This window comes from Canis lupus, chromosome 5, assembly GCF_003254725.2.
Source record: "Canis lupus dingo isolate Sandy chromosome 5, ASM325472v2, whole genome shotgun sequence".
Lineage (NCBI taxonomy): Eukaryota > Metazoa > Chordata > Mammalia > Carnivora > Canidae > Canis > Canis lupus.
The window spans coordinates 30,860,453-30,987,653 of record NC_064247.1 but is presented as its reverse complement, the minus strand read 5'-3'; the positions used below and the strand labels follow the sequence as shown (position 1 = coordinate 30,987,653).

General features: G+C 57.6%; 3 protein-coding genes and 1 long non-coding RNA gene across 15 annotated transcripts; 2 read left to right on the top strand and 2 right to left on the bottom strand.

Annotated features, from left to right (window-relative positions):
• Positions 1–46,474: 46,474 nt before the first annotated feature.
• Positions 46,475–55,029, bottom strand: AIPL1 (aryl hydrocarbon receptor interacting protein like 1). Of its 2 annotated transcripts, XM_035716291.2 has the most exons (6): positions 53,173–55,029; positions 52,446–52,625; positions 48,967–49,155; positions 48,143–48,319; positions 47,845–47,986; positions 46,475–47,262 (listed from the first exon to the last, which is right to left on the bottom strand). In XM_035716291.2, the coding sequence occupies exons 1-6, from the start codon at positions 53,266–53,268 to the stop codon at positions 47,060–47,062; spliced, it is 987 nt and encodes a 328-aa protein (XP_035572184.1). In that variant the 5' UTR covers positions 53,269–55,029; the 3' UTR covers positions 46,475–47,059. The 2 variants fall into 2 exon arrangements, with proteins under 2 accessions (XP_035572184.1, XP_035572183.2); XM_035716290.2 differs by lacking the exons at positions 52,446–52,625; positions 53,173–55,029 and having other exon boundaries at positions 48,967–49,793.
• Positions 55,030–56,715: 1,686 nt separating this feature from the next.
• PIMREG (PICALM interacting mitotic regulator) lies at positions 56,716–61,034 on the top strand. 3 transcript variants are annotated; one of them, XM_035716289.2, is made up of 6 exons: positions 56,716–56,774; positions 57,091–57,407; positions 58,919–59,208; positions 59,607–59,702; positions 59,997–60,044; positions 60,132–61,034. In XM_035716289.2, exons 2-5 carry the CDS (start codon positions 57,126–57,128, stop codon positions 60,028–60,030), a joined length of 702 nt encoding a protein of 233 aa, XP_035572182.2. In that variant the 5' UTR covers positions 56,716–56,774; positions 57,091–57,125; the 3' UTR covers positions 60,031–60,044; positions 60,132–61,034. The 3 variants fall into 3 exon arrangements, with proteins under 3 accessions (XP_035572182.2, XP_035572181.2, XP_035572179.2); XM_035716288.2 differs by lacking the exon at positions 56,716–56,774 and having other exon boundaries at positions 56,954–57,407; positions 60,156–61,034; XM_035716286.2 differs by lacking the exon at positions 56,716–56,774 and having other exon boundaries at positions 56,955–57,407; positions 60,506–61,034.
• A 141-nt stretch (positions 61,035–61,175) lies between these two features.
• PITPNM3 (PITPNM family member 3) lies at positions 61,176–121,866 on the bottom strand. Of its 9 annotated transcripts, XR_003142082.3 has the most exons (22): positions 108,827–109,026; positions 108,125–108,220; positions 101,842–101,949; positions 91,691–91,738; positions 82,800–82,876; positions 82,207–82,442; positions 80,040–80,229; positions 79,643–79,750; positions 79,443–79,565; positions 78,937–79,118; positions 76,642–76,814; positions 75,551–75,721; positions 74,181–74,375; positions 73,672–73,820; positions 72,736–72,852; positions 71,012–71,128; positions 70,684–70,832; positions 70,269–70,433; positions 67,718–67,901; positions 66,042–66,170; positions 62,459–64,951; positions 61,176–61,936 (listed from the first exon to the last, which is right to left on the bottom strand). XR_003142082.3 is itself a non-coding variant. In XM_025462001.3 (21 exons), exons 1-21 carry the CDS (start codon positions 121,772–121,774, stop codon positions 64,649–64,651), a joined length of 3,042 nt encoding a protein of 1,013 aa, XP_025317786.3. In that variant the 5' UTR covers positions 121,775–121,866; the 3' UTR covers positions 61,176–64,648. The 9 variants fall into 9 exon arrangements, 8 of the variants coding, with proteins under 8 accessions (XP_025317786.3, XP_025317784.3, XP_025317785.3 ...); XM_025462001.3 differs by lacking the exon at positions 108,827–109,026 and adding an exon at positions 121,753–121,866 and having other exon boundaries at positions 61,176–64,951; XM_025461999.3 differs by having other exon boundaries at positions 61,176–64,951.
• Positions 109,187–110,016, top strand: LOC125755106 (uncharacterized). Its single transcript, XR_007410716.1, has 2 exons — positions 109,187–109,297; positions 109,809–110,016. It is a non-coding gene; the product is annotated as an uncharacterized LOC125755106 (long non-coding RNA).
• Positions 121,867–127,201: the final 5,335 nt, after the last annotated feature.

The following is a 127,201-nucleotide window of genomic DNA, read 5'->3' as shown; positions in this document are numbered from 1 at the left end:
CCTGCCAGTGGGCAGGTAATGGCCGTGCCCCCACCTGCTTGCAGAGCTCACCCCCTCTCTCCGCTCCAGAGTCCAGGACCTTCCTGGGACAGTGAAAGACATTGAAAGCACCAGCATTGGTGTTAGTCACCCCCAAATCTGGGCTGAGTCACCGCCAGCAATTTCTGACCCTCTGTTTACAGAGGTCCTTTTTCTAGCTGTTAATATTTTTTTCCTTAGAAATTTTATTTAATTATCCATGAGAGAGAGGCAGAGACACAGAGGGAGAAGCAGGCTATCCCCAGGGAGCCCGATGTGGGACTCGATCCCACCCTGGGATCATGACCTGAGCCAAAGGCAGACACTCAACCGTTGAGCCACCTCGGCATCCCTCTAGCCTGTACATTATAAAAGCACCTACCTTGTAGAATTTTAAAAGAGTAAATAGCAATGTGTTAGAATGTTATTTAGCCCTGGGACTAGCTCAGAATGGGAGCACGCTACACAGGACCTACAATTCTGTTTCTTTCATCAAGCCTGGACCTTCTGGTCCTCAGAGAGAGGTCTCCTGTGCAGATAACCAGTTGTTCTGCACAGAAATCGGTGTCTCGTGCATTCTTCAACATGGGAGCTGGGGTTTTCTCTGCTATTGAGTGGGAGGCCTGGATCCCAGAATTATCAAGCTCACGAGACCCATACCCATGCATTCAGATCACTTAGAGATCCTCCTAATGCGATACTGCCCTTGTGTTGACTACTGCTGAAGACGAGCGAGGGTACACACAGGTCCATTGCTCCATTCTCTTTGTTTTTGTATGTTTTCATTGGTTTGTGTTTTTTTTTTTTAAGACCTATACGAAACTAGTTGAATTAGGTTTCTAGATTCCACAGCTAGGAACAATACTGTCAGGCTCACAGACTGGTGTTCTTGTGCCCTTCTACTTTCTTGGTGAAGCCCAGGTCCCCCTTGTGACTGGCAGTAAGATGAAAGGTGGGTACACTTTAGGAGACCCAGACACCTTCATTGGTTTAAAGAGCACTGAGGAACATAAGTCATCCGAGGATACCATCTTGATTGAAAGAAACAAATTATTAGACGTGACAGCTGAAACATAATGAGATTCTAATTGATACCTTTCCTAAATGTTCCTTATCCCAGATCATATGCAGAGTAAGTGTTAACCTTAGGAGCAGAGCTCAAGTTTTCTGCTTCTAAACCTGTACTTTTTCTGAGAACCCTGCAGCTGTCAATTGTCATAACAGTAAGAACCACAAAAACAATAGCAGCTAGCCATCTGTTAGGGCTTCCTTTCTGCCAGGACCTCCACTAAGATTTCCGATGCTCTGTCTCATATGTATGTGCACATGTGTGACCCGTGCACACATATGTATGTGCATGTGTATGTATGCATATGTACATGTATGTGCACATGTGTGCCTATGTGTGCATGCATATGCTTGTGTGTGCATGTGTATATGAATGAATGACTAAATAAATAAATAAGAATATCTTGAGGAAGGTAATATTACTATCCATACTTTACAGATGAGGAGACTTAGGATCAGAGTCATCAAGTGACTTGCCTAAGGACACATTGCCCAGGAGCGGTGGGGCTGGGAGTCATGCCACTCAATACCATCTGCTTCTGCAGAAGCCTGCTTGCTGAACAGGAGACAGTGATTCAACTATCTTTCCTGTCAGGTATTGCAGTTCTTTCTAGTTTTTCTTTTATTTTATTTATTTATTTTTTTTAGTTTTTCTTTTAAAAAAAAAGATTTTATTTATTTATTCATGAAAGACACAGAGAGAGAGGCAGAGACATAGGCAGAGGGAGAAGTAGGCTCCCTACAGGGAGCCCGATGTGGGACTCGATCCCAGGACCTCAGGATCATGCCCTGAGCTGAGGGCAGACATTCAACTGCTGAGCCACCCAGGCATCTCCTTTTTAGTTTTTCCACTCTGCATTAGACATCCCCACACAGGACTTTGCTTTCATATCTGTCTTACCCTGTTCAAATACAAAAGCTTCTTAAGATCCAGGGGTTCCCCCATTTTGTTTACTTCTGTATCTCCAGTGCCTAAGACAGACACTTGCTCAAGTAGGCTCCATAAATATTTGTTGACAGGATAAGTGGGTGGATGGATAGATGGATGCATGGATGGATAGATGCATGGATGGTTGGATGAGTAGAAGGAAGGAAGGAAGGAAGGAAGGAAGGAAGGAAGGAAGGAAGGAAGGAAGGAAGGAAGGAAGGGGTAGGTATGGGAATATTTTCCTAGCGTAGATACCCAGAAGTCTCTAGCTCTTGCACCTACTGACCACACAGGTTATAAGACAATGTTCTCAAGTTTGGTTGCATATTGGAATCTCTTGGAGACCTTTTGAAGAATACAGACACCTGAATTCCACCAGCAGATACTCAGGTTTAATTGGCCCGCAGTGTGACCTAGGCATTGAAATATTTAAAAACTCTCCAGCTAATTCAAATGTGCAGAACCACTACTTTAGGCAGTCTGAGGACCACCCTCATTAGAATTGCAGACGGCACTTGTTAAAAATGCCAACTATTGTGTCCCAACCACCAAGGCTTACCAATCAAGAAGAGCTGATTTGTGTTGATTTATGCCCAAGGAAAATTTTTTCCTCCTCCACTTAGTACCAAATTTAAAGGTAGGTGGTTTTCCTTACAGTGAGAATTGAGGGTTATTTTTGGCTCCCTAATGATGAGAATGAGGGTTTCCTAGTAGATTCCCCACCTGGTCCGGGTCTTTGCCTGTTATTCTAAATCAAATTTCAAGTTCAGTAAATGCCCTTGGGGCAAAAATCCAAAGACTAGGAGGGGTGCCTGCCTTCACTAAATTGTTGACCTCATTGTTCTTCTCTTTCCAATATGAGTGCATTTAAGGGAAAAAAAATAAATTTTGTCCAGCACTGTTTCAGAGGGAGGGGTGGTCACAGTATGTAGAGTGCCTCACTGGACTGGCAAAAGTCTGAGCTGTATAATATCTACTTATTACAATTTGCTGAGATTTCTGCTATAACCCAATACATGCCAATTTGTGCAAAAGTTTGTTTCACATGTGCTTGAACATAATGTGTATTGTTTATTAACAAAAACTTTATATTATGTATCTATATGCAGAAGTATGTAAGATTAGCTAATAATTATGTTATTAAAATCTTCGCTATAACTTATCTTTTATCTCCTTGATTGGTTGACCTCAGAGATAAAGAGCTCCATGCTGATCATAGATCCACTTCTTGTACATTCACCCTTAAACCTTGCATACTGTATTTTGAAGCCACAGTATTAGGTAACAGATGGTTTATAATCGCTGCATCCTTGTCCATTGATTGGACCTTCTATCAATGCCAATCATTGCTCTTTATCCCTTTAATAGTTTCATCTTGAAATATACGTTATTGAATATCAGCAGAGCCAACTTCTGCTTTTCTGCTAGTACTAGATTAGCATGGCTTGTAATTATCAATCGTCCACATCCCTGTGGGATTCCCATTCTAGATGTGCTTCTCGGAAATAGCATAGAGATAAACTTCTAAACCCAAACTGAGATTTATCTTCGTCGGTGTATTTAAGTTATAGTTACTTTGGACTGACTCTCGCCACTTTATGTTGTGTTTCCTATTTCTTCTGCTTTTTTTTTTCTTCCTCCATCCACACCTCGCTTCCTACCCATCACTGAATGGGCCAACGATCTGTATCATATTTCTCTTCTCTCATATTTCCCTTTGATACTCTTTCTCCATCGTTCCAGAGAATACCCTCAAACACTCCATGTCTGTGCTTGGACCTACAATTATCTATCAACATCTGGAAGAAATCAATCTCTACATCCTTCCCTCCAACAGAACAAAACTCTGAATATCCTTTTTGTTTTAAGATTTTCTTTATTTACTCACGAGAGACACACAGAGAGTGAGGCAGAGACACAGGCGAGGGAGAAGCAGGCTCCATGCAGGGAGCCCGACGTGGAACTCGATCCCGGGTCTCCAGGATCACTCCCTGGACTGAAGGTGGCACTAAATGCCTGAGCCACCAGGGCTTCCCAAAACTCTGAATATCCTTTGCTTCCATCTCCCCTTCCCACTCCTTCCTCAGCTCTCCCACACTCATGTTCTGTGGGATCCTGATTCTAGATCACCGTTATTTTTAGCAATCATGCCTAACTTATCTTTTAAGTCATACTCATGTTTTGCAGACCACCTCTTCTGGGATTCATCTCTCATGTCTCTGTTCATTTTTTCACATGGATTATGAGAAGGGTGGGGGGGATGGGCAGAAAGCATGGAGGGCAGTGGGAGATCCAGGCTTGCAGGGATGGGAGGAATAAGTCACGGGGATGGAAGGGTCAGCACAAGGAATGCAATCAGTGGTACTGTGATAATGTCATATGATGGCAGATGGCAGCCACATTTGTGGTGAACATAACACGATGTGTAGACGTGTCCAATCACTATGTTGCACACCTGACACTCATGTAACATTGTGTGTCCACTATATTCAAATTTTTCTTTAAAAAATCATTTAAGGAAGGCCTGGGTGGCTCAGTGGTTGAGCATCTGCCTTTGGCTCAGGTTGTGATCCTGGGGTCCTGGTATCGAGTCCCACATCAGGCTTCCTGCATGGAACCTGCTTCTCCCTCTGCCTGTGTCTCTGCCTCTGTCTCTGTGTTCCTCATGAATAAATAAATAAAATCTTTAAAAAATAATTTAAAAAATAAAAATTACTTTAAAAGACAAAAAAAGTATGACTTGAATACACGTAATCCAAACTACGAGAGAGAGAGAGGGAGATATTCACCCAGCATGACTTCTTCTGATTTGAATCCAGGGGAGAGAGCGATCTCCTCAATCAGTGTGCAGTCACTGACTCACTGGTCATGAGTCAGTTAAAAGATTGCCGATTTTAATTCTGCCAAAGCACCGATTGCTCTTCAAATGATATAATAATTTTTGAGTTTTATTCTTGGAAGGAAAAAGTAAGCTGATCACAGGCAGATGGATTACGAGAAGTAAGTGTTCTAAGTTTTTTGCCCATTTGAAAATATCTTTACCCTCTAGGGCATTTTAGGCAAACATAGGAAACCGTTGGTTTAAATTGTTTTCCCTCAGAGCTTGGAACACGTAGCTCCTCGGATTCTTGCATCCAGTGCTGCTCAGACTTGCTATTTTGTAGAGAACAGTTTTTCACTTTCTCCGTTGACCTTTTGCACTTTCTGAAAGGTTTTAAGGATATTTCTTTTTATCCCTGGTGTTAGGAAATCTTCCTACGATTGTCTGGGGCTTTGTGCATTTTTTACCCAACACACTTGGCTCTTTGGCACCTTGCAATAATCGTGATTATTAGAATGTTAATTCCTGGCATTGAGCTTTACCGCATGGCCAGCCTAGCTATACTTTCCACAACCCTGTGCTAGATGCTGTCATTACACTCCTTGTACAGAAGAGGAAATGGAGCCACTCACCCACAGCAAAGCCTTCCCTTAGCCCTGGGAAGCATTTTGCTGTTATTTCTTTGAGAATTTCCTACATTTCATTCTCTGCTGAGTCCTATTTGTCAGATATGGGATCTGGAGGTCAGTCTTTGGACACAAGGTTTGGGAGAGTCCCTCGGTTGCCTGGTTGGGTTCATGCACTGCAACCTCAACTGCCGCCTTCCTACCGTGGGACACAGCTACAGAGGCCCTGCCTCTTGGTTCAAACAGCCACGCCATCGCTCCCGCCTGGAGACAGGGATCAAGCAAGGGGCCAGACCACCCCCTATTCCTCCACACCTGATGTGCACAATGACCGCTATAACCAGCTCTCTCCTGATCCTGTCGACTCGTCCTGAGTTTGGCATCCCTAGATGTGGTGCACCCAACCATTGCTTACTTTATTTTTTTCCTAAAGATTGTATTTATTTATTCATGAGAGACACACAGAGAGAGGCAGAGACACAGGCAGAGGGAGAAGCAGGCTCCCTGCAGGGAGCCCAATGTGAGACTCCATCCCAGGGCTCCAGGGTTACGGCCTGAGCCAAAGGCAAACGCTCAACGACTGAGTTGTTTTAATTCTACTCCACTTGCTTTCCAGCTTCTGTAGATTTCTTTAAATACTGTCTGGTCCAAGAGCATGCTTTATGCTTCCCACAGTTTGGCTGTCGTGTATTGTGAGGCCTTTTCTGTCACGTCTGGGCTCTGGAGAAGAAAGATAAGCAGATGCTTTGTTTGTCCATGACCAGTCTCCTTCCCCAGGCACCCTGAGCAGAAAGACCCGTGTGGCAACAAGGTGGACAGTGTCTCTGATGTACAGCCCCCAGCAAGAACAGACAGCACGCCAGGCTACAGCCCAAAGAGCCTGAGACGCTCTGTAAGAACGGGGCAGGACCCTCAAGCATATCACCTCCAGGCCTCTGCTGCAGAGGAGAAGACGGCCCCTGTGGCCCTCTCCCATGAGCCCTGGCTTCTGTCCTACTGGTTGAAGCCCTCTGTATCTGGAATTTAAATTTCTGAGGGAAAAGACCTGGCTGACCTGGTTCATCGTTGTGACTGCTGATGCTCTGACAGCTGGGCCACCACCACCAGCCGTGGATCAACCACCCCGAGGTCAGAGGTCACTGGGCTCAGGTGGCCCCCATGCAGTCAGTCCCTTGACCTGGACTGTGGTTGTGGGCGGGCCCTCTAAGACCCATCCTTCCCACACCAGCTCTAGGGTCAGCTCAGATCTGAACATCTGGGGCCTGTGGGCGTGTGAGCATGCTAAGCAGTAAGCCACCAGCCTCTGGACAGACCACCACTCTGGACGGAAGAAGCAGCACCCTGCAAACCCAGGCCATTGGCTTCAGGGTGAGGGTGGGTTTAGGTGCAAAAACACCAGGAGGAGCACCCCAGGGAGGATGTCCTAGTGCTTCCGAAAATGCACACAAATGGAAGGCCAGCCTGGCTCACCATGGGGGCCCCTTCCCTGGGAGTTACCCCACACATGTTGGCAATCCCTTTGGCCTGGAGAGACCCCAGACCTCCCATTGACCACTGATTATTGACTAATGGAGGGTGGATACCTCCCTCGGGGTGACCCAAGTTGGGCCCATCTAACCCCCTCTCCCCTCCCAGAAATCTGATACCTGAAATAATACACTTGAGTAAGATAGGCTCCATCCAGCACAAGGCAGGAGCTGCATGGCTCAGCCTCTGCTGTGTCAGGCAGTCCATGAGGATGTATTCCAGTATTTGCAATTCTAGCACAGCCACCTCCTTGGCCCATGGCCCCAGCACCCACAGAGCTTGACCCTGGCCCCAGATTGAGCCTCATCCAGGCCAGATGTTGACCTTGGAGCCTGGCCTCAGGACGAAGCCCTGACCCCAGCTGGTCATCTTGGGCATAGGCCTGTCAGTGCAATTGAGGGGGGCTGATGCCTGGAACCGTTGCTTCCACACCTGAGCCTGGGCACACTCTCTTGCTGGGAACCCACCACCCAGAAGGACCACCAGGCCCGTCTGTGACCTGGAGGCGCCCGGCAGGAGCAGGCCCGGCTCCAGCTCATCTCTATGCAAGAACGTCAAAGCAGGGCACCCAGGTGGCTCAGTTGGTGAAGCTTCTGCCTTCGGCTTAGGCCATGGTCCTGGAGCCCTGGGATTAAGTCCAGCATCAGGCTCCCTACTTGGTGGAGAGTCACCTTCTCCTTCTCCCTCTGCCGCTCCCCCTGCTTGTGATCTCTCTCTCTCTCTGTCTCTCTCAAATAAAATCTTAAAAAAAAAAAAATCTAAGCAGATGCTGCCAACCAGAACCCCGAGGAAGACCTGAGTGTTAACGGGGCAGCTGGAAGCCCTCGGACCGTCCTTGGAGCTCCCACACCAGGGTGCCATCCAGACCTGCTGACCCACCCCCAGTGTGCCCCCTGGGACCTCCCTCTGCACCCCCCTCCTCCCTTCAGATGAGCCTGCACCCACGGCCCCTCCCGGGCTGGGGTCCTCACCTGCATCCTCACACCTCCCACCCAGCCCCGTGGGATCAAATACAACCACATCCCCCCCCACCCACACCAACTCACAAGTCATCCCTGCCCCCAGATGAAGGCTCCCTCCTGGGTGTGACACTGCAGATCCTGCAAGATCCACAGCTGGTTCCCTGCAAATCCTCACGGGCCTCCACACCTCTCCTCAGTGGCTTTACTTTCTTCAGAGCCTGTCACTCCATATGGTGGAGAGTAGGGTGTTATAATTACATATTGCAAATTGAAGCTGTTATTAATCAAAGCACCCCTGAAAATATCAAACATGTCATGTGACATCTCTGCACTCCCCTCCTGCTGGCTCCACCGCGCATCGGAAGGAAAGCTGACCTTTTCCACAGCTGAATTATAAATGTCAGAATCGCGTGGCTTCCATCCTTCAATTACTGTCACCTTGAAAGGAGAGAGCGCTAGAGGCCTCACACTTAAGTCTTTTCCATCACAGATATGTTTCAAACGCGCCGTTCCTTGAGAGAGGAGTGCCGGGTTTGGAGAGGCCAAGGCGGCCCCACCGCACTTACTGTGCGCCTCATGCAATGACCCAGAAAGCCAGCGACTTAAAAGATGGTTTGGGGACTGATCGCGACCACCCGTCTGATCTCCTCTGTTCCAACGAACTAAAAGTTTAATTTCTCCTCAACTGCTATTTCCAGAAGTGCCACAGGATAAAGGGGCCCCCGTGGCCCATCTTCTAAATACAGATAATTGTAGATTTGCTTTTCGTGTTTTTGGGTAGATTTGCTAAGTTGTGCTTTTATTCTGCGGCTTTAAAAAAAAGAGAGAAAAAAAAAACCCTTCTGGTCATATTTCTGTTCTTGATTCAAAGTCTCCAATCAACAAGAAAGCAGAATGGGTTGAGTCCAATAAGCTGGGAAAAGCAATTGCTCATTCTGGGCTGATGTGATGCTGTGGTATTTATAGCACGGATGTATCGAATTAGCACCCTCACATGTGTTACAATGTAATTTCTTCCCCTGTCTCCTGTAACCTATATTTGCAGTGTGGGCTTTTTTTTCCCCCTTCTGCACTAAATTAACAAGGTATATTATTGGATTTTCGTTATCACCCAACTTGAGCAATCAATATTCTCTGTTTCTACTTTTCACGGAACACCCTGCGTCTGATTTGAGCAGAGAAATCTGGCCCCAGCACAGAGAGGAGTGCTATAAATTCAGCAGGCCTCATGGGGGAGCCTGACGTCCCTGGGGCCATTCTCCGCAAGCTGACCCACACCGTCTGCTTCCAGGTTCGATGGTTCCAGAGCCCCGTGGCCATGAGAGCGCTCAGAGCCGAGGGCAGCGGGGCCCACATGCCTCCCCGGCTGGAGGCTGGCCCGCACGCTGGTGTGTGCACCCGGGCTCACGGCAAAGCTCGCCCCTGCCCACATTCTTCACCGTCCTCCCAAGAGTGAGGAGCAACATAGCTGGGAAGGAGATGTTTTGTAGGGGAAGCCGGTCACTCATCCTGAACCAGCATGTCCGAGGTCGTGAACCTCCGATGTGGCAGGTGTGCAGGGTGCTGAGTGGACGGTGCGGAAGCCGTGCATAAACCAGACTGTGAGCGATGCCTGGAAGGTGGGCAGAGGGTCAGGTGACCAACCCTCCCAGTCTACCTGGGCCTGAGGAGTTTCCCAAGATGTGCGGGTTTCCCTGTTGAAGCCAGGACAGGACCGTCCCCAGCTAACCAGAATGGTGGGTCACCCTTGACACAAGAAGACTTCACAATGTACCGTCCCCAGTCCCACACCCCCAGACGTTAGAACCCCACCATGCCTTTGAGCAGATGACCCAGGGAAGGCCCCAAACCTGTTGGTGACAGCGGCAAACCTCTGATGTGAAGCTCACTGCCCTCCAAGGGAGGGACAATGCACACAATAGAGTTCTCTCCAAAACTCAGCATGGGAGCCAGGCCAGGCATGTCCTTGAAGATAGCACAGCCCGGATCTGGCAGGCAGGCTGGTCCCGTGTCTTCCTCTGGGACTCTGGGTGTGTGGCTCTGGACGGCCTCCTCCTCATGCACGCACACACACATACACACATGTGCACACACTGTCCCTCCCCCATAGTCCACTAACAGCACTGGTGCCCTTTCTCCCCATGACCTGCTCCCCAGACTCCCCAATCTCCCCATCTCAGGAAACAGGATCTCTTTTGGGCTGGTCACTCAACCCACCCCTCCTACCCCGACCTTGGCTCCTTGTCCTCTCCCTCCTCACCTACACCCTACCAGCAAATCCCATTGGTGCTACTTGGAAAGTGCCAACAATCCAGCCAACTCTGGGCTTCCCCAGGGCTGCCACCCTAGCCCTGGCCCAAGTCACCTGGCACCTGGCCCTCGGCCATGGCCTCAGGGCCCCTCTGGCCTCTGCCGTGACCCAGCGTCACCCTGCCTTCATCAGAGAAGCCACAGTGTGTTCTTCAAACATAAGTCTGATTCGTTCTTGGGCTCAAAGCCCTTGAGGAGCTCCCATCTCACCGGGGCCTCCTCACTGGGCCTTGCATGCTACACACCTGCTCTGAGACCTCCCTGGAACACCAGGTGCCCACGTGGCCAGCTCCCTCGCCACCCCCAGGAATCCCTGACCATCCACTTGGGACAGCACATGCCCCAGGCAGCACTCCCCAGCCAGCCCTATCACCACCCAGCACCCTACCTCCCACTGGGATGCAGAACTCAGACTTTCTGTGCTCAGATTTATTTCCTTTTGATTCCTTTTTTTTTTAAAGATTTTATTTATTTATTCATGAGAGATACAGAGAGAGAGAGAGACGGAGACACAGGCAGATGGAGAAGCAGGCTCCATCCAGGGAGCCCGATGCAGGACACAACCCTGGGTCCCCACGATCAGGCCCTGGGCTGAAGGTGACGCTAAACCGCTGAGCCACTCAGGCTGCCCTCCTTTCAATTTTCATTTGTTATACCATTTTACTATGAAAATTTCAAACATAAGGAGTTGAAAGAGTGCTTATGTGTGAGTGTGTGTGTGTGTGTGTGTGTGTGTGTGTGTGTGTGTTTGGGGATGAGGCTTAAAAACAACAGTTTTCCAGGGGCACCTGGCTGGCTCAGTCAGGAGAGCCTGTGAGTCTCGATCTCAGGGTTGGGAGTTCGAGCCCCATGTTAAGTACAAAGATTACTTTAAAAAATAAAATCTTAAAAAAATATATTTCATGGGGTTCCTGGGTGGCTGAGTCGGTGAAGTGTCTGCCTTCAGCTCAGGTCATGATCTGAGGGTCCTGAGATCAAGTCCTGCATCAGGCTCCCTGCTCAGCAGGGAGTCTGCTTCTCCCTCTCCCTCTGCTCCTCCCCCTGCTCGTGCTCTCTAATAAATAAATAAAATCTTAAAAATAAATAAATAATTCAAAAAAATACAGCTTTCCAGCTTTCAGGAACCTCACTGGATTTTATTTTCACTAACTGTGGTGGGCTAAGAACAGAACAGAGAGGCATGTTCTGCAGGGAGGCGCTGGGCCGGGTGAACCACAGGAAACTTCCCCGGAGCTGTGACAGGCAGGTGGAGCCCACGCTCCAGGGGACTGTGGTGATTTAGGTCTGCTGAAACAGCATCCCATTAAATTAATGCCGTTAATTTGAATTTTATTGATTTCATAGTTTGCCATTCTATAATTTGCTCATTTGTTTTGCTTTTGTAGTGAAATGAGCGCCATAATCAGAATTTTAATTCAGCTTTCATATTGGTACATATTCAAGTGACATTATAGTGGGAATTACTTGAGTCAACAGAAGTGGGGAGACTTCTCTGAAAATAGTTTCATTTTAGGGACACCTGGGTGGCTCAGTGGTTGAGCATTCACCTTCGGCCCAGGGCATGATCCTAGAGTCCCAGGATCAAGTCCTGCATCAGATTCCCTGCATGGACCCTGCTTCTCCCCCTGCCCGTGTCTCTGCCTCTCTCTTCATGTCTCTCATGAATAAATAAAATATTTTTTAAAAAAGAAAATAGTTTCATTTTAAAAAGAGATCCCAGCATTGATTGGGTTTGAGAAATATTTTATTTGGCATTAGATTTTCCTGCCAAGATCATGCTCTCCAAGCCCTGTGACCACTGGTGACTTCTTTAAGTGAAATCTGTGTGGTTTTTTCCCAGAGGCACCCCTGCCCCATGGGCAGCTCAGAGTTCGCAAAGGGACATGCAGGTGGGTTCCCTAAACCCACTCGAAACACTCCCAGCTTCCACCTGGTACAAATGGAGGGGACAAAGCCATGGGAGCCAAAAGCCCAAGGGGGAGACTCAGTCATCACTGTGGGAACCCCGCCCAGAGATGCTGCCCCCGGATAGCAGGTCCCAAAGAGCACCTGACGGCAGCCCTCACAGCCTTGCAGGAGATGCCAGGCTTGTCTTCCTCTGTCTCCCACAACGAGAAGATACTGAGGAATTAGAGCTGTCGACAGAGCGGCCAGCTGGCAAGCAAACACCCCGCCACCTGCTTACTCCTCATGTTGCCAGATTTCCTAGTCTGACTGTCATGTGGGGCAGAGTAAAGGCCAGCAGAGTTACCAAGGTGGCTGTCCCTGCCGGCCCACGACATCCAAGAAGGCACAGCCAGGACCATGCTCCCCACACACGCCTGTCCCTTCAGCTTTCTGTGTGGCTATTCCCTGTCTACACCCAGCACCCTCAGCCCACCTCGAGCTGCCTTTCCTGCTGGGAACCCCCACCCGCGGTAGACAGGCTGAGCCCTGCTTGTCCTCTTGCTCCCAGCTGAGATGTCATGTCCTCCGGGAAGCCTTCCCTGACCCACACAGAGACAGGAACCTGTGCCCCTCCCCACACCCCAAGCACCCTGCGTGCGCTCTACTCAGCAGCCACCGCACGATGATGCTGCCGTGTGATTGGAGTGTCTGTCCCCTCCCCTGACCCTAAGCTCCTTGAGGGCAGGATCTCTGCTCCTTCATATTCCACGGGCCTGGCAAAATGTGGGGTGCATACCTTGTTCATGTTTTTGAATGAACAGACAGATGAAGTGTGTCTGTCCCTGGAGAGCAAGTGACCCGATGGTGGCAGCTGTACCCTCCCTCCTCTGTCCCTTCTGTTCCCTGATCCCCGATGGCTGGGCATGCTCCATGTGTGCTGTGCCCTTCAGCTATCCGCTCCCTAAGGCAACAGGCCCTGGAGCAGGCTCACTCTCCCAATCCAGCAATGCCCTCTGTCACGGACCCCAGGTCTTCCCCACTGGCCAGATCCGGGACCCAGAGAAAATCGCGTCACCCCCACCACCGCCGCCGCCGTCACCGCCACCACGCCGCGGGCTCTCACTGGGTCTGGATAGCCGGTGTAGGGAGGAGTCGCTGGGGCTCAGACCCTCCCAAGAGCCATCATGCCTGTACAGGTGGACTTTGTGGTCGCTGCTCGAATCGCCGGCAGCTTGTCAGGAACAGGGCCTGCATGTGGCTCTGCATGCCCAGCTCTGCCAGAACCCTGCCTGGAGTACTGGCCAGCCTGCAGGTGGCCACTGGAACCCCCAGCCCTGCTGGCCCCATATTCCACATCACCTGCCCACTGTGTCCACCACCTGCTGCATCTCAGAGTCTTATCTGGTGAGAAGAAATCCCCCCATCCTTCCACTCCACGCCATCCGAACCCCAAAGATCAAACCCTAAGGCTAGCTGTTGGTCAGGAAACCTGCTCTGCCCCAGGGGTAGGTGGAAGCCAGGTCAGGCATCTCCTCCCTGCAGTTCCTCAGGTGAGCACAGCCCCGTCTCCCCAGTCCCATTCTGTGACAGTACAGACAACCCCCAATTCAAACCATAAAAACTGGCTTCTCTCTGCCTCTAACATCCTACCAGAAAATGAGCTGCAATTTGAAACACACGGTAAATTGTAATCTTTCCTTTTTAGCACTCAAGCTCCTTCATTTTCAGAGAAAGCCAGCGGCTGGAGGATTGGATTTTGTTTTTTGCCAATTATACATTTTGCCTCAAAAGCAGCCCAGAGAACAGAACAGAAGTGAGGACATTCACTCTCTGAAGATGGACGTTCTTCAAAGCTGGCATCAGAGCCACCCGCGCCCACCACCCAGGTCTGGAGACAAACGCGCTCATCATTAGCAAGAGCGCATGTGACAGGCCAGAGTTATGACTAGCGTTTGCTCGCCACAGTAAAGAATGTCCTCTATTAATGACAACAGCTGTCGGTTTAATCACCCCAGAAAAGATCATTAAATTCCTTCACATTTCCCAGAAACAGATGGAAGAATTGCAGAAAGGTTCAGGCATATGGGGGAACATATGGGATTATGGCAGCTCCAAAGAAGGGCCGAGTCTGCTGCGCTGATGGAGGGTCCGCACAGCATTGCCCGGGGCACCAGTGGGGGTCCAGCACTCTGTGCCCCATGGGGGCATCCAGACCACAAGCCCTTGGTGTACAAGGCCGGCGGGAAAGGTGGCCACCTGATGGAGGGTTTGGTGAAGGTGGAGAAGGCAGATGACACATGTTCCCACGCACGCTTCCTCGGGTCACCATGTGCTCATCACGTGTGCATAGACGCATCCAGGTGAGTGCCCACGGGTGAACTCCTGATACCTGCACTGGCAGACACAGCACCCAGGGCCCACATCAGAGCCCATCAACTCCATCCCTGTCCCCCCACTGCACCCTTAGTTCAGCACATCCATGTGCAGGAGGGCATTCCAAGAGCACTGGGGCTGGTGTTCTAAGGATTCGGATCTGACCCTGTCGACATAGAGGGAGAGAGCACCAGCCACAGGGGAAATGCACGGTTAAAAAATTATGTCCTGGGATGCCTGGGTGGCGCAGCGGTTGAGCGTCTGCTTTCGGATCAGGGCGTGATCCCGGGGTCCCCTCAGGGAGCCTGCTTCTCCCTCTGCCTGTGTCTCTGCCTCTCTCTGTGTGTCTCTCGTGAATAAATAAATAAAATCTTTTAAAAATAAAATTATGTGCCGCAAAAAAGGGCACAGGACCCTTTACTCACAAATTACTCACAAATTAACTCCTACACTATATAAATTCCCACTCCCACGTGCTGACAAACATGGAAAGCTAAGCTGTCCCTTCTGCAAAGGAAGCTTGGTCTCTGTAACACCTACCCAAGCACCAATGGAGAGAAAACCTAAGACGGAGCTTGCTGGGGAATGTGGATATAAATTGCTACATAAGCAGCAGCAGGACAAACATAAAATTACTCTGATGAATAAACACGGACTAACCTGGTTTGCAGGATTAACCTGGTTTGCAAGTATGGTTTAATGTCACAAAATTAATTAACATAGAATATATATGATACCTTAGGGTGGAAAGGTTAAATATTGTCAAGATATCTTTTGCTGATCTCTTCCATTTGGATTCTTCTCAAACATATTTGCTGCTGTCATGGGTTGAATTGCATACCACCAAGAACAGTATGGTACAGCCCTAACCGCATGCCTGAGAGTGGGACGTGCACAGGGAATCACTTACGGTGAGGTGGCACTGGACTCAGGTGGGCCCTCCACCCAGACTGGCATCCGAAAGAAGAGGCCCGAGTGAAGACAGAGCTGCAGGGAGAAGCTGGACCACAGAAGCCAAGACTGGAGGGTCGTGACCGCCTGCCGAACACACCAAGGACAGCCAGTGGCATCAGATGCCAGACACACGTAAAGAGCTTGCTCGCAGGTTTGAGAGGGAGCATGGTCCTGCCGACACCTTAACTTTGGGTCACTAGCATCCAGAACTGTGAGACAACGAACTCCTGCGATACCAGGTCAGCCCATGCGTGGTCTTCACTTACCGCCCAGGAAACCAAAACATTTGGTTTAGATCAGGGGCCGGTGAGCCACAGCCTGCAGGCCAAGTACAGCCTGTGAACTCCACAGGCCTTGAACTAAGACTGGCTTTTATTGCTTACGTTTATGGGAGAAGAAGAAGGAAGGGAGGAAAAGGGAGGAAGAGGAGGAGAGCATATAGGGCATGTGTGTCCCACAAAGCCTAAATATTTAGTATTGACCCATTACAAAAAAAAAAAAAAAGCTTGCTGACTCTTGGTTTAATACAACCCTGATGAAAATTCCCAACAGATAAACCTAGGAGAAGAAGAAACAGGATAAAGTTTTGGCTAAGAAAGCTTTGGGTAAAAAAAGAGCAACTAGGGGTTGTAGGTGAGATACTTATGAATATAAACCATACAAATCCCAGTATAAGGAAATCAGGGGAAATATTGGCAAACAGATCAATGAAACAGGACACATTACCCTTAAATGAGCCTAGTTTATAATAACAAGAGTAAAAATGCTGATTCCTGCAGCGGCAGCTTGTGGGAATACAATGTTTTAAATATTGGAGAAATTGGAATATAGGAAAAAATAAATTGTTAGATCATCATATTATACTATTTGTTAAAATAAGTTCTAGATTAATTTTTTAATTAAATGTAAAAAAAAAAAGAAAAGAAAAGAAACTTAAAAAAACCTGGAAGAAGATATCACTCTTTAAAAAAAAAAAAAAAAAAAAAAAGAAGATATCATTCTTTGACCGGCTGAGGAACAGCAGAGGATTTTCCAAGCACAGAGCCGCAAGGATGTAGCACAGATGTGATTATCAACTTCCAAACTTCTGTGCCCTAGAAGAATCCTAAACCAAACCAAAAAGCAAATGACAAGCTAAGAGAGGATCTGACCTCATTATGACAGAGAAAGGATTAATAGCCTTCATAAATAAAGAAAACCAGGCAGCCCAGGCAGCGGTTTAGCTCCACCTTCAGCCCAGGGGGTGATCCCAGGGTCCTGGGATTGAGTCCCACATCAGGCTCCCTGCATGGAGCCTGCTTCTCCCTCTGCCTGTGTCTCTGCTGCTGTCTCTCTCTCTGTGTCTCTCATGAATAAATATAAAATCAGAAGAAAGAAAGAAAGAAAGAAAGAAAGAAAGAAAGAAAGAAAGAAAGAAAGAAGAAAGAAAGAAAGAAAGAAAGAAAGAAAGAAAGAAAGAAAGAAAGGAAGGAAGGAAGAAAAAGAGAGAGAGAAAAGAAAGAAAGAGAGAGAGAAAAGAAAGAAAGAAAATCATGAATGCCCCAATGGAAGAACAGGCAACACGTAGACCCCAACAGGTGACACAGGACACAGAATTGGCTAAGGAACACAAGAAAAATAGCCATTCCCTGGTAATTAAAAACAAAAACAAAAACACACAAAAACACACATATTTAAAACCGAGATGCCATATCTATCTAATTGGCAGCTTTCTGTGTTGGGTAGAATCCAGTTAAGGATGCGAATACATGTGTGATGGCAGGAGCATTGCTGGAGCCCAGGGGTCACATCCTTTGGGCTGTGTTCACACCACCATCAGCTGAGCCAGGGATCCGCAAGCTGCCCTCCCGCCAAAGGGCCCACTGGCCACGCTCTGCCCAGGATACACTGTCTGCACCCCGACTCGTCTCCCTCGCTCAGGATGTCATCCCCAGACCCTCTCCACGCCCCCCGGTCCAGCAGGCAGCTTCTACCAGTAAGGCAGTTCCTGCTGTTTGTTAGAAACGTAATTAATTTTTAAATAGCATTTTTATTAAGATGGTTTGTTTTTTGTTAGTGTTGTAGTTAAAACGTAACATAATTTTCAGTGATCTGCCTTAAACATCTTTTTTTTCCTCCTGTAAGTTCTGTCATTTTTACTGCATGATTTTACAGATCACAACATTTTCTGGCATTTTATACAATATGCATACATAGGTAGATATCATATTGTTGTAGGACAGCTCCGTATGATAATCAAAACCTTAAAAAAATCCCACTCCCAGGAATATGCACTTAGGGAAGAAAAAAAAAATGGAGATACACACAAAAATTTATGCAAGGGTGTGCTTATCAAGGACTTATTTATAAAACTAAAAAAAAATTAGAAAGAATCATCCAAATGCATAATACTCGATGGAATGCCTGATATTCTATGTGTACAACAGAATGTACGAGCCGTTAGAAATCATCTTTCCAAAGAACTCTTGGAGCAATGGAAATGTTGATAATAGCTCATTAAGTAGGAAGAAAGCAGTCTATAAAGTAATGCAAATTTCATAACATGCATTATTAAGTTACATACTTATTGTTTATATGTGGCAAATATATAAATGCCTACAGCAGAGTATAAATAATAGTCCCGAGGAATTGGAGGAGGGGGTGGGGCATGCGTTAAAGAGCTCCTGGCGCTCTTCCTGCGACGCTTTGCACTTGTTCCGAAGGGGACACGTATTCCTTTTTTTTTTTTAATAAAATAATTTTTATTGGTGTTCAATTTACCAACATACAGAATAACACCCAGTGCTCATCCCGTCAAGTGTCCCCCTCAGTGCCCGTCACCCACTCACCCCCACCCCCCGCCCTCCTCCCCTTCCACCACCCCCAGTTCATTTCCCAGAGTTAGGAGTCTTTATGTTCTGTCTCCCTTTCTGATATTTCCCACACATTTCTTCTCCCTTCCCCTATATTCCCTTTCACTATTATTTATATTCCCCAAACGAATGAGAACATACACTGTCCTTCTCCGATTGACTTACTTCACTCAGCATAATACATATTCCTGTTACAAAGAAAGGAAAGATGAACATTATTTTGTAAGTGAATAAAAGTCTAATGGGTTTTTTACAATAGGGAAGGGCAAGGCGGAGGTGGGGTGGGGGGTGTGGGGAAGGGCGGAGTGGGGGGATCCGGGGAGGACGAGACCATCCTAAATTGAAATCCTGCCTCCTCCTCCTGCCCAGAGACCCGGGGCCTGCTCCCACTGCCTACGGAAACCCTCAATCCTGAAACCTCCTGCCTTTTTCCCAAGCCAGCAGTGCCTGCACCCCAGGACGAAGCTCCGGAGCGCGGACGCTGGTGTGAGGGTGTCTCCCCAGGGCGCCTGGCTGCAGAGAAGGCAGCTCAAAGCATCAGTGATGTGGAGGGAGCTGTGGGACGTTCCGGTGCTATAGAAAGAGGGCTGTAAAATTATATATGCCGCTGGGGCTCGTGAACGCAGAAGATCTGTGCAAAAACTGCGAAGGAAGCGTCCAGATGCTAACAGAGTTGCTTCTGGACAGTGGGATAACGGGTTACTAATTTCTACTTCTTTTTTATTATTTATTTATTGGAGAGAGAGTGAGCAAGAGAGCACAAGCAGGGGGAGAGGGAGGAGCAGACTCCACACTGAGCAGGGAGCCGGACTCGGGACTTGATCCCAGGACCCTGAGATCATGACCTGAGCCGCAGGCAGATGCTCCATGGATAGAACCACCCAGGAGCCCCTAATTTCTACTTCTTTATATGCTTCTGGAACTTCAGTATTTTCTATAAGAGCACTACTTTTATAATCCAAAATGTAAAAATTTGCGTTTTTACATGAGGAAATTTACCCTGAGGAAAGAAACACAGATCCCCAGATCTCTGCATGCAAATCCTCTAAGATGGGGCTCTGATCTAAGGCTCAGAGATTCCCTGTGCACCCCACACCCAGCGATCTGCCCTGGATGCTTCTGCCTGCACACGGGCTCAGCCCAGCCACCATCTGGCCCTAGCTATGGGGTTTCCGAGGTGTCACGTTCCCATTGGCCCAGGAGGATGTCCTCCTAGGATCCCCCTACCCACTCACTGGGAAGTGACACATCTGCATCCCAGAGGCCAAGGGACACCTGCAGTCTCGGGCAGGACCCGTCCCCCAGAAACCATGCTGCTCTGATGCAACAGGAAGACCAGGACTGGAAGGCCCTGAGCCCCCTGACAGGCCCAGCAGCGGCTCCTCGGGGTGGCTGCCCATGCAGCAGGGGCCTGGCTCCCCTCCCTGGACACTCACCTACAGGTGCTCGTCATTTCTTTGGGCACCATGAGGGCTCAGAGACGGACCCTGGGCTGGCCAACACTGCTTCCAGCTGTCATGCTCAGACACAGCTCACGCAATGTCCCTGGGCAAGGCAGCTCGTCCCTGTTGACATCTGTCCCTGTGCTGGACTGTGTCTGAATCACTCGCCACCCAGAGCCTGGCACTGAGTGCCCATCACAGACCCGCTGGACAATTAGATAAAATGCCCCTGGCAGGACCGGCCACAGCTACCCATCTGCCATGGCCACCACATCCTGCTGCCTCCTCCGGGAGTCAGGCCCGCTTTTGTCTGGGCCCACTGTCCTGGGGGACTGGAGGTGGTGTCCCCACCAACAAGCTGGGAACAACAGACTGGGTCCAGGGCGGCCAGGAATGATGTAGCCCTTCCAGGACGGGAGAATGACCACTCCTGCCCACAGGGGACCCACCGAGAGGTTCTCTGGGGAGAACCTCAAGGGATGAACAGAGGTTCTCAGGCCAGAAAAGGGGAACGGTGCCACGTGGAGCCAGGCAGAAAGGACGAGAAGAGAAGCAATCACCTCACTGGAAACAGAGGAGGGAGGCACCCGTGGGCACTTTCTGGCCCCAAATGGAGGACACGGTCCCAGCTCCAGGGGACACAGTAAGCTAAGGTCCAGGGGGGAGGCCACCCTGTTTCAGTGTCTGGCGTCGAGGCCATCCCTCCCGGGGCTACACAGCATGACCAAGCGCGGCTGAGTGCACCCGCCCACCCTGCCGGCTCCTCTGCCCCCAGGGGCTCCACCTCCCCCAGAGGGGATGGGGGAAAGCACTAGCCCCCAGAGTCTCCTGCTGCGTGATGCCGGCAGGGGCCTCCGCCTCTGAGCCCTGGTTTCCTGGTCTGCGAGGAGGTGATCACAATACCCACCTCCGGGGCCACAGGTGAAGCCGCGATCGTGTAACAGAAAGCCCTTCGTGTGGTGCTGGGCATAGAGAAGGTGCTGGAGAATCGGTATCCGCAGTTGTGCTTCCCACACCCTTCTTATCTCCGTGGCAGGTGCCTCCTCCAGGAAGCATCCCCGGCATGTCCAATGTCTCCCTTCTCGGCTGACGGTCCTTGGAGTCCGACGTCTGACTCCTCACCGACTCGTGCTGGGCACTGACTCCTCTCTGTGGACTGTTCCTCTCTCCTCAGATACACAGAAAATCCTCCAAGAGCAAGGTCCCCTGCTCTGGCCTCGCCCTCAGTATGGGGCTCGCACACAGTAGGCGCTCTGGCGGGGAGGTCACCGAGGTTTACAATGAAGGCAAGGAGCTAAGGAGCTGGCAAAGACTCTGGAGGATGGGAGGTGAGGGAAGGGGCCGTGGGACAAGGCTCTGGGTAGCAGCTCTGCCAGGTTCCCACCTGTATCCTCCCTCCTCTGCCAGCTGGGGCTCCGGCAGAGTGATGGATGCACCAGGGGCTGCGCATTATTAATCACCTTAACGGCACACATTCATCTTGAGACGGGATTTTTACTTTTCTCTTCTAATAATGGATTAAAATGCCCGGATATTAATGGGCCAGATAATTTATGTTTTGCTTAAGCAGAAAAAACAAACCATCAGGCCTTCACAGCAAAAGCACTTTACCACAGATTGAGAGATGGGCCAAATAAATTGCTGTAAGTGGAGGACATGCTGCCCCACGCTCACCTGCCGATGCTCGATGATGGTTTGCAACAGGTGCAATGTGACCTCTGCACCCAATTAACCCTCTCCCACCAGAGGACTTCCCCTCCTCCTCTTCCTCTTCTTCCTCCTCCTCCTCCTCGCCTTCCCAACTGCTTGGGGCAATTAAGCCACCAACCTCTGGACCACGTGCCCCTGTGCCCTGGTCACAGACTGTGACCTCAGCCCTGAACAAATCAGTCCTGGGAGCAAATGCTTCATGGAGGTTCCTGCGCCACTCCAAGAGAGCAAAATGGGTCAAAGCCACACGTCTCTCCTGACAGGGATCTTGGGAAGAGATGTTTCCTGAAAGAAGAAGCCAGGGGGAAGCAATTCATCCTAACTGAGGTTTGCACACCATGGAGCATCAGTCACAGTGGGCTGTCTTGGATTCCAGCCTGGAGCCAAAGTTCTGTAATGCCCCCAAGTCGTGGCAGGGGACAGGAGAGCCAGCACGTGTGTCCTGCATGGCACCACTCCCAGTATGATCTTGATCAACCCCCTACCACCCTCTGGCTTTCATCCCCCTGTCTGAACAACTAACGCTTGGTTTTGATAACCTCCAGACCCTGCCACAAGTGGTTTAAGCACCCCTGGGCTGCAGCAGTCACGCAGGACAGGAGCCCCAAGGGTTGGAGCCGAGCATTCCAAAGCACCATGTGTGCTTGGTGCTCACGCAAACTGCCCACTGAGCATGCTCAGTGCCATGGCAGGCAGGTGCCTCATCCAAAGTGCCAGAGCAGACCTTGTCTCACTGGGCATGCTCAGTTCTAAAGGCAGGGGGCACTAGGTATGCTTCATCACAGCCAACATCCGGTCTCCTGATGGAAGCTTACCCTCTCTCCTGGAGCTTCCCAGAGACGGATAGACACACTGGAGGCCCTTAGCAAGTAGTTGACTTAAACGAATCAAGCCATCTTTACCTGCTGGTTTAGATACTCCACGTGTGAGATACGTGGGTCCTAAGTAAGAGTGTTACACCAAAGCTTGATCCCCTGCAAATAAATCCTCATCCACCAACCCCTCCCCAACACGGAGCATGTCCTCCTAGCCCATCCTCACTCTCATCATACTTGTGAGAATACAGAAGACTTGAACAATATCGTCCACCGACTTGACCTGATTCACATGGAGAGGTCACCCCATCAAAGAGAAGAATTCACATTATTCTCAGGAGCACAAGGAATGTTCACAAGGTCGGGCCATATGCTCTGCCATAAAGCATGTCTCAAAACATTTAAAGGATTGAAGTCATACAAGTTACATTCTCTAATAGAATGGAGTTAAATTTAAAAGTAATAACAGTAAGCTATCCAGAAAATCACCAAATATGAGGAAGTTAAGTAACACCCTTAACCCATAAATCAGTGAAAAAAAATAACAAAGGGAATAGGGAAATATTTCAAACTAAGTGATAATTAAAGTAAAACATATCAAAAATTGTAGGCGACAGCTAATATGGGGGCTAAGAGAAAAGTTAGAGCCTTAGATACCTGTATCAATGAAGAAAAAAACAAGAAATCAATGATCTTAGCTTCCACCTATGGATGCAAAAAGAAAAGCAAAATTAAACCAGTGTAAGCAGGAGACAGGAAACAACAAAAAGAGAGAAAATCAATTATATAAAAATGGAACAAACTAATGAAAATCAGCAAAGTCAAAGTTGTCTCTTTGGAAAGGTAATAAAATTGATAGTCTCTGTGAGGAGATTAATGAAGAAAAAAGGAGATAAAACACACATTACTAGTATCAGAAACAAAACAGGGGATTTCACTACATATTCTAAATCTATTAAAAGAAAATAGAGGATATTGTGAACAACTTTATGGCAATAAATTGACAACTTAGGTGAAATAGACAAACCCTTTAAAAAGATAACTCGCTCAAACTAACATCATGTGAAAGCACAAATTTAAGTAGTGTTTTATATAAAATAATTATTAATTCAAATAAAAAACTTTCTCAGACACAATAAAAATTCCAAGTCCAGATGGATTTACTGATGAATTTTATCAAACATTTAGGAAGAAATAATAACAATATTAAACAAAGTCTTTCAGAAAATCAGGAAGAAAGAATCCTTTCCTAAATCATTTAATGAAGCCAGAATACTTCTGGTACCAAAAGCTGGCAAAGATATTATAAGAAAAGAAAATTACAAACCAGTATTCCTCACGATTAGAGAGAGAGAAATTTTTATCCAACTATCAACAAATTAAACATACTGGTATGTAAAAATGTAACACATTGTAACCAAATGATATTTATCACAAGAAGACAATCTTAATTTAACATCGGGAAAATACTTGAAAAAAATCAAGTTGAAAAATTTGAAAAAGTCAGTGAAATTTTCTAAATTAACACAGCAAAGGAGAAAAAATCAGTGTAATTTGCAACACTTGTCCCATAAAGGAGAAAAATCACATGATTTAGATGAAGCATTGGACAAAATTCAACATCTACTATGGTCATAAAAAAAAGGAAACTATGAAATACTTTTTTCTATAATCTGAGAAAGGTGTCTATTTAATACTGAGAGCTAACAATATCTTAATAGTAAAACACTGAGGAGCACCTGGGGGGCTCAGTGGTTGAGCACTTGCCTTTGGCTCAGGCTGTGACCCTGGGGTTCTTGGATCGAGTCCCACATCAGGCTCCCTGCAGGGAGCCTGCTTTTCCTCTGCCTGTGTCTCTGCCTCTCTGTGTGTCTCTCAGGAATAAATAAAATCTTTTTTAAAAAAAATAAAACGTTGCATGTTTTTCTCATAAGATCAATAGCGGAGGGGCAAGATGGCGGAAGAGTAGGGTCCCCAAATCACCTGTCTCCACCAAATTACCTAGAAAACCTTCAAATTATCCTGAAAATCTATCAATTCGGCCTGAGATTTAAAGAGAGACCAGCTGGAATGCTACAGTGAGAAGAGTTCGCGCTTCTATCAAGGTAGGAAGACGGGGGGGGGGGGGGGGGGGGGGGGGGGGGGGGGGGGGGGGGGCGAGAAGTAAAGAAACAAAGGCCTCCAAGGGGGAGGGGCCCCGCGAGGAGCCGGGCTGAGGCCGGGGCGAGTGTCCCCAGGACAGGAGAGCCCCGTCCCGGAGGAGCAGGAGCTGCACCGACCTTCCCAGGCGGAAAGGGGCTCGCAGGGAGGTGGAGCAGGACCCAGGAGGGCGGGGATGCCCTCGGGCTCCCTGGGACACTGACAGACACCTGCGCCCCGGGAGAGTGCGCCGAGCTCCCTAAGGGCTGCAGCGCGCACGGCGGGACCGGAGGGACCCGGAGCAGCTCGGAGGGGCTCGGGCAGAGAAAGAGGCTCCGTGCAGAGGGGGCTGCACGGTTCCAGGAGCAGCTCGGAGGGGCTCGGGCGGCAGCTCCGCGGAGGGGGTTGCGCGGCCCGGGATTCAGCGCAGACCGGGAGCACAGGGCGCCGGGACACAGCCCAGGATCCGGCCTCCCCCCGGGACAGGCAGAGGCCGGGAGGGCCCAGGACAGCGAGGACGCTCCTGCCCCGAGCTGAGCAGATCAGCGGCCCCGCCCCGGAGCCTCCAGGCCCTGCAGACGGAGTTCCTGCCGGAGCTGAATCCAGGTTTCCAGAGCTGCCCCGCCACTGGGGCTGTTCCTCCTGCGGCCTCACGTGGTAAACAACCCCCACTGAGCCCTGCACCAGGCAGGGGCACAGCAGCTCCCCCAACTGCTAACACCTGAAAACCAGCACAACAGGCCCCTCCCCCAGAACACCAGCCAGACTGACAACTTCCAGGAGAAGCCAAGGGACTTAAAGTACACAGAATCAGAAGATACTCCCCCGTGGTTCTTTTTTTTTGTTTTGTTTTGTTTTGTTTTGTTTTGTTTTGCTTTTTGATTTGTTTCCTTCCCCCACCCCCTTTTTTTCTCCTTTCTTTTTCTTTCTCTTTTTCTTCTTTTTTCTTTTTTCGTTTTTTTTTTCTTCCCTTTTTTTTTCTCTTTCTCTTTTCTTTCCTTCTTTCTCTCCTCTCTTTTTCTCCTTTTCCCAATACAACTTGCTTTTGGCCACTCTGCACTGAGCAAAATGACTAGAAGGAAAACCTCACCTCAAAAGAAAGAATCAGAAACAGTCCTCTCTCCCACAGAGTTACAAAATCTGGATTACAATTCAATGTCAGAAAGCCAATTCAGAAGCACTATTATACAGCAACTGGTGGCTCTAGAAAAAAGTATAAAGGACTCAAGAGACTTCATGACTGCAGAATTTAGAGCTAATCAGGCAGAAATTAAAAATCAATTGAATGAGATGCAATCCAAACTAGAAGTCCTAACGACGAGGGTTAACGAGGTGGAAGAATGAGTGAGTGACATAGAAGACAAGTTGATAGCAAAGAGGGAAACTGAGGAAAAAAGAGATAAACAATTAAAAGACCATGAAGATAGATTAAGGGAAATAAACGACAGCCTGAGAAAGAAAAACCTACGTTTAATTGGGGTTCCCGAGGGCGCCGAAAGGGCCAGAGGGCCAGAATATGTATTTGAACAAATTCTAGCTGAAAACTTTCCTAATCTGGGAAGGGAAACAGGCATTCAGATCCAGGAAATAGAGAGATCCCCCCCTAAAATCAATAAAAACCGTTCAACACCTCGACATTTAATAGTGAAGCTTGCAAATTCCAAAGATAAAGAGAAGATCCTTAAAGCAGCAAGAGACAAGAAATCCCTGACTTTTATGGGGAGGAGTATTAGGGTAACAGCAGACCTCTCCACAGAGACCCGGCAGGCCAGAAAGGGCTGGCAGGATATATTCAGGGTCCTAAATGAGAAGAACATGCAACCAAGAATACTTTATCCAGCAAGGCTCTCATTCAAAATGGAAGGAGAGATAAAGAGCTTCCAAGACAGGCAGCAACTAAAAGAATATGTGACCTCCAAACCAGCTCTGCAAGAAATTTTAAGGGGGACTCTTAAAATTCCCCTTTAAGAAGAAGTTCAGTGGAACATTCCACAAAAACAAGGACTGAACAGTTATGATGACACTAAATTCATATCTCTCAATAGTAACTCTGAATGTGAACGGGCTTAATGACCCCATCAAAAGGCGCAGGGTTTCAGACTGGATAAAAAAGCAGGACCCATCTATTTGCTGTCTACAAGAGACTCATTTTAGACAGAAGGACACCTACAGCCTGAAAATAAAAGGTTGGAGAACCATTTACCATTCGAATGGTCCTCAAAAGAAAGCAGGGGTAGCCATCCTTATATCAGATAAACTAAAATTTACCCCAAAGACTGTAGTGAGAGATGAAGAGGGACACTATATCATACTTAAAGGATCTATTCAACAAGAGGACTTAACAATCCTCAATATATATGCCCTGAATGTGGGAGCTGCCAAATATATAAATCAATTATTAACCAAAGTGAAGAAATACTTAGATAATAATACACTTATACTTGGTGACTTCAATCTAGCTCTTTCTATACTCGATAGGTCTTCTAAGCACAACATCTCCAAAGAAACGAGAGCTTTAAATGATACACTGGACCAGATGGATTTCACAGATATCTACAGAACTTTACATCCAAACTCAACTGAATACACATTCTTCTCAAGCGCACATGGAACTTTCTCCAGAATAGACCACATATTGGGTCACAAATCGGGTCTGAACCGATACCAAAAGATTGGGATTGTGCCCTGCATATTCTCAGACCATAATGCCTTGAAATTAGATCTAAATCACAACAAGAAGTTTGGAAGGACCTCAAACACGTGGAGGTTAAGGACCATCCTGCTAAAAGATAAAAGGGTCAACCAGGAAATTAAGGAAGAATTAAAAAGATTCATGGAAACTAATGAGAATGAAGATACAACCGTTCAAAATCTTTGGGATGCAGCAAAAGCAGTCCTAAGGGGGAAATACATCGCAATACAAGCATCCATTCAAAAACTGGAAAGAACTCAAATACAAAAGCTAACCTTACACATAAAGGAGCTAGAGAAAAAACAGCAAATAGATCCTACACCCAAGAGAAGAAGGGAGTTAATAAAGATTCAAGCAGAACTCAACGAAATCGAGACCAGAAGAACTGTGGAACAGATCAACAGAACCAGGAGTTGGTTCTTTGAAAGAATTAATAAGATAGATAAACCATTAGCCAGCCTTATTAAAAAGAAGAGAGAGAAGACTCAAATTAATAAAATCATGAATGAGAAAGGAGAGATCACTACCAACACCAAGGAAATACAAACGATTTTAAAAACATATTATGAACAGCTATACGCCAATAAATTAGGCAATCTAGAAGAAATGGACGCATTCCTGGAAAGCCACAAACTACCAAAACTGGAACAGGAAGAAATAGAAAACCTGAACAGGCCAATAACCAGGGAGGAAATTGAAGCATTCATCAAAAACCTCCCAAGACACAAGAGTCCAGGGCCAGATGGCTTCCCAGGGGAATTTTATCAAACGTTTAAAGAAGAAACCATACCTATTCTCCTAAAGATAGAAAGAGATGGAGTACTTCCAAATTCGTTCTATGAGGCCAGCATCACCTTAATTCCAAACCAGACAAAGACCCCACCAAAAAGGAGAATTACAGACCAATATCCCTGATGAACATGGATGCAAAAATTCTCAACAAGATACTGGCCAATAGGATCCAACAGTACATTAAGAAAATTATTCACCATGACCAAGTAGGATTTATCCCTGGGATACAAGGCTGGTTCAACACCCGTAAAACAATCAATGTGATTCATCATATCAGCAAGAGAAAAACCAAGAACCATATGATCCTCTCATTGGATGCAGAGAAAGCATTTGACAAAATACAGCATCCATTCCTGATCAAAACTCTTCAGAGTGTAGGGATAGAGGGAACATTCCTCGACATCTTAAAAGCCATCTATGAAAAGCCCACAGCAAATATCATTCTCAATGGGGAAGCACTGGGAGCCTTTCCCCTAAGATCAGGAACAAGACAGGGATGTCCACTCTCACCACTGCTATTCAACATAGTACTGGAAGTCCTAGCCTCAGCAATCAGACAACAAAAAGACATTAAAGGCATTCAAATTGGCAAAGAAGAAGTCAAACTCTCCCTCTTCGCCGATGACATGATACTCTACATAGAAAACCCAAAAGCCTCCACCCCAAGATTGCTAGAACTCATACAGCAATTCGGTAGCGTGGCAGGATACAAAATCAATGCCCAGAAGTCAGTGGCATTTCTATACACTAACAATGAGACTGAAGAAAGAGAAATTAAGGAGTCAATCCCATTTACAATTGCACCCAAAAGCATAAGATACCTAGGAATAGACCTAACCAAAGATGTAAAGGATCTATACCCTCAAAATTATAGAACACTTCTGAAAGAAATTGAGGAAGACACAAGGGGATGGAAAAATATTCCATGCTCATGGATTGGCAGAATTAATATTGTGAAAATGTCAATGTTACCCAGGGCAATATACACGTTTAATGCAATCCCTATCAAAATACCATGGACTTTCTTCAGAGAATTAGAACAAATTATTTTAAGATTTGTGTGGAATCAGAAAAGACCCCGAATAGCCAGGGGAATACTAAAAAAGAAAACCAAAGCCAGGGGCATCACAATGCCAGATTTCAGGTTGTACTACAAAGCTGTGGTCATCAAGACAGTGTGGTACTGGCACAAAAACAGACACATAGATCAGTGGAACAGAATAGAGGATCCAGAAGTGGACCCTGAACTTTATGGGCAACTAATATTCGATAAAGGAGGAAAGACTATACATTGGAAGAAAGACAGTCTCTTCAATAAATGGTGCTGGGAAAATTGGACATCCACATGCAGAAGAATGAAACTAGACCACTCTCTTGTACCATACACAAAGATAAACTCAAAATGGATGAAAGATCTAAATGTGAGACAAGATTCCATCAAAATCCTAGAGAAGAACACAGGCAACACCCTTTTTGAACTCGGCCATAGTAACTTCTTGCAAGATACATCCACGAAGGCAAAAGAAACAAAAGCAAAAATGAACTATTGGGACTTCATCAAGATAAGAAGCTTTTGCACAGCAAAGGATACAGTCAACAAAACTAAAAGACAACCTACAGAATGGGAGAAGATATTTGCAAATGACATATCAGATAAAGGGCTAGTTTCCAAGATCTATAAAGAACTTATTAAACTCAACACCAAAGAAACAAACAATCCAATCATGAAATGGGCAAAAGACATGAACAGAAATCTCACAGAGGAAGACATAGACATGGCCAACATGCATATGAGAAAATGCTCTGCATCACTTGCCATCAGGGAAATACAAATCAAAACCACAATGAGATCCCACCTCACACCAGTGAGAATGGGGAAAATTAACAAGGCAGGAAACAACAAATGTTGGAGAGGATGCGGAGAAAAGGGAACCCTCATACACTGTTGGTGGGAATGTGAACTGGTGCAGCCACTCTGGAAAACTGTGTGGAGGTTCCTCAAACAGTTAAAAATATACCTGCCCTATGACCCAGCAATTGCACTGTTGGGGATTTACCCCAAAGATACAAATGCAATGAAATGCCGGGACACCTACACCCCGATGTTTATAGCAGCAATGGCCATGATAGCCAAACTGTGGAAGGAGCCTCGGTGTCCAACGAAAGATGAATGGATAAAGAAGATGTTGTTTATGTATACAATGGAATATTACTCAGCTATTAGAAATGACAAATACCCACCATTTGCTTCAACGTGGATGGAACTGGAGGGTATTATGCTGAGTGAAGTAAGTCAGTCGGAGAAGGACAAACATTATATGTTCTCATTCATTTGGGGAATATAAATAACAGTGAAAGGGAATATAAGGGAAGGGAGAAGAAATGTGTGGGAAATATCAGAAAGGGAGACAGAACATAAAGACTGCTAACTCTGGGAAACGAACTAGGGGTGGTAGAAGGGGAGGAGGGCGGGGGGTGGGAGTGAATGGGTGACGGGCACTGGGGGTTATTCTGTATGTTAGTTAATTGAACACCAATAAAAAATAAATTAAAAAAAGATCAATAGCAAAGTTATCTGATAATTGTTTTCAACATTGTACTGGAAACTTTGTGTAATAGGAAAAGATAATATTAGGAATAGTGTAATAGGATAATAATAGGAATAGTGTAATAGGAAAAGATAAATAAATAAAAATAACAAATATTGGAAATTGAGTAGGACTGTCATTATTAACAAATGATGTGGTTATATATATAGAGTATGGAATCTAAAAAAAACAAACAAACAAACACAACAGGATAGTTGAGTTTTCAATATTATGGGATACAATGCCACTATATAAAAATCAATGAGGGGCACCTGAGCAGTTCAGTCGGTTAAGCATCCAACTCTTGATTTCAGCTCAGGTCATGGTCTCAGGGTTGTGGGATCAAGCCCCATGTCAGGCTCTGCCCTCATCAGGGAGTTGGCTTGAGGATTCTCTCTCTGTCTCTCTCCCTCCCACTGCCCCTCCTCCTTCCTATTCATGTGCATGCTCTCTCTCTAAAATAAATAAAACTTAAAAAAAAAATCAATGATTGGTCTATGTACCAGCAACTAAAAATCAGAAGACAGAAATGTTTTTAAAATATTATCTATCTGCTGTAGAATTAATAAGACAAAATGCCTAGGAATGAATGTAACGAACAAGGTGCAAACCCTCTCTGCTGAACACTATGAAACATTGCTGGAACAATGAAAGATTTACATAAGTGGAAGGATATACCATGTTCATGAACCAAACAACTTGACGTTGTCACGATGTCAGCTCTTCCCAAGCTGATCTGTAGGTCACAACCCCAGATTCCAAGAGGAGCTTCTAGGGGAACTGAGAAACTAATTCTAAAATGTGTAGGAAAATCCATGTTACTCAAAATAGCCAAAACAGTTCTGAAGAAGAATGAAGTTGGAGGACTCTAACTGATTTCTATAAAGCAACAGTAACCACTTCAGTGCAGTTGGGTTTTTTTTTTTTTTAAGATCTTATTGATTTATTCATGAGAGACCCAGAGAGAGAGGCAGAGACACAGGCAGAGGGAGAAGCAGGCTCCATGCAGGGAGCCCAATGCGAGACTCGATCCCGGGACCCTGGAGTCCTCCCTGAGCCAAAGGCAGATACTCAACTACTGAGCCAACCAGGTGCCCCCACTTCAGTACAGTTTTGATCTAAGGCCAGATTAACAGGTGAGTGGGACAAGAATACGAAGTCCAAAAAAAAGACCCACATATACAGTCCACTAATTTTTGACAAAGTCAATCCAAGAAGAGCAAGGAAAGTCTTTTTATTTTTTTATTTTATTATTTTTTAAATATTTTATTTATTTATTCGTGAGAGACATAGAGAGAGACGTAGAGACACAGGCAGAGGGAGAAGCATACTCCATGTGGGGAGCCTGATGCGGGACTTCATCCCAGGACCCCAGGATCATGCCCTAGGCTGAAGGCAGGTGTTAAACCACTGAGCCACCCAGGGATCCCTGGAAAGTCTTTATAAACGGTGCTGGAACAGCTAGATATCCATACTGGAAAAAAAAAATCTAAGCAACTTACTCCACACACAAAAATTAATTAGAGATATGTCACAGACTTAAACACAATATTAGAACCACAGAACTTCCAGAGAAAACAGATGTTATTTTCAAATTTGGGGCAGACAACATATGAAATAATAGAATATGTGTGTGTGTGTGTTGTGTGTGTACACAACACACACAATGGTCTCTGCCCTCGTTTCTGGTACAGAGCTCCTAAATCCTCTGGCATTTGCCTGAGTGGTAACAATGCCCTTTGTGCTAAGGAGGTGGCTCCTGGTGGCTCCTGGATGGTGCTGGTCACCAGAGAGAATGACCTGTGAGTAAAAGCTGTGAATTTTTGGTCTCATCCACTGTTCTCCGGAGAGAGGCTAGAGATGGAGTTACTGATTGATGACGCCCGAAACACAAGACCTCTGCAAAGATCCCCCAAGTGCAGGGTTCCAGGAGCTTCCAGTGGGATGCGGGGAGCTGGTTCTGGAAGGGGCACGGCAGTCTACCCCTTCAGCACACCTCATCCTGGGCATGGAGCTCTTCTGTCTGCTGTTCTCAAGTTACCTCCTTTTACGGTAACACAGCAACCTGCTTCCTGAGGTCTGGGAGCCACGCCAGCAGAGGAGTCGAAACCAAGGAAATAGAGGGTCACGGGAACCTAGAGCTGGCTGGTCAGCAGCACAGGGGACACCTGGACCTGAGTGGGGCAGGGTGGGGGCGGCCTTACAGGGCTGAGCCCTAGTCCCCAGTCCCCCAGGATCTGCTGCTGGCTGCAGGCGGGCAGGGTGCCAATTAAGTGAACTTGCAGCGCCCCTGGCTGGTGCTGTGGAGAAGTGCTCGGTGGGGGGAACCCATACACGTGATGGGTGACCAGATGCGTCAGGAGGGAAGAGCCCTGTGTGAGATGAGGAGCAGGAGATATGCACAGCAACACTGAGTTTTTCCTACTTGCGAAGGCTTCTTAACTTGCAGAAAGCGATACTCATACATTAAGAAAAAAAAATTATCAAAATTTAAATTTCCTGTCTCCAAATATACCATGAACCAGGTTAAGAAGCAGGATACAGACTGAGACGGAGGGACTCACACGGAATGCGTAGAGTCCCACGAGTTGACGGCAATAACAAAAGTGATACAACTTTAAAAATGAGCCAAGTCTTTTAAAATAAATCCTTAAGATAAATATCTATAAGATAATGCAAATTAAATAATCACAGCAAGATACTTTTCATGCCCGCTGGGATGTGTGCGTGTGTGTGTGTGTGTGTGTTTAACTGACAGCAGGTGGGCGCAGGGAATCTTTCTGCGGGAGACAGAAATATTCTGAACCAGACGCAGTGGCGATACAGCCACACACGTTCATGAAAAGCCATCCCACGGCACCACGTCAGTGACTCCTCATCAAGCTCGCCTGCAGGCAGCGTCCACCATGGATCACAAAGGAAATATGCAAGTGTGTGGGGAAATTGCACCAAAGAATGATGAACATAAAATTCGGGGCAGTAATGGCCTCAGAGAGGGTTGGGAACTCAAGGAAGAAGAAACATCAAAGGCGTTTGTAATCTCCCCCCCCCCCCATATAGGTGGCCACAGGTGGGTTTTCATTGCATCAATACTTTTTTTAAAAAAAGATTTTATTTATTTATTCATGAGAGACACACAGAGAGAAGCAGAGACCCAAGCAGAGAGAGAAGCAGGCTCTCTGCGGGGAGCCCAATGAGGGACTCGATCCCAGGACCCCGGAGTCACGACGTGAGCCAAAGGCAGACACTCAACCACAGAGCCACCTGGTGCCCCCCAAGATTGAATTCTTGAGTCTATGCCCGATCCCAGAGCTGTTCCTGAGACACAAAGGAAGGTCAGGACTCAACTTGACAGCTATGGATGACGCACCAGGTCCCCAGGGATGGGGGAGGCAGCCCCAGCCCGTGTGTGTCTGCGCACCATGTACGCTTAGCCTGTGATCTATGGGTTTTGGAGTCATCTCTGTTAATTAAACTCCTTAATATAATTTGGAGGTAAGAGTGCTTGGCCAGTATTTCAGACGGTCCCTGGGGAACCGGAAGCACAGGAGAGAGGACGCCGTCTGGCCAAGCGCCAGGGAACACAGTCACTCAGGAGAGCCTGCAGGGAATCGCATGGATGGAGCAGGGACACCTGGGTGGAAAAGTCTACGTGCACAGAACCCGGACTTGCTTTACCAGCCCGGCATGGCACAGGGAGCGATTCTGGTTCCTGGTGGTGGCTCTCCCTGTGTGGCGCCACGGCCTGTGGCGCCCACAGGGGCCTAGGTGCACTTCCTCCACAGCCAGTGGCTCCAGGTCCTGTGCCATCTCCTGCTCGCCCAGGAGCCAGGGTCCCCTGACCTTCCCTGACATCCCGAATCGAGCCGTCTTCCCCACCAGACTGTGTGCAGGCCACAGAGGCACTGCAGGGACGGAAGGCCATGCACCTTTGCAAGGAGATCAATAGGTAATTAAGTCCTGTCTGTGCGGCGGGGCCCAGGCCAGTCTGATTGAGAATGGGATCAGGCAGAAGCAGAGAGGGGTCAAGACTGGCCAGGCAGGCCCTGGACACGCCCGGGAGACTGACCGTCTGTCCACCTGAGGCTGCTGGGTCCTGTGACAAGTCCAAGCCAGCAGAACCAGGGGGCGACGGCTCTGTGACTTCTCTCTGCTGGGTCTGCAGAGGAGTGGGCTCCGTGCTGCCTCCCCACCACGTGCCTGCCACCTTCCCTGTCCCTCCTGTGGAGGAGTGTGAGGGCTGGAAATCACCCTCCCTAACGTCAGAGAGGCCAAGGCTTGCGTCCTGTGGGGTCACCCACTGCCCCACCCCCCGACCCCCGTGTAATGTGAGCAAAGAAGAACACTGACCCGGGGCACCTGGCTGGCTCAGCGGTTGAGCATCTGCCTTCGGCTTAGGTGGTGATCCTGGGGTCCTGGGATCGAGTCCCACATCGGGCTCCCTGCATGGAGCCTGCTTCTCCCTCTGCCTGTGTCTCTGCCTCTCTCTCTGTGTCTCTCATGAATAAATAAATAAAATCTTAAAAAATAAAAAACAAAAACAAAAAAAACCACCCACCTGACAGGGTTGTCAGTGAGGGTTCCGGAAGATGACAAGGACCAGCAGAAGCACAGTGCCTGGCACACAGTGGGCACCGCAGGGGACAAGCCAGCAGCATCAGCATGGCAGATGGCTTCCCATCATAGCACCTGAAAGAGCTGCATCAAAGGAAGAGCCCACGGCCGTCCGGAAGGGATGAGGATGGAGCGGGACGTCCCTCCAGGTTTTTTTTTTTTTTTTTAATTGGAGTTCTTTTTTTTTTAAATTTATTTTTTATTGGTGTTCAATTTGCCAACATAATAGCATAACACCCAGTGCTCATCCCATCAAGTGCCCCCCTCAGTGCCCGTCACCCAGTCACCCCCACCCCTCGCCCACCTCCCTTTCCACCACCCCTTGTTCATTTCCTAGAGTTAGGAGCCTCTCATGTTCTGTCTCCCTTTCTGATATTTCCCACTCATTTTCTCTCCTTTCCCCTTTAGCCCCTTTCACTACTTTTTGTATTCCCCAAATGAATGAGACCATATAATGTTTGTCCTTCTCCGATTGACTTACTTCACTCAGCATAATACCCTCCAGTTCCATCCACGTCGAAGCAAATGGTGGGTATTTGTCATTTCTAATGGCTGAGGAATATTCCATCGTATACATAGACCACAGCTTCTTTATCCATTCATCTTTCGATGGACACCGAGGCTCCTTCCACAGTTTGGCTATTGTGGACATTGCTGCTAGAAACATTGGGGTGCAGGTGTCCCAGCGTTTCATTGCACCTGAATCTTTGGGGTAAATCCCCAGCAGTGCAATTGCTGGGTCGTAGGGCAGGTCTATTTTTAACTGTTTGAGGAACCTCCACACAGTTTTCCAGAGTGGCTGCACCAGTTCACATTCCCACCAACAGTGCAAGAGGGTTCCCCTTTCTCCACATCCTCTCCAACATTTGTGGTTTCCTGTCTTGTTCACTTTCCCCATTCTCACTGGTGTGAGGTGGGATCATATTGTGGTTTTGATTTGTATTTCCCTGATGGCAAGTGATGCGGAGCATTTTCTCATGTGCATGTTGCCATGTCTGTGTCTTCCTCTGTGAGATTTCTCTTCATGTCTTTTGCCCATTTCATGACTGGATTGTTTGTTTCTTTGCTGTTGAGTTTAATAAGTTCGTTATAGATCTTGGAAACTAGCCCTTTATCTGATATGTGATTTGCAAATATCTTCTCCCATTCTGTAGGTTGTCTTTTAGTTTTGTTGACTGTTCCTTTTGCTGTGCAGAAGCTTTTGATCTTGATGAAGTCCCAATAGTTCATTTTTGCTTTTGTTTCTTTTGCCTTCATGGATGTATCTTGCAAGAAGTTGCTGTGGCCAAGTTCACAAAGGGTGTTGCCTGTGTTCTCCTCTAGGATTTTGATGGAATCTTGTCTCACATTTAGATCTTTCATCCATTTTGAGTTTATCTTGGTGTCTGATGTAAGAGAATGGTCTAGTTTCATTCTTCTGCATGTGGATGTCCAATTCTCCCAGCGCCATTTATTGAAGAGACTGTCTTTTTTCCAGGGGATAGTCTTTCCTGCTTTGTCGAATATTAGTTGACCATGGAGTTGAGGGTCCACTTCTGGATCCTCTATTCTGTTCCACTGATCTATGTGTCTGTTTTTGTGCCAGTACCACACTGTCTTGATGAGCACAGCTTTGTAGTACAACCGGAAATCTGTGATGCCCCTGGCTTTGGTTTTCTTTTTTAGTATTCCCCTGGCTATTCAGGGTCTTTTCTGATTCCACACAAATCTTAAGATGATTTGTTCCAACTCTCTGAAGAAAGTCCATGGTATTTGACAGGGATTGCATTAAATGTGTATATTGCCCTGGGTAGCATTGACATTTTCACAGTATTAACTCTTCCAATCCATGAGCACAGAATATTTTTCCATCTCTTTGTGTCTTCCTCAATTTCTTTCAGAAGTGTTCTGTAGTTTTTAAGGTATAGATCCTTTACCTCTTTGGTTAGGTTTATTCCTGGTATCTTATGTTTTTGGGTGCAATTGTAAATGAGATTGACTCCTTAATTTCTCTTTCTTCAGTCTCATTGTTAGTGTATGGAAATGCCACTGATTTCTGGGCATTGATTTTGTATCCTGCCACGCTGCCGAATTGCTGTATGAGTTTAGCAATCTTGGGGCGGAGTCTTTTGGATTATTCTATGTACAGGATCATGTCATCTGCAAAGAGGGAGAGTTTGACTTCTTTGTCAATTCGAATGTCTTTAATGTCTTTTTGTTGTCTGACTGCTGAGGCTAGGACTTCCAGTATATGTTGGATAGCAGTGGTGAGAGTGGACATCCCTGTCTTGTTCCTGATCTTAGGGGAAAGGCTCCCAGTGTTTCCCCATTGAGAATGATACTTGCCTCCAGCTTTAATAAAGTCCCAACCCTGTGATTTATTTCTCGAGAGAGGTTTGTCCAGAGGCTGGACACACAGGATGAGGGTGAGGAGGGGGTAGGCGCCAGATGTGCCTGGTTCCCTATGGCCACCTTCCCACTTCCATGCACCGAGGGGTGCAGCATCCCTCCCCCTGGGCTGAGGGATGTGGAGGGACACGACTCGGGCCCCCGTGGGTGCCCATCAGAGCTGGTTTGGGTGGATGCTCACTTGCTTCATCTTCTCAGGCCCCCAGGTGAGCTTATTCGTCTGCAGCAAACTCGGGGAGCCACCTGCACCTGTGGAGGCTCCCAGTGTCACTAACACAGGACCTGGTTGCCAAGTCATGTCCTGGAAGGGATGGCTGCGCTCTCTGGGGTGCACAAACTTCCGAGGGTCCGACTCATCTGTTTGAAGTCTGTGTTTCTCATGCAAGATTTTGTTGGAGACAAAGGCTAGTGACCCAGAGGGGCTCCGGCGTGTGACCCGAGAGGGAGGGAAGGTCAGGGGTGCCTCCAATCGTGTGAGGACACATGTGTGGCTGGCCCTGGTGCATGGACCTCAGTCTAGGGCCAGGGTCACCCTGGAGACGTAGCCTGAACTCAGCCTGTGACTGCGGTCAATCCTCGGCCTGTGGCCAGAATCCAGGCTCACACTGGGGCCATTGCTGGGACTCCACCTGAGGATGGGAACGGGATTTTTCTGACGCAAAGTCTAACAGTTCCTGCAAACAAAACCTGCGGCCAACGTTCTGGGGGCACTGGGCTCGAGTCATGCCGGGGACGCGCGCAGGACAGAAATAAATCATTCCCCTTGGTGATGTCCTGCGTCTTCAAGCCCCCAGGCGACATCCCCGTGGACGCTGTCCATACGAGCACACATGCCGGTGCTTGCCTGTCTGCCGCCAGCGCACCTGCCGAAACCCTCCCGCCGCTTACTGCCCCCAGAGACCCTTGGCAGGCAGGGCCCTGACCCTCGGGTACCCGTGTGCTCTCTGCCAGTGATGGGCACTAGGACAGGAGGCCAGTGGGCAGGGCCACCGCAGAGCAGGTGCACAGGGGCACCCGGGACCCCTCCCCACCTGGCTCCGCTCGCCCGCATCCCCTCTCTGCCATCCCCACTGTGTTCACCAGGCTGATCCAGAAGCCATGCTCTCCCACAGCATTAAAAAATAATTTATAGAAATAATGTTCCTTTAATAAAAGCCACATCGGATGATACAATTTTTACAGCACATGATAGAATAAGAAGGGTCCAAGCTCTTGCGGGAAAATGAATCTCTCCCACTCCCATATGCTCACAGCGATACGACCTCCGCGGGCGCATATAATATATCGACTTGGAAGCTTGAGTTTCAGTATAATCGGGCCAAGCTGGCCACTCGTTCTGCTCCAGAGAGTCCTCCAAAGACAGGCTCTTTCGGCCTGGCTCATAAATATGAGGATCTTCCCTTTTTTATATATATATAATTAAACAGTTAGTGGCTAAATTGCATTGTAATTGATTGCAAAATTGCTTTTTTAATGAGATTTAGACACTAGGAAATAGCTTTTTTTCCCTCCGATACGCCCAAGCCAAACCCAGTCATCTTGACAACAAATTGCATCCCGGGCCTCCTGGGCACATGTACGACAGCAATGCACGGCCAGCAGGGATGGGGCTGCCTCTCAGCCCATGGGGACCCAGCCCCATTCAGGTGCCCACCGACCAGCAGAGCAGGGGGTGGGGGGAGCTGAGACCATCATGCGCGCCCCTCTCCGTCAGGGCAGGATGCTGAAGGCGGCTCCGGGAAGCGTGTCTCCTACATCTCCCTGCAGCTCATTACATGCCTGTCACTGGAGAGAACCGCGAGGCCCCCTCGGGCCCCCCCACCCCCAGCACACACTGCAGGTGGCCCCCCAGCTGGCTGCACCCACCGCTCAGCTTCCTGGAACCTGTAGGGGGAGGCTTTTACATTTAGCGGGTGGAGACATGCCCTCCCGCCCCCACCCACAACACCAACGCTGCAAGCATGGCCTCCAAGGGCTCACAGCGCCCCACTCTCCAGAGTCAGCTGCTTTTATAAATAAAGTTTTATTGGAACACGGCCCCAGCTGTCAGTTAGGTAGAGTCTGCGGCTGCACTCCCGGGGGCCGGGACAGCGGAACTGGGCAGCCACACACAGACCACGCGGCCACAAAGCATGCAGCCCGTCCTAGCAGGACGGCTTTGCTCTGGATGTTTCCAGGAACCTGAGAAGCCCAGCCCAGCATGACCTCCAAGTGGGAGCAACCCCACGGGGTTGGCGTGTCCCCCTCTCCCTGCCCCTGCCCTCCCCTCCCTCTCGGATCACACGCCGGAGCCCCTCTGGGTCACTAGCCTTTGTCTCCAACAAAATCTTGCATGAGAACCACAGACTTCACACAGATGAGAGCAGAGTGTGGCGGGCTGGGGGATCCCACCCGTCAGTGCCCCCTCCCCAGGCACTGCTTGTGACACCGAGGCCTGCAGAGCTCCAGGCTCCCCCACCAGGCCCCCCACCAGTCCCCCGAGTCCACCTCCCTGCAGCAGGGCTGGTCCTGCCCTGACCCTTGCCCTCCTGGTGGCTCTGTCTTCTCTCAGTACAAGCGTGAGCTCCCCAAGGGCAGCCTGTGTCTGGATCATGTTTGCACCCGACAGGCCCTCTCAATCATTCATTCACTCATTCATTCATTCATTCATTCATTCATTCCCTTGATCCTCATGAGCTTGACCCAAGTCCTTGCTCAGCCACACCCTTGATTCATCCTGGCTGGCTTGCTTGCCCACAGTGCCCTGGGGCTGCGGGTGTGAACTGACACACATGCAGTCTCTGCCTCCTGAAGCTCAGCCATAGATGCGCCCACGTAATGGTGCCTCCCACCATGCTGCCTGGTGGGGGACACAGCCACCGACCCAACGGTCACACACACAGTGCAGAATTCTAGGAGGGGCCTCATTCCCATAGGAGCACAGGTCCTATGTGGGCCATGGAACACACCCTCCCTGAGGAAGATGGGTGGCCCCGAGACCCAGAGGACGAGCAGATGTCACCAGTAAGCCGGGCAGGCAGAAAACGCTGCTCTGCCTACAGGGGACGGCATGTGCAGAGGCCCTGGGGCCATGGGAGTCTGGGGGCCTCTCACAATTGCAGAGGAGGCAGAACCGAGGAGGAGCTGTGTGTCTGTTGGGGGGACTTTGAGTGGGAGCCACGTGGACAGGTCTGCGCCTAGAAGAGGCATCACCGGTAGCTGAGGGGGCGCGGGGTCTGCAGGTAGGAGGGTGTGCAGCCCCTGCAATGGCAGCGGAGGCTGAGAACAGGTGCATCTCAGATGGATTCAGGGGCTAAGACAGGGCTTGACCTGCTCGGATGTGGAGGAGGAAGGAGTCAGGGTGCCTGCCCCTTGGGCCTTGGAGGAGCAGCGGGACAACCAGCCCAGTGCCCCCCGCCCTGCCCCGTGCACAAGGAGCCGGCATGGAGTCCTCCTGCCCACGAGGAGCTGACCTGCTGTCCCTCCAGCCCCCCTGCCCACAAGGAGCCAGCCTGCTGTCCCCCTGCCCACCCTGGCATGAGGAGCCAGCACGCTGCTCTCCGGGGCCCCCAGCACCAGCATCCCCTCGCATCCACCACCCAGCTGGGTTCCTTGTAATGACCCCATAGGTTAGGTCCACTTACTGCCAGGCCTGGGGCCCATCCATGCCAACCCAGCCCACTCACGGTCCCCATCCAGCTCCAGATCCCCAGGGCCTCCCAGCACCATCCCGCCCCCAGTTGCCCTGTGTGTCCCTTCAGTGACCCTCCTCAAACACATAAGGCACCTGAGGCTTGTCCCGAAGCCCCTGGTTCCGTCCCGCAGCCGGTCAGTGAGCTGGGAGCCGGCCCCATGCAGACACAGAAGCAGAAGTCAGAAGGCTGTCACTGGAGCAGTAGCACATCCCCAGACTGCTTGGCCAGTGGTTGAGGCTTCACCAGTGGGAGAGCCCCTAAAACATAAGTTCCCTTTCTTCCCAAAAGACCCCCTCCCACCTGCGGAAGAGTCCAGCGTGCATGCATGTTCCTGGCGGCCACAACCTCCCTCCATGTAAGACTCGGGGACCCAGTTCCTGCCACCTTGTGTCCCACGGTCCTCTGAGGCAGGCCTCGGCCAGCTTCTTCTGTAACCGGCCAGACTGCACGTGTTGCAGGTTTTGTGCATCAGGATGCCCGTGTCACAACTACTCAGCTCTGCTGTCGTCGTGGGAAAGCAGGTCCAGATGAGACCTGAAAGGACGGGTGCGACCAAATGACGGTAAACTGTACTCATGGGGCATCTGGGTGGCTCAGTGGTTGAGCATCTGCCTTCGGCTCAGGGTGTGACCCCTGGGGTCCTGGGATCGAGTTCCGCACCAGGCTCCCCGCATGGAGAATGCTTCTCCCTCTGCCTGTGTCTCCACCTTTCTCTCTGTGTCTCTCATGAATAAATCAATAAAATCTTAAAAAAACAAAACAAAACTTTACTTGCAAAGGCAAGCAGCAGATGGGAATAGCCATGTTCCAATAAAACTTTATTTATAAAGACACTGCATACCAGGTTTGCACATGGGCTGTATTTCGTCCCCTGCTCCCAGGGGGCTGAGGGGTAAGGAGAGGGCCTAGGAACAGTCCTTTCAGTCACATGTCACCCCCGCATCCGCTCCTGCATCCCCTATCCCCCTCCTCCATGGAAGGGCAGCACAGGTCTTGGTGACAGGAGAGCCTGGGCACTGAGCTACTGAGTTATGTTCAGCTGGCACTTCTCAAGTGCCTACTGTGTGTGGCAGGCTCCACGCTCCATGGGGAGCTGGGCAGCCATAGGGACACGGCTCCAGCCCGGGAGGAAGCAGGATCTGTGTAAATGGAAAACGCAGCTGCATCTGATCTATGCCACGCGCTCGCTTTCTGAGGCTCTTAGTTCTCAAACAGGTGAGAAGCAGCGCCCCACCAGGCGCTGGAGGAAGAGACACAAAATCCGTAGAGGCATCGCGGCAGGCAGGTTCTGTCTCCCCTGACTCCCCTCTGCCCAGTGCCGACCCAGCTCACAGACAGCTCCCGGGTTTGCTGGGTGGGAGACGCACCCAGGTCCTCAGGCTCCTCCACAGAGCTGGGTGCTAGGGGCTTCTCATCCTCTGTGGGTGGGTTCGTGAATCCAAGCCAGAGACCCCTGATTACTGCGAAGGCAAAGGGGAATCGTTTGCACTCCACCGCCCCCCCCAAAGAACAAACGTTTAGATCCCTGGAGTAGAGGGCTGGGAGGGAAGACTTGGATCTAAGAATCTGTAACATGAACAGTTGAGGATTCTATTTTCTTAAGATTTTATTTATTCATGAGAGACCCAGAGAGAGAGGCAGAGACACAGGCAAAGGGAGAGCAGGCTCCCTGCAGGGAGCCCAATGTGGGACTCGATCCCAGGACCTGGCATCACTACCTGAGCCAAAGGCAGATGCTCACCCACCGAGCCACTCAGGAGTCTCTGGGCCTCATTCTTTTAGAATGAAGATGGATGGGCGCCCCTGGGTTGAGTAGGTTGCAGGTGGTCTGCTAACACTTCTTCCCAGCTGCTTGTTCCTCAAACATCCTGAAGACCTCATTTGGCACCCAGAACATTGTAAACAAAGAAACAGAAGCTGGCTACTTAGTATTTCTGCAAACCCCATGGCATCCTGGGCCTGAGAGTTCAAGGTGCCAGCCTGGAAGAACAACCTTGGGCCCACCACCCCGACCTCCCATTCCCTGCAAGGAAAATAAAATGCTGAAGTAGTGACCGAATTCATCAAATAAAGGGTGCCTCTCTCTGTCTCTGCCTCTCTCTGTCTCTCATAAATCAATAAATAAAATCTTAAAAAAAGAAAAACAAAACAATGGGGCCAGCTGGCTTCGTTGACTGAGGTCTTGGCAGCATGGGTAGGACTCTCCGGGCTCCCCCGAGAGTATCAATTGTGAACAGGTTGAAAGTTGGGACTCACACAGAAGAGGTGAAGTATATTGTGGAGGACGACGGAGCAAAGGAAGACGAGGGTGGATGCAGAGACCAGGTCTCTGGCCTACAGAGAAGTAGGACCTGCAGGGAGACGCTCTGGTGATCCCCTCGCCCCGCCAGGGCCCTGGGCGCTGCTGCTGACCTCCCGGTGTGGCAGCTGACGTGGGAGCTGAGCTCAGGGATGTGCCTGTCCGTCAGGAGTCTGCCCCTGTGTCGCTGACCAGTCCACCCTGGACCCGCCGCCTGCACATACACCACGGTCCTGGCTGCCATAACAGGTTCCCACCAACAAGGTGGCTTAAAACAACATGGCACTTACTACCTCACAGCCTTGGAGTTCAGACACACAAAATGGGTCTCACTGGGCTAAAATATAGAGGTTGGCAGGGCTGGGCTCCTTCTAGGAGGTTCTGGGGGTGAATCTGTCTTCTGGGGAGCACCCAAGTCCCCGGGCATGTGGCCTCTGCCTCCACCTTCATGGCCAGCAGTGTCTGGCAAGGTCCCTGTCACGCTGTCCTCACTCGGGCCTCCTCTTCCCTCTTCCGTGTCTAGGACCCTCGTGGTCCCCATGGTCCGCCAGATGCTCTGGGTTGGTCCCCCTATGTCAGGGTCAGCTCATTGGCAAACTCCAGTTCCATCTGCAGGTTTGACTGCCGTGCACCATGTAACTTCACGTATTCACAGGCTCTGGGTGTGACCCAGAGGCCGCGTCCCTGCTCCTCAGCGGGGGTCCCCACCCCCACAGCTGCCACAGAACTGGATGTTGAGCTGGAAGGAGGGTCTGCGTGGCCGGTCCTAGAGCCACCGCTGGCACAGAGACGCTGTCGGAGCAGCTCCCAGTCCAGGAACCGAGCAAAGGGATTTGTCAGGAGAAAAGAAGAGCAAACCTGAAAGGTAAGTGCACAGAGAGCAAGTGTGCGAGGGGGCGTTGGAAAGCCCCCCCCCCCCCCCCGCTGCCTCCACACCCACACGGGGGAGGACAAGACCTGCAATCCCAGCGATCTGGGTGAGGTGGACATGGGCTGCGGGAGGTCTCTGCCCCATGGGTCAGGTTCCTTCTAGTCACTGACTCAGCTGCCCTCACCTATAAGAGCCCAGCCTCCCCATTGCATCTGAAAACTGGGACAATAATGACTCCACCCATAGGGTCACTGGGGGTGAGTGCTGGCACATGTCTCTGGCAGGTCCCCTCCTCTCAGATGCCTCACTGGTCAGACTTTGCCTCGTCCATTCTCCCCGCTTCTTTTCTCCCTTACACGTACACACAGTGCACATGTGTGTGCACACGTGTACACATCTGTGTGCAGACATCCGGGTGCACATGCACACAGGCACACATGGACATGGGCACAGGCACACATACATGCATGCACATTAGAAGTGCACCATGTATGCATGTATATGTGCACACAGAGATGCGATGCACTTAGACACACATATGTGCACACATGTACATACAGACATGTGCATGTATGTGTGTCCTTTTGCATTGTGCCTGTGTGCACATGTGTATGTGCACATATGTGCACTTGTATGTGTGTGCATGCCTGTGTGCTTGCATGTGCATGTGTGCACATATCTGTGTCTAAGTGCCCGCCTGTTCTGTCCACACCTGCCCACTGCACCTGATTGCACCTGCCCCACCCCCCACCCCGTTCCACACCTCGCACCTGCCTGCCCCTGCCCGCTCCGTCCCGCCCCACCCTGCCCCTGTCCCCGCCTCGCACCTGGGTGAAGCCGCAGGATGTCGCTAGTGTGCTCCAGCACCTCGTAGTACTCCTCCTTCTTCAGCAGACACTGGCAGTAGTTGAGAATCAAGGTGTTGATCAGCTTCTCCAGCTTTAGCCACTGCACCTCCCAGGGCTTCTCCTGCAAGGGGCGGGATGCCTGTCGTGAGCCAGGCCTGCCTGCCCCTCCAGCCCCGCAGTCACCCCCCCACCCCGCAGCCTCTCCCCCCACCCCGCAGCCGCCCCCTCCGCCCCCCCGACCCCACAGCTGCCCCTCGACCCCGCAGTGCCCCCAACCTTGGTCTGCAGGTTCCTCAGGCAGACGATGGCCTCCTGGTACTTGGTGGAGGCATCATTGTAGCGGCCCGAGGCCTAGTCCCAGCAGCCCATGGGGCAGGCGGTCAAGGCTCGTGGGGAAGTACTGCACTGAGTACTGTCACCAGGTCCAGGCCCCAGCCCTCCGCCCGGGGACCCCTGGCCCCTTGTTCCCGATGCTCCCTGCTGGCCGTCTGCAAACTGGGCCCTTGCAAAGGACGGGATGCTCTGCCCATGTCCCCAGGCCTCCTGTCCCCACCTGCCCCATGGCCAGTGGGACCTCCCTGGAGGCTGTGTAAGGGCCACAGGCAGGCTGCAGGGTTTGCATTCCCTCCTGCCCTCTCCCTCCCTCTCTCTCATGTACACACACGCATGTGCACACACACCAGGGTGAGAAGTATGTCTGGCAGGGCAGACACTACCAGGGAGGAATGAGGAGAGTGAGGCTTCCAGAGGTAGAGGTGGCCTCTGGCTGAGGCTGAGTCGGGGGCTCGGGACCCTGTGTCACCATATGTGGCTGACCCTAGTCCCCGGACCGCATGGCATGGGGGGTGCCGTGGACTCTGTGGCAGGGTGAGAGTCTCTGGCAGCGCCTGCCCACCCACCCACCGCGGTCTCAGCACCAAGGCCAGGGCAGCTCCCACCGCGTCAGGGTCGGGGGCACATTCACGCCTCAGTCCTGCTGGGGGTCCTGTGTTGGGGGAGAGCCTCACTGACCTCAGGAAAGTCCTGCTGTGGCTTCCCCGGCTCCCGGCGTCCCCCAGGGCTGACCTCCTGCCTCCTGCCCTGCGGCCTCGCACCTCGGGGGCAGAACCCAGCACCCGTGGGCCCCTGTCCTCCCCAGGGCGGGGGCTCAGACCTCAAACCTCCTGCTGCCACACAAGGGGGCGGGGCACCCCTACACCCTGCACCACCTGGAGCAGCCTCACCCTGGGGCCCGGGGCCGGGGCCTCAGAACAGCAATCACGGCACCACGCAGGGCCTGTGGGGAACTTACTCTATTTATTGGTTTCATTCATTTAGAGTCAAGGGAGGACAGACAAGGGAGGACGGAGCACAACGCAGGATTTTGGCTACAGGAGTGCAGTGTCCGTAAGCAGTGGGGATGGTGGGGGAGGAAGTGCCATCAGCCGGCCCACGCTCTTCTAGAGGATGGGTGTGGAGCTACAGAAATAACCAAGGGGAGGCTGAGGAGACTGAGGGAGGTTAGGAGAGGCTGGGGGAGGCCAGAGGAGGTAAGGGGAGGCCAGGGAGGCAAGGAGAGGATGGAGGAGGATGGAGGACATCAGGGGAGGCAGGAGAGACCAGAGGAGGCTGGGGAGTCCAGGGGAGGCTGGGGAGGCCAGGGGAGGCCACAGGAGGTAAGGGGAGGCCAGGAGATGCCAGGGAGCCTAGGGAAGGCAGGAGGAGGCTGGAGGAAGCCAGGGGAGACCAGGGAGGGAAGGGGAGGCAGAGGAGCCTGAGGGAGGCCAGGGGAGGCAGGAGAGGTCAGAGGAGGTGAGGGGAGGCTGGGGAGGCCAGGGGGAGTCCAGGGGAGGCTGGGGAGGCAGGGGAGGCCCCCTGCACCCTAGCCCAGCATGTTCCGGCAGCGCAGCCGCTCCTCCTCCCGCTTTTCCTCCAGGCGATTTTCCAGAAGCCGCAGCTCCCTGCGCACAGCCTTCCCCATGGATGGCTCCAGCTCCAGCACTTTCTGAAGGTCCGCCCTGGCCTCGGCCTCGTTCCACACCTCCGCGTGAGCCCGGGCGCGCACGTAGTAGGCCTTCACGATTCCTGAAGGGGATCAGCCCAGCTTTGAAGGCAGCCCCCGGGAGGCCAGGCCTCACCTGCCCACAAAACTCCTGGCCCTGACCGTGATCCTTAACTTTTCCGTATCCCTGAGCCACGGCCTGGGCAGTAAACGGGGACGATTCTGGACCCACTCCTGTCCCTCGCGGGGACCCTGCTCATGTTCTCCCCCACAGGCTCCCCGAGGGCTCTGGGCCCCACCGCGTGCCTGCCCCCGCGGCTGCTCCAGGCGCCAGACCAGGCGAGGTGAGCAGTGAACCAGTGCCCGGTGTCCAGGAGGAGGGCGGCCGGGACCCAGCACAGCCCTCACCTCCGCACGAAACACCTGCTGGTGGGGAGGGGCCAGCGGCTGGTGGGAGTCCCAGCGGGTGGGTGTCTGAGCAGGACCGCCCCCCGCAGGCCCCACACTGCCCTGCTTGCACCTGTGTGCACCCTCCTGTTCTGTCCATACCTGCCCACTGCACCTGATTGCACCTGCCCCACCCCCCCACCCCGTTCCACACCTCGCACCTGCCTGCCCCTGCCCGCTCCGTCCCGCCCCACCCTGCCCCTGTCCCCGCCTCGCACCTGGGTGAAGCCGCAGGATGTCGCTAGTGTGCTCCAGCACCTCGTAGTACTCCTCCTTCTTCAGCAGACACTGGCAGTAGTTGAGAATCAAGGTGTTGATCAGCTTCTCCAGCTTTAGCCACTGCACCTCCCAGGGCTTCTCCTGCAGGGGGCAGGATGCCTGTCGTGAGCCAGGCCTGCCTGCCCCCCCAGCCCCGCAGTCACCCCCCCCACCCCGCAGCCTCTCCCCCCACCCCGCAGCCGCCCCCTCCGCCCCCTCGACCCCACAACTGCCCCTCGACCCCGCAGTGCCCCCAACCTTGGTCTGCAGGTTCCTCAGGCAGACGATGGCCTCCTGGTACTTGGTGGAGGCATCATTGTAGCGGCCCAGCTTGAAGAGCCGGTTCCCCTCTCCATGGAGGATGGGTACCGCCTGCATCTTCTCCTCATTGTTCAGGCTCCACGTCTCCCTCTGGTACTCACTTGGGGCCTCCACCTGCCCCAGGAGCCTGTGGTGAGGCGGGGACCCTGGCTACCCACACCCCCTGCGGCCTCTGCATGGTCCATGGGGTAGGAAAGCAGCACGAGCCCGTGGGCTGGGCCCATCCACAGACACAGGGGATGGAGCCCTGGGCCTGGGGCCTGTGCTAAAGCAGCACCTTTGTGCATGTTAGGAACACATGGCCCTTGTCAACATCAGACTTTGAATACTCAGAAGAGTCACCATACTTGTTTGTCCAGAACAAGACCCTTTATTGCCAACTGCCAGAAAAGCGTCACCCTAAAGGTTCAGGTGTACAAAGTCTATAATGTCCTTAGAGGTGACGCCCTTGTGCAGTGTGCAAACTGCACAACTGTCCGAGCAGGCCCACTAAGGCCCTTTATGGACACAGTTCTCTTATTTATCAGTTCACCCACGTAGCCCTCAGGCGGAACCTCATCCTTGGCTATCAACTGACTCGCAACCCGGGCTTGATGCTCTCCCACCACCCCACAAACAAGGGTGTGGCTCGTGAACCGTCTCATGCTCTAGGGAGAAGGCAGGTGATGCCCCAGGCCACTGCTCACCCGCTGCCCACCCCCCAACCCAGGCTCCCTGGGGCTGAGACCGCCCCCTGCACCCCCCTCCACCCCAGGGCACACCTGCAGCAGCTCTATCATGAAGATGAGGGGCTGCGGCTCCTTCTGTAGCTCGTCCAGGTCCTCGTAGCCCAGCGTGTGATAGGCAAACATGTTGGCCAAGCCGCACGTGTGTACATGCCACTCAGTGGGGTCCTTGCCCTCCGCCACCTGCCGCAGGCTCCGGGACAGGATGGGGTAGACTCCTGTGTGCTGGTGGGGAGACAGCGGATGGCACGGGCCCCTGTGCTCAGAGCCGGCCCGGCCCCCCTGCTCTCCGCCCCTGCCCACCCCTGCTATGAACTGTGGGTGCCTGTGCCCCTGGCAAACTCCTCCTGCTACAGCTGCCCGTCTCTCAGTGACCTGGCCAGGGAGGCACTTGTTCCCATCAGAGGGTGAGTGAGGGGGGCACCCCAGAGCCCAGGGAGACCGAGTAATGTGCATAAGGTCGCACAGCTGGGAACACAGAGCCCGGATTGCAGCATGCCTATGGAGGACACATGGTGCCGGTGCTCGGCCCTGGCATACTTCTGTCCCCCAGGAGACTGGAGCCTGGGGGGGGTCTCTGGGCTGTGGGGGGAGGGGCAGCTCCAGGGGCTGGACTGGCCTCTTGCTGGTGCTACTGGGGATGAGCAGGGAGCCTGGGCTGCACCCTTGTGTGTGCACCTGTCCCAGTGCAGCCATCGTGGGTTAGAGGTGGGACAGATACACCCCTGCTCCAGGCTGGGTGGACAGGGGCGGGGAAATTAGCCCTGCAGGCCTCCGCTTCCCCATCCACAAGCTGTCTCCGAGAGCCCCCCCCCCCCCGCCTGCACGGGGTCAGCGACAGCCTGTCTCAGGCCCCCCTAGGCATCTGCAGGAGCCACTCAGTGCATCCCCTAAGTCAGGGAAGGTCAGCCTGCCCAGCCCCCCCCCACCTGCCAGGATTAGCCCAGAACACAGCCCGAGGCTCCTTCCTGACAGAAGCCACCAGATGGTCGTTAATGCCACAGGGATCGAGGCTGAACTAGGGAGGGAGAGCCCCCCCCCCCCCGCAACCCGGGGTGGCAGGCAGGAGGGGGAGGGGACGGCCCCCAGCTCCAGCTCGCAGGCCTGCCTCCCAAAAAGGGCACTGAGCCAGGGCCCGGGTCAGGTGGCTGCCCGGGCAAGAGACACCTGCATCCTAGGAGAAGCAGAACGGCGGGCAGCAAGAGGGCTTGGGGGGCACCAGGTGCTGGAGGAAGAGGAGGAGGAGGAAGGCCAGGGACAGATCCTGAGTCCTGTGCCCACTGGGCGGCAGCAGGAGGGCGGGGAGGGCAGGCCTGGTCCTGTGCTCCAACCCAGCCCACCTGCCTGGCACAGGGGTGGGCAGAACAGCAGAGCCACGCGTGGGGCTCCAGCCCCAGGGACTGGGACCCAGTTTATGAGCCGGGCCAGGGGCGCTGGGATCCCCACGCCTCTCCTGGGCTTCAAGGTCCCAGTGCAGCTCTGTGTACAGGGCTGTGTTGACACTGGAGGCTACAAGCTGGTCACAGACCACATTCTTCAGGTCTGCCTTTGTCCTATCCTTCATGTGTGCAGTCCTGGTCGACTAGGTAACCAACATTCAAATGCCAAGGGACTCAGATTTCTGGCTCATCCTAAAAGCTCAGGACCTCCGACCGCATGCCCGGCATCTGGCTAGAGCTGAGGACCAGCGGCCCCATTTGGACCAGGCGGATGATCTGCGGCCAGCCAGAGCTCCTGGCCCCCCGTGGAATTTGAGTCTGCAACCCTTGGCCTCGCAGTCCTGGGCTCCAGCACAAAATCCTGCAGACAGACCAGCATCCCGGATGCCACCTCTCTCCCTGCGGGTAGACCTGGAGAACTCCTACTCACCCTCCAATACCCAGTCCAACAGCATCTTGAAGATGATTCCTCAAGACCCTAAAGCGCTAGTTGCCCATGGCCTATGGCCCCACAGAGGCCTGCCCTCCCATATGTGCAGCTGCCCTGCACTGAAATTGCCTGAGCGTGCATGCCTCCCACAGGACTGGGTTCCTTCCAGGGCAGAGCTTGGTCTGTTACATTCCTTTTTTTTTTTTTTTTTTTTAATTTATGGTAGTCATCACACACAGAGAGAGAGAGAGAGAGGCAGAGACACAGGCAGAGGGAGAAGCAGGCTCCATGCACTGGGATCCCGACGTGGGATTCGATCCTGGGTCTCCAGGATCGCGCCCTGGGCCAAAGGCAGGCGCCAAACCGCTGCGCCACCCAGGGATCCCCATGTTACATTCCTAACATACAGCCCGGTTCCAAGCTGGTGCCCAGGGAGTGTTTTCAGACAGACAGACACGCAGCAGGCACAGGACAGGCGGCTGCGTAGCGACGCCAAGACTGGATAATGAATAACATGGGTCGAGGGGACAGGAGGGTGAATTGGTTCCCAGGTGCGCAGATGGAGAAAGGGGGGTACATCGCGGGATAAACGGCTGCGGTAAGTGCATACAGGTGCGTGTGTGCATGTGTGCACGCGTGGGTCAGGAGGGGACACAGCGGGCTGTCAGAAACGCAGTGGTCACCACAGCACCGAGGTTGCCAGCCTGCGAGCCAGGCCGAGCCTCAGCTACCACGTGGCCCCAAGGTCAGAGCCACAAAGTCTGTCCTCCCATAAGCAAAGCCGGCAGATATCACCTCAAAGGACCCAACACCGCAAGGAAGCCATTGTCTGAAGACTGCTCATCACAACACAATTCACCTCTTGCTAAACCATCAGGACCGGTAGTGAACAGACGTAGCTCACCTGGTGTGTGCAGGTGACCCAAGATGCCAGGGAGGAGGCGGCGGGCCAGGCTGGGTCAGCTGTGAGGGGACTGCAGATCCCCCTGACCCTGACTCTTAACCCGTTTAACCCACAGCAGGTCACTTCCCTTCTCTGCCCCTTATGCGTCCTCATCAGTGAAACAGGGATGTTAGTGTTTGGAACTCCTCCAGCACATTCTAGAAGAGGCCTTCGCTCACCACCCCATCACCTATCCCCCCATTAATATCATCAATCATGATGTTGAGAACATTCCGATAATATTTCACAGACGTACACGTTAGTATTTGTGGACATGAGGAGGCGTGACCTAAACCATGTGGGGTGAGGGAGGAAAGTAGCAGGGGTGCAGGAAGCAGGCCTGGGTCCCAGGTGAGGTGGCTGCCGTGAGAGGGGGGTCATCAGGGGGCTTCCTTGTACCTTTTGCTGACTTTCCTATACATGTCAGGGTTTGTGTAGGACACGTTCATTTAAACGTCAGTGGGTCCGGCCATTTCCATGTGGGCCACGGAGCGGGGAGGCAAAGTCCCATGGGATCTGATGGCTGCACACGCAGTGGGGGGGGGCGAGGGGGCAGCGCTGGACCCCACCACCACACGGGCTGTCGGTTTGGGAGCATGTTGTTTTGAGGGTCTCTTCACCATCAGCGTGGCAGCGGGGGGAGCGATGCAGGTGGCCCCCCACGCAGGAGGCCGCGGCGAGTGTGGGCAGGCAACATACTTACAATAGAGTCGCACCAGAACTCGGCCACCTCGCCCACGCGCATGGATGTCAGCAGCACCTCCCAGACCTCCAGCTTGAACATGTTCCCGATGATGATGTGCATGGGATGGCCCACACGCTTGCTGTCGTCGATCACTGTCCGCGCCTCGTCGCATTTCGTTGTGCGGAAGTGAAAGATGACCTGATCACCAAGGGAGGGGACCCTGGTCTGAGACAGGCTCCCGCCGGCACTCACAGGGCTGCTCAGTCAGCTCACCGCAGGGCAACCCCCCCGCCACCCACACACAGCCCCTCCTGGGGGACCCTGTCCCTCTCTGGTGGCAGCAGTGGCAGCAGCAGCAGCAGTGGCACTGCAGTGGGGAAGTCCTTGCTTCCAGAGGCCCCAGATTGGAGGCCCTGGGCCCAGCCAGTCCGCCGTCCAGGGATGTCCATCAGAGACATATGGGTGAAACCAAGACTCCCAGGGCTTCTGCTTCTCACTCAACATTCGGGGCTCCAGAAAATCCCCAGAGCCCCCCACCATGTGCCCCACAGTTGACCCCACAGGATCAGAACTTTCCAGGGCACGGGCAGCATGTCAGAGCCTCCCTGATGCCCAGGTGCCAATGACCCTGGGCTGCCCACCTGGCCGTGTTCTGGCAAAGCCCATGGCGCAGTGGGGACGCAGAAGGGCTGCCTTGGAGCTTGGTGGGGGGGATCCCCCCCTGGACAGAGAGCAGCCCACTCACCCGGGACCCCGTGAGGAAGTTTGGGAGCTCGCCGGTGCCCCCGTGCAGAATGGTCTTCTTGACGCCTTCCACATTCAGGAGCAGAGCTGCATCCATGGCCAGGGATGGAGGGAGGTGTGTGCTTGGGCGCAGTAATCTCCCCAGGGACAGACACCTGGTGTGGGGATTGGCCCTGCCCCCCTGGGTGGGACAATAAGCCCTAAGCCGCAGCCAGGCCTCCTGACACCCCCTCCCGAGCAGAGCGTTTCCAGAGAAGATGGGTAGGGCACAACCGTGCGGTGCCTGGTGGCCCAGTCAAGGCCCTGCCGCCAGTCCCATCCCTGCCTCCCCTCTTTCCTGTTTCCTCCTCTTCTCCCCCCAGACTGTATGCCCCCCCCAGAGGAGGCGACACGGGGCGGGGGGAAGGGGGGAGAAGCAGGGATTCTGGGGGCTCTGAAACGGGTCAAGGGAGGGGACAGGGCTGGAGACAGTTGGGGCACTAGGGGCGGGCTGTGGGGTAGCTCTGCGCCCCCCTTTGGAGGGTCTCACCTCAGGGGTCTCTGAGCCCTGGGACCCAGGCACAGACCACCAGCGGGCCTGCCAGCACCTCCAGGCCCCTGGGATCAATGCCTTCAAGGCTCGGTGTTTGGCGCCACCTGGCGGCCAATGGAAGCGGCGGTGCAGGGGCTCTGAGGCCTGTCTCCCCGTGACCGCACACTGACACTGGGGCGCCCCAGGGCGGAGGTGGGGGTGGGGGGGAACACTGCATCGTCAGCCCCCCTCCCCCGTGCAAAGGGCTCTCCCTGCCTCTCCCATCCCAACTGGTGCCCCCAGCTGTCTGCCACCCTCCAAAAGCCTGTTTTCCCCACGGAGATTGGAAGATCCCCTCCCCTGCGCCCCCTAGGAAGCTGAGGGGCCCAGCCCCTCCAGGACCCCCCCAGGAGCCATCAGCACAGGGGGGGCCCAGCCTGAGCCCCCACACCCAGCCCCAGGGTCCAGCCCCTCCGGGTGCCCTCCCAGCTGGGGGGCAAGGGCACAGGGCACAGGGGTCGTGGCCTCTGCTTCACCCTCCTCGAGGGTCCTAATGCACAGGGCGCAGGGATGGGCATCTCGGTGTGGCAAGTACAGAGAAAACAAAAGTGATTGCCACAAAGGCGGAAGGAGGGGGAGAGGAGGAGGGCAGTCACGCGGGGTGGGGGCTGCTCCCAGGGTTCTGGCCCTGTTGTCCCCGCCACCATGACGGTTACATGGCCGTTTGCTTTCACATACGCACTATACTAGACCCTTCGTGTCAGGCACTTTGCTGCCAGCGATGGTTGCTTCCTCCCCTGTAGCAGGTGCAAAGGCACTGGGCACTGCCGGGGTCCAGCTGATAGATCTGGCCCCTCCGTGGGCAGAGGTGGGAGTGGGCTGCGGCCAGATGCTCGGGCCACTGCCTCCACATGGGCCCCCAGACGAACCTCCTAACGGCCCCCAGGAAGACAGAGCTGTCTATGCCCACCGCTCCTCGAGCCCACTGAAGGCTGTGCAGGGCCTCAGGATCCGCGCCGGCTCCTTCTCCACCCGACAGCCTTGGGGGGAGGTGGTGCTGGGGACGGGTCTTCTGTCCCTCACCCGCCTTCTTCACCCCGAGCTCCACACGGTCCTGGCATTTCACATGTTTAGGGTCTGCTCCTTCCAGCCCTGAGCATCCCACAGGGTCCGGAAACTGCTGGACTTACTGCCCTTGGCCTGGAGCCCCCAGGGTGGGGCAGGGTGGGACAGGCCCCCTTCCATCCTCCATCCTTCTCCTCCTCTCCGGTGGAGGCCACGGTTGGACCCCGAGAGCGTCCTCCTGGGACTGGCGCTCTTTCCTTACAAGGAGGAGCTGGAGCCCCTGTGCCCCCTCCCCAGCTAGGAGCCCCCCCCCCCCCCCCCCCCCCCGCAGCCCCACCCTCACCCACTCCACCCCCGCAGCCCCCCCCAGCTCTGCACCCGCACAGGATAAGGGAGAGCTTCTCATTCACAAGAAAACGTTTCTCCCTCCTCCCCACGTTGCCATGGCCACTGCTGGGGCAGGGGGACTTTCCGAGGGACCAGGTGGGAGGCCCCAAACGCGCCAGGCAAGCCCCCTCCACGCCCCTCAAACCTGAGGAGGTCGCGCCATCAAAGCCCACGCGCTCAGGTTGCAAAGCCAGAGACACCACCGGGCCTGGGCTCCGCGCGGACTCTGTACCCGGATTGGAGGGACAGCCGCCCTCCTGTGCCAGTGCTGTCCCCCGAAATGACGATTAAAATACCGCCTCAGTCCTGGGCTCGCCGTAGGGGCTGGACAGAGCGGGCTGCCCTGCGACGCTCCCAGGACCCAGCTCAGGGAGCCCACTGGTCCCCGCCGTCCTCGCGTTCCTCGCCCGGCGAGCTCGTGTCCCCGACCATGACCGCGCTTGCTTCCCCCTCCTGTGTCACGAGGGAAAGGCGAGAACTGCCCCGATCTGTGCGGCCCCTGCGGCCGACCTCGACCTCCGCGGGCCACACTCGGCCTCCGCGCGGGAAAGCGGGGCCTGCGGGCACAGCAGCCTCCCTGGCGCGCGGCGGCGGCTTGCGGGGTCCGGCCGTGAAACAGCAAACCCGAAAATCAAAGCGCAGCACTCAGGGTGCAGTCCTGTCTCCGGAAACGTCTGTCTCACTGACAGGCCTGAGGGTGGGGTGCCGCCCTGGGTGCTGGCCCCTCTGCGCCGGGACCCCCTCGCCCCCACCCCGCAGAGTCTTGCTCCACTGGCCTCTTCTTTAGGCCTGAGCGGTCAAGGGCACGAGTTGCCATCGCTGGTCCTTTGGGTCACTGACGCCCTAAATCTGAGGAGGGGGCGCAGGGACCCGGGTCCCAGACACCGGGAATCCTACCGTCCACAAACTGAAGCCCACCGGGGCCCAGCCCAGCCTGGCCTCCCTGGACTCCAGTTTCCCCGTCTACTCCTTGGCTGCGAGGAGGGTCCTCTGAAGCCATCCCCGAAGCGCTGGGTGGGGTTGGGGGCGCGCGCGCGGCCCCAGCCGCGGGGAGAGGGGACTCTAAGGCCGACGGGTGGGGTCATCCAACAGGGGACAGAGAGACGAAGGCGGAAGGGGGGCGCTGGCGGAGACACCCCCCAGAGGTCAGCAGCCTGGAAGCAGGGGCTGGGGGGGCTGCCCTGAGGTCGCGGGAAAGAGGGAGGGCAGGGTGCGGAGCTTGCTGGGATGCTGCTTGTCTGGGGGGCTGCACTGGAGGCCAGGGGTGAGGGGGTGCCGCGGCCTGTCCCGCCCTCCCGAACCTTCCAGGCTCCCGAGTGCAAGTGGTGCGTCTGGGGACCCGAGCCAGGCTCGCAGACTCCGCTCCGCGGCGCGGCAACCCCGAGGAGACGCCCTCTCCGGGCGGGGCGCGTGACCCCCGAGCCCACCCGGCGGGGCGGCCGGGGCAGGAATGGGGCAGCCAACCAATGGGAGGCCGGCGTTCCCGGCCGCGCGCGCGGGGGCCAATCGGAGCCCGGGCTGAGGGGCCGCGGCCAATCAGCTGCGAGGACGGTCCCGGGGGCGGCTCCGCGCGGAGTTTCAAACCCGCCGGGTGGGCGCGGAGCCGGTGCGGGCGTGCGGCAGGCGCGGCGGGCCCCTGGGTCAGTGCGGCCCTTCGGCCTCGGTCCCCACGGGCCTGGCCGGGGCGGGGGGCTCGGTCAGGGCGGGCGCGCAGGTGGGTGGGGGCGTCTGGGGACTGCGAGATGCAAATGGATGGCGGGGTCCCGGCAGGGGCGCGAAAGCGCGGCGGAGGGAGCCCTAGCCCGGAAGGCCCGGCCTGCTGTCCACCCTCCGCCTCTCCCAGGAGAGTGACCCCTCTTCCAGGAAGCACCCCAGGGACCCTGGCGCCCGCCCGAGCAGCCTGTGCGCACTGGGGCCCGGGATGCCCTGCTGACCTGCCTTTGGCCTCCTCCCCAGCATCTGGTGGGCCGAACAGACGCTGGACCAGGCCGATGGCTTCCAAGTGGCCAGGCGTGGGGGCCTCCGGGCGGCAGGACCAAGAGCAGCTGCAGGAACCCGAGGTGGTGCTGCGCGCCGCTGGCCATCCAGACATCTCCTGCGGGGCCCTGGGCTCCCTGTGCAGACAGTTCCAGAGGAGGCTGCCCCTGCGAGCGGTCAGCCTCAACCTGGGGGCGGGGCCCTCCTGGAAACGCCTGGAAAGCCCCGAGCCAGGGCAGCAGGGCCTCCAGGCGGCGGCTCGCTCTGCTAAGAACGCACTGGGTGCTGTGTCCCAGGTAATGTGGGTGATGCGAACTGTCCCTTCACCCAGGGCCTCCCGGGTGCCAGACGGCCGGTGCCTGCGAGGGCCCCGGAGGAGGCCACCGGGAGGTGGGGGTCGGGCTTTGTGGTTGCACCCCAGTGCTGGCTTTGCCTGGGCTCAACTAGCAGTGGTCTGAGTGAATGGAAACGCTGCCGTAGAGGAACCAGGGCCCCACCGTGCAAGGTGACCAACCTGCGTAGTAACAGGGTGGCACACCAGGGCATGACAGGGAAGTGGGGTTTCCTGAGGGGGCCACCACGGAATCACCTGCAGAGGGGCAGTGAAATAGTGTGAGTCCACATCCAGGGAGGAAGGAGGCACAGAAGAGAAATCTGGGTGTGGCCAGAGGGCAGAGAGAGAGGAGGGGGAGGGCAGGGGTCCCCAGGAGGGGAGGGCAGGGGTTCCTGGGGAGGGGGAGGGCAGAGGTCCTGGGGAGGGGGAAGGCAGGGGTGGGTCCCCCATGAGGGAGAAGGCAGGGGTCCCTGGGAGGGGAGGGCAGGGGTCCCAAGGCTGGAGGTGTTTAGACTCTCCCAAGAGTCAATGGGGAGGATTTCAACAGCATTAGAATTGGGCCCGATTAGCAGGACCCGCCATTCAGCTGGTTGGTAGGGGTGCAGGGGCCTGGGGGTCTGGCCTCACAGGGGCTCCAAAGGCAGGTCTGCAGGGATTTGTGTGACACACATGGCATGAAGATGTCACATGTAGATGTGAGGTACCCGTGGGCTCTTCAGGTGAACAGGTGTTCCAGCCCGAAAATGGGAGATGGTGTCACCTAGAAAGGACAGAGCCCAAGGAGACAATGGAGGGAGTATCCCCTTGGGGTCTGATTGGGGATTGGAAATCACAGGCGAGAACCTGCGGACAGACCCTCTGCTGGGAGGTCTCTGAGCCAAGCCCCAGTGCTCATCCCTCCCTGGGAAGATGGTTTTCCTCCTGGGGCCCGGGGCCATGGAATGAGAGGGTCTGACATGGCCATGCCACTCACCACATGCAACTCAGGTCTCGTTCTAACCCCTGGACACCGGCCTCCAGGGCAGACGCTCTGGGCCAGAAGAGCCTCACAGCCCCCCAGGTGGGTACGGGAGACCCAAGAGCTGGGGCTTGCTCCCCGGGGCAGTGGGGGCCCCAGAGGGGTTCCCAGCCCCTTAGGAAAAACCTGCACCTGCATGGACAGTGAATGCACATGTGAGGGCGGAGGCAGGTCTTGGAGGCCAGGCCAGGCATGTGGGCCTGCTGTGCGTGCCACAGTCGTCAATGGGTCATCACGGGTTGTCACAGGTCCCGGAAGAGGGTTTGGACGTGGCCAAGGCTTTCGTTCCCTGGGTGGCTCCGAGCAGGCTCCTACAGCGGCCTGTTTCCCGTGGACTCATCCACACCCATCCTCACCACCCCCAGGCTCGGAGCTGTGGGTGTCTGCAGCCCAGAGACTCCGGGGTAGCTCACCCCTGCTTTGTCTCTGCTCACCTTTCCCTGCATCTGTCACAGAGGATCCAGGAGTCCTGCCAAAGCGGCACCAGGTGGCTGGTGGAGACCCAGGTGAAGGCCAGGAGGCGGAGAGGGCCACAGAAGGGCAGCAGCCCCCCAGCGCACAGCCTGAGCCAGAAGGGCGGCCGACTGCCTGGCACCGTCCCCGCCTACTTGAGCCTGGGCCCCTGGGAGGACTGCCACCGGCCCTCTGCCCACGGGGGCCCACGTGCCTACCCAGGACGGCGGTTCAGGAGGGACGCTGCCCTCCGGAGCCCCTACTCATCGACGGAGCCCCTGTGCTCCCCCAGGTAGGAGGACAGTGTTCTGCCGCGGCTAGTGGGGGTGCCCAGGCAGCTGGGGTGTGTCCCCAGGGCCTTAGTTCCCTGTGTGTCAAAGACGTGCGCTGGGCTCTGATGGGGCCACAGCCACCCCCGACCACCCTTAGCCCAAAAGCACGTTCTAAAGCCACCTGGGGGCTGAGGCTCCTATTCCAAGGGGGCAGCAGGGCTCCCCCCTGCCCTGCAAGGTTACCTGCCCTTGACCTTATGGGCCTCGAGCCCTCTGTTTGCAGGTACTCCAGGGCGTGGGCAGGTCGCTTCCTGGGGGGAGGGGGTGGGGTTGGCAAACTGTTCCCAGGGTATCTCCCCACTCTGTGCCACCAAGGGGCCTGGGTACCAGTCTTGGGGGTGGCTTTTCCTCCTTCCAGCGAGTCTGACAGTGACCTAGAGCCCGTGGGAGCAGGACTTCAGCACCTCCGGAAGCTGTCCCAAGAGCTGGACGAGGCCATTGTGGCTGCAGAGGGGTGAGCTGGCATTTTCAGGCAGGCCTCTGACCCCTGTTCTGTGACCCCAGGCCGTGTGACCTCAGCCCGACCCCTCGCTGAGCCTCACCCACTCCTCTGAGACCTCCGGGGATCAAATCAAAAGTTTCATTGTGCGTGGCTGTCTGGGTGCAGTGGACGCTGCCCATTCAGACAGTGGGCACCACGGGCCCCCGGGCAGCCAGCTGGCTCTGAGCACGTGGCGGGAGGCTCCCTCCTGCCCTATAGCACCAATGGCACCTGACCTGTACCCCCTCCCCCGGCCCCCGTCTCTAGCAGTGACATGACCGTGTCTCTCATCCGTGACTGAGGACGTGCCTTCAGGTAACACCCTCCTCCCAGGCATCTTTCCTGGTTCCTCCCCCTCCCCCCCCCACGCACAAACACCTGCACAAACACTTGCACAAACAGGATCTTTTTCGGAAAACCCTGCAGAGTTGATGGGCCCTGCAGAGCAGGAAGTGTGCAAGACTCCCTGCCTGCCCGGAGCCAGAGCCGCTGACCTCACCGACCGTGTCCCCAGCCCGGCCCAGCAGGCCCCCGAGGAGCAGGAGCCACCTTCCAACTCCCCGTTCCCGGGGTGGCAGGCGGGGCTCGGGGGGAGACGATGGTGCCCCCGCCTCCCCTGTCTGGAGCACAGCGGCAGGCACGCAGGGAGCTCTGGATGGCATGGAGCCCGCCACACTCGGCCACCATGCCCTCGTACTAGGATCTGTGTGTCCCCACGCGCTCCCAGGGAGGGCTCAGGGGGTGTGGGCTGCTCAGGGGCTCTGTTCCTGCCCCAGCCACGCCTGGACCTGCTCGTGGCCTCCCGTGACCTGCTCGTACCACCTGTGACCCGCCCATGACCACACGTGACCACTCATGACCTGCCGGTGACTGCCCGCCAGCCCAAGTCACATGGAGGGAGATGCGGGGATGCTCGGTCACACTCCTCCCCATGAGGCTCGGAAATGCATCATCCCACACACACGTCAACTGTGGCTGCATCACAGAGCTCTGGCACCCAAAGGTCCTGGAAACTCTGAGCTGTGTTCCCAGGAGGGGAGCTGCCCGGGCCCTGGGGACCCCAGCTGCCATCCCTGCAGTCCCCACCAGAGCCCTGGGGGCCCCTCCAGCCCATGGATCCCCATCTGTGCTTAGCTCAGGGCACTGGTGGGTGCGGGGAGGGGCAACCCTGCTCTCAGCCATCTCTGCCTTCGGTAAATTATTTAAGGCATCTGCTTTGTCATTTTATTACAAACACCCTGGTGTGTGACTTCTTCCCCGGATAACGCTGCTCTTTTGTAATAAAGACTCAGCTTCTGCATGTGACACCTGCTCTGTCTGCCCCTCCTCACTCACCCCCACACACAGGGCTCCATCCACGTGGCCGGGTCCCTGGCTCAGGGTGGGGACCCCCTAGCAACGACGATGACAGGTTTCTCCACGTGGCCCAGAACCAAGCACGTGCCCTTTAAAGGCAAAGAAGGTTTTTATTTCAGTGACAACATTCGAGAGTAAAAACCAGCTCACGTCAAAAACAAGACCGGGTGTAAAAATCTCCGAACGCCATTAATGCCGTGTGTGCATCTTGTTAGAAATCTGGTATTTTACAATTTCTTTTTCTAACGGATGTTTGTACAAGGCAGCCATGAGGAAGAGGAGAAACCGTCTTGGAGCACAGGACCGTCCACCACGGGTAACACTGAGTCACACGGAGGAACCATCGGACAACGGATGAGACCAGACAGGCTGCCACCATGGAGCGAACAGAGAAGCACAGTGGGGTTCCGGGGGGAGGGGCGGCCCCCCCACAGTGAGCCACCTCCCATCCTGCCCCTCCCTGACGTCACCCACCACCGGTCCACTGCAGTGAGGGTGGGGTCAGCCTGTTTCCTCCTGGCCATCCCAGGGCCTGCATTTACCCTAGCTGTGATTTTTAAGGAAAATCCCCCCCACCCCACCCCCCACCCTGCGCCAAGCCCAGAGGTCAGGGGAAGGGGGAGGGGTTGTGTCTTTTGGCTGAGCCAGAGAAAACAGGTTTGCAGAGCACTTGGCACCCAAACCCCCGGGAATGGGCGAGGACGTTGGTTATTTAAGGCGGGGTCAGGCCGCGGGGCTCCTCCGCTGTCAGGGTGCCCCCTCCAGGCCCGGTGGCACCTGGGCTGGGTGGGGAGTGTCCATGCTGAACCCGCACCACCTGCTTTCTCTGAAAAATTGGCGCCACGTTTTGCCTGGAGGACACATGGGGGGGTGGGTTGTACTCAATCTGGGCTCCAAGGTCATTAGGATAGAGCTTGAGGGCCACGAGTTGCAGCTCCCCACCCTTTCAGAGAGCCAACCCCCCACCACCACCACCTCTGGAGCCGCCCCACGCCCAGGCATCCCCACACACCGAGAGATTCTATTTTCCTAAATGTGTTATGTGGAGCCGAAGGGAGTGCAAATCCTCAGAGGAGGCACCCTGACCACCACCCCGCCCGCCAGGGTGCGTGCAGAGGAGGCAGCAGGCAGGCCCTCCCACAGGAACAGCCCCCCCCCCCACGTCGGGAAGAACAAACATGCCACATGGGAACAAGGAGCTTTGGTCAGGCAGGAAGACAGGTTCCAGGGCCCGGGAGCCGGCGGACGGGAATAGGACAGGGCCTCTAGGACATGGCCACACCGGGTCACGGGGCAGGGCAGGGAACAGCAGCAGCACCCCCCCCCCCCTTTGTTTCTCTCCTATGGAAGTAGACGGATGAAAGTGAACAAACCACTGGTGCAGGGAGTGCGCATGGGTCGCGGAGTTGCCGTGGGAGCAGCCACGCTGGCACCCCCATGGGGTTGCTGGTGGCCCCTGGGTACCACGTCCCTCCAGCAGCCAGGCAGGCGTGAGTCCTGCAAGCAGGGAACTCCAGGAAGGACAGGGGCAGCCACCCCAGCTCTAGACCGCAGGCCATGGGACCCAGACAGACGGAACCGGCTCGTGGGCTGCAGCCTCCCTGGGGGGCCTGGCATTCTCCGTCCTCCCTCCCAGCCTGGCGTCGCGGGGCAGAGGAAGCCTAACTCAGGAAGAAGCAACATCTCCTGAGGACTTTACCACCCAGGCCAACATCGGCAGCTTCACCCAGGGACGGGGTGCAGCATCAGGATCAGGGCAAGGACCGCCCGCACTCCACCCAGGGCGGACGTGGGAACAGGTGGGAAGGGTGAGGGTAGAAGTGGCTGCACCTGGGGAGCGGGCGCCTCGAGAGCCCCCGGAGTGGCTGTGGAAGGGACAGCCACGCACCCAGCTGCCAGGCGCAGGGCCACAGATGAAGCTGCTCAGGCTCAGGCGCTAACGGCCTAGAGAAGACGTGTGGTGTGGTAGTGGGGCGGTGGCGGGAGCTGGACCCCTTCGGCCCGCAGGGCACCCACCTGCCGGGCAATTCACAGGGTGTTCCGGCTGCTCCCACCAGCAGCCGCCGCCGTCGGGGAGCACACAGGCCACTCGGGAGCTGCAAGAGGTAGACACTGGGCGGAAGCGACACGGGGCCCACGGGGATGCCGGCTGTGGATGCGGACGGGTGTCTTGGGCTCTGGGGCAGCCCCACCGGACGGACGACAGACATAGGCCTGGAGGAGGAGGCGCTGCACCCGCTCGGGGATGGCCCGAGGGGCCCAGAGCAGGGGCTGCTGGGCACACAGGGCCTCTGCAGCAGGACAGCATGGGCAGGCTCTGAGCCCCCTCCGCAACCCCGGGAGCCAGGCCCTGCCAACACAGGGGCCTCGCCAGGGTGAGCGTAGGGCACCACACCAAGCCCAGGAGCAGCGGGATGGAAGGGAGTACAACAGTTTGAGCCAAAATCACACGAAGGCCCCAGCGTGCTGGCATCTCTGTGGCCCCAGGAACCAACAGGGGGAAGCCAGTGTGAGCAGAGCTGGGGAGGCTGAGCCCGGTCGCAGCCCTCTGGGGCCCTGTCCCCCTTCCAGGGACATGTGGTGGGGGCATCAGTGCAAGTACACGGGCTGTCCGCCTCCCTCCCCCTGAGTCCCCAGGGCCCCTCTTGCAGGCTGCGTGCAAGGTTGTGCACTGACTGAGGGCCTCCGAGGCCGCAAACACTCGGGGAGCTCAGTTGCAAGGTTGCCTGGAGTCACAAATCCATACCAGCCTCGTGGGGGGACCCGTCCAGTTCTGAACAGGAGGCAGGGCCCAGGGAGGGCCAGGGTAGGCTCCCAGCTGGGCCGGACCCCAGGGCTGCAGCCTCATGGGGAAGATGCCAGGCAGGGACCACCCCCACCCCCGGCCCTGGGAATAGGAACCACTGTCCTCACAGGCCGCTGCGGGAAAATGGTGACAACACCAAGGGTGACATGGGGGCAATGGACAGCTGCAGGAGGACAGACCCTCAGCACCAGACCCCACCCCCCCCAGCCTCGGATGGACACCGCAAATGCAGGAGGACCCTGGGGATATCCTCTCATGCCCACAAAGTGGCTCCTCGGCCACGGGAAATTGGGGTCCAGGATGAGGAGCACCCCTCGTCCTTCCCTCAGCCCACCGGGAGGCTGCACCTGCCAGCGGCCGATGGCCCCTGGTCTGGGGGCTTCTCCCTCCAGGGCCCACCTGGCACCTCTGAAGCCTCGGGACCTGCAGGATGGTCGACTTGGTCAAGCCCTCCTGCCACGGGCAGCCCAGCCCCCAGGGTCACACACACACCGGCCCTGACAGGGGCTTGTGGCCACGGGCGCCGCACAGGGAGGCAGCCGCGGCTGCGCACAGACCCTGGGGTCCCGCCCCTACCCCTCAGCCGGGGGAGCCCCGCGCCCCACACGCGGCAGGGTTGCTCCCCGCCTCGGGTGGACACTTCTGGACAGACACGGGAGAGAAAAAGCAGGAAAAGGCCTGTCTCAGGGAACAGCTGCCCCTCCCGGCCCGCAGGCAGCTGGCAGGGCACCCCCCTGCTCCACGCACAGCCCTGCCTTCAGGGCACCGACTGGAACTTGGGGGGCCCGCGTGCCCAGCTGAGCGCACCCAGGGGCCGCTCGTGGTCCTTGTCAGACTCCGGCTGGCTCTGCGCCCGCTCGGGCTTGGGGTTGGCGGGCGGGTCTGGCTGCTGCACGGACATGGTCCTGCGCAGGTGGTTGCGCTTCCGCAGGAACTCTGGCTGAGCGTGGAGGCCGAAGCTGCCCTTGCGCAGGACCATGCGCGGGTTGTTCTTCTTGGGGCGTGCGCGGTGGCCGGCCTCCAGCACCGCCAGGTGCGCGGCGTAGCCCTCGCTCAGGAACTGTGGAGGGGACAGGCGTCAGGTTGGCGGGGGCCCGTCCTGCTGCCCACCATGCCCTGACCCTGCGTGCCCTAAGCGGGGCCCTCTGGCTCTGCCCTGGAGCCCCGGGGAGACGGGGAGCTCACTACCTCTTGCACTTCCCTGCCCGGCTTTGAACATCTGAGCACTTGCGATTGGACCTGTGGGGCGAGCCCCCCATGCTGCCCACTTGCCACCAAAACCGCAAACGCAAGATTGGCCATTGCCCGGCCCCTGCCCCACAGAACTGCATCAATCCTGCCCCCATGCTGCCCTCCCGCTGCGACCTCAGACCCCTGCTCCTCAGAGAGTGGGCAGGGGGCCAGCACAGCAGAACCTGGACCCCAGTAGGGAAACTCTGCTCCCACCCGGGGGCACCTCTCCTGACCTGGCCCCCACCCGGGGGTCTCCATCCCTGACCCGGTTCCCACTCAGGATCACCTCCATCCCTAATATGTCTCCTACCCCAGGGCACCTGCATCCCTGACCCGGCCCCCCACCCAGGAGTCTCCTCCACCTCCGACCCAGCCCTCACCCAGGGGTCTCCTCCACCCCTGACCCGGCTCCCACCTGGGGTCTCCTCCATCCCTGACCCAGCCTCCACCCGGGGTCACCACCATCCCTGACCCGGCCCCCACCCCAGGGCACCTCCATCCCTGACTCGGCCCCCACCCAGGGGTCTCTTCCATCCCCAACCCGGTTCCCACTTGGAGTCTCCTCCATCCCCGACCCGGCTCCCACCCCGGAGCCACCCCATCCCCGACCCGGCTCCCACCCCAGGGCACCTCCATCCCTGACCCAGGACCCATCCCAGGGCCTTCATCAATGACCTACACCTGCTCTAAGTCCCTGTCCTTCCTTAGGCCTCTGTCTGCCAACATCTCCCTCCACCCACTGGCCCCAGTGACGTGACCTCTGAGTCCAGCAGGGTCTCCCCTGTGCCCAGCACAGGGCCTGGGCCAGGGCAGGACACCAGCCCTTGAGGACTGACAGAAGGAAAACAAAAGAACACACCATGGATGCCCCCCAACTTCCCCAGCCCACTGCCACCCTCCCGCCCCCTGCCACCCACCTGGCACTGGGTTTGGTACTTCTTGGAGGGCCGGCCCACGATGAAGATCTGGGAGGGCGGCAGCCCCAGCACGCTGTACACAGAGATGTCCTTCGTGGAGCCGTAAGCCGCGCTGATTTTGATGAAGCACTGGAATGCAGAGGGGCTCGTGGAGGATGGCCTGGCGCCCCCCGCCAGGCAAGCCCTGGGCCCCTGGGCCCCTGGGCCCTGCAGTGCCCCTCCCACCCCACCCTGCACCCCAGGCCAGTGCCACCGTGGCATCTGCTGACCCTGGGCCAGGACTGGATGCCAGTTCCGTGTGGCCCCCTGCCCCCCTGCAGTCCACGCCACCCCAGGTAGGGGGTGGTCCACACAGCTGCCCACGTGCCTCCCCACCCAGCCACTCCGGCACCCACCCACCTGACACGCTCACCCTGCAATGGCCCATGGCGGCCCCACCAGCGCTGGGAGGACCTCTTGTACCCAGGGGTGACCCATCGACACCCTCGGCCTCCACCCCGACTTCCTGAAGGACAGTGGCCTCCAGACCAAACCCGGGGCTGCCCCTCTGGGATCTGAACAACTGCATCTCCCACACCCTGACACAGCCCTGCCCTTCCCTCACCCGTCCCTCCTGGGCAGGAGCCCCCATACACCCTGCCCATCCCCACGACCTCCAGCTGAACCCCACTGGGCCTTGCCCTTGCTGGGCCTCCCTGCCTCCCCCCACACCCACCGTGGGGACTGGTCTCAAACCCTAAGTAGTCACTTCTGCTGCCCAGCTCCACACTCCTCTGTGGCTCCCCACTGCCCTCAGCAGAGTTTACGGTCAGTTTATGGTCAGCCTGGTTTTCAGGGTTTTCAAGGCCTCTCGACTTTCAGAGTCCTGAAGACCCCCAGGCCTCTGCTCCCCCTTGACCTGGGTCTGCGACCCTGTACACGCAGGCCTCTGGGATGCCCGTGGCTCTGGGCACATCCCTGTCCTTTCTTTACCTCGGTGCCTTTGCACACACGGGTTTTTTGTCCACCTGGCACACTCGGGACTCAGCTCCAAAGGCACCTCCTCCTAGGAGCCCTCCATGCCCTCTCTGGGGAAAGCCCCATCTGTCCTCTGGAGTGGGGTGAGCAGATGTGAGGACGGCAGGCTCCACACTAGGTCCCGCACCTGCCGAGCAGCTCTGGGGCAGCTTACACCCACCGTCGCTGCTGCAGAAGCGAAAGGGCACAGCCGGGCTCCCACATAGCTGTGCCTGCAGGCCCCACATCTGCATTTCCCACGATTTCCACGTCATGAAACATGACCCTCCTTGCATCTTCCCCAACCACCTAAAGCCATGAGGACCGTTCCTTGGCCCCGGGGTGGGAGGACACCAGGCAGGGGGCTGCGTCCTGCCCTAGGCCCTCATGGGCGACCCCTGCTCCACATTGGGAGACCCACCCAGGGTCAGCGCTCCAGGAGAACAGCAGGTACTGAACAGAGCGGAGGGGCCACTCGGGCGTCCTTGGGGTGAATCACGAGACCCCAGGGGGAGGAGATAGAGGAGGAAGGTATGAGTGCGAGGTCGCTGGCGAGTCCTGGAGCCTCCGTGCTCCTCCCATCCCTGCTGTCCCCACCATCCCCGCGGGGTGTGGGGCTCCCAGTGAGATGCCCCCGGGTGCAGGGGTGTGGGGGCCCCATGCCTGCGGCAGGCACTCACCTCCTGCACCAGGTTCCGCAGGAAGATGGCCTTCTGCCGCAGCGGGTCGTGCACCAGCCCGTCCGAGAAGAAGATCATGCCCTGTGGGAAGTTGTGCTGCGACAGCCATGACATCACCCGCTGCTTCTGCATGTCTGGCCGCCCCGTGATGTACAGGATCAGGTAGCCCAGGTCCTGCCAGTGCCTACGGGCACATGGGCCACGTGGACGCCATGGTGGGGTTGCCCGGGCCACAACAGCCATCCTCCCTGCAGTCCCCACCCTGCGGCCCCCACCCCTGCAGCCCCCACCCCCACCTGGCAGCCCCTTTCCCCTGCCCTGCAGCCCTCCTGAGGAGCCCCAGGAAGAACCTGCTGGAAGGACTCCAAAGCCACACTCAGAGCCCCTGGAGTCCTGGCCATGTCCCCAGATGTCCCACAGGCAGCACTCACTGTCCCCTCTGCCCATCCCCTCCCCGGGGCCTCCCGTGGCCCTCAGGTTTCCTCGCCTAAGAGAAGCCCTGAGTCCTGCTTCCTGCTCCAGCCCTGAACACCTCTCCCACCAGCAGGATCTGACCCCAACTCCACCTAGGGCGCTCACAGCACCCCGACTCCACTCCACCTGGGCGACCCCCCCCCCCAGGACCCATCTGTATGGAGGGGGCAGAGACGGCTGCAGAGCACTCTCCCCAGGCCTCCGGGACAAACCCCAGACATGCCGGGCAGGACAGCGGGCTGCATGGTGGGCACTGTTTCCACGGCGGCCTCTGTAAACCCCAGAGTGAGCCCCACTGCTCTGCCACCTGAAGCCATCCCGGCCCCCTGTGTCCTGAGGGAGGTCTCACAGCCTCTGTGCCCCCCGTACCCCGAGGCCAGCCATGCTCTGCCCTGGGGCATCTGTCCCCCAGCCGCACCCAGCAGCTGAGTGGCCCCCAAGCCCTGTATCCACAGCTGCCAAGCCCCCACAACGGCCTGCATGCCTTCCTCTCTCATTCCCATCCCCCTGGCCTTCAGGGCCCCCTCCTCCAGGAAGCTTTCCTGCTTCCCAAGTAAAATCAGCACTCTCTCTCCTCTCTGCGCTGTCACAGCACATGCTCCTCAGAGACCAGGGGTTTCCAAATCTAGAAGGTGACCCATGAGATTCGAGGAGACTTTGTAATAAAGCACAGGCCCAGGTGTCACCCCTGGGGACTCTGGGGAGCTCTGAGCTGGGTCCCAGGAGTCTGCTTCTGATGAGTAGCGACGTTTACAGAGCATCGGCAGGGCCCAGCAAACACAGGACAGGGCACCACAGCATCCCCTGCCTGGCTATGGGGGCACTGACTCACCGAAGGTGGGACACAGACACTGTAGGAGGAATGAACGCCCCCCGGGGGAGCTGGACATCGTCTAGGGCCTGTTCCTGCAGGGCCGGGGCATCTAGGGGTCCACTGGCCCTGGGGGCCCCACACAGGCTGCTGTGCCCTCCCCACAGTGACCCCTGATCCTGCTCCATCCTGCTCTCGGATGTGTGGACTCCCGGACATGACAGTTTCTCCTGCCTGTGACTTGTTTTCCCCACAGTTTCTCCCTCTAGGAGATCTGTCTGCCTCGATGCCCAGCGGGAGCATAGAAGGAGCAGGAAGGAGGGTGGGGTGGAGTCAGGAAGGGAGGAGGGAGGTGGGAGGCAGGGAAGGAGGCAGGGAGGGAGAGAGGCAGGGGTGAGGGCAGGGGTGGAGGCAGGGGTGGAGGCAGGCAGGGAAGACTACAGTACCTCTCTTGCTTTTCTATGGGCAAGACCTTCCCGCATCTTTGTCACCAGACACACCCCTGCCCTGCCCTAATCTGGCCCCAGAGTCCAGCTGCCCTGACACTGTCCCTGTCACCTCTGTGTCATCCTTCCCATCCCCCCACCCCTGCATCCCTCCTCCCCGTCACCCCTGCGTTGTCCTTCCCACCCCCGTCACCTGTGTCCTCCTTCTGTGCTACCAAGTTCAGTCCTGTATTTTCTTCTCACTTCTCTCTGTTCGCTCATCTTTGTGCAGTGGCGCGGACAAAAAACATCCATCCGTCTGGCCGGCAGAGGCTGTCTCTGGCGCCACCTCTCTCAGGAAGCCCGCTCTACTTTCCCCCACTGGCTATGGCAGCCCCAATCCCCCTAAACTCAGCGCTGTGCGCCAGCTGGTCTCAAAACGTGCCCCGCCCCCTGAGCCACCTGTCCCACGTCCACACCTTCCTGGGAATCTGGACGGGTCCTACCGCTGCCTACAACCCACAGAGCGCAGCGCCTAGGCTGGGTGGGAGGGAGGCTCCAGCCTCCATGTAGGGGCCGGGGGATGAGCCCAGCCTGGGAGCAAGAGCCCATGTGAGTATGGGCACCACGGGGCTGTGAGTAACGGGACGGTGAAAACATCCCGGCCCAGCCCCATCCACCCACAGAGCCACGAGGCGCAGGACAGTCCATCAGTGTGTCCCTGGAGACCTAGGGAGGTCCTGCAGGTACCAGAAGATGTGCGGCCGCTCCTCCCACCCCAGGGACCACTGGCTCCCACCCCGAGATGTGGACATGACTCAGGCACGGAAGGAGCACTCACCGTACCACGTCTACCGCCCCTGGCCGGACCTTGGGGTCACTTCCCATGATGGACACGCTGGCAGCAAAAGACCCGTCAATGCTGAACACCACACACTCCATGCCCCTGGGCAGCACCGTGAGGGAGCTCATTGCAAAGGTCTGGTCACCCCTGAAAGGCACCTGCCTGTGGTCAGCCATGCGCCCAAGAGAGGCCAGAGGTCAGCCCGGGCCAAAGGTGAGCCCGCAGCTGGGTTCAGAGCTTGCAAAGCCAGGGGCAGCGGGAACATCGGGGTCAGGGCAGGGGGGAGGGGGCAGCAGGGGGGAAGGGTCAGGTATAGGGGAGCAGCCCAGCCATCATCCCCTCTCTGCACAGACAGGTTGGGCCCCGGGAAGGCACCCCGCAGACTCCACATCGGGCCAGCCTGGCGTCTCACCTGACCACCATCTTCACCGGGTAGACGCCAACACCCAGGCGCCGGGGCCGCGGCACGCTGTACGTGATCCGGCCGCTGCTGTTGGTGATCTCCGTGTCCAGGTGTACCCAGCGGCCCGAGGACGGCTCCGCCATCACCAGGATGTCCACCTGCACAAGTGAGGGGGCGGGGATGAGGGCTGCGGGCATGGCCGGGGGACCATGTTGCAAGCTGCCCCCCGCATGCCGCCGCTCAGACCCACCCTGCCCTCAGCTCCCCGAATCCGTGTCATGCAGTGCATGAGGCACCTGCTGCAGGGGCAGCCAGCAGGGACAGCCCGGGCCAATACCTTCTCTCCAGTCAGAGCCACCATGTCGAGGGGCCCATACATGAAGCGCCCCACCAGGACCTGGGGGCCGTCCTCGGCCGCTATCACATCATTGGCCCGGTGGTTCGCAGTCACGTTCTAAAAGGACAGACAGCAGCTCAGCTTTGCTGGGGGCTTGAGCTGGCCTCTTCCTGAAGGTCCTTCAGGCGGCTGGGGAGACACGTCCCGCCGCAACATGCCTTTCTGGGAGATCTAAGCCACAGTCCCATGGAGGCCAGGAGGGGAAGAGACCTGTGGACCCCGACTCTGTCTCCAAGGCCCCCAGGTTCCTGCACACAGAGGAGCGGGCTCATGCAGCTAAATGCACAGAAAGACGCCTGCATTGCCGGGCGCTGGGCTACACGGAGCCTCCCTGCCAGGAGACCCCCAGCCACGCACCCGGGCGGCCAGAACGAGGGGCCAGAGCCCGGGACCCCCAACACACCCCTCCCCACCGCCCACCCAGCTTGGGGGAGGCCGCCTTGGAAGAGCTCCTGGCCCCTCAGGTAAGACGGAGCCCCGCCCCAGCCCCGCCCCTGCCTCCCTGGGTCTGTAACCCTGAGATGGAGAGCAAGAGCAAGGACCGCACAAAGCTCTGCAGCGTCTTCACAGCAGACAACGCGGGGAAACCGCATGAATGCCTGGCAGCTGACGAGCGAGTCAATGGGCGGGTCCCTGCAGGACGACCACTCAGCCACCAGGAGGGAAGTACTGCCACCTGCTCCGCTGGGTGGGAACAGATGGCCGTGGGAGGAGCCCCACGCTAGGTGACTCGCACCCGCGGCACCCTGGGCAGACGAATCCACAGACAGCCTCACTAGGGGAGGGGGGTGCCGGGGAGGGGGGGGAGCCCCGGGTCCCCTCCTGGGGTGGTCACAAACTTCTGAACAGACTACAGTGCTGTTTGCACACGTCCGTGACCCCACGAAACCCACTGTGTTGTACACTTTGACGCAACAAATGTGGTTATAGCTCAGGAAATACCTTTACACAGGGTGCCTGGGGGGCTCAGGGCATGACCCCGGGGTCCTGGGATCAAGTCCCACATGGGGCTCCCCTGCAGGGAGCCTGCTTCTCCCTCTGCCTGTGTCTCTGCCTCTCTCTGTGTCTCTCATGAATAAATAAATACAATCTTAAAAAAAAAAAAAACATGTTTACAAAAACAGAATTGATTCAAGGAGTGCAAATCACCTTCTACCCTTTGGGACTAGGGCAGAAGGGAGCCACCAGGGCAGAGGCTGTGTCCCTGAGCCCCTACATGCTCCCAACTCAGCAGAGGACACAGCAGCCACATCCACACTTGATGATGGTTGGCTGAGCAAATAAATGAATTTATGCCTACCAAACTCCTATTTATACCACAATACCTAATGGAGGGGACCCCTGTTCAGGGAAGCTGAGCACAGCCTGCCTGAGAGGCCTTTCTCCATCTGCTTCCTCATCGGTGCCTCCCTCTGTGGCAGCCAGTACCACACCAGGCCATGCTCAGTGGCGGATGAGATGGCAAGCCCCGTGGGCATGGCTGAGTTTCTGACTCATGTCCTCATCTATGGAGGCTGGACATCCAGCAACTCTCCCCCGCAGGCATCTCCCTGCCAGCCCCAGCGCTCTGAACCATGCCCCAGCCAGCACCCGCTCCTGTCCATGCGCCCCCCGACCCCCAGGCAGCCATATGCCCCCCGAGTGCTGCTCTAGTGAGCACCTACCCGCAGCTTGACCTGGGTCCTCTTACGGAGCCACTTCTCACGGGGGTTGGCGGGGCTCAGCGCTGCAGCATCCAGGCCCACACTCTCCTTGACGGCCACGCTCTCGTAGCGCATCACCTGGGCAACAGGAGTGCTCTGGTCAGTCTGGCCTCGGGACAGGTGGGGTCAGCATCAGGCTGTGCTACAGGATGCACCACAGGCAGAGGACAGCTGCCCACATACGGCACTCAGGGGCCCTGCCTGTCAACAGGGTGCGTGCCACCCATATCTGCCCCAAGCTCCAGACTCCACTCACTTCCTTCCCGGCCCGCGGCAGGCAGCCCACCCTTCCCACATCCAGACCACAGCCCAGCCTGGCCCTGCTCCTCCCCAAACCTAGAAGCTCCCCCTGCAGGGGCGCAGGTGGACAGCAGGACCCACTGGCCTCCTCCATCACAGCCGGTGGCCCCCCAGAGCACCAGCACCCCGCCACCACCCCAAGGTCAGCCTCTCCACGGGCCTCCTGGTCCACCCAACAGCAGACACGGGATTTCCTTCTATTATACAGTCAGCTGACAGCTTCCCTCGCTCTAGGCCAGCACGCTGCCCACGGGACACCAAACAGGGTCGGTCCCTTGCCTTTAGCTCCCAAGGCTGCACGGAATCCGCCCTCCGCCCGCCACCTCCTTCTTTGTGCCCTCCCCAGGTTCCTGCCTCTCTGAGGATACACAGGCCCCCAGGGAACAGGCACTTCTCTATCGTCTCCAGGAGGATGGGTACATCCCCCTCCATCCGCTAGAAGTGGTGTACTGCCAACCAGAAGCCAGTGTACTTCATGAGACCTGCCGCCTGGCCTGGTGACCCCTGATCTGGCTGACCAGCCCAGGATCCAGTGTGGCCTGCAAGGGGGCCCTGTCCCCCACGCGCAAGGATGGGCCCCTGGGAGGGGCACGGTACCTGTCTCAGGATGAAGGCCACCACGTCTGTGGACTCCCAGTAGCTGGCGTGGAAGAGGTGGGGCAGGGCCACAGTGGGGAAGGCCGTGAGGACGTCGGGGCAGTACAGCGCATAGTCGATGCGCTTGGCACCCCACCACCTGGCTGTGACTGTGGGCCCAATACAAGGTGAGGACAGTGTGGCCTGCCTGGGCCACAGCCCTCGGGGCAGCTTGGGGCCCCATCCCACGAACCCCATGGTCAATGTGTCACTCTGGGCCCCAGGAGTGAGGGCCAGCCCCACAGAGATGCCCAGTCCCACCCTGGGGTTGCAGGGACTCCCCATGGGAAGAAGGAACTGTGGGGTTAGGGCTCGGACTAGGGTCAGGATCAGTCTAGGCTGGGCAAGGTCACGGCTCAGCCTGTGGCCAGAGGTCAGGGCTCTTTATCTGTCCCAGCTGCCCTTGGCAGCCACCCAGGGGAAGGTCCCTCTCCCCCCGACCCGGCAGAGCCCCAAGGACCCTCACTCACTGTGGGAGGCGCCCACCGGGGCCAGGCTGTCCGAGGACCCTGAGCTCTCGCTATGGGAGCTGTCCTGGCTCACCCTGCGGCCCGGGCGCTGGGCCCTCAGAACTGGGGGAGACGAGGCGGGGGCGTCGGGAAGCGGTGGGCTGTCCTGTGAGCTGCACCCCAGGAACAGGGAGCCGTGGGCGTGCAGGGCATCGGCTGCGGGGGGCGTCACAGTCAGGGTGGGGCCAAGCGTCCCACAGCTGCCCCGACTGCCCAGCCCCAGCTCCCGGGGCAGCCTGCGCCTCCCACCCTCTGGGACTCCAATGAGGGCATCTCTGGGACACAGCCCCAGAAACATGAGTCACAGGATGGCCCAGAACCACGTGGCCTCATACCCAGCTCCTCCCTGAGCCTCGGGGACTGCAGCCGAGCCTGCATGTGAATGGCACTGCAGCCTGGGTGCTCAGGCGTGCTCAGGGGCAGGTGACGCCCTAAGCACAGAGGGACATGGGGTGCGCAGGGGACGTTTCCAAGCCATCTCTGTCTGTGGAAGCTCCGAACCAAGGAGGACTTTGGAAATGAAGTTTTTGTTAAAACTGGGGGGCATGGTTGGTTCTGAGTCCTGCCTGAGCCGCGGGCACAGACCCTGCACCCGGCCTGGCCTGGCTCTCAGCTGGGGTCAGGGGCTGGGCTTCCGGTGACCATCCATGCCTAGCTCACCGCCTGGAGCCCCAGGGGCCACCGGCCCTCCTCCGAGCCCACCTGCACTTGCTCCCCCTGCCCCAATGCCAGGACCCAAGGCCCCCTCCTGCATGTCACCCACCAGGTTGGGATCCTCCCCGCCCTGCCCCTCCTGTGTCAGGTCTAGCAGCCCAAGTGCTGGCCGCAGCCACAGGAATCAGGCAGGGGCCCCCTGCAGAGCAGGTGTGCACACATTTGGGCAGCCCAGAAGCTGAGTGAGGCAGCTGCCCTGCTGTCTTTCAGTCCGTGCAGCTCACAGGCCCCCTCAGCAGGGGCTAGGCCCTCCTTCAGCTATGTAGGGCTGGATGAGGACGGGGGCGTGGGGGCACCTGGTGGGGGCCACTAGGGGGGCTATGGAGGGTGGGGGTACCTAGTGGGGGAGCATCAGGGAGGGTGGGGGCACCTGGTGAGGGGCACTGTGGGGGCGGTGGGGGCACCGGCAGGGAGATCATGGGGGCGGGGCACCTGGAGGGGGCATTTTAGGGTGGGGGCACCCCTGTGGAGATCACGGGGGACACCTGGTAGGGACGTCGTGGGGTGGGGGCACCCGGCGGGAGCATCACAGGGGCAGAAACACCGGCAGGAGATCACGGGGTGGGGCACATGGCAGGCCCAGCCCCTGCTCAGTGCACACTCACACCCGAGCCTACCCAGCAGGAGGGACTGTCCATCGCCCAGCGGGAACCTCTGGTAGCGCGGGACGCTGACGGGCGGCACCAGGTGGAACTTGGGTTCCAGCAGGGGCTCGAGCCGCGAGGCCGAGGGGTCCGCGCAGTGGAAGAAGCTGTAGACCTGGCTGCAGGCAGGACGCACCTGGAAGCCTGGGGTAAGGGGACACGGGGGAGCCCCTTGCTTCTTCCCGCCCCCTTGACCCTCGGAGGCCCCTGAGGGCAGCTTTGAGTAGCCCCCCAACCACCTACGCAAGGATCTGGGGGCTCCCTGCCACCGACAGGAGCAAAGTCGAGATGTGGAGTTGGGCATTCAAGGCCTTGCCGATCTGCCCCACCCCAGGCGAGGCACTGTGGGTGCCCGGTACGGAGTTCCCTGCCAGCCGCCGTGCCCCCCTCTGCATCCTTGCCCCTCCTCCCAGTCACACTGCAGCAAATCCGCACAGCTTTCCCCGGCCTGGCTCCTGACCCGCCGGCAGACACATGGGCAGGGCATCAGCTGCGGGGGGCGTCACAGTCAGGGTGGGGCCGAGCGTCTCAGCTGCCCCGACTGCCCAGCCCGGCCCCCGGGGCAGCCTGCGCCTCCCACCCTCTGGGACTCCGATGAGGGCATCTTTGGGACACAGAGCTCATCACTTGGTCCCCAGGGAGCAGCTCATGCTTGCCTCTCGGGCCTGGGGTTAGGGGTACACGGGGGCGGGGGCAAGGGTTTGGGAACACTTCCCCTCACACCAGCAGGGGTTTGCACTGAGGCCCTCTGTCCACCTGGCTCAGGGGACTGGTCACTCTGCTGTCCAGGGAGCCCTAGGTCTCCGGGGCCACACCAAGGGCAGCCAGGGGCCTCAGCCTCCCCCCTGCACCCTGCTCCAGGCAGAGTTCCCCCTCCCATCCATCCCACGGAGGAGGCGTCGGTGAGCACTGACAAGCCCCAGTGGGCCCTGGGGGAGCACAGGCACTCTGTGGACCCTGGAACACGTGGCAGCCTGTCCCTCCACCCCACGCCCCTGGCTGCAGGGCCCGACCCTGTGCCCCAAGGACACGAGGCCTCTCAGGCCCCAGCCCAAGCCACCCACCGTCCAGCCCGGGCAGCACCGTCCTCCGCATGGCCAGGACTAGGCCCAGGGGTGAGCCGAAGAGGAAGAAGTCGGACACGTCGAAGTCCAAGCGACCCAGGCTGACCTCGGGCGGCTGGGACCCCCCGGCCGCAGGAGGCTCGGCCTCGTCCTTCAGCACACCGGAGTGGATGCTGCTCCAGGGAGAAAAGCCGGGAGGGCAGTTAGGGGAGGGCTGCGCACCAGGGTGCACAGGCTGAGTGGGAGGAGCCCAGCCCTCCACGAATGCATCCGCGGGGCTCAGAGGTTGTCGACACCGCCTCCACGCTGGCGCTGGCCGCTGAGGTCTGCCAACACTCCCCAGGCCCGGGGTCGGCAGGCCAACACCCCCTCAGCTCTCCCAGAGACAATTCCTGGGCAAACCCACTCGGCCACCATCCAGTAAACCTGCATCTGCTCAGCAGGGCCAAGGACCTAGGGTTACTTGAACACCCCACATGATGGCAGGCCTGCCCCCTGGTGCTGGCTGTGCGGGGGCCACCCCGCGACCTCCGGCCCCATGTCCCTGAGTAGCCCGGCCCCTACACAGACCCACTGCGTGGTGTCAGTTCTCCAGGGACTGGGCCTCTCACTATAATGCATGTTCCCACAGACAGCGTGGGCTCCCGCCTGCAGCCGGCCCGTGAGCCAGAGCCGCGGGAGAAGAACAGCAACCCCCCAATCTTCTAGCTGGCCCCGAGGCACAGCTTGGGGTGGAACACTGTCCAGAGCGATCCCCTGACTTGTGAATCGATGGAATCCTCCAGGTGGAGGGGAGAGGGGATGTTAGCAATAACGATGGGACTAGCACGGGGCGGGCGGCCTGCCCTCTGGGAGCAAGGTCCAGGCAGTTGGATCTGAAGCCTCGGGCTCCCCACTCTCCCCATGAGGACAGCGCTGGGGTCAACGATACACATGTTGCATACAGTGCGGTCCCTAAACACACGCCAGCTCCTTAACTGCCAGAGAAACAGCCATCTGTCCCTACACCAGAGGGGAAAGCTGGCTGCGTGGAACCAGCCACCCAAAGCCTCGGACATCTTCTCTGAATCTGGGACCTCTCCCTAAAGGATCTTTCAAGAATGAACTAGAAATGTTGCAATTTCACCTTGCAACCCCAACTTGAAACGTGGCCCTCAGGGGCGGGGGATGGGAGGAAGGCTTCCAACAGTCAGAGACATCAACACACAGAGCCTTTGATCCCGTGGTTTCCCTTGCGGAAGTGCACCTGAGCAAACCAGCCCTAACACACACAAAGTGTCTCGCGAAGGTGTTCGCCAGAGCACCACCTGTCAGAAAGAACTGGAAAACTCGGAAGAAGTAAGGTATCTATGCACTCAATAAAATATTCCCTATGAAGAACGTTCAGCAAGTATTTGTTATATAGAGATAAAAATCAGATAAAATCACAACATAGGGGCACCTGGGGGGCTCAGCGGTTGAGCGTCTGCCTTTGGCTTATGGCTTGACCCCGGGGTCCTGGGATTGAGTCCTGCATCGGGCCCCCCGCAGGGAGCCTGCTTCTCCCTCTGCCTGTGTCTCTGCCTCTCTCTCTCTCTCTGTGTGTCTCTCATGGATAAATAAGTAAAATCTTCAAAAAAAAAAAAAAATCACAACATACAGGTTTTTTTTTTTTTTTTAAGTAAAACTGTATGCAGACCATGTAAACAATATACACAGAAAGGAAATACTCCGAAGGGCTCGAAGTGGATCTGTTTTGCAGAGCTTGTGATGACCTCATGGTGCGTGTCATCAGGATAAGAGGGGACGTCCCTTCCTGGCTGGGCTTGTACCCGCCTGGATACCCGCATCCAAGATAAACATGCAGATGCCTCATGGAACTCTGTGCAGAAGCTGCCGCGCTGGGGCCTGGGAGCCGGAACACTGGCCCCAGGGCATTGACAGCTGGCCGTGCCCCCCAAGAAACTTCCTGGCCCACCGGGGTTCTCTGAGGCCCCATCTGAGAAATAGTGAGAACACACACCCAGAGTGGCTCCCAAACACACCCGTATAGGCTCTTACACCACATTCTCAAAACCGTTGGCAAAGTGGCTGGCAGCATCTGCCCTTTGGCAGGAAGAAGGAGCAGTGAGGCTCAGAGAGGGGGCACCCACCGTCCTGGTGTCTGCCAGTCGGGGCAGAGCAGGGACAGGGGCAAGGTCCTGGCAGAGGCCGAGCACTCCCGTGCTCGTCTACACGTGACCCGCCACAGGCCTCCTGGGGAACCATGAGCTGGGGTCCCCTGGGCCGCGGACACCACGCCAGAGGAGCACTCACCTCGACAGGAAGGCGTGATGCTGGGTGATGGCCTCACAGTCATACGTGGAGGAGTCGCTCTGTTTCCGCGGCAATGGCCTTGGGGGCTCCTCATCCTCTGGTGCACTGGAGACATCAACGCTGCTTTTGCTGAGACGCTTACTGCTGGCCAGACTGCACGCCTCATCCACCGCGACGGTGTCCTTTGGGGTCACACAGAGGACAGGAGGACAGTGCAGTCACCAGAGGCGCAGGGGCCCTACCTCCTCCTCCAGGCCCCATGAACCCTTCTCTCCTGAGATTTGAGGGCAGCACTGGCCCCCAGGAGCACGGCAGCCACATGGCAGAAATGGGGGGATTTCGGGTGCACCCAAAGGTACGTGACCCCAGGGACTCCGGACCAAGTCTTCCCTGAGCCCCATTCTTGTAGGATCATGAAGCAACACTTTAGAAGCCAGCGATCATGGATAAGTGTGAAGCGCTGGCATCCCCTCCCCCGGGGACAGATTCCCCCACCTGGCCCGCACCTGCGTGCTGCTGACGCTCCCTTTCCGGCTGCTGCTGCCTGGGCTGTCCCCTGAGGGCCCCGCGCTGTAGCAGATGGCATCAAAGGCCAGGAGGCCGCCCACACAGTCCCCGATGAGACACACCTGCAGAAGACACGGCTGGGGTGCAAGGCCAGCCCACCAGGGACCCCTCACCCCCACCCAGCCAGGGCACCAGTCACCTGTCCAGGGGACACTGAGGAACCTGTCCCCGTGAGACACAGAGGGAGACCCGATGGGAGACAGGTGCTCGTTCTGCAGCCAGGGTCAGCCGGAGGACAGCAGGCAGGCTAGGGTCAGGGGTCAGGCTAAGGTCGGGGGTCAGAGTCGGACCGGGGTCAGCTGAGGATACACAGCAGGCAGGCTAGGGTTGGGGGTCAGGCTAGGATCAGGGGTCAGATTCGGGCCAGGGTCAGCTGAGGACACACAGCAGGCAGGCTAGGGTCCGGGGTCAGAGTTGGGCCAGCGTCAGCTGAGGACACAACAGCAGGCAGCCTAGGGTCGGAGTCAGGCCAGGGTCGGGGGTCAGACTTAGCCAGGGTCCGGCTAGGTTTGGGCAGGCTGGGGAGGCAGTCCTACCTGCCCACTAAAGCCGATACCATCAGGGGACTTGAGGAACTCTGTGTAGACCTGGTTGGCCCGCTCGATGACAGTAGCGACCGCATCCTGGTAGCGTGGAGACGAGATGGCCAGCAGGGGCAGTGCAGCCAGAGGGACATGGTCCTGGCTATTGCCGAGGCAGCCGTCATCGTGGCTGTAGGGGTTCAGGCTGCAGACAGGGTCAAGGGAAGCCCAGCGGGCTCAGGCAGGGATCTGGGGCCACACGGGGCAGAGAGCAGAGGCACGAGCTGGCCACGGTTGGGCCCCTGCCTGGGGCTCAGGAGGGGGAGCTGGACAAGAGCCAGAGGAAATGGGGCACAGGCCAGGGGCTAGGGGGCACTGTGCTGACTCCCCTGTGCAACCCTGCCCGCACCAGCCCGGGATATGGGCTAGGGTCTCCTGGGACAGCTGCCTTCCCCTGCCCTCTCCTGCTGAGACCCCTGGGACACCCGACCTGGTGTGGATCCTGGTGGGGACAGATCAGAGCAGGCTTCCTGGGGGAGGTGGAGTTGGGACTGGGTCTCAAGGAAGGCTTTAGGGGTGCCTGGAAGGAGGAGAGAGCACCTCCCAGGCGTGGGGTCCCTGTGAAGCACCCCTGCCAGGTGATAACGGGGCCGCACACGTGAGCTGTGTCCACCCTTCTCAGGAGAGGGTCTGGAGCCTTCAGGGGCTTGCTGGAAAGGTGTGACCCCCGGACGGATGACACAGCCTCCCCTACAGCATCCTTGCTGCCAGCGGACCATTCAGCCTCCCCAATTCCCTGCTACCCTCCTGCAAGTCCCTCTCTCCAGGGGGCTCAGGACCCTCTAGACCCAGCTTCCAACTCCTGCTCCAGCCTCCCTCCCACCCCGGCCTGCCTCTGTCCAGGGGACGTCAGGCCCTCAGCCCATGGCTCTAGGTCAGGATGAGGGCGCAGCGTGGACCCATGGGGCACCTGACAGACACAGGGCAGGCGCCAGGGCTCAGGCTTCTCCGCACAGGTGGCAGAGCCCTGATGGTGAGCATGGCCGGCCCAGCAGCCCTTCCTCATCTCCACAGAGAACAAATGGGAGGAAACAGGCCTCCACTGCAGCTGTAGAGCGTTTAATTAGCAGAGAACGAGCTCCCTCCCAGTGGGCCAGCAGAGCCGCCTGGTGGGGAGGGACTGGCTCCCCAAGCTCCCCAGAAGTGGCTGGACGATCCATCTTCCTGGGGACCAGGGCCGGGGCCGCTGACTCAGTTCTGGGGTTTGGACGTCTTGGGGGTGAGGACTCTGGCTCCTGGGTTATTATGGAACAGCTTGGGAACTCCTGACCACAGGGGCGGGACAGAGCCTGCCTCCCCAGTCCTGCAGAGCAGGGCCCGGAGCTGGTATGGACAGGACTCCAGCGTGCCTTCCCTGACTTGGGGCCAAGAATCACACCAGCTGGGGGAGCTACTGACTCATCTTCTCCCTCATCCAGCTGGGAGCCTGACCTGGGACTACAGGGGTCACAGGGCGTTTGCTCCCGGGGCCCCTTCCTGTCTCTCACTGGGAACAGTGAACCCCGTGTGCCCCGCTCCCTCCCCCAGGCTCCAGCAGTTCTGGATATGGAACTAGGGCCCTGTGAGACTACTGTTCAGTCCCCTCCAGCCAGGGTCCCTGCTGGCAGTCGAGACATCCTCTCCCAGCCTGCTGGCCACAGAGAACGCTGTCCCCACCATGAGGACGCAGCCATGCATCACTGCTGACTCCACCTGTGCCAGGAGCTCCAGCCCGCAAGACCCTCAAGAAAACCCCAGCAGGTACTTAGGACACGACAATCCCCACTTTACAGACCAGGAAACCCGGACAGGGCAGTGGTCCCAGCCCTCGCTGGGCATCCACCCTGCCCTGTGCTGCCTGCCAGAGAGCACACATGCTGCTGGGCACCCCGGGGAAACAGCTTAGCCCCTCGAGGCCTCTGCAGCCTCCTCTGGGCCAGGAGGGCCAGCATGGGGAGCATGGAGAGTGGCTCTGCACCATCGAGGGGCCTGTACCGCCCGGCCCCGCACAGGGGGACACACTGCTCTGGACTCTCACTGGCCCCTTCCCACCCTGAAGTCCCAGGGAGGCCCCGGCCAGGGGCACCCACAGCCCACCATCCCCACCAGCCCTAGCCAGCCCAGGTGTGCAGAGGGGACTCACTTAGAGACGAGTGAGAAGGCGTCCGAGCAGACGGCAGGGCAGGGCACAAACTTGACCAGGATGTGGCCCAGGGCTGCTGGGAAGTGGGCCCGCGTGACCTTCTCCAGCACGGAGGTGAAGGTGTGGATGTCGGCTGCCTTGCAGGACGGGTCGCCCACACCCGTGTCCAGGATGTTGCCCCCATGCAGCACCAGCAGGAGGACGTGTGTCTTGCAGGAGCGCTGTGGGCAGCCTTCCTGAGAAGGATATCCGTCGGGATAGAGACCCATGGACAATGGCACACAGCACTCTGGCTGGCGTGTCTCAGCTCCCAGCTGGGGGGCCCCCCAGCTCCCAGTGTGGCGGGACCTCGTGTGCATTCAGAGGGAGGCACGCAGGCTGCCAGCAGAGCATGCGCCCTACTGTGGGGGCTAGAAGGGTCCCAAGAGACCCTCCTGGTTCACACGAGAGCCAGCAGCCCAGAGAAAGATGAGCACCTGCCCGGAGTCACACAGTGAGACCAGTGAAGAGGAAGTCAAGTGTCCACCAGCCTGGGGCTCTCCCAGAAATCCTGACCAGAGGTGGGCCCAGACACCCCCAGAAGCCCAGCCCACCTCATTGTCTTCATGGATCTCGATGCTTCCCTGGGCTGGGAACCTCTGTCTTCTCAAGGAAACCCGGTACAGTTCTCCTGTGGGGGGAACAGAGGACTCAGCGCCGTGGGACCCCCAGTGCGGGGGCCGCAGGTACTCCCAGCTGGAGGGACAGCGTCTGGCCCCACCTCCAGGCCAGCAGGACCAGAAAGTGGAGGGAGGCCAGCACCATGCAACCCCGAGGCCCACAAACAACTGCCTTGCCTTCCTCCCAGGTGACAAGAGTGCCTGTAGGAATGTCACCTGGCGGCATCTGCTTCCAGCTACGGATGCACATGTGGGCTGAGCACGCCTCTGAAACCTGGATGCCTGTGTCAAGTATTTTATGCACATCTGCCTGAAGCTAGGAGAGGAACAGCGCGGCCTTGCAGGGGGTCCCCTGGGGCAGGTGGACCCCCGAGACGCACAGCAGTATCTGAGCCCTTGCTGCTCATCACCGGCGAGCCCAGGATGAGGCCGTCCTCGCCTCCCTCGGCTGCCACTCCTCCTCTGGGGCTGCTTGGCCCAAGCCCTCATCCCTGTGCCACAACAACACATCCGGCGGAGAGGATGTCATTTCCTCTGTGCGGCCGAGCCACAAGGCCCTACTACAAACCGCTCACATGCCTTCAACGACGGGAAGCTCACTCACCTCCTACAGCAGCCAAGTCCGCAGAGTTGGTCCTTTCTGTGCGCGCCCCCGCCCCATCGAAGAGCCTGCTGCACCTGCTGGGGGTCACGTGGGGAGGACCCCCCCTCCCGGGGGGCTCTGAGGGAAAGCCTGGGCAGGGGAGGGCGGGAGCCCACAGAGACGTTGCATCTCCCAGCCACTGCCCTGTGGCCCATGTGCTGGGCCAAGAACACAGACCCAGAAGCTTTTCTGCCCAGGGAGGTACACATGGCAACTACTCGGTTCCCGTAGATGGGGCCTGGGCTAAGAGTAACTGCCTTCTGAGCTCGGGCTGCAGCCCACACAGTGGGGAATGGTTTGGGTGGCAACGGTGGGGTGGCCCAGGCACAGAGGATGAAGACCTCGGGGTGAGGTCCCCCGATCCTTCTCCAGCTCCTCAGCCACCCAACTCTCTACCACCACGTGGACTCCGCGCCGGGCCCTGCACTCAAGACAGGCTCCTGGTAACACACACCGGGAACAGGCCTGGTGTTTGCTGAGTGGCTACTGTGGCCCAGGTGCTGCCACCAGTCCCTGCAGCCACTGGAGTTTTTGTTCTCTGCACATTAGCCCCATTTCCAGGCAAGACACTGAGGCTCATGCACCCCGGGTCATGTGCTCCAGGCCACACCCCTTGTGAGGCCGAGTGAGCCCACATGCCCACCCCATACCTACCGGAGGACCCTGCCCTGCTTCTGCAGGGGGCGACACCACAATCCCCCAGAGGCTGCGCTCACACAGCCTGCCCTGACTGGCATCCCTAAGAGTGGTGGGCAGGGTGCCCGGCGCAGACCCCCCCAGGGCACAGCAGCCATGCTCTACGATGCGTGGGGCCCCATGTGTGGCTCCGGGCCTGGTGGGGACTGGGCGACACCTCACTTCTGAGGTAGGACAGAGCTGGTCTGAGGAGAGGGTACGTGAGCCCAAGTCCTGCTCTTGGCAGCTGTGCGAGCAGGACTCAGTTTTCCGGTCAGGCCCGGGCGGGCAGTGCAGCAGGACAGCCCAGGGGCCACGGCAGGCATTGTGGGGCCGCGGGTGACAGGGTCGTGGCCACCCCGAGCCCTGGTGTGACCATGGGCTCCACTGCATTGCTGCCAATTAGCGTCGCAAGCCCACAAATAAGCGGCAGGAAGACATGAGGGCCCTGTGGTCACCTGGGTGCTGTGCCCTCGGCGGGTAGGGCTGATCCTGCGCCCTCACTGACCATTCACACCATGGGCACCACGTCCTCAGGCCCCGCCAGCAGCCCAGCGTCCCCACGCCTCCCCCAGCGAGGATGAGGGTCTGGCTCCCCTTTGTGAGCAGAAGCCCCACAGGTTTTGCTCCCCGGGTGGGAAGGCAGGGAGGCCTGACCCGCAGAGCTCGGTCTGGCCTTGGAGGATGGGCTAACAGGACCCAAGGAGCCCAGGGGGAATATGTGTCTGGCCCACAGAGGCAGCCTTGAGGCCCCCCAGCCTGGGCCAGGCCCTCAAGCCTTCTGCTGCTCCAAGAAGCAGACATTCCCGCCCCCCAGGTAACTGAGGCCACCCCAGGGTGGGGTGGAGTGAGCCCACGGCTGTTCCTGGGACTGTGTCTTGTAATCACTGTGCCGCCCCGCACCCCTGCCGGCCCACCTCACCCCCAAGGCACCTCCCGCCAGCTGAAGAGCGGGGGCATATCCGCTGAATCACGACCTCGGGAGGCACGAACCACCATCATCCCTCTAATTACCCAAGCGCCACTCTGCTCTTGAGGTGGAAGCCAAGGTCAGCACCCATGTGCGTGGCCCACGGAGCAAAGCATCACCCGACTCACGGTGGGGTCCACCATGTCTGCCCCCTGACGCTGGCCGCCGCCCCCACCTGCCCTGCACCCCCCCCACCTGCCACCCCCACTGTCGAGGGAGCTGAGCCAGGCCCAGCCCATGAGCACGTGGCTCATCCCCGCGAAGGACCCACGCAGTGCCCCATCCTCTGAAACACACTGAAGCCCACATGCGGGCGGATTCCAGGGGTGAACTCCCCCCACAGGTCTGCGACTTGCTCTGGGTGGGAAGTGGGATGTGCAGTGGGAGTGTCGGCGACAAACCAGAGCCTCGTTCCCTGGCACATGGGGGGTCTGTGGCCCTGACCCCCCAGTGGCCACACACAGGTGCCACGCCAAGGACAGGCATGGAAACGGTCCAGGGATGGGGACAGGGACCAGGACAAGGATGAGCACCCCTGTCAGAAGCAGGTGTTGTCTGCATGGTGGGACAGGTGGTTGTTTTCTGACTTCTTCTCATTCTCAGGGGAGTCCAGATTCCCTGTGGTCCAGCGAGCACACATGCATCCACGGGCAGCCGTCATGCTCACACGGAGCCACAGCCCCCACTTCACCAAGTGCAAGCACCACAAATAAGACTGAGTGTATCCCTGCCCTCGGAGCTGAGGGAGGCAGGACAGGCTGGGGGGGGAGGGTATGAAAGGGAAAAGGAAGGCCTGTGAGGGAGCAACAACGGTGAAACAGGATAAGTGAATCAAAATCCCACATTTGGGTCACAAAGCCAACTGGACATCACAGTGGCCTCCTGCTCCCCTGGCCAGGGCCCAAATGTGTGTCGTGTGTCCAGGTGGCTGAGGAGCTCAAAGGGCCTGGGGTCACGTGACACAACCTAGGCTGGGAAGGGGGCAGCTCTGTGGGCAGGTGCTGGGGTCTTCCTTCAGAATGAGGAGGAAACATGCCTGCAGCTCCGGCCACTAGGGGGCTCAGTGAGCCCAGTGACTGGGCAGGAAAGTGGTGGAAGGGGGTCCCTGTCTGGGGAAGGGCAGGCTTGAGGGGACGTGGTAGCCCTGCACTTCCCCAGGAGCTGCTTTCGGGTCACAGGACGGAGGGCAGGGCCCAGCCAGCGAGGTGAGGCGGCTTCCGGAGAGTTCTCAGCCATTCTGGAGGGACCCATGGTGGCCCAGAGGGAAGCTGGACAAGCTGGGCAGGGGGACACCAGGGAGGGGGGCGCAGGTCAGGCTGCGGGGATGGATGGCGTCCCTGCTGTGACGACTTAACCCCTGCAAAGTCAGAACCCATCCCATCTGCCTGGATTCACCTGCTAAGAGGCTCAGTGCCCAGGGGGACAGTCAGCCCCCCACAGAGGCGCTGGCCCACCCTGAGGCCTGACCGCTGCCTGTGAGCATGGGGGCAGCTCCCAGGGGCCACTGCGTGGGTGGACGTGGCCCAGGCCGGGAGCAGCACCACCCTGAGTCCAGCCCGAGGTGGTTTCCAACGCAGGGCTGCTAGAGACCCTCCTGCCCTGGGAAGGGCCCTGGGAAGGGCTGGGCACCTGCTGTGTTTGCCTTGCCTCCTCCCCCAGCGTCTCTGGCTCCCCCCATATTCATCCCTGGGAGGTCCTGCAAGCGCAAGTGCAGGGCTGGGGACGTGCACTCAAGTTCCAGGCCGGGCATATCCACTCTCCTAAAGCCGAAGCTGCTCTTCCCGATGCCTACAGGGTGCGGCCTGCCCACAGGGAGGAACTGCCATCCACCCCCGCCAACCTGGGCCCTACGGAGAGGCCGGCACAGGCCGAGGGAATCAACCGCGTCCTACCCACGCCCACCTGCCTGCACGCTGACCCCCGGCAGGTTCCAGAAAAAGGACAGCATGTGGCACTTATACACTGGCCCAGGTACCTGGCCTTGGAAACCAAACCAGAGGATGCCCGCTGATCTCACCCCCAGGTCAGCATCACGTGGCCGCCCGGGCTCTCGGGGAGCAGCCGCTGCTCGTCCACGGCTGCAGTCGGAGGCACTTGGAACACGGAGCACAGAGTGCCCCTGACACCCTGGACCCGAGCTGGAAGGCGCTCGTACCATGCTAGACCCAGCTGCACCACTCATGCTGCAGACACAGGAAGCAAGCTGCGTGCCCCCCGCAGGACACTGCTACCCAGTTCTCACAGCCACGGTGGCGACACAGGACAGCCTTCCCGAGGCCACTGGGCCGCCAAACCTAGTGAGATGCTGAAATAACCTGGAGACACGATCACCGAGACCAGCAGGGGGCAGGACAGCGCGGGCACCACCGGCGTAAAAACATGCAGACACGTGGGTATTTGTGGAGATGCGTGTGTGCAGGGAGGAACCAGCGCCCGGTGCTCCCGGCGAGGGGCTGGGCAGGCCATGGGGCAGCAGGAGGGCGCGCAGCACCTTCGTCCTGGTAGAAGTCACGCCGCTGACGGGCACGGCCTACTCAGGAGTCGGATTAAACATGAGACTTTCCTCTGATGCCCGTGTAGCGGCGCCTCCTCTTCTGAGTCACTAATTCCTATTATCCCGCTGCTGGGGTTGCTTGGGTTCCATGTAGCGGCTTCCTGGCTTTTGTTTCTAGACACTCTTTTGTTCCCAGAAGGAAAGAAAACCAGAGATGGTCTCAGGCCAGAAAGAGACCCCGCAACCCCTGGAGGATGGACGACCAACCGCGAGGGCCCAGGATGTGGGACCACCCGGCTGCACGGGTGGGAACCGCCCAAGCCGGGCCCTGGCCCCAGGGTGTCTGCAACCCGAAAACAAGGTCCTTTCCCTGGACTCCCATCCAATGCCGTGTCCAGGCAGGCCTTGCTTCTCCTGCTGGAACTCTGACGAAGTCGTGGGCCAGCTTCTGCGTGCTGCACAACGATCCTGGGCCCTGGCCCCATGCTAGCCTCTCCTCTGCTTTCCCCTCCACTCACCTCCCCCCTGAGCTCCGGCACTAGGCCGCAGGATGGTTCTCGAGCCTCTCCTTCGTCCTCTCACCATGGGGTCTTTGCACATTCTGCTCTCCAAGCCCCGACTCTTCTTCATGCTGCTCCTGAAGCCTCAGTGGTCCTTCCCACCCCCACCCCCACCCCCACCCCGGGGGGGGGGGCAGGGGGGCGGGGCTTCCGGCCTCCCTCTCCTCTTGGCAAAAGCACGGAGGCTCTCTGTTCTGGGACCCGGCCTCATAGTGTAGGCTCTGTGGTGTCTGCACTCATCAACTCCTCCATCCTCCCAGCTGTGCCGTGTCCCCCAGCCAGGGACAGGGTTTGTTCATGCTCCACATAGTCCCCAAAGGCTGTCCAGATGCCAGCATAGGGAAGATGCTCACCAAGTATTTTTCAAACAAAGTCATGAACAAGTATTTTGCTCCCACTCAGGCCCCCGTGTAGGAGGCTGAGGATGCCCCCGGCACAACATAGATGTGTTCATGTGCACGCCGAGGAGCACGCACAAGTGCATGGGCATACACGCACATGCACACAGGGACAGACCGCGTCAGCACAGACACGCGGGAGGGGGCCCCCCAGGCAGCCGTCTGCCACCCTGAGCTCACTAAAGCTGAGGCTAAATATAGCCCGTCTGCAGCTGCGCACAGGCCGCCCACATGGCTGGGAAAAGACACCCGATCCCTGCGGGGCCGCGGGCCAGCTGTGGGCAGGGGCTAGTGCCCCTGGGGCTGCTGGGGGGTGGCGGGCAGGCGCCCAGGACAGGAGGTCCTTGCTGGCCGTCCCAGCATCTGAGCCACTGGTTGGTCTGGTCACGGGCTCTGGGTGGTGAGATGCGAGGTCAGGCCCTACGCATAGGGAGGCGGGCATTGCTCGGCATCCACATCTTCTCTGTCCCTTCCGGGCGGCCACAGCTGTACGGGTGAGGCGGCCATGGGGCCAGGCTGGGGCCAGGAGCAGGGTGGGTCAGGACTAGCCACAAAGCCGGGCTCTGCGGGCGGCTGCGTGGAGGCTGGGTTGGGACAGAGACCACCCGGGTTCAAATGGAACCGGGCCTGGCGCTCAGCCTGCACTCTGGTCGGGTATCGGCCCAGGGACAAGACAAAGTTCAGAGTCCCACCTGGGAGGGAGAGGTGGAGCTGGAGAGCTTGAAGGCAAGGAGGGCAGCGTGGAGGCCCGTGTGGAGGCCGGTGTGGAGGCTGGCAGTTCTGGGAGACAGAAGCCAGGCAGGACCTCCAGGTCTCTGGCTAGAGTTTGTGGAAATGGCACCGTTCAGCCTGGAGGAGGAACAGGAGCAGCGCCGGGGAGCGGACGGGGAGCCTGGGGCAGGCCCAGGTCAGGCCAGAAGCTGTGAGTGTCACTGGGCTTGGAGCAGTGTGAACTGGCAGAGGGGACCAGGAGGCGCGGAGGCGACAGGAATGCAGAGGGCGCCAGAAGGTTGGCACCATGACCCGGGGGCTCCCCCGGGCTCCTCGACCAAACGGAATGATCTGGTGCCAAGTAACGGGCTGGGTGGAGGCTGCAGGTTGCCAGGCCGTCCCTGCTGCTGCAGGATGGAGGCCACACGGCGTCTGAGAGGGAGGATTCCTGGGCAGCACCTGCCACACGCGCCACCCACACATGTCCGTGGGGCCCAGGAGGACGCATCCCTGTGCAGGGCCAATCCAGCGGTCACAGGATGGGCAGAGCCCTGAGCACACGGAGTTCCGAGGGACCTTGAGCCAGCGGCCAGGCTCATGGAGGGCCAACCACGTGAAGGCCATTCGCGCTCTGTCCCGCCGCAGTTCTGGGGCAGGCCTCGGGTCACGTCTCCACAGCCGAGTAATGGGAGCTCCGGGATGTCGGGGAGCTGGCCAGGCAGGTCAGGGCGCAGAGGCTCGGGGACTGCGGGGAGCTCACAGGAATGTCCTGAGTGTCCTGATCTGGGGCACCTCGTATCACCTCCTCCTTTGTCTCTCGCGAGGCACGTGCATGCACACCATGGACGGCCAAGCACCTCACCAACGTCCTGGTTGTGTACTTGCTGATTCGGGATCGCGAGCAAACAGAGCTGGACCCCGCACGACCTCCATTGTCTCAGGCAAGCAGAAGTGTCCAAAGGCCGAACTTCGTGGACGGCGTTAAGCAGCTGGATGAACAGCAGGACCGCCAGCCAGCCACGTTCTTAGGAGTCCTCACCATCCACATGCTAGCCTCAGACTCAGCCCACTGGCCCCGCAACCTTGTTGTCTCGTCCCCCTGAGTGAGAAGATCCTGAGGAAGCAGACGTGGGAACAGCTGGTAACAGAATCCAGATAAAATCCATGACCTCGGTTTATAAGCCAAATAAAGGAGATTTCACCTTCACAGAAACACACATTTTGTTTGGCCGGGTCGAGGAGCGGCAACGTGGGGTCGGCCCCGATGTGTTCCCTCCCTAGGACATCTTGTGGGGAGACCCCATCCCGCGGCTGCCAGATATTCCCAGACACGAACGAACCTTCCACCTGCAAACGCCCCGTCTCGAAGCTCAAGGGCTCTTCCACGCAGGTGCCAGTCCTCCGCTGCACCCAAGGACTCCGGGTATGCTGCAGAGAGCCCCCCACACCCTGCTGCCCGCATTTCTCAAGGGAGCAGTTCCTGACCCCCGCCACCTTCCCGTGGAAAACACGACCCAGGCCCCCTGCCGCCCCATCTGCCCTGTGGCCAAACCCGCCACTTCCCTGCTGCCCCCCCATCAGGAAACGTGAACCCGCCGATGTGTCCGGGTCTTCACTTAACCGCCTACACAGGCTGAAATCTGGGTGCTCTGGGACATTGCCACGCTCACACCGAGCCCCTGCACTCATGGCCTGGCTTTGGGGGAGCCCTCGGCAGAGGCACCCAGGCCCTCCGGCCCCTGACGGGCCTTGTCTGCACCTGCCCCTGGGCGCTGGAACACCTGCCACAGGTCAGCGATAGACGGGCCTGGGTTGGGTAGTGGGCAGCTGCGCTGGGGCCCCAAAGCCTCGGCCACAGATCCAAACAGCAGGACAGACACTGAGGGGTTCTGAGCGTTTGCACCCCTAGATATGCCTGGGCCCCCAACCCTAGCCTCCTGATGAGCAACGCTGCCAACGCCAAGCACTTGTTTGAAGCCACCCTCCAAGTCCCCTTGGGCATCCAGGGAGGACATCCTGCGTTGGCCGCGGACACCCCCTCCAGGAAGCCCCGACGGACCTAGAGACCAGGACCTGGAGGTGGGGGTGCGCAGGGGAGGTATTATTACCCAGCACCATGTCAGTGCCTGCAGTGGCCCAAGGCCAAGTCACCCAAAAGCACTTGCCCCGAAGGCTCCGAGGGTTTGCACTGCCTTCCTATCCTCTCTCCACCACACACAAGCAACACATGAGGCTTTGCAGGGTCCCGTCTGCCTCTGGGCACAGCAGCCCCCCCAGCCACCCTGCACGTGGGAACCTGGGGCCCCAAGGAGCTCAACTGATGGGGGGGCAGGCCCAAGGAGGCTGAGCCAGCCAGGGGTCGGCCATCACTCACGCTGCTTCTCCTGGAGAGTGCTGGACGTGCACGGGGTGCTCCCGTCTCCTGCAGAGAAAGAGAAGGAGCGTGAGCGGGTCCCCACCATGTCACCAGGCAGCCCTTCCCAGAGCTGGGGTGGGCAGGGCCTCTCACCTACTCACCACACTGGGCCCTTCGTGCCCCGGCACACCCGGAGCCAGGGAGAGCGGGGCCTATGTGCCTGTCCTCCCGCCTTCCTGGGGCTGCAGCTCCCTGGCCTAGGTGGGGGCAGCCGGCCCTCCCCTCTCCTCCCATTGTCCCCACCCAGGGGGTCTCCAAGTCCTATGGGGTCTGTGTCTGAGACTTGGGCCCCACCGTGGAAGGGCCGTCCCCAGGCCTGGAATGGTGCACACACTCTCTGTGCCCCTCCCCACACTGCGCACAACCCAGGCCAGGCCCTGTGGATTCTATGGAGGTAGCTGGGGTAGCCCCCCCCCACCCCGCCCCCCCCCAACACACACACACACACACACACACACACACACACACGAGAGGCCATTTTCCGCAGCCACAAATGTCACAGAAACTCCTCGTTGCAAATATGGAAGACGCCAGCAGACGCAAAGGAGGACGACACAACTGTAGGACCCCCGGCCTCCTGGGCCCTGCTCCACGCGCATCTTCCGGAACTTCGGAAGCATCCCTGCCTCTGAGCTCCCTACGCGGACCCGGGGCAACAACAAAGCACAAAATACCCTTCCCATACTTCTGGTTCCAGTGTAGACGATTGCGTGACCAAGTGCCAGCACCCAGGGCCATCCTCCCAGGGCCGTTAGGATAACATTCTGCGGGGGTGGGGGGACTTCACAATGACGCCGCTGGGGGGAAGCTGCAAAATCGCACCGTCCTAGTTATGACGGCAACCAGCATCTTTGGGGATGCAGAACTCAATCCCAGGACCCCGGGGTCACGCCCTGAGCTGAAGGCAGATGCTCAATCGCTGAGCCTCCCAGGTGCCTGTCTTCGTGCATTTTTAATGACTTCCTTAAAATCACACGTCCACAGAGGAGTCTAGGTCAACGGGCAGGGACCTGGGTCAGGCCCCCATGCTCACAACCAGCCCAAGGTCTCTGGGGCCCCTGTATGCTGGAGTTGGGAGCAGTGTGGGCAGGAACACGGGTACTGACACCTTCTGGGCCAGCGCCTGCCCCCCAGGTGCGCTCGCTCCCCATTCCACAGATCCAAGGATGACATTATTCAGAAAGAGGGACGTTAGCCCCAGACCCAGGGCCCTTCAGAGCCCTGACTGCAGCACAAGGGCCGTTGGCGTTTCTTGGGCACCTGCTGGGGGCCAGGCCCTTAGGGAACGGGCCATGCATGGCTGAGGGACCAGCAGGGTCTGATTCATGACCGTCCTGCTCCCTTGCCCAGGCCTAGGGGTGACTCACCCGGCAGCTTACAAGCCACTGACACCACAAAACACGTTCGTTACAGGAGAGGGAGTGTGACTTGTGTCCCAGGCAGAATTTCAGGGGCGACAATGTCTGTGTGCACTGGAGCAGGAGCCAGGGGTGCAGAGCCGGAAAAGGCCAGATGAGGGTCCCCAGGACACATGCGGTCCCCACTGGGTGAGGGGCGTCCACCCCCAGGAGGCCATCCAGGTGAGCCGCCCAGCAAGCAGCAGCTTCCCAACTTGTCTAGCACGTCCCCCGCTCCTGCCCCAAGGGGGCTCCTGGGATGGGGACAGGAGAACAAGAGCAGGTGCCCCAGGGAAGCTGGGCTGCCCCACCCTCACATGGGCAGTGAAGCCTGAACCTGAACGGGGCCTCAGGGGGTGGGGAGATGCCTCGGATCCCACGCTCTGACCCCAGGACCCTCCGACCCCAGGACCCTAGGGACAGCAGGCGCTGGGGTGGGTGGGTGGGAGGGAGGGAGGGAGGGAGGGAGGAATCTGGGGCCCACAGTGGGAGGCTGGGCTGTGCTCCCTGGGCCTGCTCACCCGGCTGTACCTCTGCCTGGCCTTCTTCACCTGTGGACACTGCCAGGAACTCCTGCAGACAGGACAGGCCATGGGGGGGGACAGAGAGCACGGAGGCAAGGGGGGCACGGAGAACACAGAGGGAATGGGGGCAGGGCCTGCAAGTCCCCAGCCCACAGAGTCCCATGCCTCTGGGTCACATCTCCTTACAGATGCAGACCCGCCAGCAGCTCCCCACTCCCCACCTCCCCAACACACCATGCTCCCCGCCCCGTCCCAAGAGCCAGGGGATCACGTCCACCAAAGGCTGAGAGGCCTGCAGAAGGAGGGTGGGGCAAACACTGGGACAGGGGGCCTCAGGGAGGAAGGTGCCAGGAATATCCTTCCCAAGGAACAGGGGGGCAGCTGGGATCCTGGGGTAGAAAGGCCCCCACCCTCCTGCTCAGGGAGCTCCCCACACACCCAGCCTCCAGCTCCCCAAGCTGCAGGGTCGGGGCTCCCTCATGACCTCCCACCTGGACCCCTGCTCCCCTGTACACCTTCCCGGGCCCTCTGATCGCCTTCTCATTGGGCTTCCAGAAAGATCTTTCGAGATGGTGGCTCTTGCTCCAACTACTCTCTGGGTCCCCAGGGCACCCCTGAGAAAGCCAGGACCCCTTACCACTCCGAGCTCCCCGCTGCTGCGCCCCCTCTTGCCTCCCCAAGATCTCGGGCCCTTACCAGCCCCAGCACCTTGCACCCTGACTTCAGGGGACATGAACCCCCACGTGCTTGCCCAGAGTGCCTCACTTCCCGACCCCCCTGTGCATCTTCACACCTGCTGCTCCCTCTGCCTATCGCACCCTCGGGGTGCCCAGAGCCAGCAAGGCCTCCTGACCCTTCCACCGCCACTGCCATGCTCCCACTGTTGCAGGTGATCGGCGCACTGGATGGTCCCTACCACATCCCGCTGTCCCGACCACACCCAGCCACCCCAGCTGCACCCCACCCGCCTGCCCCACCCCATCCCCTGCAGGTGGCAGCGTGTCTGTATGTCGACCAGTGCACATGAGCTGAATGCACAACAGGGGAGGGAAGGCATGGATGCGAGGTGAGCCCTCCCTGCCTCAGGTCCCGAGAGGGAGGCAAAGCACACCCTCAGCCAAGGCAGGGCTGTGGGGAGGCTGTCTGGAACAGGCCAGGCACCGGGAAGGCTCCCGACGACCGGCTCCACTTTCAGCAAGAGCCCCCAGGCAGCTCTGGCTAGAACATGGGGTAAGCAGGAGAGCAGGGGGTGCCTGGAGACGAGGAACACAGGGTCCACGATGGCCCCTCCACACCGTCCCACGGTGGACATGCAGCCACGGCGAACTTACCATCCCCCGGACAATAGTAACAGCGAGAAGGAGGGTGAGCAGCAGACTCCTGGCCTGCGGGCCCAGCTGGCAGGTGTAAGCGTCTGTTCGCGGACGGTGCCTCCCACCTGCTGGCCTCACGGCAGAACCAAGTGACTGAATTTGCAGCACAGCGGGCGGAATAGGGCGAGTAAGCCGACAACATGATCCAGCCTATTCCTCCCGCCCCAAATCCCTAGAAAATGACCCCGAATACACTTCCAGGAGTTGGTCTCAAGCAGAATCGTAAGACAAGAAGGGGTGCCCCAGCAGACCAGGCGCTGCTGGGCATCCCCCAGAGGGCAGACGGCAGAGGGCAAGGGTGGAGGAGGGCAGGGCCGGCCACAGGGTTTGCAGAGCCTGTGCAAGATTTTCACGTCGCATCTTTCTCAAGCAAGACTGCACGTGGGGGCCCTAGTTCAAAACCATCACGGATTTTAAGATGTCAGCGGCAGAGCACGGAATCCAGTGAGAGACACTGGTAAGTGCAGAGCTCTGGATGGCCACAAAGGTCAAACGTCCATTAGGCCAACTGCCGATGGAGCCGAGCAGAAGCCACCACCTACACCCTGCAGGGGAAAGCCTGTGGCCAGAGACAGGCAGCTCGCGGGGGGGGGGGGGGGGGGGGGGGGGGGGGGGACGGGCCCCTGAAGGAAAATCCAGGGGCCAAGGAAGCTTCTAGAACTGCCAGGTTGTACCACCCCACCCCACCCCCCAGCGCCTGCTTCCACCAAGCAGAGGCATCTACCCTCAGGTGCGGGGAGGGCCGAATGTCTGAGGAACAGGACACCCTGGGAAGCTAAAAATACCAAGAAGAAACCAGAAGCTAATGTCACCTAGCCGCATGCTCTGCCCTCCCCAATAATTAGATGACAGCCGTTGGCAGCACACAGATGCATCACATCACCCAGACACAGGCCAAGGGCGGAGGAAGTGTAGCTACGAAGGGGGGTATGTGGACTGTGGCACCCAGTATCCCCAGGAACACCAACTGCATAGAAGGAAGATGCCAAACTCGGTGACCCAGGGGGAGGGGAGTCCAGGAAATGGATCTGCAGACCCTGCGGCCAGTCAGTGGCAACAGTGACGCACAGCCCTCAGGCTCCAGCGAGCACCAGGATGACCTGAGGGCAGTTAAAGCAGGATCTGTCATGAGGCACCTGGGGGGCTTAGCGGTTGAGCATCTGCCTTCTGCTCAGGGCGTGACCTCGGGGTCCTGGGATCAAGTCCTCCATCGGGCTCCCCGCAGGGAGCTTGCTTCTCCCTCTGCCTGTGTCTCTGCCTCTCTCTGTGTCTCTCATGAATCAATAAATAAAATCTTATTAAAAAAAAAAAAAAAAGGCTCCGTGAGCCTGGGAGAGGGCTCCCAGCTCACATTTCTGACAAGTTTCCAAGGGATGCTGAGGCTCCTGGTCCAGGAACCACATCATCTAGACGCAGGGCATGAGCCAGAGTCCAGGAGGAACAATGGGGAAAAATAAAAGCTTTCTGGAAAAGTGAAGGCTGAGAAGTTGGTCGGGGCCGCCCAGGTGGTGCTGGCATCCCTCCTGTCAATAAGAATGCGGCCTTGATGACATCCAGTTTATTTCTGAGACGGGAAGAGCCCGTCTGCCTGCTGCCTGTGAGCAGCGCCTTAAGTGACAGCTCGTAGATTATTGGTATAAATTATTCAGAGAGACACATGTAAACTCTGATCATAAGAGATTAGCAGTGTGTCGAGGACCGAGTGAAATACACCCCAGGAATGATTCTCTTGACATACGAGAATCAGTTGTAGTAACAGGAAACAGGACCCCACAGGACCATCTCAGTAGGTCCAGAAAAAGCATCTGGCAAAATCCAACACCCTTTCACAATAAAAGCACTGATCGACCCCAAAATAGGGGAGAACTGACTTGACCAGGTAAATGACAACTACAGAAAAAGCAACAAACAAAAAACCTGCAACGGACACCGTATTTAATGGTGGAGAACTGAAAATGCCACCAAAGACTGGGAACAAGACGAGACGTCAGCGTTCACCATTTCTATTCAGTTTATGCTGGAGAATCCAGCCAGGGAATTCAGGCATAAAAAAGAAATAAAAGGCACCCAGGTTGGAAAGGAAGAAGCAAAACAACCTGTTTGCAGATGACACGATCTTGTACATAGACAATCCTAAGGAATCCTTATCCCCCAAAAATAAACTTAATAAATGATTTCGGCAAAGGTGCAGGATATGGGATCATACACAAAAACCAACCGCGTTTCTATATACTTTTTATTTCGTTTCTATATACTTACAAGTGATCCGTAAATTAAATTAAGAAAATAACTTAGTTACAACAGCATCGAAAAGAATAAAATACTTTGGAATAAATTCAACAAAACCAGTGCAAGATGTGTGCCCTGAAAACTGCAAAATGTCACTGAAAGAAATTAAAGACCGAAACTAATAGAATTAGTTAGTAATTCTAACACACTAACATTGTGTTAGATCCCCACATTGATCTACAGATTCAACACAAACCCTCGTAAAATCCCAGCTGGGTTGTTTTTTGTTTTTTTTCTGGTTTTTGTTTTATTTTGTTTTGTTGGGTTTTTTTGCAGAAACTGAGAAGCTGATTCTAAAATTCACGTGGCAATACAAGGAATACAGAATGGCCGAAACAAATGCTCAAAAGCACAGCAAAGCCCATGGACTTCTGCATTTTCTGCAAGTGCACAGTAATCAAGATGATGTGGTCCTGGCCCAAGGAATGGAATTGAAAGTCTAGATATAAATCCATGTTTCTGATCCATTGGTTTTTGACAAGGAGGCTGAGACAATCCAAGAATTGTCTTTCCAATATGTGGTTCCAGTACAATGGGTTACCTGAAGGCAAAACAAGGAAATGGAACCCCTACCTTACACTCCACATAAAAATGAACTCAAGTGGATCAAAGACCTAAACCTAAGAGCTAAGGCTATAAATTCTTAAGGGAAAACAAAGGGTAAATCTTTATGACTTTGTATTAGTTGATGGTTTCTCACACATGGCCTCAAACACAGTAACAATAAAAGCAAAAATAGGTTAAGTCAGGCCTCATTAGAATTTTAAATCTTTGCATACTGAAGGGAATTATCAAGAAGGTGAAAAGACACCCTCAGAATGGGGGAAAGTATCATTTGTAAATCATATCATTGATAAGGGCCTAACATCCACAATATATAAAAAACACTTATAACTCACCAAGAGAAAGACAAACAACCTGATTTTTAAAACCGGTAAAGGGCTTCAACAGACATTTCTTCAAAGACGATGAGCAACAATCAATAATCACATGAATGTGCTCACCACCTTCAGTCACTGGAGAAACGCAAACCCAAACCATAACCTGATCCACTGTGTCACACCGCTAGTGCGGCTTTCATCAAACAACAATGACGAGTGTTGTTGAGAATGTAGAGAAGTCTGAACCCTGGAACAACACTGGGGAGAAGGGGACGTGGCGTGGCCCCAGCTCTCCCACGCCTGGGAACGCCACTCCTCCCACACCAAGAGAACTATAGGTGTGTCCCCACAGAAACCTCATAGCAGTGTTACTCATAAGAGTAAAAAAAAAAAAAAGTGGAAATGACCCGAATGTGCACCAGCTGATGAATGGATAAGAGTTATCCATTGTTCTGTTGTTGTGCCACAAAATGGAATGACGTCCTGGTTTGCATTACAGCCTGGGCAGGTCTCAGAAACAGGACGCAAGGTAAACATCAGGTACAAGAGGCCACTTCTTGTTGGATTCCACTTCTACAAAACTCTGGGGTTTTGAGGGGTGACTGCTGACATGTACTGGATTTCTTTTTGGGGGGATGAAACATTCCAGAACCAAGTACAAGTGATGGCTGCTCAGCCCCATGAATATACAAAGCATACAAAAAGCACTTGAAGGGGCTCCTGGGTAGCACAGTTGGTTAAGCATCTGTCTGCCTTCAGCTCAGGTCATGATCCCCAGGATCCTGGGATCGAGTCCCTTATTGGGCTCCCTGTTCAGTGGGAAGCCTGTTTCTCCCTCTCCCTCTACCTACCACTCCCCCTGCTTGTGCTCTCGCTCTCTCTCTAATTAAAAAAAAAAAAAAAAAAAAGCACTTGAAGAGGGTGGGTTGTATGGTGTGTAAATCATGACTCGGTTTTAAGGCGATCTCGGCAGGACCTACTTTCCTAGGACGATTGTTCGTGGCAGCTCCGAGCTTCCCAAGAGCGCTGGATGCAAGCACCTTCCTGTTCTGTGTCAGAATCTCACTCAGGGATCTTTGGCTAATTAGCTCACACCAAGGTGCATGTGGTCTATTTCCATCCATGTCCAACCCACTAGGAGACTGGAACTTAAAAGAACAGGGGAGACGGAAATGTTGCAAAGCATGGGGCGAGTCCATGGCACCTACGGATTGATATCAGGTTGTTATGGGGAAAAACCCAGAGCACACGAAAATGAAAAGAGGATTGTTTAAACACACACATACACAAAAGCAAAACCCTCCTCCCAAAAAAACCCAAAACAGACTCCACAGAAGAGCTGACCAGACAAATGGCAACAGCTGGAGCAGACAGGACTGGGCAGCTACTGATTGGGTTGGAGCTGAGGAAATTTCCAGAGCCCAACAAGGACCCGAAAGTAAGAGCAGGAAGGGCAAGATGAGACCCAGGTGTGGCATGTCCCTGAGGCAAGTCTGATAGGGGCAATGGAGAAAGAAATACTTGAAAAAATGATAAAAAGAAAATGCACGTGTGTGTTTATGTGTGTACATGTGTATGTGTGTGTATATAAATACATACACATTATATGTAATCACTGTACACGGATGCACGAATACATCGTACTTATGTCGTGCGTGTCATGTGTGCATAGGGAGTAGATACTATATCATACATCATGTATCGTACCTGTGTGTGCATACATAGGACACATTATATCACCTTATATATCATTCATCGTCATACATCGTGCGAGCATGTGTATAGAGTATATGTTACACATCATGTGCCGTCAGGAACACGGAGAGCACAAAGCAGCTTTGGGACATTCAGGCAGAGCTCAGTAGGTGGCTACTGAGCTGAGTCAGCAGCCTGGGGACAAGGTTGTGCCTGGACATGAACTTGGGGTCGGGGGGGACCCCAAGGGCCAGTTTCGAGGGCAGCCTTCTCCTGACCTGCTCCCGGTCCCTCTGCTGTCCAGACTCATGCCCAGGGCATCCCTCTAGATCCCCCCGCTCAGCCTCCTCCTGCCCCAGGTAGCCTCGGCCAGAACCCTACTCCTCCTGGGCTCTGCACCCCACCAGGGGCTTTGCCCACACTACACACGGGGCAGCCCGTGTGGTGGTGGACGGCCCTTAGGACTGAAGCCCACCATGAGCTCCCAGGGGCCAGAGGTTCCTCCTCCTCGCCCCCCGTCCCCCCGCACTCTCCTGCTGCCCCCTGTGCCCAGGGAGACACCCCAAAAGTGCTGTCCCAAGGATCCAGCCATGGGGATGCCCCGCATGCATCCTGGGGTGATGATGATGGGCCCTGGATGCACAGGGCCCTCCTGGCTCCCCTGATCCTCACAAGGTCGGTTCCAGCCCCACTCTGCCCACGAACACACAGGTGCCATTGGCTTGCATGGCTGTAGAGCCAAGTCCACTCCCAGGCCCCAGACAGTGCCCAAAGCTCCCCTCTGCAGCCTCCCTGGCCCTCCTGGCTCTGCCCACCTCGCCTTGCCCCTCCCCAGCTCACACTGTGCCGAGTCTCCATCCGCGGGGCACGGGGTAGGGAAAGGACGGCCTGATGGGAGGTCAGGGCACATCTGGGTTTGTCTTACTGCCATGGAGCACCATCCTGGGGAAGCACCTGTACCTGCTGACCCCTCCTGGGTCCCCCGGCGTTTGGGACAAAGGAAGGAGCTGTCCAAGGGCTAGACTGCTGACACGGGGCTGTGACAATGGGGGCTTTGCCTCTGGACTGGCCCCAGGGCCAGCTCCCTGTGAAGGTGCCAGTGGCCCTGGGGCCTTTCTTTATGACCGTGACCCCCAAACACACCTCCACCACCATCCAGCCGGGAATCAGGACCCCAGGGATCTGCGCCCGCTGCCAGTAGCTCTGACGACCTGGGGCAAGACCCAGCTTCTAAGAGCCTTGGGCTCTTCACCTGCAAATGGAGCAGTCACCCCCCGGCACGTCTACTTCCCAGGACAGCACTGGGGGGGAGGGGGTTCCGGGAAGGTCACCAGCACTGAGCCGGTTGCCACCCAACGCCCTTCTCCTGGGCCAAGGCGGGACCACGTTGCCCAACGCCCCCTGAGGGGACAGCCTGGCCCAGCCCAGGAGGAAGGAATGACTGTGGGGAATGAGGGAAGGGAGCCGGAGGGGTGCTACAGGGTAGGGAAGGGACGGCCCCGGGCCACATCTGACCCCCCTCCATCTTGTACACATCACCATGTCACTTTAGCTCTCCACACCCAAAGGCAGGAGCCTGAGACACCAGCCTGCCATGTCTGCAGATGCGCTCCCGGTTGCTCCCACCCATGAAAACCCTCCTGAACGGATCCCCAGAGACTCCTGCACTTGCCACCCCAGCTTAGCCAGCTCTCCCCACAGCACAGGCCCAGCCCTCCAAGGACACGGCTGCACCCCTGCCCCTACTGATGTGCATCCCTGGGGGCAGAGGGTAGAAGCTCAGGCGTCTGCACAGGTGCCCACGAGGTTCCTGCAGGGACGTGGGTCCAGGCAGGGGAGGCGCCCAGAGACCCGTGACTGTCCTCAGAGCCGTGGGTTCCAGCCCGGACGCCCACACACCACCCCCCCACAGCATGTCCATGCCTGGGGCTCCGGGAAGCAGAGTCTCACCCTGATGCTCCTCCAGCTTCCCCATGGTCTCCATCTGCTCCACTAGGTCGTTCGAATTCCACTGGCTCATCCCAATGAGGATGGCATTCTTCCCTTCGGCCACCTCCTCTGTGGGCAGAAGCAGAGATGGCCGTGAGCATGCGGCCCGCACCCCGTGAACCTACCTGTGGCCACAAACTCCCGCCATGGAATGGGTGTGTGCTCTTGGACAGCTGCAGCATGTTCCGGAAGCTTCCATCAGGAGAAAGCACGGGTGCTGTGCCCTATGGGGCCCCAACATGAGGGGGCACGTGCGAGCAACACCGAAGACCCCATTGCAGTGTCCAATCCCACCTCCAGGAGTGGAATTTCCTGAAAGGAAGTGTGTGGGGGAGGAAAAGGAAAGCCACGCCTTGTTACTTAACCTCTCCTAGCCTCAGTGTCTCCATCTGAAACATGGGAGCGGCAAGGTCTACACTACACTACAAAGCTGTGGTGAGGGTTCCACGAGGCTGTGGGTACAGGTCCTGGTGTGCATTGATGAGCAGGTTACAGTCACTGGCCCGTGTGACAAAGGGGTGGCTCCAGGATGTGGGGTGCAAGTGGGGTAGGGGCAGCTTTGTCTGCAGGACTAGGCGGCGGAAGGCTGGGCTCTCATGCCAAGTCTGTGACCCTGTAACGTCTCCAACTCCCCCAGGCCCCCAGCCCTGTCTCAACCCATGCCCTTCTCCAGTTTAAGCTCAGCAAGCACCCTGAAGGCCCAAGCACAGCACGCACAGGTCAGCTGCACCCTGGCTGGGTGCGGCCCCTCGTCCCAGTCCCAGAGACGGGGATGTCCTCAACCACAGGCCGCCAGCCGCCCCGGCCCTGCTTTCCAAGGGACGGGCTCTCCTGGCAACGGGCACCGTGCCCTGTGTCTTTGAGCAGACAGTACAGTGTCAGCAAGGGGGATCCTCGAGCCCATGACAGCCACGGACGAGGAGCCGAGACCCGAGATGCTGCCAAGGATGAGGACGAGGCGCTGGGGCTGCAGCCGGGGACTGCCCAGGGTGCCGCAGGCTCTGCGCTCAGGCTCCCGCCCCACGTCCCGCCGGGTCACCTGCTCACACATCGTGGGGTCTCGTCGCCTGGTCACCTCACTGACACTCTCACCCACCCAACGCAAGCCCTGCGCTGAGATGGTTGTGGGCACCTGACACATGCCCACCTGATCCTCCTGAAGGCATAACGACCGTTACCATATCTGTTTTACAGACAAGGAAGGAGAAGCACCAAGAAGTTGGGGACGTGGCCCCAGGCTACGACCAGGATTACAGCAGTTTCAGGAACTGCCAACCCCCCCTGCCCCCCACCTGGCACCACACACACCCAGACCATTCCTCAGGGTGGTGTGCTGGATCCGGGCCCATGTCGACACCTGCAGGCAGCGCCCGCCGCCGCCCCCCCCCCCGCCCCCGCAACGGGTTCCAGGCCAGACCCTGCCCTACATGGGCTGGGCCTTTGCACACATCCCTCAACTGGCCCTGTCCTCGTATCTATTCCACGGGGGCCGCGACTCTAGTTGTGCAGCTGTTCCCAGGGTGCCGTCCTGACGGCCATAGGTGACGCCGTAAACGTGAAAAGGCCGCAGGGCATGAGGCAATGTCAGCAGGAAGGTATTGGGCAGGTCCAGCCTGGGGGCAGCAGGGCCACAAGGGGTTAGAAGCCCAGTTTGGGGTTAGACAGACTTGCTTCAAGCTCTGGCCTCGGACAGTGGCCTGAGCTCTACGACCCGGGGTCTTCGTCAGCGATAGAACAGCATCGTGGTCATGCATGCCCTGGGGCGACACGAGGTCACAAAGGAAGTGGTTACAGGGCCTGGAGCCAAGCTGCCCTCTGCCCTGGGGTGTCCTGGTCAAGGACTGGGCCGTGGCCTCCTGCAGGGCTGGCTCTCCCAGCCCCGTTGCCCAGGCACACAGCCCTTCAACTGTTCCTGCCAAGCCCAGAGGTCTGTGTACCTGCCCGTGCATCGTGAGACACGACCATCCCCAACTGCCCCCCGACAGCCCCCAACTGCCCCCCAACCGGCCCCTGGCCGCCCCCACCACGGGAACCCGGTTTTGTGAGAAAACACAGCAGTAAAGTCATCCTGACACGGCAAGACAGGTGACCTGGGGCTCCGGGCCTGGGGCCATGCATCCAGCAGGTGCTCAGCAGGGCTTGCGTACACATCCCAGTCCCAATTCCTCCAGGGGCCCCCAGGGCCCAGCACGGAGGCCATCCTCCCCTCCTGGTCTACCATCCCACAGCCCCACCATCCTGTCCCCACACTTGGAGTCAGCCCACCCCACGCACCCCGGCTCTCACCCCCACCCGCCCCATCCCTCCCAGGCTGCGGGGCCTCTGCCACAGGGTCCCCGCCCCTGCCACCAGGACAGGCCTCGCTCTCTGGGCCCAGGACCTCTCTGTCCCCATAGGTCCCTCTCTCCACAATCCCTGGTTAGCTCCTGAGGAGCCACCCTTCCTCACTCTGCCTTCCAGAATCTTCCATGGCCTTCCCATGCCTTCTGCCCCCCACTCATGCCTCGACCTGCTCCACCCACCCTGGGACTCCTCGGATGGCAGCAGCCTTACTCTGCCAACAGCGGGCTCCCCTGGTGGAGCCTGGTGGCCGTCTGTCCGCTGCACATCTATCCGTGCTGTACGTGCCTCCTGGCAGGGCCCAAGCACCACAGCGGGCCGGCTGGATCAATGCCCCACTTATTGATTTTGCATTTCAACTTCTGGAGGCTGCTCCCTGCATGCTGGTACTAACCTCCCATGACCTCTGCACCTACTTCACCCCCATGGAGCCACAGCTCTGACCCCAGGCTGACCGGACCTGACCCTAGCCTGCGGCCGCCTGGCTCCACTCAGCCTCTTCCCACGCCGGAGCCTCCGCTGCTGCTGCGTCCACAGGACGCCCAAGCAGCGCAACTCCTTGTCCCAACCCCATCCCTTCCGGGGTCGCCCACCCAACACCGCCCATCTCTCAGGATCCAGAAGCACCCTGCCCTGGGGCCCCCAGGATCAGGCTGCAGATCTTCCCCTGGGGCCACGAGCTGCGGTTCCACCTCCATGGCCAGCAGTGTCCCCCTCGTCCCTGAGACAACCTGCCCCTGCCCTGTAGAGACCCGGGGCCCAGGCCCCACAGCTTCCCTGGGGTCACACACCAGCCAGTCACCAGCCCCACATCTGTCCACTACCTGCCCTTCCATGGGGCCATGCCCTCGGGACAAGCCCAGACAGAGATGCACCCCACATTCTCCAGGAAGCCAACTGCTGTCAGGGCAGTGCGCCGGTTTCTCTCAGTCCCGGGGGCAGGACCAGGAGCAGGGTCTCCCATGAGGCCGAGGGCAGCTCCCGGGGCCGGCCTCCCACTGGAGGGCATCAGGGCGTTGACGGTGCCAGGTCTGCGGCCCTGGGCATGGGAGCCACGGACAGTGGTGGACACAGAGGACGCAGCAGCAGCAGAAACCTCCAGGGTCCCCCCCGGAGGGGGCTCGGCTGTGCTCCCGTCAAGCCACCCAGGCCAGGTGTGTCCTGAAAGCAAACCCTGGCCACACCCTTCTAGCCCCCCAGTTTCCCCCCACCCTCCAGATGCCCCTGTTGCACCCTGGCCTCCCAGGCTGCACCCCCCAGGTGCCCTGGCTTCACCCCGGCCCCCCTCAGCTTCATCCCTCAGCCCAGCCCACACACACACCCACAATTGCCAGGGCTGGGACTGCTTGTGTGAGTTCATGGCGAGGCACCAGGCTGTCGTCTAGATGCCAGGGGAGGGCCCAAGGACAACCAGCATGTCCCGAGGGGCCCACCGCTCACCCCACGGCATCCCTCAGATTACATCGGGGGGCGGGGGCCTCCACTTTTAACGGTGTCACTGAGGAGAACAGTGCTCAGTAAACTACATGCAGGTAAAAGGACAATTTGGAAAGTTTGGGCACAGGGACCTGAAAACTATCACCCCCAGAGTTTTCTCCCGCCCCCAGGCCACTCCCTGCTCTTGCCATGGCAGGCGTGTCACATCCTAGTTCCGTGTCCTTGGGTCAGCCCCCAGGGCACTCTGTCCACCCATCGTCTCCCACTCACAGCCCCCACCCCTAGGGCCTGCCCGTGTCACGGCCACACCGCGTCTCCCTGCTCAGCTGACCCACGTTCATGCACTTGTTCACCTGCCGCTGTGCATCTGGGCTGTGTCAGGTTTGGGCAGCAGCTAGTGCAGTCCCTGCACACTCTCTCGGGTGGACGTGCGCTCTCCCTCCCCCCAGGCAGACACCCGGCGGCAGGACGGTGCCCCGGGGGTGAGGACCACGAGCTGTGGAGGAGCTGGAACCCACTACACACGGCCGGACCGCAGCTGCTCCTGCCAGCAGTTTGCAAATCCCAACTCCTCCATCAGGGTCGGTGGAGGCAACTGGCTGTCCTCGCGGGCAGGGGGCAGTGTCACACCACGGTCTCAGCTGGTGTTTCCCGGAGGACGGACGGTCCAGTGTGTCTCCTGTCTCTGCTGAGGTGTCTCTTCCCTTGTTTTATTTTCGGCAACTGTTGCTGCAGCTCACCCACTGGCCCGCTGTCTCCCTGTCCCCAGCCACGCGATGGCCCCTCCGTGAGGGCAGCGCCCACGATGCCCGCCCTGCAAGGACAGCGCCTGCTCCCTGATGGGTGGACACCCAGTGAACATAGACAGTGGAGGGGGTGGTTTCAGCCCCGGCTCTGCCCAACCCCGAGTGACCCTGGACAAGCCTCCTAGTCCTCAGGGCTGTTCCCCAGCCTGGATGTGGGCGGCCAGACGAACTCAGCTTGGGCGTGGTCGGGGCTTGAGCCATGGGCCCCCCGATGCCCCCAGGTTTGGCCCCACTCTATACCCCACCCTCAGAGGCTGCACCGTGGCCCCCAGATCCCCTTGGACAACAGGAGGGACGCACCTCTCCTAGTTCTGAGGACCTGGACCCCATTGCCCAGCCCGCAGCACCCATGGGGGCACTGGCCATGTGGCCCACGGAGCTGCGTCCTGCCTGGGCGGCGTGGGGCGCACAGACTGCTCTGTACCCCTGCCAAGGCCCCCAAGCCGCCCACACACGAGGGGGATCCTGCCCCCTCCCCGGGGCCTAACCATCCCCCCTGCACATGGCAAGGGGCTCTCATCTTGCCAGGGAAACCCCCATATGAGGTGGGGTGTGCATGGGGGAGTCACGGGGGAAGGCTACAGGGGAGGTCATGGGGGAGGTCATGGGGGAAGGTCATGGGGAGGTCACAGGGGGGTCACAGGGGCAAGGTCATGGGGGGTGGTGGCAGGTGCAGAGGGAGGTGCAGCCTGTGGGGTAGGGGCAGGATGTGCCCACAGCTGCTGGAGGGAAGCAGGTGAGCAGGCCCTCAGCACTGCCCGTCACCTGCCATCCCCACCGTCCGGGAGCACCCACCCTGGTGAACTGCAAAATATTTGAAATAAAAGTGTTCTGAGCATCAAAATATTGACAGCACTGTTGTCACACTGTCAGCCGGTTGCCACGGAGAAGCAGCCCCACAGCCACTGCAGCCAGACACCCACGGGAGGCAGCACGTGAGGCCCAGCTGGGCCGGGGAGGGCTGGGGAGGCCTGGCACCCGGGCCCTGCTGCCCTGAGTTGGAGTCTTCCCCGTTTCCAGAGGTGCAGAGCTGACGGGGAACCCGAGGCACCGCAGAGGCCACGTCCCCAGGGTCCCGCTCAGGCACAGTCTGTCTGCCTTTCAAGACCGTGTTCGGCCAGGTGTTTCAGAGCTGCCACCCCAGGAGCGAGCAGATGCCTGGACGTGGTGACTTCCCAGGGCGGGGCCGGACGGGCAGTGAGGACCGGCCCTGGGTACAGAGGAGGCCTCAGTGCATCTCGTCCCCGCCCACTCAGGCCGGGCAAGCGTGGCCGTGGGGACTCTCCCTCGGACATTGTGGGCAGACCTGCCGCCCACCGGCACCGCCTCCTTTCCTCGCCTCCATCCCCACGTCCCCCCAGGGCCTGGTCACCAGCTCTGTTGGCACCTGGGCCATTGCACTGGGTGGTGTCGCTTCCCCTGCGGGAGCCTGTCTTCCTCCAAGTCCCGCCTGGTCCCCCTCTCCCCCAAACCCCAAGCCCACAGAGGATGGTGCCCATGCCCCACGGCCGACGAGAAAGGCAGAGCCCCTGCCCTGGGGATGCACGGGTCGGTACATGTGAGTGTGGGACATGGTGCGAGTGTGGGACATGGTGGCCCCAGGAGAGACGCCAATGCTCATCAGGGATCCCTCTAATGATGGGGCGAGGGCATTCACTTACCTCTGGCATCAAAGAATTCATCGTCAGAACTCTCCACCGAGTCGCTGAGGACAGTTCGAAGGTGCCAGGGGGCACCACCACCCGGGGGAGGACCACCTGCCAAGGGGAACACACTCATTAGCCAGGCCTGAGCCCGTGTCCCTGCGTGAGGCCCCACGTGGCCGAGACCAAGGCCAGACTTCCCAACCCCATCGACGCCCCATGCCTCGCTAACCAGCCAGACACTGTGCTTGCATTCAGGCTCCAGCTCCTCCAACAGGAGGGAATGAGCGCTCCCCAAAACCGAAACTGGAGGCAATCAAGAGGCCCCCAAGGTGGCCCGGGGCCAGAACGCACAGTGGGCCGTGCTGCGTGGACACGGTGTCAGCCGGTGGGAAGGGGCTCTGTCCACAGTGGCCACTCAGCCACCTGCTGATGTGAGACATCCAGGTGGGCAGGACAGGCCCCACGGCCCAGGATGTCACACCGGGCCCAGAACACGTCTTCCCACAGGCAACGTGCTTCTGTGTGTTTCCCCGTTGCAGGCAGGCGACAGGCCCTGCCCAAGGCCATCGGGAGGGCGAAGGGGCCGACACAACTGCGTGTGCAGGCCTGGACGGCGGCCTCGGCAGAAACACAGGCCCCAGTGTGTGTGTGGGGGGGGTTGAGCCTGCCTGAGCTCCACTTGCGCCCCGTCCTCTTTCCACAGCCTTGGCTCCCCACCTACAGTGCCCACCGCAGTCCGCCCTGAGCTCCAAGGATCCGTGTCAGCCTCTTGGGGGGCCTGGGGCGGCCACTGCTGGATCACCCGAACCATCCACAGAAGCCAGGCCATGGCATCGGACCTCCTCAGGGCCCTGGATGGAACCAGCCGGTGCCCAGGGCACCCTCCACTGGGCAGACCCACGAAGGGCTGGAGATGGCAGGTGGGCGAAAACCTGTCAATGCTGAAACCACAAAGGTGCTGGGGGGATGCTCCCAAGAAGCTCACAATCGACAGTTGACCATTGAGCCCTGGCAACACTAGGGCCTGGATGACACCCCAGCATCTGTGATGCAAGGGCTCCCCATGTGTGGATGTGGCCACATTGCAAAAACACAGGGGACTCGGGCGGCTGCTGCTTAAGAGCTCAGGGCTGAGGACAAACAGGATCCCAGCTCAGCCCTCGTCCCCAAGAAGCTGTGCACCGGCAGGTGAGCCCCCCGCCCCTCTGCTCCTCAGGGCCCCGGCTGTGAGGTGAGGACATGCATACCCACCTCAGGAGCCTGAAAACCTCAAACCAAGGCCTCGGTGTGCTCACCAGCACATTTTTTCACACATTAACATCTTTAAAACCAGAGCATGTCTTGGGGCACCCAGGGGGCTCAGCAGTTGAGAATCTGCCTTTGGCTCAGGGCGTGACCCCAGGGTCCTGGCATCGAGTCCTGCATCGGGCTCCCCAGAGGGAGCCGCTTCTCCCCCTGCCTCTGTGCTGGCTCTTTCAAATAAATAAATAAAATCTTAAAGAAAATATAAAAACCAACTCGGAGCATGTCTTACATAACAGCACATCGTAGTTCATGGCTGGTCCTTGGGTTACACGAGCTTGAGCTGCACAAGTCCACTTACACACGGTCCTTTCGATAAACACAGGTGTTTTTCCTCTCAGTAGACTTCCTTACGTGTTTCTTAATAACATTTTCTTTTCTTTGGCCTGACCCACAGCGACTACAGCACATAGTGCATACGACACGCACGACACAGACTCATTGGCTCTTTATGCTCCTGGTGAGGCTCTGGCTGATGGTGGACAACAACCAGTGAGATTCTGGGGAGTCAGCAGTCATCTGTGGGTTTTTGACCATGCAGAAGTTAGCACCCCAGGCGCCCATGGAGTTCGGGGCTCAGCTATAAATGGTTTTGCTTATTCTTCCTCGGGGTTTATAAAATAATCATGTATCTTAGGCATTGACTGCACCTTAGATTGTATGGAAAACAGTATGACCGTCAGGCACACGGAGCTTGCCATTGCTCAGGTGTCAGCCCCGACCAGCAGGCACACGTCTCGTTTCTGTGCCTCAGTTTCCCCATAGGCACAATGAGGAACCTGACAGAGAACCTCCCTTTTCGATTCTGGCTGGTGTTGGGGAACCTGTCCGCACATGCAGCAGATGCCAACGCACAAGTGAGAGGTGTGTGCTCTCCCTGGGCATGGCTATGGGGACACAGATAGCCCCAGGGAGCCCGCAGCAACCCCGCTCCCCTGCAGGACCTGGCATGGGTCCCTGCCCTGAGCCCAGAGCCTGGAGCACACACTGTTCTGTTCCTGAAGGGCAAGGTCAGCCCTGTTGGCCCAGGGACAGCACCTCCCACCCATTCCCTCCACCTGCCCGACCCCTTCACCACCTGACCCCCCACCCAACCCACCACAAACTCCCCAACACACACCCTTCCTGTTCCCAGGCCCTGGATTTACTGCCAACTCATGAACACACACTGTGGCTGGGAGCCAGGCCAGAAGCTCGTCCCAAAGCCCAGAAGTGACCTATAGGTGCGACACTGGGTCTGACCCATATTCCCCATGGGGAACCCTAGACACTCTTGATTCTGGTCACTCACTGTGGGCAGTGTGGCAGACTGGTCCAGGCCCTGGATTGACTGCAAGGATGCGCCAACACTGAGCATTTTTAACATGGAAGTGGGCCTGGTGCCCTGATGTGAGTGGAGGAAGTCCTAGCTAGCGCAGCAGGACAAGAGACAAAACAAAAGGTACACACTTGGAAGGAAAACCCCAAATTCCTTCCATTCTCAGATGGCATCACTGTCTATATGGAAAATAAGGGGTACCCAGGGGGCTCAGTCAGCTAAGCGTCTGCCTTCAGCTCAGGTCATGATCTCATGGTCCTGGGATCAAGTCCTGCCTTGGGCTCCCTGCTCTGCGGAGAGTCTGCTCCTTCCCTCTGTGGCTCCCCAACCCCCGTTCATGCTCATGCTTTCTCTCTGTCTCAAATAAATAAATTTTTAAAGAATATTTTTTAAAAAGCAACTCCACCAAAAATATGACTGGAACAAGTAGTTGAGTACAGCAAGATTCCGGACACAAGACCAATATACAAAAGTCAATGGCACTCTTGCTTATTATCAACAAAAAACCAGTTTGAGATGTTTAAAAACAACACCATTTACAGTATCAGCAAAAGAAACCCCTCCCTACTGAAAATGCAAAAAGAAGTGTTTATGTATAAATCCAACATGTATAGAGATTTATGTGATTTACGAAAGCACACAGTCATTTAAAAATTCATGGGCGTGACCCCAGGGTCCTGGGATCGAGTCCCACATCGGGCTCCCCGCAGGGAGCCTGCTTCTCCCTCTGCCTGTGTCTCTGCCTCTCTCCGTGTCTCTCTCATGAATAAATAAATAAAATCTTTATTAAAAAAAGAAAACTTTAATAAAAAAATTAAAATTCTTGCTGAAGTCACACTAACGTTATGTGTGTTCCTAGTCACAGATACTAAAAAGTATAGAAACTACCACATGCACTAGATTAATATGCAAACATCCGTCGCTAGGCAGATTGACCGTGGTCCTCAGGAGCAAGCGCCAGGTGGTGAGGACCGTCCTACTGTTCCTGTTATTTGGGCCCTAAGTGTTGAGTGTGGCAGCCGAGTGCAAGCGCCAATGGGCTCCCCGGAAGCTTGACCCGAGTCTACCTGGCTCCTGAGCTTGAAGCGCGAGGGTTCAGGAGAAGCTCCCAGCTGTGGCGGCCCTCGCACCCGAATGGCGCACGCTCTGCCCAGGAGACAAGGCCGGGACATTGTTGCCACCCCCGCCCCAGCACACACGCACGCACACGTATGTGCGCTCCAGCCCAGGGAAGGAGAAAGGCTCCAGACATGTGCCTCCTGCAGCACCCCTACCACGTCCTGCCTCCCGTCCACCATCACCCTAGGTCACCACCACACTGATGACACATGTGACAGGCCAGGCTTTGTGGGGGTCCAGCTGGAGGGCAGGGCTGCAGGGAAGCTGGGGGGCTTCTTCCCGCTGGAGGCGGGCAAACAGGGCAGGGGGGCTCGGGTGTCACATGGCTGCCCATCCATAGGCACCACACAGGAACTGGGGACACCGTGGCACATACGGGGGATGGGGTGGGGACCTCGCAGAGCTGACATCCTGGGCGGGGGGGGCGGGACGGGGGAGGCCAAGCAGGGAGGAGGAAGTGACCTGGAGAAAACAGTATGTCCCCCTCCCATCTCTGCTGTGCCCCCTTCCCCACGCATCTGACAGTGGACTCAGGGAAGGAAGGACAGACAGACACACAGCGAGGCACTGACAGAGTACTCACACAGCGCCACTCCGTTGGAGAGGAGACCCTCTCCTCTGGACAGAGTCACTATTTGAATTTCTTTTCAAAGGTATGTTTGTCTTGTTTACTGTTATCCTCCTTGTTTTCAAAATGCATTCCTGCATCAGTTTTTGGTTTTTATGTTATTTTTTTAAGACTTTATTCATTTGAGAGAGCAACACAGAGAGAGTAACAGAGAGAGAGAGAGAGAGAGAGCACACAAGTGGGAGGGAAGACAGGCTCCCCACTGGGCAGGGGCTGGGCAAGGAGGCCAATGCATGACTTAACCCCAGGACCTGAGGTCATGACCTGAGCAGAAGGCACACACTTCACCCACGGAGCCCCCCAGACATTCCCCCCCCCCCCCGCATTGGTTTTTAAATATACACTATAGGTTCGTTCAGATGTGCTATAAATCCCACCCTCCTCTCAGGCCGGGGCTGCTCCAAACAGCCTCTGGTAAGGGGGTGCACGGGCATCAGCTGCCCATGCTTCTGGAACGCTTAGCAGCACGTGTCACCCAGCTTCTGTATGGGGGGTGCATGCTTCCTCACATCGTCCCACAGGCTTTAAAACAAAGTCACATGTCACAAAGGGACACAGTGGCGGGATGACATGGCAGGATGTGAGGGGCCTTCCCGAAGATCTGTCCCTCCATCCTTGAGGAGGAGCCAGGCACACCCAGCGTGTGTACACACTCACTGCTGCACACGCACGCGTGGGACATACACGCCAATGTTCTCAGACGCAGGAACCACAGGGGCAGGGCTGAGAGGCAGACAAGGACCCATGTGGCCGGAGCCAGAGGTGGAGGAGAGACAGGGGTGAGAAGAGGCAGGGCAGGGCCTGCTGCAGACGGGGCCTCCCCACCCCGAGGCCATCACCTGCATGCTCAGAGACATGGGAACACAGATGCCTAGAGGGCCAGGGAGTCTCCTGAAGCTTGGGGTGGGGCACACAGTTCGGGGGGCGTTTAAAGTCTGGGCCCCACGACCCCAGAACAGTGAGGATGAGCTCTGTGCCTGCTCTGGGTCCAGCACAATTGTTTGGCCAACGAGCAAATGACTAAAAGGTGACCTGTGGAGTAACTGGAGCAAGCCAGACACCCTGCGGGAAGTTGCCTAAAATAACCCTAACGGAGCCCCCGTGTCCCCATCCTACAGCTGACACACATGCCATTATCGACACAAGGTCACGGAGCCGGTAGGCGGTGGAGGCGACCCTGGAAGCCAGGCCCATCCACGGGCTCTGCAGGTCCATGTCTGCGTATCCTCGTGTCTGTGCAGACATCTGAATGTGCAGCTGCGTTCCCTGGAAAGTGCCATCCTCCCAAGCCCCTCTCCCTCCCCACGCCTGTGCTGATGACACAGCCACGCACACGCTCCATGCACCCCCTCCCTGTCTCTGCATCACACACACAGCAGTTCACGGGCACGGGCAGGAACTTCCCGGAGAAGTTAGCACACAGGCCATGGAGCAACAGAAGCTGGCTCCCTGGCACCACTGCAGGTCCAGGACGGGAACACGAGGGAGTCAGGGAGAGAGCTAACCCACTGCTCCCGGCCCCGGGACGCAGCCTCTGGGCCCAGCCCTAGCAGCGCAGAGCAGAGAAGGGGCAGCCTGGCCCTGGGCCAAGTGCCAATGCGGCACCCCACGGGTGTGCACAACATGTCTCGGACGCAGGGGCCCCACAGGCTGGAGGCCCGGAGGCCTTCCTGGGGAAGGGGCCCCCACTGAGTCTTCAGGACAGGGTGGGCTGGGTGGGCAGGAGGAAAGATGGAAGTCAAAGCAATCAGGCCGTTTGTATGAGAAGCTGGATCTAGAAGCTTCTCCTCCAGGATCGGAAGTGTGGCTAATCAGAGGAATGAGGGCCCCAGGTGTCTGCAGTGATTGGCCATGCTCTGCAGGTGTTCAAGTCACACCCGCCGACTCCCAGGCCTCCTGGGAGCCTCGTGTGCCTCTGGGCAGCCCGGTTGGGGGGGTGTCCGGCCCTGGGCCTGCTGCCCAGCCCTGCCTCATGCTGCACCGAAGCCAGGTGGGTGCACGGCCTCCGATGGGGCCTCAGCAGACATGTGATCCACTGTGGCTCACTCAGGGCCCTTGTCCCCAGTCTCTCCATGTGTCACACACAGACACATATGCACACATAAACACACACAGACACACATATACACAAGCAGACATGCACATGCACACAGACATGCATATGAACTGCACATGCATATGTACACATGAATGCATACGCATGCACATAATACATGCAGATACGTGCACATGAACACATGCATGCACACATGTGCACACACAAGCACACATACGTGCAGGCACATGTCCATGGTTATGTACACACATGCACTATAAACACAAACATATATGGCCACACAAATATGTGCTGATATTCACATATACATGCATGAACGCACAAGTGCACACACATGCACACAGACATGCATATGAATGCACACATGTGCATATGCACACACAAATGCATACATGTGCAAATATGTACACGTGCACATAATACTGCAGGTGCACACAAACACGCATGCACATGTGTGCACACAAAAACACATGGATAAGTGCATGCACAGATACACACACACATATATATACATGAACATGCACATGTGCGCACACGTACGAGAACAGCAGGTCCAGGAGCTCTCATTCTGTCCACATGGCCCGCTGCAGGGGACACCCTGGAGCCACCCCTGGGGGAGCACCCACCGCACCTGTCGTCAGACCTCCTCTCTGGGTCAGGAGAGGCTGTGGGGCCACCAAGGAGGGACGCGAGGCCAGTAGAAGCCGCGGAAGGAAACCAATGCAGGTTGGGGGTTGGTTGCTATGGAAACATGTCCTAACTACGTCCCAAACTGCTGTATGCGCCACTGATGAGCTTATGGGCCAGGCTGTTTCGGGGACATGCGGGGAGCCTGGGGAGCCTGTCTGCTGGAGCCCAGATCCTAAAGGACCCTGTAGAGATCCGGTATCTGGGCAGCCAGGTGGCTCCATGAGGGCAGGCGTGGACCCCAGGCTGCACAGTGACCCTGACACATGCCACATGCCCCCACCCCCAGAGCAGCAGGCCACTGGCAGGGTCACAGCCGGGGTCACAGCCCTGGGCACACTGCAGGCTGTGGCCCGCAGCTCCAACCACATCGCAAATGAAGCCACATCCCCGTGGCGGACCCTGCTGCAAATATGGCACCATGGAGCCACAGCACCAGCCACGGCCTTCCGCCTGACATTGGCCGCACTGGCCCCAGGCACCGCGGAGGGGCACGTTCTCTGCTGACGCTGCCTTCTCTCCAGCAATGTCACACGATCCAGGGAGCTGCATGGTCCGTGAGGCCCCCGCCTGAAGCCGAGGACAGACGGACCCGAGGAGGAAGCCAGCCTGCCTGGCCCCAGGCCTGGCCAGAGCAGGATGAGGACCCCGGAGTTCCCCCACAGGACACAGGTGGCCAACCAGCTACTCTGAAAAAAATATGCTTCTTGAAGACCTCTTGGTATCTCATAAATTTACCATTTAAATACCCATTAATTACCTTATTTAGGAGATAATTAGTGATTAATAGTTTTGGTTACTGCTGTACCTTCTCAGCTCTGCCCTTTTGTCTCCTGATGGTCCCGAAGTGTTTGAGGCGGGTCTCCCCAGACGTGCCCCTCTGTCTTGCCACTCTTGCTCCACAAGGGAAAGGCTTTCTCCTCCCGCTCAAGGGAGCTCCTGTGGCACCTGTCACTGTGCCAGTGACAGCTCTGCCACCTGCGGGCTTCCCCCAGCGGGGGCGGGGGGCCTCACAGCTGCAGGAAGGTCCCCCGGTGTGACCCCAGGAGCCCCATGGGGAATGGGAAACAGGCCCATGCCCTGGGCACCCACAGGGGCCACAGAGGATGCTGTAGGCCCCACCTCCACACACCACCCATGCTCTGCTGGGGCACCGAAGGCTATGGTCGCCTGAAGCAAGTCACCGGGAGCAGCCCCGGCCAAGGGGACCCCACGTGAGCCGTCTGACCACCTGTCGCCTCAGGTTGCTCCCGAGCAGGGGTGGGGCCCAGCTGCCTCTGGCCTGCAGGCTCCCCATCTGGTGCCAACTCATGGCACCAGGAGCCAGCGGCCAGGACCCTGGAGGCGGGGCTGCTCAGTGCTCCCGCGGCTGTTCCAGAAGGAACAAAAAGACAGCAAGGGATAAACACCCCCCACACACGTACTGGGCAGTAATGGGAAAGCTGAAAATAGCACTTTTTACCACCAGGGATGACTCCAGAGTTGCTCATCCGGGACCAGCCTCCCAGGGGAGGGAAGCCTTGGGCCCGGTCAGTGGGGCGACCCGGCAAGGACGACACGGCCTGGGCACTTGGGGCCGTCCAGACAGATAGCAGCGTCCACGAGGTGGTGGGCAGCCCCAGACGTGCTGCACCTGCAAGGACAGGTCCCTGGGATGGCCCCCTAAGCCCACCCCAAGGCCCGCACCCCGCAATCCGTCCCCGAGCGGCTGCCACGCAGGTGACGTGCCTCACAGCAGACAGCTCCACTCCAAAGAGGCCTCGGATCCACAACCCAGCACCCCTCCCGGACAGAGCGCAGGTTTCCATTTCTGCATCCAGCCCTCCTTTGGCATCCTGGCTCCCAGATGGCTGGTCCTCCCCTCCAGGACGATGGGGTGTCTGGGAAGAGGGTGCCTCCCCCACACAGGCGGCTCTGCAAACATTAGGGCGACCATCTCCAAACAAGACGGGCTCCACAAGTGCTCCGGGGACCCACCCCTGCGGGTCAGCCCCATGCCCCATGGCTCCCGGCCTGGAGCAGCACCTTCCCGAGAAGCCTGGGAACAGCTTGACGCCCAGGTACCGGGTTTCCCGCAGCACCTGCTCCTGGCCACCCTGACCGCACACACTGATCCCCCTCCAGCCACAGAGTCTCCCCTTCCCTGTCCCCCAGCCTCAAGTGGAGCCTGATGTGGCCACATAGGCCCTGAGCGCCTCAGCGTAAACCCCATAAATGCTGCCCTGGGGACAGCCCAGAGGCGGTGGGCCGGGGGCCATGGCAGGAGGCTCCCCCCACCCACATGTGTACCCCGTGGGTGCCGTGGCCACACAGCTGTGTGGGCGGGCAGCGGGCGTGGGGCCCTGGAGGTGGCAGTTACCTCCAGAGTGACTCATTAAGGCTCTGTTCCTTTGCAAAAGGGGGTACAATTTAGCATTTTCTTTCTCTTTAGAAAACAAGAATTTTAAAGCTGGGAGTAGAGAGGATTTGAGGGCGTGGGGGGGGGGGGTTGGGATCTCATGTGATTTCCAGGCTGTTGTGCACTCTCAGCCCCCTCCCATCCCAGCCCTTGGTGGGGGTACCGGTCACCCCTGCCCGGCCTGGCTGCAGACCCCCAGGACCAGCCAGGGGCATGCCCCCTCCACACTGGGGGCCCCGAGGGCAGGAGAGGAGCGGGGAGGAGACCCCCAGGCACAGGCCAGCAGGGCCGGGGGCCGAGAAAGGAGAAAAAGCAGCCCTAGAGCAAACTTACAGCAGGTCCTGGCTCCCAGCTCTTCCCCTCCCCGTCCAAACCCCCTGGTCACCGCTGAGGACACTGAGGCCTACAAGGACTCATTAAGGTGAGCCCGGATGGAGCCAGCGGCCTCTCTGTCCTCTCCGTGATGCAGCCTAACTGCCAGGGATGTGTATCCAAGCAGGGACGAAACCCCCATCCTCCTCCAGCCTTGCCTCTGGCTTCGGGGGCTCCCAGGATGAGACACTCTGTCCTCCTGGGGCTTGGCGTCCTCATCCACAAAGTGGGAGGAACACAGAGCCTCCCCCACGGAGACACACTCGAGCCAATGCGGAAGGAGCAGGTGACATCACGCACGTGCCAGGGTGTCCCCTCGCCCCTGGGCTGCCCGCCACAGCACCCAGAACCCACGGGGACATCCCCACTCCCCACAGAGCATTCACACCCTGTCCTCGGTGAAAAAGGCCCCAGAAGAGGGCCCTGAGTTCCCCAGCCTGTTTCTGGCCCTGCTAACTCGAAGGTGGGACCGGAAACTCCATGCCCCCCACCCCCACAGGCCGCACATTCACACCTTCTGGCCAGCCCAACGCGGACTCGGCCCCAGCAAGGGGGGGGTCCAGCCGTAAGCTCACACTCTGGGTCCTCCCCGAGGACTTCCCAACACCTGCCAGGGGAACAAGGGCCCATTGTGAGGACAGGGGCTTCCAGGCCTGAGAGGCAGGCAAGGGGGGGCGCTCAGCAGAGGAGCAGGAGCTGCAACACCTTCAACGCTGCAGGGAAGTCCCCGAAGGCTTCCTGAAGGCAAAATTTCAGACAGGCCTTGAGCCGGGACACTGGTCTCCGATTCAGCCCCTGTGTTGGCCCTGGGCCCCCAGGAAGGGGATCCTGCAAAGCCATCCTGGCACCCTAGGGCCTGGGAGCTTCCCCATGTCCACAATGACGAGGATGACAACTACGGGGTCATGCCTGGAACCCCCTGCCATCTCCCAGGGTCCTGGGAGCCCCTCCCGTCCTCCGGGAGAGCTGGCCTCCATGAGATGTATCCCCTGCGGGATGGGTTCCCTGCCTATCAATCCCTTGCGAGATCAGTCCCCTGCCCACACAGCCTGCCAGCACCTCCCCCAAGAGCTGAGCCAGCACCTGGAGCTCAGAAACTGGTTCCTCCGGCCTGGACGGCCCAGCCCTGCCCAGACGAGGTCCCAACCGCGGGCACTGGCGACACTGGGGTGGCGGGAACAGAACAGCCCCTCCTATGAGCCAGCTCTGCTGGCCAGTCTCGCCCCCTCACAGTGGGTGATAGGGCCACCAAACACCCAGGCTTCTCCCCTGTCCCATTCCCCACTGCTGTGCTTCTTCCTGAGTTCTTCCTGCCCCCACCCCACACACCCCTCCCAGGCCTGCGCCCTTGGGTGCCTCCAGCCACCCTCTGGGTCCTCGCCCTCCTGTGCCCCTCCACACACACCTCTTCCTCTGTCCGGCCCGACCCCAGGCCTGCCCGGCGCCACCTGCCTACCCCAATTCAGCAGCCTAGAGACCGCTGGCCTTCACTGAGCCTTACCGCCTGTGGCCTCACTGCCCACAGGTAGCCCTGGCGCAGAACACGGGCCCTCCCCGCCTCCTCTCTCCTCTCCAGACTGGGTGCCTGCTGGGCACCACCACAGGTCTGGCCTGGGAACAGGTAATAACTTGTGTGGGATCTGCACTCTAATCCACGCAATCCCTTCTGGAAGTACCTGGATTCTCCTGGCAAAGTAGAAGTCCTTCTATGGCCTCCTTCAGTGACGGTCACTGGCTGGCTGCTCGGGCCGCATACTGCGTGAGCCCAGGAACACCACTCACCTGCCCACAGTCACACCCTGTGCTGGCTCCACAACCCCTGGCTCTCCTGCCCCCCACCCCGCAGGTGTCCGGCCAGTGTTCAGGGGGAATGTCTCATAGGCCCCTCACACCCACAGCCTCCACCTCAGCCTTCAGCCTCCCTTGGTCCTAACGTCACCTCCCTTGTAGACCGTCGCCCTGCCTGTCTGCAGCCGGCAGTCCAGAGCAGCCAGCACTGTGTCACGGCCCCACTTTGAGCCCCTGTCCTCAAGGATGCCTCTGTTCCAAAGCTTCACCTGTGCAGCTTCCCCACATACCATCCCAAGAGCCGTTTTCAGGTCAGTAGGCTCAGGGCCTGAAGAGGCCCGGGGACATCTACAAAATGCAGAGTTGCCCGGAAGGGCTGGGCACAGTCCCATCTTGCTGGGTCCCTGGCTGCACAGAGGAGGGGTCAGCGCTGCCTGGAAGGGAAGGGCCACACTCAGCACTGAGGCAGGAGAGACGAGATGGAGCAGCACAAGGTGCTGATGCCCCAGGCAGGGCGGCTCTCCACTTGTCCCTAAAACAGTCCCGCGGACTCTCAGCCACGGCAGAGCAGGGGCCGGACCGCACTCCCTGTCCATCTGTGGGGGCCACCTGACTGGGCAGTGACAGAGAAAGTCCACCACGTACCACCCTCCGAGTCCCACAGACCCGGCTCTGCACCCAGGCTGTGCCCACACTCTCTGGGCCACCTTAAGGAGCTGTCTCTCTGAGTATCTGTTTCAGATGTCTTGGGTGGGGGGTGGCTGGTGAGAACCATCCCCCCCCACCCCAGCACTCTGCATGTGGCCTGGAACGCGTTGGCTGCTACTGTAACTACGGCGCCCCGGCAGGTGATCCATGCAAGTGCACACCCATACACACACAGGCTGGGGGTGGTGGGCGGACACACGCCCTGCCATGTGCCCTCTGGGAGCAGCGGGGGCGGGTAAGGCCTTGGGCTCTCACAGGAGGGAGGGACACAGCGTTTCCAGCTGGCCTGGTGTCATCTCCCGGTGCCTCCCACAGCTCCTCAGTGAGAAGGAGGTGTTCAGATGGGCTCCACATTTGCTGTGTCCCTCCCCAGCCGAACTCCTGGGGGCCCTAAACCACATGCCCAGCCTGTGCACAGGGGTGCCCATGGGGCGGCCATGGATTTGCACAGGGCCTGGGGTGCTCACACTGAGTGTGCGTGTGTACAGGAGAATTCATACCCATTCCAGCACTGCTGCTGCTGGTGGGTAGAGGGGTGGGGTTGGTGCCAGACCAATGCCGAGTCCCGGGGGATGGCACAGCACCTGCCAGCATCACAGGCTGGGGAGGAGTTCATGGTGGACTCACACATGCCAGCCCCGCCAGCAGGCCCTGCTGAGCCCACAGTGTGCGGCTAGCCTTGTGGGCGCCCCCACCCCGGGGCCCAGCGAGGGCACCTCCGGATCCCTAGGGCCCAGCTCCGGGCCTGACACACAGCGCGTGGGGGTGAATGAACGCCCGGCTGAATGAATGAAGGAACGAATGCTGCCGCCCACTGCCTCTCACCGCCCACGGGGCCCCAGAGGAGGCCCCACCTTCACACCCCCACCACCCTGATGCTCTGTCCCCGGGGTTGGCTCCCAGGCGGCGCGCGCGCGGAGCACCCCTCCTTCCCGAGAAATCTGGGTCTCCTGACGGAGCTTGCGGGGGAACCGCCGCGTCCCGGGGAGAGCGCGCTGCAGGGCAGGGGGCGCGTCCAGGCTGCGCAGGGGGCGTGGGATGGAGCGGCGGCCCCGGGGCAGCCCTGCGGCGCCCGCGCCTGGGGGAGGGGGACGGCCTGACCGGCCCCGGCCCCCCCCCCCCGCCCGCGGCGCCCCTCCCGGCGCCTCTGATGCCGGGGGTGCAGGAAGGACGCTGGGCGCTCGGCCCTCCCCGGAACCTCCGCCCACCTGCGCGGGGGCTCACCTGCGCCCGCGGCCCCTCCCCCGGCCGCCCGCCCTGCCCTCACCTGCGCGGCCCGCCTGGGCCATGTCCCGGGCGGGGGCTCCGGCTGGTCCCCGCGCTCCTCGCCGCTCCGGCCCGGCCCCGGCCGCCCAGCTGCCTCCGGCCGAGCGGACTCCGCGCCGCGCCCCGCGCCCCGCGCCCCCGCCCCGTGCGCCTCGGCCGCCGCAGCCGCCGCCTCGCGGCTCCCTCCCGCTCCTTAAAGGCGCCGAGTGGCGGCGGCGCGGCCGGGGAGGGGCTGACGAAGGGCCCGGCGCCGCCTCCCGCGCCGGCGCCCCGCACCCCTGCCCGGCCACCACCGCAGCGCGCGGGGGGCGCACACGCGAGAGGCCCTGCGGCGCGGGCGGGGACGCGGGGGGCGCAGCGCCAGGGGACACCCCCGCACCCCCGGGCCAGACACCAGCGGGGGGGGCGGGGCGGGGGGGCAGAGGAGGCTGAGACCCAGGGCCTGGCGCGGGAGAGACACGGAGCGGCGGGAGGGGAAGAGGGGGAGCCCCGGATGGTCGCCGGGGAGACAAGGCCCTCCCTCCCAGAGCCCCCGCGCCCGGGTCCGGGACCTTCCAGGCCCTGACCTAGCCTCAGCCGGGAAGGGGCCTCGGTGCCCTTAACTGTGCAGGAACGCGTGCATCCCATCTGAGATTTCGAGGTGTGGGGGGAGCGGAGTTTAGGGAGCCCAGCGACCCAGTAGTGGCCCACACACTTGGTAGACCTGACTGCAGACAACCCCGGGAGCAGGCTGGAAGGAGGCTTCTGTGGGGTGCAGCTCAACACGGCTGGGAGCTGGCCAGGGCTCAGGGTTGCTCCTGGTGCTTGGGCGGGAGCCAGGCTGGGCCTCCAGGCCCATGGGCTCCCCACACCTGCCAGCCAGCCCCGCCTGACCCCCTGCTGCTGCAGGGGGAACTGCCACAGGCCCTGCCCCGCTGCAGAATTGGCAAGGGCTAAGCTCAGGCACCATCTGCAGGCGGTGTCCCACCTGCCCCAGCCCACCCCCACCTCCTGGGGGAAAGGTCCATTGGAGAATTGTCCCCTGGGCCAGCCCCAGTCCTCACTGCAAGGTCCCCCTAGGTCCTGGGGAGTCCTTGGCTCCCCTAGGCTACGGAGGGCCTCGGGGAGCATCGAGTCCACCAACCTCTTGGGGCTTTGACTCCATCTGCCAGATCCTCCGCAAGTGGCCTGCACCTCCTGGTTGATTACATCTAAGGACAGGAAACTCAGTACCCGAGGCAAGAGCTCTTCCATCCTTGGATGGTGCTGCCCATGGGAATGTTTTCATTAAAGCGGCCATCCACATCTTATATGACCCACGTGTGGCTCCTTCTGAGTAGTGCCCCAGCTAACAAAACCAAGGCTTCCCAGGCCCCTCTGTCCAAATGCTCTAGTGTGGCTTCACCTCGGAGGACCAACCGTCCTGGTTTGCCAGAGACTGAACGTCTGTCAGTCCCCAGAGCTCTGGGTCCTGGAACCAGACCTCGGCGCTAACTCCAGTAGAGAGAATTTCAGAAGTGCCAAGGTGGGGAACCGCAGCTGGCCAGCAGCTGCTCCCCAGTACCTGGGTGCAGTGGGCATGGGTGTGGCCACGGGGACTGGGTGGACAGGCATTTGCTTGCGGCTCCACGGCTGTGGCTCCTGGAAGCTGAAGGTACCCTCGGTGTGCTGTGCCATCCCCGGTTCATGCAGAAGAAAACGAAGCTGAGAGACTGCAGTTGGTGGTCATGCAGGTTTGGATGGCAAGCCTGTGCTCTGTACGTGGTACCTGACTGTCCTCACCTTCCCCTGCAGGTGGGGCAGTGAGAGGCCTGCCTGCCTGGGCTGTGGGCATGGGGATGGCTGGGGAGCAACAGGCCTGCCTGTGGTGGGGCACACCTGGGCCTGAGCACCTCCCTGGGCCCTTTGACTCACAGTGGCTGCGGCTTGGCAGGGGCCCTGCTACTTCCTGGCACCTCCTCGTGTGTGTGTGTGTGTGCCAGTGTATGCATGTATGTGGGTGTATATTGTGCGTGCACATATATGTGTCTGCATGTGTGTATATGCATGTATACATGTGTGTCTGTATGTGTACATGTGTATACGGGATTGTGGGTTTAAATGCATATGTGTGCATGTGTATGTGACTGTGTATATGCATGTGTGATGTGTGGATGTGTATAGATGTGTGTGCATGTATACGTATAAGTGTGCATAGGCACGTGTGTGTATCTGTGGATTTGTAGGTATATGCAAGTGTGTATAGGCATGTGTGTGGCATGGGTGTAGATGTGTATATGGGTGTATGTCCATATATGCATGTGTATATGGGTATGTGTGTGCATGTGTGAATAGGCATTTGTGGGTATAAATGTGTCTAGATATATATGTGTGTGCATGTGTGTATATGCATGTGTGTGTACATATGTATGTGGCTGTGTATATATGCATGCCTGATGTATGGATGCGTACAGATGTGTGTGCATGTGTATGTATGTGTGTGCATGTGTGTATATGGATGTGTATTTGGGCATATGGGTGGGTATATGTGTTGCTGTGCATGTATTGTATACGCGTGTACATGCATGTGTGTGGGTATGTGTGTGCATGTATGTGGGTATATGTATATGGAGGTGTGTGCATGTGAATGTATGCTTGTGTGTAGATGTGTATAGGTGTGTATGTGTGCATGCATATGCATGTGTACATGTGTCTAGAGGCATGTACATGTAGATATGTATAGATGTGTGTGCATGTGTAAGATGTGTATGGGTGTATATGCATGTGTGTTCATGTGTATATGGGCATGTGTGCATGTATATGTGGGTGTATATATGCATGTGTGGTGTGTGGGTTTGTATGGATGTGCATGTATGTGTGGGATGTATATGAATGTATGTGTTGGTGTGTATATATGCACGTGCAGCACACGCATATGTGTGTGTATGGGCCTGTGTGTGGTGTGCAGATATGTACATGCTTGTGTGCATATGCATGTGTGCACATGCACATGCAAACACACACAAACACATCCTGCTCAAGGAAGGTGCACGGCGGGTGACATCACCAGCTGCCAAGGAAGTTCTGGCCCTGCCTCCAGGCAGAGCAGACACGGGACCAAACACCCTCAGATTAACGGGGTGGGCGGGGAACTTTCTGCATCACAGAGGTCATTCTTACCTGAAGAAGAACTAACCAACCATTTAGAGGCACCGCCCTGGGCTGTCTGAGGGAGGACACTTCCTGGGCGCCCTGCTCTGTGTCCGGTGTCCCCGCTGGGGCAGCTCCCGGGCCCAAGGACGTGTGTACAGAATGGACCCATCACAGAGCCCTGGGCACCAGGAGGCAGGGGCTGGCCTGGACTGGGTCAGGACAGCTGGTGTCCGGGCACTTGGAAAGGTAAGTGACCGTCACCAGGAGCCCACACAGCCCCACAGAAAGGCACTCACGCCCGGCTACACTCATTTCCTTTCTGGACACGCTGGCTGGCGGGGAAGGTCCTGCGGTGCCCACCAGGCCTGGCACGGCTGCTCATCCCTGCCTGCTGCTGGTTCACATTAAGGGAGGGCCTGGGGCAGGGCCTGCGGCCTCATTGGCCTCACCTCTGGCCCTACCCGAACCTCTGGAGGCACCTCCCTGGCCCCTGTTCCCCAGCTCCCACACCAGGAAGTTCCGGGTGTTGTCTGTTGCCGTTGGGGCCACTCAGTTCACAGACTCAGCCTCAGAGGCTCCTCCCTGACGTGGAGCTGCCCCAACTCCTGCCCCGCCACAGGAGACCCAGGGTCCCCGCGCCCTTCCCTGGCTGGCAGCTGTGGCCTATCTGGCCTTTGCATCTACCTTCCACCCCTGGAGCTGGACCAGTGCAGCCCTGCACGGCAGAGTCAGTAAAGGAGGTGCCGGGTGGCCCGTGTGCTCACTTGCGATCTCCAGAAGAGGCAAGAAGATCCCTGAAGATGAGCTAGTGCCCCCTCGTGCGAGCCTCAGACCTGGTGTGAGGACCCCCCGCTGGAGCAGCCCTGCCCCGCAGGCCACACTGAATGCTCCGCATTCCTGCTGGGTGCCTCCGAGCACGGATGCAGCATCTAGACAGCCGTGCAAACGCATCCTCGGTGTTGTCTGAGGACGTGGGGGTGACGTCTCGCAGAACTTGCCTGCCAAGGTCATGGAGGGGCACGGTGCTCCCCGGCCTGCTTTGCGTTGCTGAGCACAGGACGCCTGTGGGGCTGCGGGCTGGGTTTCCAGGGACGGCACAGTGGGATGGAGCCGCTGTACTGTGCTGTGTGGCCCAGTAGGTCCCTCTCCTCTCCCCCCCGCCGCCTCCCACTATGGCGAGCTGCACTTGCCATCAGGGCTACTGAGTGTGGGGCCCCAGCAAGGCCACTGTGTGCACCTCACACTCACACCACGTACAGCAGGAGGACTCACTGTCCGCTCACCCGTCAGCTGAGCCTCCACTATATCCCGGCCCCACACTCTCGCACGGTTGGCGCAGATTCCAGGACACACAACCACACGTGGGCATGAGTGACAAGGACCCCAGCAGTTCCCGATCACACCTGCAGCTGCGCAACAGGACAGGAGACCAAGTCCCACCACATGCACGGGTGTCTGCGTCCCTGCTCCACGCCTGCACTGGCCCTGGTGTGCCGGCCTCGGGTCCCTTCCTCTGCAGGAGCCTCACCTCTGCGGGGCACATGATGGCACAGAGCAGGACGGGTGCAGCCTCCCTGTCCTGGGTGAGCGTGCATAGACTCCACGCAGCTGCTGGCAGCACGGAAAGCATTGCTGTGGTTCTGAGCTGCGTCCACGCCTACAGCAGTAGATTTGGCCTCTTCACTTCCTCCTGCGGAGCATTTCAGTGTAAGAACACGGCGTCTCGTTCTTGTAGCCCTCAGGGGCCGCGTGGACCTGACGGCTTCTTGCCTGTGGACCTCGCTGTGTGTGCCTGTGCCCCCAGCCGGGAGACTCCGGGCACACACAGCATGGGCATGGCGGGGCTGACAGGGACATGCTTTCCCTAAACATGGCATTGCAAACTGCTCTTGGACACGTGGTACGACTGGCCCATGCAAGAACCTGACTTCCTGCCGGGGCCCACGGCCTGGAACTGTCCTCCGCCCCCTGGGGTCCCTCGGCACGACTGTGGTACACAGTTCAGCTCCAGGTCTGCAGGTCGGGGGCAGGGGAAAGGGAACGGGGTTTGGGGGCGGGGAAAGGGGGGCGGGGTTCTGCAGCAGCCATGAGGCACAGTCCACCCTGGGTGCAGCGGCTACCAGGAGAGCCTGTGGCACGGGGCTCTGGCAGCGGATGATATGCCAAAACGGGCCTGGGGGTGGGGACCCACACGAAGGGCCATGGTGTCCACCCCCTGTCCCCAGGCTTTGCCGGGAACTGGGGCCCCTATCAGGCCAGGAGCTCTGCCTCCTGTCTGCTGTCCCTCCCCCTGGAACTGCAGTACCCGGTGCCCCCCAAGACCCACCATGCTCCAGCGG

Coding starts and splice junctions, on each gene's coding strand:
- PIMREG (XM_035716289.2), top strand. CDS start 57,126: ATGGCTTCCAAGTGGCCAGGCGTGGGGGCCTCCGGGCGGCAGGACCAA. Junction 59,209..59,606: donor GAGCCCCTGTGCTCCCCCAG/GTAGGAGGACAG, acceptor TCCTCCTTCCAG/CGAGTCTGACAGTGACCTAG. Junction 59,703..59,996: donor GCCATTGTGGCTGCAGAGGG/GTGAGCTGGCAT, acceptor CCCCGTCTCTAG/CAGTGACATGACCGTGTCTC.
- PITPNM3 (XM_025461999.3), bottom strand. CDS start 108,938: ATGGCCTGGCTTCTGTGGATGGTTCGGGTGATCCAGCAGTGGCCGCCC. Junction 82,443..82,799: donor AGATCCATGAAGACAATGAG/GTGGGCTGGGCT, acceptor TATCCTTCTCAG/GAAGGCTGCCCACAGCGCTC. Junction 75,722..76,641: donor GGTGCTGCCCGGGCTGGACG/GTGGGTGGCTTG, acceptor CCCTTACCCCAG/GCTTCCAGGTGCGTCCTGCC.
- AIPL1 (XM_035716290.2), bottom strand. CDS start 49,626: ATGGCTGCACTGGGACAGGTGCACACACAAGGGTGCAGCCCAGGCTCC. Junction 47,987..48,142: donor TGAGGAACCTGCAGACCAAG/GTTGGGGGCACT, acceptor TGCCCCCTGCAG/GAGAAGCCCTGGGAGGTGCA. Junction 47,263..47,844: donor CATCCTGCGGCTTCACCCAG/GTGCGAGGCGGG, acceptor GATCCCCTTCAG/GAATCGTGAAGGCCTACTAC.